The sequence below is a fragment of the Lutra lutra genome, chromosome 14, assembly GCF_902655055.1.
Source record: "Lutra lutra chromosome 14, mLutLut1.2, whole genome shotgun sequence".
Lineage (NCBI taxonomy): Eukaryota > Metazoa > Chordata > Mammalia > Carnivora > Mustelidae > Lutra > Lutra lutra.
The window spans coordinates 78,184,339-78,328,517 of NC_062291.1; the positions used below are offsets into that span (position 1 = coordinate 78,184,339).

At 45.7% G+C, this 144,179-nt stretch overlaps 1 protein-coding gene across 3 annotated transcripts; it reads left to right on the forward strand.

Annotated features, from left to right (window-relative positions):
• The first annotated feature begins 16,243 nt into the window (after nt 1-16,243).
• PLPP4 (phospholipid phosphatase 4) lies at nt 16,244-106,063 on the forward strand. 3 transcript variants are annotated; one of them, XM_047703187.1, is made up of 7 exons: nt 16,244-16,436; nt 32,440-32,548; nt 42,273-42,363; nt 46,894-46,957; nt 48,567-48,691; nt 95,645-95,815; nt 105,522-106,063. In XM_047703187.1, the coding sequence occupies exons 1-7, from the start codon at nt 16,330-16,332 to the stop codon at nt 105,719-105,721; spliced, it is 867 nt and encodes a 288-aa protein (XP_047559143.1). In that variant the 5' UTR covers nt 16,244-16,329; the 3' UTR covers nt 105,722-106,063. The 3 variants fall into 3 exon arrangements, with proteins under 3 accessions (XP_047559143.1, XP_047559142.1, XP_047559144.1); XM_047703186.1 differs by lacking the exon at nt 105,522-106,063 and adding an exon at nt 99,099-100,106; XM_047703188.1 differs by lacking the exons at nt 16,244-16,436; nt 105,522-106,063 and adding an exon at nt 99,099-100,106 and having other exon boundaries at nt 32,414-32,548.
• Nucleotides 106,064-144,179: the final 38,116 nt, after the last annotated feature.

Consider the following 144,179-nt stretch of genomic DNA (forward strand, 5'->3'; position numbering starts at 1 on the left):
AATCTCAAGCGGACTCCGTGTTGAGCGTGGAGCCCAACCTGGGGCTCAATCTCATGACCCCGAGATCGCAACCTAAGCTGAAATCAAGAGTTGGACATTTAATCAACTGAGCCACCCAGGCGCCCCTCCACCTTTCTGTATTTAACAGCAACTAAAATATCGAAAGGAAAACCAGAAAGAGTAACATCCAGATGTATAAGACTGTGGTGAAGCAGATGTGATTGGGCTGCAGGCGGGATGTAAATGGACATAACCCCTTAGAAGAGTGCCGTTGCAGTGCACGGACAGCCGTGAAAGTATCCTGCCCTCTGACTTGAACTCTTAGAAAAATGTCTTGAGGCACTGATGTAAAAATGTAAAAATCCTCATGTATGAAGATATTCATTGCTGTAGCCCATACAAAGCACATCTACTTGTCAAGCAAAAATAAAATAAAACTCAATTGGTTAACACTTGAAGAATAGTTTGATAAATTATGAACATAAGAGAATACTATATGCTATTTAAAATAATAATTTGGAGAATCAGAAGAAACATGGTAACATTTTATGGTGTAATCGTTGAGAGGAAAAAGTACTATATGAGAATCAATCTCAGAATCAAATCTATGGGGAGTATGTTTGATGTGCACAAATATTAGGAAGGATTACACAAAAGTGCATGTGTGTGCTGGCAATGTTTGTCCTCAGGTTCACATTTTCTTTAAATTATAAAATAGTTGTGAAATTTGAAACAATACAAAAGTATAAAGACCTACTTTGCCTCTGTGCCAGTTCCATTCCCTTGACTTTTAATTTTGATTTATTTTATTTTTTTACAACTTTTTTAAAGTAACATGGGGCTAAACATGGGGCTCAAACTCATGACCCTGCGATCTACAGACTGAGTCAGCCAGATGCCCCTCCTTTCACTTTTTAAAGTCAAATTTTTAAACAGTGTGTACTCTTTTGTGTGAGTATTTTGCTTGGCACGTACCTGAGATTCATTCATGTTGTGCTTTGCTGTAGTTCATGTATATATGTATATATTACATATTTTACTTAATATATACATATAATAAAAATATCAGTACACATAAAATAAAAATGGAATAAAAACTGAAAACACATTTTATATCTATAGTTGAAATTTTTTACTTAGTTTACATCTACTTGAGTCTTTTCACTGGCTGTGCAGTGTTTCATCATATTAACCTATTCATGGAATTTGCAGGTGTTTTCATTTTTTCCTGCAGCACACAATGTTATGATTGTGCTTACACTCTGTAGCACACCTGTTAAAATATCGCTGTGATAGACTTTTGCAAATGAAATTTCTTGGTCAAAGGCCATGTGTATTTTAAATTCTGTTGGACACTGCCAAATTGTCCGTCCAAAGGGATATATACACACCTACATTCTGTTTTTCGACATCCTTGTCAATATTGGATGTTGGTAATGTTGTATATTTATACAACATTTTTATCTTTTCACTCTGGTATTGGCAATTTTTCTTTTTTTCAATTAAGTTTTAATTTTAATTCCAGTGTAGTTATCATACAGTTTGGTTTCAGGTGCACAACATAGTACTTCAACAACTACATACGTGACCTGCATCATGACTGGTGCCCTCCTTACTCCCCGTCAGGTGATTACATCCCCCACCCATCTTCCCTTTGGTGACCATCAGTTTGTTCTCTATAATTAAAAATCTGTTTCTTGGTTTGTTTTTCTCTCTCTCTCTCTTTCCTTTGCTCGTGTATTTTGTTTCTTAAATTGCACCTATGAGTGAAATAATATGGTATTTGTCTTTCTCTGACTTATTTCAATTAGCATAATACCCTTTAGTTCTTTTCACATTGTTGCAAATGGCAAGATTTCATGCATTTTATTGCTGAAATTATATCCCATCATATATATACCACATCTGCTTTATCCCTTCATCTCCTGATGAACAACGGATGAGCACTAACCTTCTGTTTACTGTCTCCGTGAACTTGGAAGTTCCTTTATCTCTGTCCTTCAGTTCCCTGTTCTTCAATATGGGAGAGTGGCTTGTGTGATTTCTGTGTTTTGTAATTTGTTCTGGTTTCCTGTGTGGTCATATACGTGGGCAATTTTTTGTGAATTTATACAGCTTGAACATAATAGTCTGTGTTTGGTGGTTACAGAGCTCTAAATATATTAAAGCAAGTTAACTGTACTATTCAGATCCTCTATATTCTCACTTTAAAAAATTCATTCTTCTTAATTTGGTCTTTTCTTTGTTAAGTAATCTCTACACTCAACGTGGGCCTCAAACTCATGAACCTGAGATCAAGAGTCGTATGCTCCACCCACTGAGCCAACCAGGTGCCCCCAATTTGGTCTTTTTAATGTGAAGATAGGCTACCTCTCAACCTACAGTAGTTAGAGCATTTACATTTTTTGGGGAAATAACTAATATTTTGTCATATTGCTGCCAGCTTATTCTGTGTTTTCTTTTTGTGGTACTCTTGTTCTTTTCCCCCTGATTTCTTGCTTTTGGCTGAATAGTTCTATTTTGCTTTGCTGTCCTCCTTTTTTTCCTTTAGTGATTTGGAGATCAGAATTCCTGTATCTATATGTCAGGTTTGTGTTCTTAAATTTTATCTCCTTCTGATGAACCTTTTAGTATTAGGAAGTTTTCATCTTTGTGTTAATATTCCTTATCTTGAAGTATGCTTTATCTAATACATAGCTACATTATATTTCTTGAGATTAATGTCTGCACAGAATATATTTCTTATCCTTTTACTTGTAACCTGTCTGTGTTTTTAATGTATCCCTCTTATAAACAGCATTTAGTTGTACCTTTTAATTTTATTCAATATGGTTCATCTTTGCCATTTAATGGGAGTGGTTAAGCCACTTACATTTGATGCAATTATTGATATGGTTGAGTTTAAGTTTGCCAGTTTGTTATTTGTTTCTTATTTGCCCTATCTGCTTTTTGTCCTTTTTTTCGCTTTTCTTTTAGGCTAATACTTGTTAATATTCCATTTAACTTCTTTATTGTATTTTTAACTACACCTCTTCAAAAATGTTAACAGTTTCTCTAGAGATTACAATACACATTTTTTAACCTATCACTATTAAGTCAATATTACCCCATTTCAAGTACAATGTAAAAATCTTATGACAACATATTTTCAATTCTTTCCTTATGCCTTTGGTACATTGTCATAGAATTCACTTCTATGTATAAATCACATAAAACATTTGTCTTAATTGATATACTTTTATAGAAATTATATAAAAATATTTACCCACATACTTACCATTTCCAGTGATCTTTATTACTTCTTTCAGATTTGGTTTTTCCTTTAGGATTATATCCCTTCAGCCTGAAGAACTTCCTTTAGCTTTTCTTGGAGGGCATATTTGCTAGAAATGAATTCTCTTGGCTTTTGTTCTGTTAGAATTGTCTTTATTTTGAAAGATATCTTTGTTAGATGTAGAATTCTAGGTTGACAGTTTTCTTTCAATAATTTAGAGATGGCTTTGGAACTGTCTTGTAGATTCCAATTATTTCTGATGAGAAGTTACCTGTCATGGTCTTTGTTGCTTCCTGAATGTCATGTGGTTTTCTCGTTGGCTGCTTTTTTTTTTTTTTAATATTATTTTATTTTTTATAAACATATAATATATTTTTATCCCCAGGGGTGCAGGTCTGTGAATCGCCAGGTTTACACACTTCACAGCACTCACCATAGCACATACCCTCCCCAATGTCCATAACCCCACCCCCCCTCGTTGGCTGCTTTTAAGAGTTTGTCTTCATCTTTGGTTTTTAGCAGTTAGACTATGGTATGTCTAGGTTGGTCTCATTGTGTATTTCCTGCTTGGGTTCCTGGACTTTCTCAGAGCAATGGTTTGATGTCTTTCATCAGTTAAATATCTATAAGACATTATTTTTTCACATACTTCTTCTGCCCTGATCTCTTTCTCCTTTCTTTTTGGTTTTTTCAATTATACAGATGTTAGACAGCTTTTATTACTCCACAAGTCTTGGATGCTGTGTTGTATCTTTGTTGTTGTTATTATCTCTTTCTTCCGTGTGGCTCAGTTTAAGCTAATTTCTACTGACTTCTCATCACATTCACCTATTCTCTGTTTTCTACTCTATCTATTCTGCTGCCAAACCCATGCAATGAATGTTTTATTTCTGATGTTCATTTTTTTCAGTTGCAGAATTTCTATTTGGTTCTTTTTTAGAGTGTTAGTTTTTTTGTTGATGTTTTCTTCTTATGCATCCATTCTCTTCATCTTTCCCTATAATCTTTTAATATATTTATAATAGAAAGTCCCTTTCTGCTAATTCCAACATCAAGGTGATCTATGGTTCTGATATTTTTTCCTGTGGATTGTGGGTCATATTTTACTGCCTTCTTCACATGTGTAGTAATATTTTGTTTCCTATTGGACATTATGGATCATAGATCATAGGAACACTAAATCATTACTGTCTGTTAAAGATTATTGGATTTTATTCTTATAGGAAGTTGATCTACTGTTAGGTTACCTTCATCCTTAGAACCTTGGTTCTAGGCTATATTTGTGTAAGTCTGTCTTGGTTTTGCCTTTGATCCTATGGTGCATCCTTTAGTTCTGGGATGTGCTTTTTATTACTGTATTTTGGCTCTTCTGAGGTTTCAGTAAAAGTCTAACTTGGAAAAACTTCAAGTCCAAACTCTATCTCCTGGGACTGGCTAGCTGCTGAAATTTCTGCTTCACATTTAAACTGTGGCTGTTACTTCGCAATGGGGTCTTTGGGGTCTTGTCTTACATGTTGCAATATCTGAGTTAGCCAGTAATTTAAAGGGAATTTGTACACAGAATTTTAGGTTTCCCTTTTCTGGCTAAACTCCTTTTCAGGAAGGTTTCACCTTTGTTGTATTATCTGGTATTTTATTTCTATCTGCTTTTTATTTTTCATAGTTTTTTTCCCCCTCTTCTGCTTTGCTGATTGTTATACCTTAAGGCTGTTCAGACCAGCTATGGATTTCTTTAGGTTTTCTTTCTTTTCAGTGGTGTTTTTTGAGAGGAAAGAGAGACAAAATGAATGGGTTCAATCAGCCATCTTGGGCTGGATGTCTTTTTAAAAATATTTTGCAAATTTTTCTTGGATACAATGTTCATGTTTTTTAATACATAAAATTATATTTTCTTTAGAAAAATTCATTGATTCTTACTTTTACCCATGAATATTTTTGTGGTTTTCTGAGTCATCATTCACCTGGCCTCTTCTTTGCCCACCTAAAATCCTACTGGTATTTTCCAAGGCTTGGCTCAGAATTTGCTTTTCTGTGTTATCTTGTCTGAACCTATTAGCTATGAATGAATATGTATATATAAAATGCTGATGACAGAGTCATATAGAAGACCCACATTTATCTTTTCACTTAATGATGGAAATATTTTGTTCCTGAATATGTTGTGCTTTTTTTTTTTTTTTTTTTGGGTAAAGATTTTATTTATTTATTGACAGAGAAAGAGAGACAGCGAGGGAGGGAATACAAGCAGGGGGAGTGGGAGAGGAAGAGGCAGGCTTCCTGCCGAGTAAGGAGCCCGATGGCTCGATCCCAGGACCCTGAGATCATGGCCTGAGCCAAAGGCGGATGCCTAACGACTGAGCCACCCAGATGTACCATGTGTTGTGCTTTAATTGAGTTTTATGGACCAATGAAAAGATTTCAGTCATGTAAGGAGAACATATTAAACCTTAAAAATATGCACATATACTCATGAAAAATAACATGAAACATAGATGCCTTGCTTTGATTTTTTTCCTGGCAGAGAAGATCCTCTTACTGTTTGCTGAAAGTAGCTAGCTGGGGTGGTTTGGCTCTGGGGATGATGAAGATGATGACAATGATAACAACTAGTATTTATTGAGCACTTACTGTATGCCGAGTAGTGTGCTGTGGCACTTTGGATTCCTTACGCCTTCACACAGCCCTGTGAGATAGAAATTTACAATTCTTCTTATTTTTGGATGAGAAAAACCAAGGCTCAGAGAGGTTAAAGAACATGCCCAGTGTCACACTGCTAATCAGTGAGATGAAAGCGCTTTCTGAGAAAAATTTAAATTGAGTATTTTAGGAGCTGGAACTATGCATGGCAGATTTGGGTGCAGAGGGGAAGCGAAGGGATTGGTAGTGTGGCTTTCTGATAATGAGATGACCCCGGCAGCCCCCGTGACGTCACGGACGTGAAGGGGAGAAAATGGAACATTGACATTTTACCAGAAGGCACCACTGAGTGGATTATATTATACCCAGTCTCTGACCTGACCGGGCTCTAGGCGTTGCTCATCCATCTTCCTCTGTATTGTCTCCCAGACGGCCTTACTTAGATCCTCTTTATGGTTTAGGAGCAGAGCTTGGCCTAGAACCTCATTCTCTTGACTCCTGGCCACAGGCTGCTGGGGCGGCTGACTTCCTGTGCTGCTCCTGCTGTATCAGTTCTGCACAGTCGGGCTTGTCCGTTCCCCGCCCTGTTGGGATCCCTTGAATGCAGCTGTATTTCTTTTCCTTTTTCTTTTTAAAAAGATTATTTATTTGTCAGAGACAGAAGGAGAGAGAGCACAAGCAGTGGGGAGCGGCAGGCAGAGGGAGAAACAGGCTCCCCTCCGAGCAAGGAGCCCGATGTGGGACTTGATCCCAGGATCCTGGGATCATGACCTGAGTCAAAAGCAGACACTGAAGTGACTGAACCACCCAGGCATCCCTGCAGCTGTGTTTCTAACAGCCTCTGGAGGGGAGCTGGAGAGGAGAGCTGCTTTTTATCAAAACAAGCTCTTGCTCAAAAGGAAGTCCTTTGGCCAACACTGGTTTCCCTACCATGGTCCAGGTATCAGATGAGTAAGTTCTGGAAACCCAAGGCTCGGTGTAGTGGTTGTAATTAACAGTACTGTATTATGTATTTGAAGGTAGCTAAGAGAGTAAACCTTAAGTCTTCTCATCACAAAAAAGAAATGATGGTTCAGTGCCATGATGGAGGTGTTAATTAACACTAGAGCGATAATCATTCTGTAGCACGTAAGTGTATCAAAGCAACACACTGTGCCCCTTACACATACGCAGTGTCCATTAGATCTCAGGAAAGCTGGAAAAAAGGAAGTCCTGACAATTCCCCTCTGTGAATTTATCACACTTCTGTGGCACACGTGGGAGAGACATGTCCACAGGCCCAGAGCATGTGAAGTGACAAGTGAGTCGTGCCTTCGAGTCTGTCCTCTCCTCATGGTTTCTGTGACCTGAAGTTTCCTGTGGACTTTGTCTTAAGTATCAGGACAAAGGATGAACCTGAAGTTCAGGGGTAGTTGTTTCTGGAGGTGTTTTTTGTTGTTGTTTGTTTTTGTTTTTTGTTTTTAGTGAAGTCCAGCTTTGAAAGCTGGAGGGCATTGCCCGTCACACTGAGAATGCCTACACTTTGGACGGAGTATCTGCGAATGGTGACACAGCACTTTCCTTGGTCCTGTTCCCTTATCCTGGGAGCAGCAGTGGGTCACACGGGGGCAGAGATTGCACTCCCCTCACTTCAGATGCTGTAGAAATCACCCCCATCCTTCACTCCGGCAGATTCAGATGTGCACTGGTTGTGTTCCATCGAGCCAGGCCCGAGAACATGAGATGAGGAATGGCACACACCTGCCTCACCAGGCCGTTGGGACGCAGCAAGGCCAGTCCTTCTGGCTTGGGGAATTGGCGGTGCAGGGGGACTGGCCAGGAGGTAGGAGGGTCCAGTGGAGTTGGGGTTTGGGTGGGAAGAATGGCAGTGCTCAGAGATGGGACACCAAATGGAGTGAGGATGTCTGGAAGCAGCGTTGCCCCGGCCAGCTGTGCCCTCCTCTGGGCAGACCTCACTCCTGGCTCTCCAGCCTTGGGGGCTGCCCTTAGAAGTGCTTCTCCAGGAGTAATAGCATCTTTCTTTTTGGATGCTTCCTCGGTGCCAGGTGAGGGTCTTTTTTAGCATAAGCACATTTAATTCATTTTAAGAAAATCTAAAAAGTGAAAAATCACGCCTAAAATCAGAATGACCTCATTAATGTATTAAGAATTATATCATTCAGTATCAGAAAGTATCTTTATTTTCTCAAAGAAACTCAGCAGGGGTAGCTGGAGAACAGCACAGCCTAATAATTTCATTGGCCACATTTTTCACTGTCAAATCGGTTTTGCAAAATACCATCTAACGATTATTGTTCCACATCACTGTTTTGGATGACCTGGAGAGGTCTCTATGGAAATTAGTGAATAGTCAGAATATAGGATTATTTAAAAGAAAGGCAGCTTTACGACTTTACAGAAATACAGTAATAACAATCCTACGTTTCCACAGTGCAACTAGGTGAGGTTCTCAGGCTTTGTGTGCAGTTAGCTCATCTAGTCGTTATGACACCAGCATGAAGTGAATGCTGTTACCTCTCTCCCTTTGCAGGTGGGGAAGGGCAGGGCGGGACTGGTGATCTGTCTGTGCTCATTTGCCAGTAGGTGGTGGAGGTAGAATGGAGTCCAGGTCTGCCTGGCTTGGGTAGCTGGTTGTTTCTGTTGCTCTCTTGCTGGGGTTGGGTGGGGTGATAGCTTCGTCTGCAGCCATCCACATGCTGGTCTCCTGGACACTGTGCCCGCCAGGGGTCTTGGTCGTAACAGATCCATGGTCAGAGGCTGGGGAGTCTCGTGTCAGGGATCCCGGGATCTGGAGCCGGACTGCACATCAGATGCTGTCTCCATCTCTGCTTGGATTACTTTAGCCTCTCCTTTCTCAGTTTGTGAATCTGCTAAGTGGGGATAAAAATAGAACCTACCCAAAACTGTCAGGGAATAAATTCTGGTGGGCTGGTGCATGGCAGGCAGGGCACGTGCTGTAAACGTAAGCCATCATCATCATGGCGGTAGGTGTTCATCTAGAAATTTCCCCACCCTGCTTCTGGTCCCATCTTCAGAGCAAAACGTCTCTTTGGGCGCATTTCTCCCAGGGGTCCTCTGGTCACCTTGACCTCATCTTGTCTGTGAGAACCACATGTTTATAAGGTAAACCTGTTTTAGTCTACCATAATTGTTGTTTCTTTCTTGACCAAGTAGAGCTTCTCTCTGGATGTCAGCGGGCCATGTTAGAAAACAATGCTGCTTTAGAATAAGCCAACATAAAAAGCATCAGGAGCCTTGGGTGAAGCTTCATTAATTATCTGTGTACTTGATGCCTCAAATATGAATCATGGTTTTCATTTTCCTCTCAAGAACGTGAGCCGCCTGCTTTGAATTAATACAGGAGAACAGTGTTTTAAAAAAATTTCCCTACTGCTTTGTCAGCATTCAGAATTACTGCCGGAGGGCTTTCTTCTTCCTCTTCGGAGGATCTAAAGGTAGGCTGAGTACTTTTTGGATTAAATTTAATTATTTCAAGTTTGGAAAAAAAGAAGAGAACAGAACTTTGTGAAGGTGGTACTCCAGAAAAAAGTGTTCCCGTTGTCAATTTTTTGTTTCTGAGGTGTTTTTAAAACTAGGCTCCTGGGTTTTTCTGCTGGCTTTGTGGGAAGTCATGAGCCCCTGCCTACAGAGGGAAGTCGGAAAGCAGGTCTCATTCTGGAGTGAGCCAGGTTCGACTTCACACGGAATGGAGTCAAGTCCCAAGTACAAATCAGTGTCAGATAGAAATGAGTCCAGGCCTCATTTCTCTGTGTGACTTTGGGTTATGAAAGCATTTGTCTTGTTCCATTGTGAGCTTCTTGAGGCAAGGGCTCTGACTTTTGTGTTCACCACTGTCCCTCCCACCCCTGATACATGCCCGGCACATAGTAGGTGTTCATGTAATATTGAGCTTTTGCTGAAATCACCTCACTACAGCTGGCACCTATGTCTGTTGTGGGAAGGAACTCTTCCAGTTGGGATCCCCTGGGCCTATATACAGGAAGACAGAGGTCAAGGCTTGCCCTTTGATGTACAGAGAAGCTCAAAGGAGAAGTCGAGGGAGACCATGGGGCACTCAAATTGGACTACTTTTCCTCTTGAGGAAGAAATACAGTGAGGAAAAGTCCAGATGCTGTAGTGAGATACCCTGTGGGTTTGTGGCTCTGTCAGGTCCCCAGGAAAGGTGACTTCTGACCTTCTTCCATTGGGCTCTGTCATTTAGAGGCTGTGCAGGCTAACACCAAGCAGGGAGACGGCAAAGGTGACGGTGCGATAGTGTGGCCATGTGTGTGTTTGATTAAATGTCTGGACACACACTGTAGTCTGCCAGGTCTCCATCCCTGGCAGGGTCCATGTCCAGAGCTGACTCTCCACAACCTTCTTGTGTGGGGTCCTCAGTGGGGTCAGACCCGTTTCCTCAGGCACAGACTTCACACTCAGTTACTTCCCATCTCTTCCTAGGGCGTGGGCTTTTTCACATGGCTGTGTTACCTCTTAGCCAAAGTTTACCTCTTCCAGAACCACAGCATTTCAAAATGTTAACTTTGCTAGAATTTTTTCCTTTTATTTTAAATAAGCAATATTTTAAGATTATAACACAAATAAATGTAAGCTCAGTGCAAGAAACTTCTATAATATGGAGAGGAAAAAGGGAGGAAAGTGAAATTATTTATGATCCTACTAGCCAGAGAAAAACCACAGTTAACATTTTGGTTTGTATTCTTTTAGTTTTTTTTTTTTTTCCTCCTCTGCCATAACACGTAATACTTTTCTGCACAAAAGGTCTGCCTTGTCTAAAATATAATTTTGTAGCCTGCCTTTTCCATTTGGCATTATACCCTCATTATCTTCCTATGCTAATAAATATTCACCCTCAACTTGTTTTTGTAAAAGCTGTGAAGGTTGGCAGGATACACCACCCCAAAATATGCCACTTTGACATAAAGATTATTTTGAGTCGAAGGCAGCTGAGATAGATGAGGAAGGCTCCATGCCTTCCCCCTCTTTACCTAAAAGTGGGGAATAAATTTTCAAGAGTTTCCCTCCTCCCTTCTGTACCAGGAAGGACAGAAATTAGTCACTGGAGACAGCTTTGGACCCTATCGGTTTGGAGATGGCATTGGAGGAATTCGCACAACTAGCTTTTGTGTGCCATTAGTTTTCTCTCATATATTGACCTTCCAACTACCACCAACTAGCTTTTGTGTGCCATTAGTTTTCTCTCATATATTGACCTTCCCGCAGTTTGCTGCCCTTGAAAGTGCTAAAAACTCTTTTCCTTTGTCCTTTCATTTCTCTACAAATTTATTGTTCTTTACAGGGGATGCTGTACAAGCTGGAGTTCTAAGCACAGCTTTGAGCTACTTATTTTTCCTTGGGTATCTCCCATGTGAACCTATAGGATACATGTTAATAAACTCTTGTTTGTCTTTCTGTTGTTAATTTGTCTTTTGGCATAGGGGTTCCAGCCAAGAACTCAGAAGGGTATCTCCCCTATAGCTGTAACACAGTCCATTAAACTAAGGCAAATAATTCGCTACAGTCAGCTTGCTGGTGGTGGACATCAGTAGGCTGTTCCTGGGTTCAGGTTGATGTGAGCAACACTGAGTTGAACCTTCTGGCTCATGTGTTTTGTGCATATCCCTGATTATATTCTTAGACTTAATTCCTGGATGAGGAATTTCTGGGACAAAGTGTGTTTTTCCTCTACTTCTGCCAAAGTGCAGAAAGGTTATACCAGTTGACATTGCTCTTTGCATTGCCTAATCTGTCTTCTTGTTCTCATCCTTTCTGCTCAAATGTCTCTTGCTGGAGGAACCTTTGCTGAACATTTTGTTCAATGTCCCATCCCCCACCCTATTGCATTATCATTATCCCCTGTTTTAGTGTTTGAATATACTTATTTTAATCAGAAATGATGCTGTCCATTATATATTGGCATCCTTGTTTATTGTCTGTCCCCACTCAGCAGGTTGTAAGCTCTGTAAGTACAGGAACTTTGCCTGTTGGGGTTGCTGCTATTGGTGCTACTGGAGTACCACCTTCACAAAGGCAAGGCCTTTCCAACCCTCTTCCATTTCCACCCTACCTGTGCATCTTGGTGTGCAAGACAAGTTTGCTGAATGAATAAATGTTTCCTCACACTGCAAATAACTCACATTATGCTTTTTTTAAAAAAAAGTTGTTAAATTTATTCTAAAACAAAGGATGACAAACATAATTTAATTTATTGCTGGTGACCAGTGGCCTCAGGTGGTTCTGTGGTTCTTTTTGGTGTACTAAGGTGTTAGGCACCTTTCCCATGCACTAATAGAGGGTTTTAATTAATGTGGTTTTTTTTCTTATAGTTTCCATGTTTTTCTCTCTATGTGAAAGGCTATGGACACTATGTTTACTTAAAGCAAGTGATGTTTCTACTACAATTTGCAGCTGCTAATCTGCAAAGGACCTTGAAAGGAGATAGTCATCTTATTAGAACTGTGTGTAAAGTAAGAGTGAATAGGTTTAGTTTCAGGTCTAAATAGCTCTTCTGTGGTTAAGTGCTTGAATATGGGGCATGCCTGAGGGCTTTTTAAATTGTTCACTGGTTCTTAGAGAGGAATGGTCTTGATAGTTGTGTTCTGCATGAGTGAGATACTACAGTTCTTATCACTGAGTTTGTGTTCACCTGGAGTACAGCAGGAGACTATATCATCTGGCTACTGTAGTAGTTAGAGGTTGAACAAGTAGCTCATCCAGAGAATACAGGCAATGGCTGTGGATCTGGGGCACAGCTGGGCGACGCTGTCAAGGCCCATGCCTCAGGACTCTGCATCTGACCTGCTCTGTCCAGGGTTTTATCAGCTACTTGGATAAAGACATAGACAGCAGGCTTATCAAATTTGCGAATGACACAAAACTGGGATGGAAGTCTAATATGTAGGATAATAGAATCAAGATTCATAAAAATCTTGGCAGGAATGATGGGTCTGAAACTAACAAGGTAAACCCTAACAGGATTACATGTGAAGCCTTGCAGCTCCCTTCTGCTGGGCCAGCGGCAGCCGCCGGCAATGGGAGAGGCCTGGCTCAAAGGCAGTTTGAGTACAGAAGACCAAGGAAGGACTTCGGGCCTCCTAGATGCTAATTTTTAAAATTAATTATGCCTCATATGCTTTTTAAAATTAATTATGTCTTGTATGCTATTGATAGCAGTAGGACCTCGAGATCTGGAGGATGGTAAATCTCCTCATCACACTTCTTTCCTGGAGTACTTTTCTAGTTCCTCTCTCCCACCCCCTCTCTCAAACTGTACTGGCTTCCAGCCCCCAGCTGAGCTCTGACTTTCTCTGGGCAGTTTTCCCTGAACCTGCAAGATGGACAGCGCCCCTTCTCCCCATTACAATGCTCGCCAAACAAATGTGGCTGTTGTCTGATTGTCCATCTTCTGCTTTGCATCAAGGACACATAGGGCCTCTGTCTGCCTTATTAGATGCTCCTCCCTGAGCAGTGACCCTGTGATTGGCTCACAATAGATGGATAGATGGATAGTGGATGCTCTGATTGTTGGTATGACCCCTCTCAGAGTATGGGGCAGGATTCTAGGCCTCACGCCATTGGATCTTGTACCCCGCTTGCCAGTGACAGGTTTGCAGACCCTGTGCTGTGGGGAACAGGGCATGGAATTGTAGATGCTTAACTAGACCATACCCAGGTGTGGACTGCCAAGGACGGAGAGTGTAGACCATCCTGGGGGTTCCAAGACCTCACCAGGGATGTCAGAAAGAAAGGACAATGCAGTTCCTCAAATGAAAGAGCTTTAAAACAGGTGGTGCTCTCCAGCCACGTCCCGCTGCTTGCCTGGTCGACATCACTGATTAACCGTGAAAGCGGAGTGCTGGAGGTTCGTTGAAAGCCAGTGATCGTAACAGCCACCGCATCAACAGCACACCCTGCCTGGGCTCTCCCTGGCTGCCAAGCGCTTTGTGTCACAGTGCCCCCGGCCTCTGGGTGGGGTTTGGTGCTCCTGCTGTCTGTGTGGGACAGATGAGGACACTGAGACCTTCTTCCAAGTCAGCTAATAAGCCCCTGATAACTGAAATCAGCTCCTACTCCAAGGGACACTGATGCTATGATCCTGCAGCCTTGGGGTTTGGTAACAGCCCCTCCAATGTCTTTAATTACAGAACTTCAGCGGCTAGGACTTTGTGCCTGCCTTGTAGAGGCCCCTTCTGCCTCCTTTGTCTGTTTTCAGATGGGGAGCTGACCCTCTGGTCCCTCAGTGTATGATCCTGGGAGGCTGGTGCTGGATTCCCCTCTTCTCCCAGGACGGCAAGTGGCCCAGCTCATCTGCATTAACACATGACGCTTGTCCTCTGCAGGCCTTGAGGTGGTATGGGGTGATGGGCAGAGCTCCCAGGCCCGAAGCCAGACAACCCTGGGTTTGCATCCCCGCTGCCGCTTAACTAGCTCCAGAATCGCCTCCGATCACTTAAACTCTCTGAACCTCAGCTGTGAAATGTGGAATTAGTCTCCAGTTCTGTAGAGCACTTGACCCCGGGGCCCACTTGACAAAAGATGGCTCACGTTCCTGTCTGCTTTCAGGTTCTCAGCTGTGTGGCCCATGGGCGAGGTTGTTAGAAAGCTGTTGTCTAGATGAGCTGAGCCTTTCCATGAAAACCAGCTGACTCCGGATTTCCACCTGTGTGGGGCTTGGGGGGCCTTTCTGCCTTGTAGGGGTAGGGGTGGGGGTGGAGGGAAGGACGGAATCAAATCCTCAAACTCTCCCGGTGTCATGCAGCCCAGGTCGGGTCTGTGTCCAGGCCTCTCTGCTCCTTGTCATCCTGGCCTGGCTATGCTTGGCCTTCCCAGTTGTCATGTGCATGTGTGTGCGTGTGTGTGTGGGGGGACACCTACCTCATTTTCCACAACTCTCTCTCATAGCCAGAAATATGATTACAGACCATTTGTTGGAGGGGATATCAGCAAATGTATTAGTGTTTTCTTTGTTGTTTTTGTTTTCGTTTTTATTCTGAACTCATGGACAGAGAACATCCATTCCTCAACTCATTCTTTCCTCTGTTAGATGCCAGGTGAGAACTCTGGGTCCTGGAGACAGCAGCAACCAGACAGAGAAAGTCTTTGCCCCTGTCGAGCTTGTATGCCAGTCCAATGAGAAAGACTAAAATAAGCACAGAAGTAAAAATATAGTCTGTTGGACGATGACGAACGGTTGATAAAAAGGCAGCCGAGGAAGAGAGGGAGGACTGGTTCGCAGTGGATGCTGCTGTTTCATGTGGAAGTGTTCGAGAACACCGGGCTGACAGGATGCTATTTGAGCACCAGCCTCCCAGTGAAGCAAGTGAAGGGCGAGCCTTGCAGGTGTCTGGGGGATACGTTTCAGGTAGAGGAAATGGCAAGGACAAAATCCCCATGTGGGGGCACTTTGGCAAGTTCAGGGGTCCCGGGGGAAGCCGTGTGGCTGGAATCAAGCGAAAGAAGCACAAGTCCGGGAGGGATGTGGATTGGCCAGCCTGTGGATTCCAGACCCTGGGGGGAGGGCCAGATGCCATCCTCACCTCTGCCAGTCCTCACTGCTGGGCCAGTGACAGCCCCAGGATCACAGCTTCAAATTGCCGTTCAGGGTCTAGTGTGGATGCACATGGCTCCCAAGTCCTCGCCGTTCCTGCTGACGGGACTGGAACACATCTTCCCCATCGCTGTCCCTGACCACATCCTCACTGTCCTGGTTCCCTGTGCCCCTGCCCCCAGTCTGGAGGACTCCTGGCCTGCAGAGGGGTGTCTCCCCTTCCCTGAGGGGCGCTCCCTGCTAGGGCTCCACGTCGTCTTCATCCAGGTGAGAGTTGGGTTAAATTGGACATATTGTTCGAGTTCAGGACATGGAGTCGGTGCTGTCTTCCATCAGCAGAGGGGGGCGACAGTGCCAGGCACCTTTCCCAGGCCCCAGGGTGGTTTTGAGCGAGGTGGGCTGGAGTAGTTTTGCTCAGGTGCAAACAGCAGAGCTTAAAATAATGCCGAGCTCTGTGGGGATCGTGAGGACTGAGTGCTGTGGCGTGTGTGACGCACTCAGGAGGTGCTGGGGCAGCGTGAGTCCTGTCCAGTGTCTGCCGTGGTCACCATGGGGGCTGGGGTGGAGGGACATAGACACGGGCGCTGTGCTCACGCAGCTTCCAGCCTGGCGGGGACCCCAGCGGTCCCCGGATATCGGTGTGGTAGTAAGTGTCACACAGGAAAGTGGACAAGTGTGATGTCACAGTGACTGAGCAGAGGTCACCTGTGTTATCATTTTGGGGACTTTCTTTGCATCTTTCTTCTTTTCCTGTTCATGTTTGCATGTCATGTCAACAACAACGACAAAATAGGGGCGCCCGGGATTTTCCCTTCACCTCACAGCACGTCGTCACAGTTGGTCACTGTAAATGGCCAGCATGTGGCAGAGTCATGTCCTGCAGGGACGTCCACAGCATAATCCCTGGAAACTGTGGACGTGTTATTTTACATGGCAAAGGGATTTCAGGTCCCAGAGGTAGGTAAAGCTGCTCATCGGGTCACTGGGTGTTGGGGAGTGTTATCAGGTGGGATCCGTCTAATCATGCTGGTCTTTGAAGCCGAAAGAAGAGGAGGCAGAAGAGGGGGCCAGAGAGGTGCGGGGAGCACAGTTCCAGACCTACTCTTGTTGGCCGTGACGTTGAAGGGGGTCATGAATTAAAGAACGAGGAAGACCTCTAGAAGCTGGGAAAGGCAAGGAAGTGATTGTCCTCTGAGCTTCCAGAAGGGAATGCAGCCCTTCTAGCACGGCCATCTAAGCCTAGCAAGATATGTATCAGACTTTTTTTTTTTTTTTTTTGCGATTTTATTTATTTATTGTAAAGGGAGAGAGAATGCTCACAAGTTGGGGGGTGGGTCACGGATGGAGGGTGAGACAGAAAGACTCTGAAGATATTCCACACGGAGCCCAGGGTTGGACCCGGGGCTTGATCTCACAACCCTAAGATCACGACCTGAGCTGAAACCAAGAGTCAGGAGGCTGAACCAACTGAGCCTCCCAGGCACCCCTGCATCCCACTTTTGACCTCTAGAACTGGTGTTGTTAAAGCCACCAAGTTTGTGACTATTTGTTACAACAATAGGAAACTAAAATGGCTGGGTTTCAGCTCCTCCCACCCGCTCCCTGGCTCCCTGGGGATGTGCACTGTGCCACGTTCACTCTGAATTCCCATGCCCGGGGCTGCTTTGGGATCCACAGACATTTGTTAAACTCTTTGCAGGTGCTCCGGGTTGTCCTCCGAGGTCGGGGCTGGGTGTGTCCCTTCATCTCTCTTTCCAAATCCAAACCCTCGTTGATGCTCCCCACTGGGAGTGGCAGCCAGAGCTTAGGGACCTGCTGCTGGCCCAGGCCATTCTCAGCCCAGGAGGGGGCAGCGCAGACCCTGGGGACAGGGTGCTGGCTTAGCTCATGGCTAATGAGGTCTTCGGAGGGGACTCCCTGCAAAACAGAAGAGTTCACAGGTGGAACGCAGCACAAGCACACATGTGTTTTGGTGCCGGAAGCTGGATTCCTTGTCACATTTTCAGAAGGACTATTATGGATTGAGAGGTAAAGACAACATCAAAGAGAAAAAACACAGAAAAGAGAAAGGAGCAGAAGTGAAAGGAGAAGTGTCCCGTGGGCCCCTCGTTGCCTCCTGCCTGTCTCTTCCCTGCAGAGCGGCTCCAGAGCAGGGACCCACCATGGTTCCCCAGAGATTCAGTTTGGGTTGGTCTGGGACAGGGCCAGGCCAGGGGTGTTCTTACAAGTTTCTCGAGTGAGTGTGATGTGCAGCTTGGGGTCAAGAAGCATCTCCGGGACCTTCTTGCTCTGTTCTATTCTCACATCAGAAGCTCTTCAAACCCTAGAAGTCGTTCTGTGGTACGCTTAGAGGCCACCCAAGGACTTTACACATGGAGAGACGGAGGTTAGAGAAACACGTGCCCTCTGGAAGGTTAGGAGGCATTCTGGTGGCCTCGTGGAGAGCAGGGCCTCCATCTGTAGACTTCCTGATCGGCGTTGCCAAAAACTACTGACCATGATGCACCACCAGCTTCCCTTGGCGAATGGCTTTCTTTCCGATTCTTTAAGGTTTTCTCACTTCTTCCCAAATCCTCCTTTAAAAGAGCAGCTGACCCTTGGATGGGAACAGACCCCTCTGTCCCAACCTTTCCCTTGATGAGGCAGGAGCATCTGGTGAGCATAAGCACGGGTTCTGAAGCCACGCAGAGGTGGCTCTCAGATCTGGTGGCATGGATGCTGCATGGCCTCTGAGAGCCTCAGTTTGACCCTCTGTAAAATGGAGGGAATGGGGGCGCCTGGGTGGCTCAGTGGGTTAAGCCACTGCCTTCGGCTCGGGTCATGGTCTCAGGGTCCTGGGATCGAGTCCCGCATCGGGCTCTTTGCTCAGCAGGGAGCCTGCTTCCCTCTCTCTCTCTCTCTCTCTCTCTGCCTGCCTCTCCATCTACTTGTGATCTCTCTCTGTCAAATAAATAAATAAAATCTTTAAAAAAAAATGGAGGGAATGTTAGTCATACTCCATAGGGTTTTGGGTTTTTTGTTTTTTTTTTTTTAAGATTTTATTTATTTAATTGACAGGGAGACCTTGAGCGAGAGAACACAAGCAGGGGGAGCGGGACAGGGAGAAGCAGGCTTCCTGCTGAGCAGGGAGCCCGACATGGGGCTCGATCCCAGGACCTGACCTGAACATGAACATGATCCCAGGAACATGACCTGAGCCAAAATCAGATGCTTAATGACTGAGCAACCAGGTGCCCCTTACTTTGGAATGCACTTGGTGGTGGTCGGCAGTGTACGCACATTGACCTGACGGGGAGTGAGTCCTCTCCCAGAGGGAATGAGTTTCCAAGTGCCTGTAGGGTTTGAGGACCTCTAGCTTTGGAGCAGAGGCTTCTTGGGCATTTGCGCCTCATTTACACCACCTGTGCTGAGGTCAGCCTGCGGGGTCCATCTCCTGTAGGAGCCCAGGCTCCCCGGGAAGAGCCGAGCCCCCTCGCTGTAGGATTGAGGGGATCGGCTGCCTTCCTCTGCATGTCTCTATTACATAAAAATTTTCCAGGCAAGTAATTGCAGAATGGGGTAACAAGGAGGATAATAGGGGGAGATAATTGTGAATAAATCAGTTTGATTACACTTTTCCCCAAACTCGATTACCCAAATTTGCAGCGCCGTGCAAAATCTCGAAAGCCAATTAAGACCTTCCAGTGAGGACTGCGGAATCTGGGGACGCCTCTTCGATAAGGCCAGCTGGCTGCCCAACAGGTTGAGAATGGCGAGAATCCCCCTTCTGTTTCTGCTTGGGTATATTTTGGAAACAGCCAGGAAGTTTTATTGTTATGTTTTTGAACAAAGCGATTACATACACTGGTGAGAAGGTACTGTCCCTTCTGCTGAGAGTGTGTAGAGCGATTTAGAAGCACCTGCGGAATTTTACAAGGCGGTCATTCTTCTTTTTCTTTTTCTGTGTGCTGCATTTCTTTTTTAAATTTAAAAAAATTTAAATCCAATTTACTTAACATACAGGGAATTATTAGTTTCAGAGGTAGATTTTAGGGATTCATCAGTTGCATAAAGCACCCAGTGCTCATTCCATCACGTGCCCTCCTTCATGCCCATCCCCCAGTCACCCAATCCCCCCCTCCAGCAACCCTCAGTCTGACTGGCAGTATTGCCCCGCTGCACTGGGTACTGATTCATGTGAAGATGCATGATAACACTCATAAAATAACCAGCTCAAAGACTTGGAAATCATTTAAGGCAGAGAAGCAACAGTTGACTTCTTTAGTAGTATACTGTTAACCTCCTTTTCCAGTATTCCTTGGTCTTTATACTCAGTGTTTTCCTAGCTTTACTGAGCTATAATTGACACATAACAGTGTATAAATTTAAGGTGTATAATATGTTGCTCTGGTACATTTGTATATTGAGAAATGATTTTCACTGTAGTATTAGCTAGCACCTGCACTGTGTCACATAATTAGTGTACCTTTTTTGTGGTAAGAACATTAAGAACATCTATCTTAGTACATTTCAAGTATATAATATAGTATTATTAACTATAATCACCATGCTATACACTAGATCTCTAGAACTTATTCATCTGATAGCTGGACGTTGCTATCCCTTGAGCACTGTCTCCCCATTTCTTCCACCCCCCACCTCCAGCCCTTGTTAACCATCATTCTAGACTCTTTTTCTATGAGCGTGGCTTGTTAGATTCCACATATGAGATCATACAGTATTTGTCTTTCTCTGACCTGTTTTGCTTAGCATAATGCTCTCAAGGTCCATCCATGTTGTCATGAATGGCAGATGTCCTCACTCTTATGGCTGAGTAGTATTCCATTGTGTGTACATATATATATACCACATCTTCTATCCATTCATCCATCGTTGGACACGTAGGGTTCTTCCCATATCTTGGCTATTGTGAATAATGCTGTGGTGAACATGAGCGTGCAGATGTTAGGGATGAAGATGTCAATTTGGAAAGACCAAGTTGGGCTGGCATGGTCCTGGGTATACATGTTGTCCCCACTACAGAAGAGCCCAAGTCCTGGGATGGCCTCCTGGGGCCAACATTATTCAGGGAGGGCCTGGAGGGAGGGAGAGAAACTTGGGAAGGAGAAAGTGGACAGGGAGATGGATCAGAGCACAGGAGGATGGTGCCCCAGGAGCCCAGGGTCAACACTAGCCCCTTTGAGTAGGGTCACAGAACCTTCTCCTTAGGCAGGATGGTGAGGCTTGTTGAATGCATGAGTGAATGAAGGGGGAGTAAAAACTAGCATTTATTGGGCCTGCTTCCTCTGTGCCAGTCATCTCATTGATAATAATTCTTTTCCAGATGAGAAACTGAGGCACACAGAAATAGAGTGATTTGGCCAAGGTCAAACCAAAGTACATGTATTTCAGAATCTGTGCTTCTCATTTAACTACCCTGCTATACTGCAAACGAATGGATGAGTAAGTGAATAGATTTCCACTTTATTGATAAAGAAGCAATGCCACTGTGGGAGAGATCTTCCTATAATTACAAGCTAATCAGCTCTTTTGATTCTTGGTCCAGTGTGCTGCTACCTAAAGCCAGGCTGATTCCCGTGTTCTGCTGGCAGACTCTGGGTCTGTCCGCTGCTCCTGGCACTCAGTGCTGCTGTCTGTAGCCTCCCGTGGTTGGTGTCCACGGCAGTGTCTTCTAGCCCATACTTCCAGAAACAGGGACCTTGGAAATAGCCCAGGATCATGCTTAGAACGCCTGAGTTTGAGCTTCAGTCTTGTTGCTTGTCCTGCTGAATACCCTTGGGCAGGTCAAGGAGGCTCTCTGGGCCTCAGTTTCCCTCTCTGGACAATGGGGACGGCAGTGCCTAATTTTCATTGTGAGGAGTGATTGAGGGAAGGTGTAACGCATGCCCAGCAGGCTCCTGGCAGGTAGGAACTACTCAGAAAGTGATCAGCTGACCCATCCTCCCTCGCTCTGCTTCCTCTCTCCCCTTCTTTCCGTCTGGATGCCTCTGAAGACAGCATCTCATTGACTGTGTTACTAGGAACCATTCAGACACTCTGTGTGGGATCAAACCCAGTTCTCAGCAGTGCCAGCGGCTGGGGCCATGATGTCGCTTGGGACAGAGGAGAAAGCGAGGCAAATTGGTGTTTCGGCAGGGGAGGGGAGCGGTTGCTGATGGTGCTGGTAGGGGTATAGAGACGGCTAAATACACAAGTGCTGTGACCCTATTCGTCCTAACAAGCCAGTCAACAGATGAGTGCCCCACAAATCCAGGCTCCCTGAGAAGAGAGGGACACACTTGTCCACTGGGGGCTCTGGCCTCATAAAGTGGGGGATCCTGGAGACTGTGAAGTGCCCCCCACTCGGGGTCCAGCCAGCAGTCAGCCTACAGCAGCCACAGAGATGAGCCCAGATGTCACATTGCACAGTCGAGCTGGGCCATTCACAGCCACAGCGTGGGTGGGGGCAGCTGGGGGTGCTGGACCCCGGGCACGCTTTGCCTTCCCAAGTGGGCAGCTTCTTCTTAACTCCGTCATCAGCGGGTTGCCCTGGAGGGATGTGGGCCTGACGTTGCCAGATCAAATTCTTCACTGGAAGCCAGAGATTCAGATTTTGCTGTAAGAGCTCCTGGTTTTTAAATATCGGCCATGAATTATACATTAAAAAAAAAAAAAAAAAAAAAAAAAACCACTGAGCTGCCCAGACTAAATGTAGCCATAAGTTCCTTTCAGTCCAAGGGCAGCCAGGTGCCAGCCTCTGGCTGAGGATTCCGTGTGGCAGAAATTGGGTCTTTATCGAAACCGCTGCCGTGGGTTTGTTTAGTCCTGATGCAACACGTGTTTATTGAGCACTTACTGCATGCCAGGCACTGCCCTAATCCCTGGGGCTACAGCTCTGATCAGAAGCGGACAAGAATCCCTGGTGCCCTCTTGGAGCTGGTGTTGTGCTGTGGCCCTTCCACTCAGCCCAAAGCTGCTGTATCTTTGCAGCAGTGGTGATGACCCGGCTGTTCTCGATCCTTCTCTTAGGATGGTTTCGAGTGAGCGGATGGATCCCGGCTGTAGAGCCGAGTCGTACTAACAGGCAGTGATTGCTTGGTCCTTGACTCTAGCTGGCCGTCGTTGGGGCCACAGAAACCAGCACGGGGGTGTCTGCGACTGTGCAAGGTCAAGCCCAAGTCCACAGGCCAATTTGACTCTGCATTAAGGATTTGAGGGTTTGTGTGCAAGTGGTCAAGAAAACACTTAAGGATGCCTACAGACAACCAAAGGCTTTGGGGACCAACGTGAACATCCTTTATCTGCTTAAAAACCACAGGCTTGGGGGCACCTGGGTGTCTCAGTGGGTTAGGGCCTCTGCCTTCGGCTCAGGTCATGGTCCAGGGTCCTGGGATCGAGCCCCGCATCGGGCTCTCTGCTTAGCGGGGAGCCTGCTTCCTCCTCTCTCTCTGTCTGCCTCTCTGCCTACTTGTAATCTCTGTCTGTCAAATAAATAAATAAAATCTTTAAAAAAACAAAAACAAAAACAAAAACACAGGCTTGGCCATGCCTCAGGGTAAAAGGGAAACGTCTTCTGCCTTCCCCAGACCTCAGCTTGTCATGCCAAGGGCAGGTGTACCCCAGTGTCTTGTCTCATATGCTCCCCACATGCTCTCTACCCTGACCTGACCCCTCATCAGCCTTTCCTCAGATCGTGGCTGCCCCAGCCCTTAGCCTTCCAATCTGTGGCTTTTTTGTGTGTGTGTCACGCATGTGCCTCCTCTCACCTAGCAGCCCAGCTGAAGATCATTCTAGAACGTGGACAAGCGGGTCATGGAGAACATGGTCAGGGGCTTCGTTCAAGTCAGGGCTCTGCTGCTGTCTGCCAAGGACTTGGGTAAGAAAGGCCTGCTGCCTCCCTGCTGGCTGCTGACTGACACCAGGAGGAAGTCCTATGAGGCTGGAAGGAAGGAACAGCTCAGAGACACTCCAAGGGCCCCTGGCTGGTGTGTCTGAATGAAAATTCCAGCCCAGAAGCCCCTTCAAATTAAGTTCTGTCTTCACTGGGTTTTGTGCTGAGTGTTGAGTGGCATTCTGTTCTGCCCCAGTGTTCTGCTCAGTGCGACCTGGTCCATGCAAGGTAGGGAGAATGCTCCAGAGTGCTTTACGCTCTGGCTCCATTCCTGAAGACTTATTTAATCCAGGAGCGAATGCTTCACTGGGCATTCTGGAGTCAGAGCTTAACTGGAGACGAAGTCTGTTAGCAAAGAAATATATGCTTCCCTCCCGCTTCTTTTACTAGGTTGTTTGTTTGTTTGTTTGTTTTGGAGTGGCTTTTGTTTGCCTCTGACTCAGACACAGTGTGAGCAACATTTCCTGCTAGGAGATGTGTCTGGCTCAGAGGATGTTCCTTGCAGAGGGGAGAGCTTTCCTGGGGGAGGGAGGACTCTGAGCTCCAGGAAGCCCTGCATGCAGCCAGTTGAAAGCAGATTCCATGAGTTTCCTGGAGTCCTAAGCTCAGTGGCCTGGCTCTACACATAGTCACCTGTCACCCACGGCTCACTGTCACTGACCTCTCACCACCCTAGTTTTTAAGAGCCTGCTTCCCGACATCCAGTCTGGGTAGCATCTGGGCCAGGGAGAGGATTACTCATTGCCTTGGGCTTGGGGCCCCTCAAGCTGAGGTCTAGGGGTACAGGTTTTGGAAGGAACCTCCTTTTGTGAAGGACGTGACCTCATCCCTTGTCTCTCCTTTCTTCTTGCTGAGTTTTTTTCATTACTCTTTGTGTTGTTAGACTTGCCTGAAATGATGCTTTCCAAGAGCATCGGTTGGTTTGGTTGATAAAACACTTAATTTTGTAAGTATCTTTTGGGCCAATGAGCAAAATCACTTAAAAAATCTTTTTAGTGTGGAAATTGTCAAATATCCTCCGTCAGTTACCAGCACTTTGATTTCATCCGTTCCCCCCTCCCACACTATTGGTGGAATATTTTAAAGCGAAGCCCAGACATGACATCATTTCATATGTCAATGCTTCAAAACTTCAACCAATGAGAACTTAAAACAACAACAATAACAACAACAACAAAACTGAACCAGCTCCCCAGGAGCTCCATACCATTTGTAAACCCTGATCAAAAGAACACCAGATTTCTTTGAATCAGGACCCAGATAAGGGCCACACATTCTTATGTGGTATGCATGCTTTTAGGATTTTTTTTTTAAAAATCTGGAGTTTTCCAGTGATAAGTAGTCTTCATGCCAATCGTTGACTGCTTCTCATGGCCCCCAGTTATGATACCCCAATTCTCATGACATTTCAGGTGAGTGTACTGCTCATTTTACAGATGGGGAGGGTCCTCTACCACTTCTCCAGGTCATGAAGCCCCAGCCAGACCCAATGTATTCACTTTTGCAGGCTGCATATGTGTAGACCAGGATTTTCTGTTTGAATTCAGACAATTAAAATGTTTTCCATCTTCTGTTTACTTCCAGAGGGGAGGCACCCTCTGCGGAAATGTTCTGAAATCAGTGGATTAAATGTTTGGAGTTTAAAAAAAAAAAAATGTTTGGAGTTCTGGAGTGATGGGCATAGTTTTGAACATGGTGCTTCTGCAAAATAGACTTCCATGTACGCCCCTGCTCTGTGGCAGGCGGGTTTGGGTGTGTCCTGCTTTTTCCTTGCTGTGGTTTGAAAATGCTGTTGTGACAGAAGATGACTCTTGGGGAGGGGGCATCTGCTGAGCGCAGCACAGTGGGCTCTCTGTGGAGGTCCTTGTGCACGACCTCACTGTTCCTTCCTCACTGCGGCCCTGAAGGCGGGGCAGGGGTGGGGGCGCAGGGTATGGTTAGCTGCACTTCTAGAAGAGGCACCCAGGGCTCAGAGAGCAGGTGTTCTGTGCCTAGGGTCACACAGGTCGTAAGCGGCAAAGGTAGAACAGAAGCTATTCAACTCCCCAGCTCTGCTAACACTGTATTTCCATTGCTATATTGCCTCTGTGCTATTCCCCCCTTTGGGGGTTCCTGCTCCTGGACCCCTTTATACCAGCCTCTCGTCCTGACCAATTTCCAGTATACAGAAAAGTTGAAACAGTAAAACGATCTTCCATCCACTCCCCCTAGATTGGGCAATAACATTTTACGCTATTTGCTTTATTCTGTAGTTATATGTTTTATGTACAATTTTCTGAGCTATTTGAGAGGAAGTTGCTGACAGATCATTATCCTAAGCTCCCTAAATGCATCTCCTAAAAATAAGGCATTCTTCTCCATATCCATGTGCTTATGACACTGAAGGAAATTAGTACTATTCCCTGATGATCACCTGGTACCTGGTTTGGTCCAGTCCTTGTATTACCTTAGTTACCCTCCAAATTTCTTTTTATGGCTTTTTTACTTTTTTGACCCAAGATCCAGTCAAATGTATGTTACATTTGGTTGTTTTGTCTCTGCAGATTCTTGTAGTCTGGAACATTCCTTCTAGCTTTATTCCTGGACTTGTCTAATTATTTATTTGAGGGCATTTGACTTGTTCCCCTGCCCTTATACTCTGGAAGTTGGATCCAAAGACTTGATTAGGTTCAGAGTATACGTATTTGGGAAGACTATTCCTTGAGGTGCCGTGTACTTCATGCGTCAGAGGCACACGGGGGTCTGTGGTTGCAGTACTGGTGACCACAGGTGGGGGAGGCAGGATAGGGCTGTGTTCCTAAAAGCTGAAGAAAAGCTGGCATGAACAGGGAGTCTTGGGACGGTGGCTTGGTTTTATTCATGCTGCCTCCTCTTGGTCCTTTCTCGTCTTTCCTGGAGCTGGGTAGATCAAGGACATTCCCAGGCTTGGCCCACATATTTCCACCACGGTCTCATCCCATAATGTTCAAGAGGGCCTCGGCCAGAGGTATGTGCTCTGATACCCTGTCTTTACCCCATTGACGAGGAGGGGTTCCTACCCTGGGGTTCTGGGGATGGCTGTACGTGACACTGAAGATGGGACAGAGAGATGGATGGAATTTATTTGTCACATATACTCACAGCAGGAAAGGAGGATGCCGCCAGCTGGGCAGGGCTAGGATCGGGGGAGAGCAAACCAGCAGGGCCTATGGGAGGCGGGCTCTGTAGTACCAAGAACGTGGGGTGTCCCCGGTGCCTGCAGGAGGATGTGATTGGCCTATTCCTGGGTTGGGAAGGGCTGGAACCCCAACATTCCAGGATAAGCAGAAATCGCACCTGGCCCCTTGATAAGGAGGATTGTTTGGTGGCGGAACCTCACCTGAGGGAGCAGAGTGGGGCGGGGAGCTTGTGGTCAGGCTGTTTGAAGTCCATGTGGTTTCAGGTGTCAGGGCAGGACACGATATTGGGCTATAGTTTAAGGCTTTCCCCCGCAGGCCAACAACATATGCCCGTGCCCTTCTAGCACTTCACATCTTCATCCTGTTTAGAATCTGTCCAAGCCTCCTGAGATAAGTGTTCTTGTCAGCATTACTTGGCAGAGTAAGGAGACCAAGGCCAGGAAGGGAGGTGCCTTGTCCAAGGTCAGGCAGCCAGTAAGGGAGAGTGGAAATCCAGCCCAGACTGCCCTCCAGAGTCTGTGCCCATGGAGGGGGAAGGGCATGAGCGTTGGAGCCAGGCTCTGCCTGCGCCTCAGCCCCGGGTGGCAGTCGCCCTCGCTCAGCCTGCCTTCTCATCCTTCACGAGGCTCGCTGCAGAGAAGAGAGAGCTGTTCTTCATCCGGCCAGGGCTGGTCTCCTGGATGACGTTCTCCCAAGGGCAGGTGAGTGGCAGGTAGCTTTGGTGCAGGGGCACCTGCTTCTCCCAGGAGCCAGGAGGAAGGGGCTGGCGGAAGCACCTTCTCGGGGGCTTCACGTCTCTCGTGATTTCTTCCCTTCCCTCCTTCACGACAAACGTCTAACTGATCTCAGTCTTCCCCCTGACTGAGAACTGAGATCCCATGTTGCCTTTCCCAAGAGTAAGGCTATATTTCTAATTGTGGAAAACGATACTTCTTCCTAAAATAATTGCAGATATCTTTACACTGGTGGGCAAGGCCTGCGTGTGCTTGTGTGCGTGTGTGTATCTGCATGTTCCTTCCTTAAAGTTCCAGAGTATGCTCAGGAGGACGTGGGATAGTGGACATTCCATGGCACATGGAGCTGTGATGACTTAGGCAAGAGACCCTTCTCCTGGTGGCCTCAGTTCCCCCATCTCTAAAATGGGGATAACAGCAGTTGCTTCTCACTGGGCTCTTACGGAGAGTAAATGAGTAACGTTGGAAAGCACCCAGCCAAGGGCATGGCGCAAGATGGCTCTGAACATGGTAACTAGCTATTTTTATAAAAATTGTTACTCTTGTCTTTGGGGCAGCCAGTGACCAGACTCAGGAGAAGGCTGTTCGCGGGCACGTCCCTGGCCTGCTGGCTCATAGAGATGATTGATCTGCATGTTCTCTCTGTAGCTTCATCTTACCCCTGGCCCCGGGACTAATGGTAAATCCAGTCCCCTCCTCCCTCTGTAGCAGCTGCCTGTCTGCTAACCACATCCAAAGCCCACTTGTCCCTGTTTTCCCTCTTGCACGAGAGAGGCCCATAGAGAGGACAAATCAATAGTTCAATTAAGAAATGGGCTTTACTTTGTTCTTGCTTGGAAAACTTCTCTCTCATGAGTCTTGATTTTCCCTCCTGCATGTTGCAAGGTTCAGAAGCGACTGCCCAGGTCCTTGTTGGCTCACACAATGGCCCTGTGGTGAGTGGTAGTTGTTGACATCCTGTCTGATTCTCTTCCCTGGGCACGGGAATGCCCCCCTGGTAGGGGATCATGGGGAGGAGTGTCCTTCTCAGACCCACAGTGTGTCCTCAGCACTGTTCACGCCCATGTTTCAGGAAGAGCATTTGGTTGAGGCCTTCAGTGCCCCATACACCATGCCAGATGCCAGTTTTTCTTACCACTAATGATAGCAGTATTATTTTTTTTTTTTTTTTTTTTTTTTAAAGATTTTATTTATTTGTCAGAGAGAGAGGAGAGCGAGCGAGCACAGGCAGACAGAATGGCAAGCAGAGGCAGAGGGAGAAGCAGGCTCCCCGCCAAGCAAGGAGCCCGATGTGGGACTCGATCCCAGGACGCTGGGATCATGACCTGAGCCGAAGGCAGCTGCTTAACCAACTGAGCCACCCAGGCGTCCCTGATAGCAGTATTATTACTGCCCTGGAAGGTATGGTCATCCTGGGAGGGGTTGGCGGGGAGGGATATGAGGTCTCAGAGAGGCTAAGTGACTTTTCTCAAGCCACCCAGCAGGCAAATGCCAAAGCAGGGATTTACACCAAGTTTAAGGCTCTGGTTAAGCTCATTTTCAGTATAATCTTCTGTTGTTTTTGGTTGGGAGTAAAGGAGGTAGAAATCTGTGCCTAGTATGTGACTGAAGTGTTAACCTTCTCTTCTTCTTCTTCTTCTTCTTCTTCTTCTTTTTTTAAAAGATTTTATTTATTTATTTGACAGAGAGAGAGATCACAAGTAGGCAGGAGGCAGGCAGAGAGAGAGAGAGGGTCAAACAGGCTGCCCGCTGAGCAGAGAGCCCGATTTGGGACTCGATCCCAGGACCCTGAGATCATGACCTGAGCCGAAGGCAGAGGCTTCACCCACTGAGCCACCCAGGCACCCCAGTGTTAACCTTTTCTTGAAAACAGTATGTTATCCAGGTCCATGACTTAAAGATCATTGGCAAGTCTGTGGAGTCTTTTAGAAGATGATGGGGAGATTCTGGGCCTTTGAAAACTTGACATTGATTTAGAAGAGGCATGGGGGACAGAGGCATCATTAATTCCTTGCTAGTGTGATGTCAAGATGGGCCATTCTTCTGATTTTCTAACTCTGGGCTAAATCTGTTGGCACATTCAGCATGTGAACAGTGATAGATATATATCCTATAACATTTCTGGAGGTCAAGGTCCTTATAAGTGGCTCTAGGCTAGAGGCCATCTCTTGGGTCCAACTACTGGACACTCCTAAGCTGGCATCTCCTCAGAGCAGGGTGGGCTGGCGATCTGTGTAGACAGCACTCTGATACCTGTAACTGAAGACTTCAACATCTCATTCCCCAATCAGTGACCACTTAGAGTCCCTTGACTGTAATCTTTGCAAGAGTGGGGACCACATATGTTTTGTTCACCAGGGTTCATAGAGCAATACCAGGCATTTCACAGGCACTCAGTAAGGGTTTGCTGAGCGAGTAACCAGTAGGCAAAGTTGATGGTCTGGTGTCTGTCCCCTACTGCACTCCTTCCTATATAAGCAGATATCATAGGCTGCTTGAAGTCATGCTGGGCTGTGAAAACAGGACTGGCTACAAAGAGAAAAAGAAAGACAGAGAGAGAGAGAGAGAGAGAGAGAGAGAGAGGAGATAGAAACCCAGCCTAAGGAGGATGTACACATGAATTAAAGAGAGAATTGCCCAGCATAAAGTTGGAATAACATCTTTGAATCTTCCCAATGTACATTTCCCAATTTCTTCAGATCGCATTATCAGAAAACTGGGGAGAAGACAGTAACACTGTTCTCCTCTGCCAAGAATTGATATGTAGTTTGATTAAGATAATTGTCAAATTCAAACAGCCAAGAAATGAAAGAAGCATGACTTGGATCCACATCCAACAGCAAGTTACCTGACTTTGGGCAGTTAGAATTTTCACAAAAGAAAATTATATGTTTACTTTAGTAGTAACTCTTTTCTTTTCCCATCAAAATGTTTTGAACTGCTTCCATGACCGCAGCGGTGCTGGAGAGAATTTTATGGGCTTGTGAGGTGAGTTTAGAGGACAGACAGTATGAGTCCCCACCTCCACAGTCACAGGGAGGGCACCTGCCGTTGGTCCCTCTCACCTGTCCCTCCATCCTCACTGCCTCGCGGGGAAGCTCTGGAGGTCCTTCAAAGAGAGGGCAGGCGAGACTCCCAGGCAACAGTGCCAAAGTAGAATTTAATAGCAGTCTTTGGTTTTCATTGTATTTATTTTGATGTTTACCAGCTGTTTATGGAGGGAACGCTGATTTCATAATTAAGCCCTGACATGAAGTTTCTTCTAGGTTTTTAGTTTACAAAGTCTCATGGAAAGTCATGGTCTGGGAGGAGTGGGGATAAGGCAAAAATTGACTAACTTGGTTCTTAAAAGGCCAAAGCTGGGAAGCACCCCATTTCCTGCTTGAGAGCTGTGTATATCTGACTTCAGGGCTCCTGTGCATGCCCTGGGGGTTTTATTAAAAATGAAGATTCCGATTCAGTAGATCTGGGCTAAGTCCCAAGATTCTGCATTTTTCATAAGTTTCTTGCCTGTGAGGCGGATGCCCTGGCCCCTTGTGAATCAAAGGTGGACCACAGGTCAGTGGCATTGGCACCACGGGGCAGCTGGCTGGAGATGCCAGCTCTCTGGCCCCTCCAGGGACTGGCTGTTCCATAAGCACAAGACTTCTGCCCTGGAAGCTGGGTTTCCATTGCCTGGCTTCCAGACCACCTCCAGAGAGCGTGTGGAAGGGGGTTTCCAGGCCTGCGATGTCCTTTCATGGTAACCACCCTATACCGTCTTCAGAACTTAACATCTCACCGCGGACCCATCTCTGCCCTCGTTTGCTTTTTGAGACCCAAGTCCTCTGCGTAGCTGCCTCACTGTCTGGATTCTCGCAGGCAGACACTGGTGGCTGGAGCGTGGCTGGAGAAGGGACATCTATCTTCCTTGGCTCTGCTGCTCCCAGAGGATATAATTTGCTTGATAGATGCATTCTGGCTGCAGCTCCTCGGGGTGGGGTGTGGAAGTGTGCAAAAGGCTGGGTGCATGAGGCTTTAAAAAGTAGCCAAGAGGGCAATAACATCTGGGGGACAAGCCGGCTGAAGAGGGATGTGCTCAGTGATGTGGCCAGCTGCGTGGGGAAGGTGTGGAGTTCAAGGTCCTGGGGTCTCTGAGAGGGGAGCTGTGGGCCCATTACAATGATGACAGCCAGGGGTTGGCATATCATTATTTTAAACCCAAGTCTGTCATCTTAAGCAGCCTCTCTCTGGTTGGACCTTGCTATATCCCTGCCAAAAAGGGGCCTCCATTCCCCTCTTGAATCTGGGCTGACTGAATGACTTCCATGTCACCAGATGATACCACAAGACCTCCGAGACTAGGTCCGAAAAGACATTCAGCCTCTGCCTGGCTCTGTTGGACCCCCATTCTGAACTGAGTTCGCCAGCTGGGGAACTGGGCTGGTGGATCAGTCTGACAAAGCAAACCATACTCCTGCCGGCTCTGTCCCCCCGGCCCCCTTTCCACCCTATTTTACTCTTGGTGGTGTTTGCTTTCCCTCCACCTGGGTGTTGTGGGCTTCCGGGGTGTGGGAGGGGTTGGGAGGGTGATGAGAGGAGGATGTGGGTGCTTAATGCTGTCTGGTTTCTTGGCAGCAGCCCTAGAGTCCTCCCCATTTCCCTTTTCCTGCCTCCCTTCTTCTCTGCGTTCCTCCTGCCCAACCTAGTCTTCTCTTGGAGGCTTTTCTTGCTCACTCTGCCCCCTACTGGTGGAGCAGTGTCAGGGTGCCCTCGGGGTAAGAGAGGGAAGGAGCCCTTGGTTCGTTCTTCCGTGGTTCCTGGCCCTCCTTCACCTTTGCTCCATGTTGAGCCCATTTCCTTCCCAGAGCTGCGCTGCTGGCCTGGCCTTGCCCCACTCTGAGACCCCCCACCCCCATTCTGCCCTTCGGCTCCTAGTTCACTTTGCAGACCTGACTTCTATGGTCTTTGTATGTCAGCTTTGCCACTGTTCTTTTATGCCCAGAATTGGGCTTTGGTGGCAGGTGCTGACAGAAGGTTCTACAGAGTCTCAGTAATTCTCTCAATTCATGTTCCCCTCCCAGGGCAGCCTGTTATTCCCTTCTCCTCCCCCAGAGGCTGGATTCTCCACTGAGGGCCTGTGGCCGTAGCCTTCTCGGGAACTACCGGCGACAGATGAGCGCTCAAGCCCTCATGCGTCTGTCTTTGTTTTGTTTCAGTTTCACAGAGTTTTTGGACCCATTCCAGAGAGTCATCCAGCCAGAAGAGATCTGGCTCTACAAAAATCCTTTGGTGCAGTCCGACAACATACCTACCCGCCTCATGTTTGTAAGTACCGTGATTTCATGGCTGATTTGACCAGTCTCCCAAGTATGAACCAAATGGGTTTCCGTTTCTGCTCTTCTGTCCCCTCCTGAAGACCGTGAGCTGTCCAGAAGAAAGAGGAGGGGAGCAGCCCATCACATGAAACTCAGTTCCAGATCATGATGGACGCTGCTTGGTCATGTGAGAACGGGTAATCAACCTGCCACTTTGGAAAGAGAAGGGACCCGCTTACCTGAACTGGGCCAAGTTGTTTCCCAAGTATTTACAGTAAAACAAGACCGATTTCCCTGCTCCATCTCCTTCTAGGATAAAACTCAATTTTACCAGACTTAGGCACCATAGAGGGTCCTGTGAATGGCTCTTCTGGTTCTAGCTGGTCAGGCAACCATGGATGAGACTGCCTTGTATGACTCAGTCCCAGGATAGTGTTTTGTGTCTTTCTGCCTCTAGAGTAAATGGGCTGGCATCCAGAGAGCTGGTGGATATAGTGGCCTTACTTTTACCTCTTCACCTTGACCCCCCCATGGCAATCAAGACCTTTTATATTTCATTTCCGATGTGCCAGACCCTTTGCTGAGAGCTTGAGAAAGAAGATTATCTCATTGAATCCCACCCAGCATTCGGTGAGAAAGTGGTTAGTCTTGTCCGCATTTGCAGGTGCAGAATTGCGTCCCAGAGAAAGGAGGGAACGTGTCCAGATCCACACAGCTTGTGAGTGCCAGAGCCAGGATTCAGATCCAAGCAGCCACCTCTGAGCCCGGTCTCAGCCATGAGGCTGCCTTGCAGGGTAGGAGCCCAGTGTCCAGGACTCCTTGCGGATGCTGATTGCCTCCTGGGGAATTGCCATCAGGCCTTTCTGTAGCAGAGGAAATATTTAAGCTCCTCTGTTACAGAACGGTAATGTGACTTTTGGTTGGCCAGCCTTCTGGCATGAAGTTTATCCTTGCCATTGTGTCTCGTGCCTCTGGGAACGTAAGTGATGGGGCCAGAGATTTCTTAGGGCACACAAGGAATCTTTTGACATTTTGAAAGAAATCCCTCCAATGTTATGTAAGGAAATCTTATTAATTAGTGATGATTAGAAGGATCTTTGTGTCTGCAAACATCCTGAAGTGTCCAGAACATTACATCAGCTTTGAAGTAGTATTTTAATTACTCTTTTTAAAAATTTTTGTATTAAAAAAAATTTTTTTTTAGATTTTATTTATTTATTTGACAGAGATCACAAGTAGGCAGAGAGGGAGGCAGAGAGAGAGAGGGGGATGCAGGCTCCCTGCTGAGCAGAGAGCCTGATGTGGGGCTCGATCCCAGGACCCTGAGATCATGACCTGAGCCGAAAGCAGAGATTTTAACCCACTGAGCCACCCAGGTGCCCTTTAATTACTCTTTAATAATTGCTTTTCCACTGGAAACTAAACTGGGATTTTATAAATTTCAGGGAAATTGAAGAGTTCAGGCATTACCTAACACTTGAATATGAAAATTAGACTTTTTCCATTTCTGCTCCAACTCAAATCTCCTATAAATCCTAGACATAAAGGAATTTGCGTATGTCTAACTAGTTTACTCCATGGTTTTGAAAGGGGGAAGCTCCTACTTACCACTTATCCACATTCCTCCCAGATTTCACATTTTATGTGCTATAAAACACAATTTGGAGATGAGTGTTCATGTGGGATATGGTGAGAAATTTATGCCTGTGTCCTAGATTTATGAACAATGGATTGTTTTGAAGTCTAGATACCAATGCCACAAAAATTCTGGCTGCAGACACAAGTAGGAGGGGGCGCATTTGCATGTTGGCAGTGGAGGACCCAAGGCAGTAAAGGAGTTATTCAGTGCTGTGGTTCTCAGAGAATACAAGTGTATTCAGCCTCAAATCCTGATTCCTACCCTCGAGTCCCCTATGAGATAAGTTCAACCTTTGGTTTTGTTAATAGTAGTTGATGCATTTCATTCATTGGGTCACAAGATTTAATGCGATTCCATTATAACCCAAGGAAAGCAGTAGATACATTTATAATACATGTAACACAAAGAGGAAAAATACTTTGTTACTGCATTAATTAGATTTTTTTTTCTCCTGGATTTTAGTAAAAGTTTAATATAAAATATCATTTGTTTGCTTTGATCCTTTAAAGCCTTCAGATATTTATGGAAGACTGTAATAAAACATGTTTTTATAATTTTTTAAATAACTATGTTGGTTTTGTTAGAAAGCTCAAGTTTTGCTACTTAATAATAAAAAAAGTCCTGGGGTCTCTTACTTTTGGTTGGAATGTTTTAATTTAAAGGTAACATTTTTAACTTTTTAACCAAAGTGTTATTGGAAGACAGCTCGTAATAATCCAGATGTCTTTTGATTGGGAAATTAGGCCTCTGGAGGGGTGTGTGTGTGTGTGTGTGTGTGTGTGTGTACATGTGTGCATTTTAGAGGAGCTGCTTGTTCAGATCACAATGGTTGGGGATTGAGTTAAGCAGAGTGAATGGTGATCATATTACCCAGAAGCCCCTTCATTTGTTCCGTCTTTGGCACTTTGAGTGAAGATGACGATGTCTGACAGCCTGGAAATTGAATGTAGTTGGGTTGTTTGATTCTGAGAGTTTGTTTCTCTTGATGACTCTGGGTTCCTGCTGAGCAGAGAGACAGGCTGAGATTTCTTTTCGCATATACTGAGTCTTGAATTAACATTTCCTGGGTGTTCACAGACCATTAGCTGTCTTTATAGTAGGCTGCTCCCTTATTCAAAAGATGTCATGGTTCCTTCCTGAGTGTGTGGCGTTTATCATATCATGCTTGGAAATCTTCTTTTTGGTGTAGGAAGACTTTGTGCTGGATTTTGCTTTTTAGTATACTTTTTGTTGCTGTCTTAGTAGTTATGTCTTTGTACATTCAGGGAACACTTCCAGGAACCTGCTGTGGGTACGGAAAGCCATAGGAGCTTCAGGTGATGGGAAGTCAAATGAGAACTCAGAATGGGGGGTTTCTTTAGGGATATCCTTAGAGGGTATCCTGGGGGAGATTACACTCTAAAGAAAAACAGAATTTAGAAAGGGCTAGAGGCTCAGGCAAACTTATATGGAGCCTCATCATTACCCTTACCCATATCATCACCACCATCATCACCACCATCACTACTGTCATCATTATCATCACCGTCATCTACCACCATCATCACCACTACCATCACCCCTATCATCACTATCACTGTCATCACCATCACCACCACCATTACCTCATCACCATCATATTCACCATCACCCCATCATCACCACCATCATCATCACCATCAACATCATCACCATCACCCCATCATCACCACCATCATCATCACCTCATCATCATTGTCATCACCATCACCACATCATCACCACCACCATCACCATTACCATCATTATTACCATTACCATCTTTATCACTACCACCACCATCATCACCACTACCATCATCACCACCACTACCATCATCATTATCATCATGGCAGTAATAACAACATCTAACATCTCTTGAATACAGAAATTGTGCTTGCCACTTTGCAGTGGCATCTCAGATAATCTTCTCACCATCTGTTGAGGTCAGCACTTTTGTAATCACATAATTTCAATGGAGAAAATGAAACTGCAGTGAGATTTAGCAACTTGTCCAAGGTTATACAATCACCCAGATCTGAATGCCAGCTGCCTGAGGGCAGACCCTCACAGACCCATTCAGCTGTGATGTCTCCATGAGGACTCGGGGGATGTGGAGAGGTGGTGAGTAGCAGACTGCACATAAAAGAGCTGGTGTGTAAAGGCACAGACATGGGAGAGCAGGGGCCATGTGGGTGCAGTGAACAGGAGTGTGTTTAGTGTATCTGTGTGTAAAGGGGACAGAGGAAGGCAGGGATAGAAGCAGACTCTGGACAGCTTCAGGTCAGTTAATTATTACTTAATTCGACCAACAGTTACAAAGCACCTGCCTGAGCCAAGCATGGTGCTGGGTGCTGGAGGAGCACTGCTGAACATTAGATGGTTCCTTGTCTCATGGGGGACACAGACGTGATTTTGGATGGTCACAGCCAAGCTCGGGAACAGGTGAACTCAGGTAATGAGTTGAAGGAATGATCAGTGTTCCCAGTTGCTCTCCTTAGCTTAAAAAATCAAGTCTACCCAAGACCTGTCCTTTGTCCTGGCCACAATGGGTCCAGAAGATTTACTTCTGTAGGATGTTACTGACATGGTGTTGATATGATAACAGGGTTTCCTATTTTAGTAGAGGATGCTTCTGAGGAAGACGGAATGTCAATTTTGCAGGGAGGAAGGAAGGAAAAGAGACAAAGCTGGCTCGTGATAGACAGTTTAATTTTTAGACTTTTTGGTTAAATCTTAGACAGCTCTTTTCTCTGCAATGGGCTGTCATTGCCCACAGCAGGCCCTTTCAGCTGTCTGCACTGCTCGTCCTTAGTTGTCTCTATAAGCACTTTTCAGCACACCTTTCTGTCAAAAGCCAGAAATTAAGGCACTTTGCACCCATTGTTTGATATGAATGAACCCCAGTGACAAGCTCTTCTCCAGCAAACATCCTAACATCAGGGCACTCTGGCTTTGACCCCTTTGGTTGTTAAAAGTTCTTGATATACTTATGCCCCTCCCACTTCAGATGTGCTAGTCCAGCTTTGTCATTTTCCAGAAGCATCTTAGCCGCACTGTGCCTCGCATCAGCACCCTGGGTGGGGACTGACAGCACTTCCTGGGTTGGTTTCATTGGCTGATGCACAGGCAGGTCCTTGGTGGAGATGTCGGTCATGTAGGGAATGGCAGGGAGCCCAGGCAGATGAGGCTCTTCTCTGTCCCTGACCTCCTCCCTGACTGCTCAGACCTAAGGGAATAGTGGGCTGGAACTTAAAACGCTTTGTTCCCAAATGTCTGGTCTCAGGATCCTGGTTCTTCTTTACTGGTTTGGGTCATTTGTTCAGTTTTCCCTGGGAAATAATGACATTGTAGCCAACAGCCAGCATTCACCGGAGGCTAATTCTGCGGGACTCTCTGGGTGGGCAGCTTCCAGAGTGGACGGCCTGAGATCAACTTTGTAGCTTTGTGGCTTGGGAGAATGACCTCCCCTCTCAGTGCCTCAGTTTCCTTGTCTATAGAAAGGGGCTTTAATAACATTTGCCTCTCCCTCCTATGGTGCTGAGAGCATCAAATGAGGTGATAGACTTACAGCACTCTGCTTAGTGTCTGGGGCATAAGCAGCATTCAGTAACTGCTGGTGAATTCAAATCTTAGCGACAGTATTTGTTATGGACATCATTATGCCCCCATCTTATGGATGAGGAAACGAAGACTCGGAGGGGAAGAGGTAGAGTGACTTGCTCATGGTCAGAAAGCTGGTAAGTGTCAGGGCTGGAGCTTGAACCTGGCTTTCCTTAATCTGGGTCTGTTCCCTACTTTTCCCTCTGCAGAGCTCTGGCTTCTCAGCCCGGTGCATAGCATCATGCAAAACCAGCTGCGTACCAGATCCTGCCTCATGATTTATATGTTATTTTGACATGTGGGCTGTGTGCAGTACAATTAATCAGTAGCTTACAATTTTTTTTTTTTTTTGAAAAAGCCTACAGCACCCAGTATTCCCAGGCGGTCTCCAAGTACTAACCAGGCCTGACCCTGCTTAGCTTTCGAGATCAGACGAGATTGGGCACATTCAGGGCGTGCTCAGTCCGTAGACTACAAAATGTTTCTTAATGCAAGAATGACCTCAGCCTCAGTTTTCTTATCTCATGCCAAGATGAGGCATTTGGGCTTAGGCGATCCCTGTGATTCAAGACTCCAGCCCAGGCAGCATGGCAGCCCAGGTTGGGGGTTTCCTAGGCCCACCACGTGCATGCCTTCGGGAATTCACTTATCGCTCAGAGGTCTAAATTGTGTGGGCTGTGCAAGAATAATGTTTCCCCCAACAGAGTAGGGGCTCCTCACATGTAGTAGGTACTTAATCTGTGACACCTGCCACTGACATTTCTGTGGCTTATCTACTATGTTCCTGGACATGAGCCACTTACTTCCTCCTCCATTTCTAGAGAAATGGCATTTACCATGTTTTATTAATGCTTCTTACTTCTAAGGTGAGAACTTCTATAACACCATGGTTCAAAGCACAGAGCTTAGGGGTGCCTTGGTGGCTCAGTCATTAAGTGTCTGACTTTGGCTCAGGTAGTGATCCCAGGGTCCTGGGATCAAGCCCCTCGTCGGGCTCCATGCTCAGTGGGAAGCCTGCTTCTCCCTCTCCTATGCCCCCAGCTTGTGTTCCCTTTCTCACTTTTTCTGTGTCAAATATATAAATAAAATCTTTAAAAAAAAAAAAAACTCTGACTTATTTTTAACATTAAAAAAATAAAAGCACAGAGCTTCATTTAAACAGTCTAGGTACAAATCTTCACTTTACCACTTATTAGCTGTGTGGCTTTCAGCAGGTTGTTTAACCTCTCTGTGCCTTAGCTTCCTATCCATCAGGTAAGGATGTATTAGTGTGTATATTTGCCTCAGGTGCCTAGAACAGACCATGGCCTTTCGTAAGTTTTCAGAGCACGTTAGCCAGGTTATCTGACTTATGTACGTATACTGAGCAGCCCCATTCTCATAACTAGTGAGGGAAACTCAAGCCTGAAGAGAGTTCCCTTTGTCCCCTGCATCCCGCAGCAATGATGGGCTGGTTGTTCTGTTCTCTCTCAGGTCCCATTTAATAAGCACTAACCATTCACGGTCTTTCCACTGGGCTCATTCCCAGGATTTTCAAAAGAATTTTGAAGCCATGGAAAGACTAACCTGAGGGAGAACTGTACCAGGGAAATTTTCCTGCCCCCTTTTGCCCTCCATCTCCACATCTGTTTGGAAGTAGGAGTAATCATTCCCCACCTCCCTGTCTCAGTGTCCATCTTCTGCTCATGGGCTCGGGTGACAGAAAAGCGGCCTCTAAATGCTTGTGTGGGATTTGTTGGGGGGCGGGGGCGGTACACCGGGTGTAATTCAATCTGGTTTGTCAGGTGAAAGGAGGATTCATTTCTCTTTTATTCAGTTCAGAGGTGCTTTTGCCCAGAAGGAAGTTGTTTTCCTAATGTGTTGGCTTCTGGGGCTAATCTCTTAACTCCTGTCTTCTAGTTGGAAAATATTAGTAAAAAGGGGAGCACCTGGTCAATGTAAATATGTCTCTGTCTGTGCTGATTTGAAGACCATGCTGTCTGAGGATACGACAGCTATGTATTTGGGAAGAAGAATTGGGACTGGAGCCCAAACATCGTTAGGATGATGGCAGGAGAGAAAGATGGGCGCGCCGTCATGCACAGAGATTTCTGCAGCCTTCTGAGTGGGAGCTTCGTCTGAGGGATTCCCTCTCGGGGAGCTCATGAGCTGGGGAGCCCTGGCCCTTCTGGGTGCCTAGCACTGGCCCAGGAAGCTGTTTGTCAGTGCTTCTAGAAGAGAAACCAACATGAATCTACCTAGGAATTCCTAGAATGGGTGAAATGAAGTGCAGTCTGGTTGGGCCATCAGAGTGAGGATCTGGTGGAAGCAGGAGAGCTGGGGCAGGGAGCAATGCTCGGGGAGACCCTCTCGAACACTAAGCTGCAGCCTGGAGCCACTGGGTAGCCGTAGTGCCTTCTCCAGCCCCTCTTCATGGGCCTGGAGCTGTCGGTCTCCCCTGTGGTGTCTCTGTCCCCTCTTGGCTGGTATATTCCTGCTCACGATCTCCTGTAGGCAGCCTCCGAGGTAGGGAAAGTCTTGCCAATTTATATCTTTTCTGGGGTTTTATTCACTCTAGCCTTAGAGTACGTCATCTGGGATTGCCTTGGAATGTTTCCTTCAGTTGCATGTTGTTCTCATCTTTGACTGTCAGTGAGGTCATTGCCAAGCTGTTCACTGCTCAATGAGCTGCTGTCCCCTGTTTGGGAGTGTGCGGCCTGCTTTGCATGCCTGAGGCGAGAGGAAACAAGGAGGTGGGGGCTTTTTTGACCTTAACCATAACTTTGGACGTCAGCAAGCAAGGGCTTCAGTCATCACTCTTCCACCACTGAATGTGTAATTCAAAACTCTGACGCAGTGTTTCTCAGTCACCAGCAACAGCATCATTTGAGATGCTTGTTACGAAATGTCGATTGCCAGACATGTCCTGTGAGTATACTTGAGGGACTCAGCATTGTAACAAGCCTGACTGTTCTTCAAGGGTGAGAGCCACCGAGGCACTCAGGGGAGCTTGCCCGTGTTTGCCAGAACTATTAATTCTCAAGTGAGTCTTATCTTTTCCAGTTGCCTTTGGGGGAAATTCTCTGCTTCAGTTCTGAATCTCCTCTTCTAAAGCTGCCCTTTGACTTGCATTCTTCCAAATACCCTCCATGGTGATAGGACTTGCCCATCTGGTGTTTAAACAGCCGATTCATTTAGGGCCACAGCTGATCAGGAGGTTCAGCAAGCTGGTGACTACCATTGTGGTGGGAAAGAGACTGGCCAGTAAGGAGAGGGCTTTTCTCATGTCTCATGAACTGCCTCCAAAGACAGTTCCTGAAGAGGAGACCCCAGGATGTGCTGAGCTCTGGCAATCTGGCTGTAGCAAGTGTGTATCACATCTCCAGTCATTTTGAAAGACTGTGTTCATTTGGGTGATTTCTGTTTTTATAAAAGAAAAGTGTATCCCAGCGGTGCCTTAGTCCAATTAGAAAGCCCCTTTCCACAAAGTGGCATTGCATTTGAGTACAGGTGGAGATTTCCAAAAGTGTGAGCATTGGTTACCATACACCACCCTTCCTGCCGCTATTAGGCCAGTTGTGGATTTGCAAGATATTGAGTCCCTTCTGATACTGTTATCCTGAGATGTTATAGTCATAAAGATGTAACTGAAATACCTTTTTCTTGGTTGTTGGAATGTCAAAAACGACTTACTAACTGTAGAATGCTGAATAAAGGCTAGATATGGCAGGCAGAAAACCTGATCTCCAAAGCCTAGCCTTGCTACTCCCCAGCTTTATGTCCTTGGGCACATCATTGAGTCCCCAAACCTGGCAAAGACACTCACAGAGTCATCATGAGGATTTAAGAGATGCCAGTACCTGATGCTACCCAAACACAGTTCCTGCCTCACAGAGGGTTCTGTAATGAGTGCTGCTTGCATCTGAATTCAACCAGCTTGATTCATTAAACTTATTGCACTTTTGTGTGCTTTGGGCCAGGGGAGGGAAGGTGAGGGAGGAAAGGAAGAGAGGTGGCAAGCAAAAGGATTAAACTCTGCTTTGAGGAGGAAATGAAATTCAACAAAAGAACACCAAAGAAATGGATGAAATGGATGAAATGGATGAATTGACTGTAAGCAAATCCACCGTACTCCCATGTTGCCAGAGAGCTAGGGATGCGAGGCCAAGGGTTCTTGCACCATTCTGCTGGGGAGGATGTGAGGGGGTTGCTGGCAAAGCTGAGTCATCATGATTATAGGCTGTGCATTTCTGTTTAAAAAGCCACCACTTTAAACATGGCTTCCAGCAATTACAAATCAATTATAACCCACAATCAGATCTCCAATTTTTTTTTTTTAAAGTCTTCAGAGTCTCTAAGTATAGATATAAATCCCCTTTCTTTGTTTGAGGTCAGGAGTTCAGTAAGATCATTCAACTAGTGAGTCTGAATGAAACTAACTTGAACTAATTATCAGTCAGCCCTCTGATAACAAACTGCTGTGCTCATAGGGGATTATTTGTTATTTTTTTTCCAGGCAATTTCTTTCCTCACACCCCTGGCTGTTATTTGTGTGGTGAAAATTATCCGGCGAACAGACAAGACTGAAATTAAGGAAGCCTTCTTAGGTAGAGTATTCACAGTTCCTGCTCTAGGGGATGGGGCTGGACTTAATTAGATCAGTAGATTTTAAAAATCTCTGTTGCACCCAACTGATTTTTCTCTTGGTCAAATTAAGCTTGGGAAAAATAAGGAAAGATAAACTTTTAACCCTAAGAAAAGCCAGTGCACAAAAGTGAGCATTTTACCTTCAGCTGCAGCCTTGTCGCTGTCCATTGTGCTGAATGTGAGTGTCCAAGCGTACCTCCGAGCTCTGTGCTGCTCAGACACCGCAGCAGGGTAGCTCTCAGCCATGAAGCAAAGAGAATCTGAAACTGTTGCCATTGACTGTCCAATCCCACGTCTGTGGCTAATAAGTCTATATTACGGGCAATTCAGAAATCAACCATAGACTTCTTGACCAGTCATCATTGGCTAGATGCACAAAGGTCAAAAGCAGATGTAAAATAGAATAGAAATTGGAAATAAACTCCATAGCTCATTTTTTGGGGGAGACATTTTGGCAGTTAAGCAGTTGTTATTGTATAAAGAGTGCCACAGTCTTTGCCATTGACTATGATACCGTTGTTAGAAATTCTCTCCAAGCTAAGCCATAGCTGCCTATGACAAGAGCTTGACATTTTTAAGAAAAAACCAGGGACGCCTGGGTGGCTCAGTCCCTAAGCTTCTGCCTTTGGCTCAGGTCATGATCCCAGGGTCCTTGGGCTCCCTGCTCAGCGGGAAGCCTCTTTCTCCCTCTCCCATTCCCCCTGCTTGTGTTCCCTCTCTCACTGTATTTCTCTCTGTCAAATAAATAAAGTCTTAAAGAAAAAATATTTTTTAAAAATAAGATAAAAACATTTTTATGATCTTCGTATTAGTTAAATGACTGAGTAAATGACAGTATTAAGAGAAAACAAAGCTAATTCACTTGCTTAGTAACCAAAATAAACTATCCAGTAGTCAAGTTTTCAGCTTTCTGATCATTAGAAGTACTGAATTATGTTTATTTTTTTGATATCCCAATAAAAACTATCCAAACCCTCACATAAACCACTTTTGGTATATTGTATAGACTTACCATTCATTCATTTAGATATATCTGAAAAATGAGATTTCCCACCTCCAAGAGTATGTTTGTAAATTACTGGGCTTTGAGGAAATGGAAATGTAGCAAAATATGGTCTTCTCTTTTCTTGGTACAGGAGAGGGGGTGGTAAGGGTAACATCTGGGGTATGCAGAGCAGCGAAGGGGATTTGTGCTCTGAAGCAGAACAGGGAATATTTCTTACATAACCAGGCTTTGGTTGGGCTCTAACTGAACAGAACAGAATCACTCTCCAATTAGCTCATATAAATTAGGGGTTAGTTATAGGACTGTATGAGCAATCTCACAAATACCCAAGAATGGGGGGAGAATGGACAGAAGAGCTTCGTGGGGATTGGAGTTGGGAGCTGGGCCAGCGGGGGTGGAGACACACTCCTCTCTATAATATGCCTTCCCTCTACCCGTCACACATCCTGCCTAATCCTGCCCTTGCCTTTGGTTTCTATGAGGTTTGGGCTTGCAGGGGTGGTTGCTCCTGGCCCATACCCGTAGAACCATCATCTTCAGGACCCACCTCCAAGTAGCTCTTCGTCTCATAGACGAGACTTCCCAGACAGACCCTCTGGCTTGACTCATTTTTCACACTTGGACACAAGAGTCACGAGTCTCTGGTCGTTTGTGGTTATGGTTATAATTTACTGTCAGCTGTTGGAGTTGGGTGTTGTTGTGGCAGTAAGTTACTTCTCTAGACTTTTTCATTTTCCACGAAATCTCCCTTAGATGACATTTCAAAATTGCACACCACACCCTGCCTTGTATATGTTAACAGAGAAGAGTAGAGTCTTTGGATGTTCTGTTTGCCTAAATAGATGAAAGCCTGCCTGGGGAGCCTCCTGTTGTACATGACTTTTTTTGTTTTTTAAAGTCACTTCTTTTAGGAATCCTCAGAAGTAGGGGGTGAGGGACTGATCTTTAAAAAGTCAGGACAGAAAACCAGGTGTAGCCTTTCCAATGTGATCTAGAATTCAGGACTTTCTTAGTGAGAGTGATTTGGTGCTCAGGTCCCTGAATCCCAAGACTGCCTCTTACCTACACGTCCACAGTGGCCATCTTCACGCTTCTGCTGTAGACGAGACGGGAGAGGCTTGCCCCGTGCAGCATCCTGCTTTTAGGAATTTCGGCTGCAGAACAGCCAGTCGATACAACAGAGTGTTCTGTTACAGAAATCCTGCAGCTCCAAATTCTCAACAACAAACAAAGTAACAACAAAAGCTCTCTAACCTCTGGGATGTGTATGACCAGTAGTGTTCTCCATACAGGCCACTTGTGGGCTAACTCACATGACACATTATTTTGCATTTCTTTATTGGACACAGCCTGGTTTGTTGGTTTGTCTGTTCTCTCAAACCCACAGTGCTGTGGGATGTTGTCAGCATGACTCTTATGAAAGAGACCCACTGGGTTATTGTTAATTGACAAGCGTTCCTGATTTGGGCTGTTCATTTCCTGCTCAGGCAGCCCTTCATGCCTCTTGATCTGGTCCCAGCCTACCCTCTGCTATCGGTGAGAGTTCCCCATAGCGGTCCCCTAGGGGTTGTACTATTCAGATGAAAATAATCCATTCGGTTTACTTCCAGAATGATGAGAGGACTTTCACCCTAAATGTTGTCGGTCAGTAGCCCCATTGTTTTCTGTCTCCTTCAGGCTTCTGGATCAGAGAGTGAAGTTGCCGGCTGTTGGCAGTTACATCACATCTACAGGTTTTCTAGCTCAGTTACTTGAAACTTTTTAAAGAACTGCTCTTTGCTACAATAAAGCCAACCCAGTGCTGAGACTGGGGATGTGTATGGTGTTCTGCATTGATGTAGCAGTCTGTGAAGTTCCCCAAGGGCATTGGGAGATCAGCTGGCGATGCTTGTTCCCAGAGACCTCCTCTGTGCTAAGGCCATGCTAGGACCAGGATCAGAAGGAGGCCGGCCCTGCTGGGAAAACACAGCCGTGAGCCCGCCAAAGCAGCTCTACCAGGAAAAGACCCCAGTCATGCCGGGTGATCTCACAGCCTGTTAATTGTCCTGGCTCTGGGGAGAATATGGCAGTGAAGAGAGCCCAGGGCATTTTCCCTCCTCTCTGCAAAGGAGACCTCTCAGGGGGGCTCTGAGCTGGCTAGAGAGAAGGAAGGTCAGCATTTTAGAAGGAAGGGTCCGTGCATGCAGAATGGTATCAGAAGATCTCTCTGAATTCCTACACACTGGTTTCCAATTTATCTGTCCCAGTTGCCTGCTTGGTGTGTTAATGGCAGTGCTGGGCTGTGACTCCTGCTTGGCTCTCCCCATACCATCCATCTTCACTCAGATAGGGCCCGTTGTGGCCCATCTTGCGCTTAGGTGATTAGTTTCCTTTTGACAAAGGTTTTCATTTGAACTGGCCCCTCTGTTCTCTCTGCTTCTCATGACTTGTTAAAAGCAGATAGGTTTTGTATCGGTCTCTGTGGCCAGTGCCCTTGGTGACGGTGGCGGCCATTGCGCGGTACTTTCTGTTCAGAGAACACGTTTGTCTCCCTTAATGACCCTGCATTGCTCTAGGCAGCTCCTTCCTGGAAATATCTCTCCACCTCTGTTTTCTTACATAAATCTCAGCTACTGTTGAACAGTTAATGGCCTGCCAAAGGGAAATGGTAGCTCACGTGCTTTGTTATTCAACAAAGCATTGGAATGGGGCATCTGTAGGTTTTTATGCAAGGCATTTGACCTTCTATCACATTGATTCACCCTTTGTGCAGTTTTGATAAAATAGGAGAGACTTGTGAGATACCCTTTGAATGATCTGTACTTTATCCAGCAACGTCCTTCCAAGCTACTTAGAAAAAGTCCCCAGGCTTTATATTTTTAAATAAGGTAGTCCAGAAGTTCCTATTGCCTCAGGTGGCAAAAAGCACCACCTTGGCAAACCTTCTCAGAACCCAGGGAGGTGTTGGGACTGTTTACCTTCTCAGAAAGTGATTTGTTTGATAACAAAGGGACAGCTGTCAGCAGGTGGTGGGTCAACACAGAGATAATCGCGGAGCGGGAATGTCCTACTCTAAAGGAGTCCAGCAGCTGCTCTGATTAGAATTATGTTTGAGAAGTTGCCAGAAACAAATCAAAAAGTTATGTTTTGTAAAGAACATGTGAAAGAAACTCGACATCCTATAGTATTAAATCTGTTCATATCAGGCCAAAACATAATGGATAGTTTCCTTTCCAGTATTAAAAATTTTAGTCAAGGAGAAGAGATAAATTTTGTGTCCTAGAAGCTTGGGATTTTATGAGCCACTCTCCAAAGTCTTGCCTTAATTGTATTTTACTCTAGCCACTCAGACTTCCCCCTGTCTTTTAAACTATTGGCTCATATGTCCATAGTCATAATGAATAGTATGATGATGTAACAGTGATGACGATGATAACGTTGATGGCGATGATTGTGGTTTGAGAGCCAGCTGGTTATTCTTCTGTCTGTTGGTTTTGTTTTGTAGCGGTGTCCTTGGCTCTTGCTCTGAATGGAGTCTGCACAAACACTATTAAGTTAATAGTGGGAAGGTAAGTTCCAGAAAGAAACAAAGGGTGGCTTAGACTCTCGAGGTCATCTGTGGATTGGCGTTTGAGCTTTGGCTTAAGGAGCACTTCTGGTTGCCCCTGGGACATGATTTCTGTTCTCCATTTATCTTGCCTTTTCCCTCCACTCTCCAGAAGTGAGCTAGTTTCCCTAGACATGAACAGTCAGAAAGACCTGGATCTGAGGCCTGACTTTGGCCGTTGGCCTTGGACAGGTTAGCTCCCATCTCAGAAGCTCAGCATTTACTGATTATCTGCCTGGGGGAGGGTGCTAGCCAGGCACGTAGGGGGCAGAAGGTGGCTACAAATTGGGCAGTGCCTGACCATGGGGTGGTGGTGTTCTCCCAACTTGCTGTGTTAAGAGTTGCCTTGGGGCCCCAATAAAATGCTGGTTCCCAGGCCTTGTCTGCTCTGGGGGTTTTGGTTCAGTAGGTGAATAACCACACTTGGAGAAACAGTAGCCGTGTAGGGGGGAGAGAGTACATCAGAAATTCTGAGAGATTTTTTTTTGATATTGATCATTGATATTTTATTGATACTGACAGATTATTATTAGGCCTAGATCTCAGAGCTGAAAAGAGTTGGTGTGACCCACTATGTGCACAAAAGGGGCCGTGTGTTTACAGCACCAGCAAAGCCTTGCCCATGGCTGGCCTTCAGCAAATATTAGCTGAATTAGTGGGAAGGGATTGGCCATCACTCATCTGTGTGAGAATCCTCACCAGAGGAAGGCAGAAAAACACGGGGGGAAGTGTGTCAGTGCAGGAATCCAATCACTGGGGTGCAGGCTTGCCTTTTCCACTTGCTGGTTGGATGTGACCTTGGACAGGAGTGTAATCTTTCTAAACCTTCATTTTTGCACCTGTCAGATGAAGGAAGTCCCAGAGTTGGCATAAGAGCCACGTGATACGATGGGGGTGCCGTGCTTGGCACTGTGTGTGGTACCTGGTAATGGCTCCATAAGTAGCAGCTGTGCCTGCGGCAAGGGGTTCGATCTTGGGCCCCACTTCTGCCCATGCCCCGTGAGGTCTGTGTCCCCAGACCTGGGCCAGGGAGGCCAGCCTACATGGCCGTGCGCTCTGTACCATGGAGCTGAGCTGTTGGGTCCTCGGTCTCAGTGAGGTTAGGTGAGACCTGCTATTCGAAGAGGGGTGACTGACCATCCAAATTCAAGATGTGGGGACATGAGGAGCCTGGAGTCTGGGAGCTGTCGCTGGAGGCAAGAACTACTTTCTCCGCTGGCACTGTGCTTAGGTGCCTCCCATTAGTCCTCTCCTCCAGCCCTCATGACCTCCCCTGGGGGCAGATATTCATCTCCCCTTTTACAGAAGTGGAAGCTGAGGCTAGGGGAGGCTGTGGGACCTTCCCAAGGTCCACAAATGAGTATGTGGCAGCGTGAGAGTTCCAACTCAGAGCTTTCTGACCCCGAAACCTGAGCTTTCCCCAAGATCACTGAGTCTGGAGTGGTGCCGGGGGAGCGCTGGTGTGGACGGCAGGAGGAGGAGCTGGGGGCAGCAGGGAAAGGCGGGGTCAGCTGGGGGTTCCTTTGCGATGCAGCATTTTATATTGAAAATGTCCATGGTGTCTTTTGTAGACCTCGCCCCGATTTCTTTTACCGCTGCTTTCCAGATGGAGTGATGAACTCGGAAATGCACTGCACGGGTGACCCTGACCTGGTGTCCGAGGGCCGCAAAAGCTTCCCCAGCATCCATTCCTCCTGTAAGTTCTGAGGCTGGGATGCCCTTTAATTCCTGGTCATGTCTCCTGACCACTTTCCTTGGGAGTTTCGGTGGAGAGGAAAGTGCTGGGACAGGAGTGTTGAGCACATTTCATGTTTCTTTCCCTGTAGGCTTAGAAACACGAATTCAACAGGAAGTAATAAACCTGGGGATCAGGCTCTATAGAGTTTACAAGACATTGTATACGTTGCTTCTGTGAGCTCAGTGGAGCGTGACGTGGGACACTTGACCCTTTGGCAGTACAATTCAGGAGCTTAACAGGGCAAGACAATTTACCGTGTTCCCTGGGAACTTGCTTTTCAGCTCCATGTTCCCTCTGGCGTATTCTTTCAGTGATGGTACTGTGTGTGTGAACATGTACATACACACATAATACACACACGTGTGTGGGTGCATGCCTCACTATGTAGTCTGGTTATAGATATGTGGGCTGGGACCAGCCTTATAGCCAAGACTAAATATTACGATCAGGTGTAGGGTGTGTAGTGGAGAGGACACAGGTCTTTGTAGTGACAGACCCTGCTCTGCCAGGTCTTAGCTCTGTGACTTACCCACTCTTTCCTCAGTGCCTGCGGTGTACCATGGGAACGATGATGCCTCCATTCCGGCTGGGGTGAGGGTTAAGATAAGCACTGCTGGTCGCTGACATTTGGAGCAGCTGCCGTGCCAGGGCGTGTAGGGTATTATCCCATCTAATGTAGTCACTGTGTATGTGAAGTACTCAGCAGGATGTACCCGTATCGTGGTCTGTAACCAGAGCTGAGGTTCCGGAGTGTCCTGGTTCATTCCAACAATGTTTGTTGAGTGACTGAGGTGCCAGTGGTGCTAGGTGTTGGGGGCACAGAGATAACTAAGACACAGCTTGTGTTCTGGGGACTCTAGAGGCAATGGCACACTGTATATTTAGGTTGGTGACCCTGGGATCATTGGAAAACTGTGGCCACAGGCGGCCACTTGGGAGAGGCTGTTCTTAGGACCCGAAGTCCTTGATTTCTCACTGGTGTGACATTATCAGCCTTTGGCAGGCCTGTTACCTTGATCTTGTCTGTTTTTTCTAAGTATGTAAGACATTTCCTGAAAGTGGCTTGATCAAAGAGTCTTTGGATGCCTTTTCCTGCCGTGTTTGTTGAATATTTTTCTTGGAGCCTTTAGAGACTGGAGCCCTATCAACAAGACATTGGGGTGCCAACCACTCTACGTGAATGACTGTTAATCTGTACAACGGCCTTACCAGGTTGGGTTATCCCCATTTCACACATAAGGACACTGAAGCTCAGACAGACTCTAACTTGTTCAAGGACACTTAGGTTGACCTTCCTACCAGCCTTTAACTTGATAGTGTCTCAGGGCTTACCGTGATGAAATACAATGAAGTATCCCATGTTCATGTAAATAAATAACTCATATTCTTGTCTGGTTTGTTGGACTACAGGGAGTTGAATAATGTTCCCCCTAAAGATATGTCCTAGTCCTAACCCACGGAACCTGTGAACGTGACCTTATTTGGAGAATCACCTTCCCAGGTGTAATTGAATTAAGGACCTCAAGATGAGATCATCCCGGTTTTAGGGTGGCCCTCAATCCAATGACAGACGTCCCCATTAGAGAAAGACATAAGAATATTTGAAACACAGAGACATAGGTGAGAAGACCATGTAAAGATGGGGGTAGAGATCGGAATGGTACAGCCACAAGCCAAGGAACGTGGAGCCACCAGATGCTGGAAGGGGCAAGGAAGGATCCTCTCCTGGAGCCTTCAGAGGGAGCATGACCCTGCCCACACCTTGATTTCAGACTCCTGGGCTCCCGCATTTCTCTGTCGTCTTAGGGCATGTTTTGTCCTCCCAGAGGCTCGGTGCCAAGCTTGAAGGGGCTTCCAAAGCTCAAAGCTGAAAGAAGTGAAACCCTGAATGCTGGCTTTTAGATGGTTGACTGAGGCCTACTAGCACAGTTCATTGTCCAGGGCTGCATTTGACCTTGGGCAAGAAACAGCTGTCGTGTGAGTAACTTAGCCCAGAAGACTGCCTGTCCTGAAGAGTAGAGCTCAGGCCCCACAGAAGGGTTCCTTGTGGAAGCACACCTTCCCTATCAGATGCATTTTCTGAGGGCTGCCTGCCAGCTGCCACGTCAAGTGCATGGCTGATGTCCCATCTGTACTCCACCAGCTTTTGGACAGAGGCTGTTACTAGCTTCTGCTTAAGACACTATTTAAAATGTTATGGATTTTTACTACTTGGCAGACATGGAATTCTACCCAGCCTCTAGGCTTTGATGAGAGTATTTTTATCTGTTCTCTTTCTTTGTTGTGACAGGTCAGTGATTGCCTTACAGGGAGCTGCCACATCCACTTAGAAAAGCCATCAGGGCTGTTGTTTGGATTTTGTGGCTACCAGGAAGTGGTTGGCATGACTCTTGGCTCCTGGAGGAGGTGCTGGACCCCGGAGGGATGACCTTAGTGGACCCCCGGGGTGATACACACACTCCTTCTCCCTTCAGTCAGATCAGCTTAGTAGGTTATGCGGGAGTGAGTGGACACAGGCGTTCTGGGCCACGGGATCTCTGAGGATGAATTCCTCATGCTCAAGAATCACAGGCTTGCTTTGTAGATAACCAGTGACAGGAAGGTAGTCGATGTCTACATACCACCCTGCAGAGAAGTTGGTTTTCTTTGAACCTAAGAACCAACACTGGTTTCTTTTGGAAACAGAAGATCTTGTGCTTAATTGACCAGAAGCAGCCAAACAGCTCTCTCCTAATGTGCTCACGTGGCATCTAGCCCTCCGATGGCCATCTTGTGCGACTTGCTCTGTAGGGAGTCCCGGGCCTCCTTTGTAGGAAAAATGGAGTCACAGTTTCAAAGAGCAAGTTGTTTCCTCCAGAAACCAAGAAGTTACCAGAAACTTGGGATTTATTTTTTAATTGTTTTTGAAGATTTATTTTGGACAGAGAGAGTGTGTGTGTGTGTGCATGAGCAGGGAGAGGAGCAGAGGGGGAGAGAGAGAGAGAGAGAATCTCAGGCAGGCTCCCTGCTGGGTGCAGAGCCTAACAAAGGGCTTCATTTCATGACCCTGAGGTCATGACCAGAGCCGAAACCCAGAGTCGGACACTCAACCCACTGAGCCACCTGGGTGCCCCCAGAAACTTGGGATTTAAAGCAGAGAAAGGCAATATAGCTTTAAAGCAGGGATATTCTGAAAAAGGAATTTTCTTTCATTGCAGTCTTGGGCTTTTTGATTGGGCATTATTTCACATTCCAGAAAGAGGATAGCTTTCAGAAGGAAGAATAGAAACTAAATGTTCTTGAGCATTTACTCTTGTAGGTATGGGGTTGGTAGTCCGGGAGGGTGCAGGACGGCCAGACATGGCCAAGTCCTCTTTAGGGCAAGGATGAATACCAGTTACGTAACCACAGTGGTCCAGAACTGGGGACTAGGAATTCCAAGGAGGGGACAGGAAGAGCTTTGGGAGGAAAAGCACTTTCTCCTTTCATTTCCCAGGAGAGGATATATGAGCTACAATGTTTTGAGATACTTACGTTTGAAGTGTTGTTTTTTTTTTTTCCCATTCTTTTGCTGGATGCAGAATTCTAGGTAGAAAAATCACTTCGGCTCAGGATTCTCATTTAGAGAGTGTTTGAGAGAAGCCTTGTAGCATTCCTTTCCTTGATTTTATTTTTCTTTCTCTCTCTGGAACCTCTTAGAATCTTCTCTCTGTCTCTGGCCATCTGAAGTTCCACGGTCATGTACCTTACTGGGATTCTTTTTTTTTTTTTTTAAAGATTCTATTTATTTATTTGACAGAGATCACAAGTAGACGGAGAGGCAGGCAGATAGAGAGAGAGAGAGAGAGAGAGAGGGAAGCAGGCTCACCGCTGAGCAGAGAGCCCGATGCGGGACTCGATCCCAGGGCCCTGAGATCATGACCTGAGCCGAAGGCAGTGGCTCAACCCACTGAGCCACCCAGGCGCCCCTTACTGGGATTCTTATTTAAGCTGGAAGCACTAAGCTAATAGGGCCGAGCTCGTTAATTAAGCTTCATTGAAGGATGAATGGCGAGTGAGCCGGGCTTTCACTGGTTGACCCCAAGTGTTAGCATCTGGCCTTTTCTTTGAGGCTATTTCTTTCCCCAGCGGAGGCTCCCTAGGCTCTGGGCAGGTGGACCTGCACCTGGCATTCTGGAAGCTGGGCGGGGAGGCTGGGGTTCTTGTAGGTCACCTTGCGGACTAAGCCTTCACCCTTGCTTCTGTCTTGTTCCTCAGCCCTGGGCTCTACTTGCCTGCTTTTCCAAAGTGCAGAGCCTCACATCGTTTAACCTTTTATCTTTAAGAATCAGGGAGGTGGCGGTTTGCTTCCTGGTTTGTAGGATGGGTGGAGAGTTTAACTGGTCATAATAGGAACTTCTCACCTGGTTCTCATCTCCATCCCCTGCCTTCCCCTCCCAGTCTGCATTTCCCAGGGCCTCCAGCTCAGAGCTTTGCAGGCCCTTGCTGGTGAATAAGGGACTTCCCACTTCCCATCGGCACCAGCCTCTGCAGGCTTTAGACTCGCCTTTTCTGGCTCTGGGAGGTGTCCTCTCTGCCAGCTGCTTGCCTTGGCACTCATTGTGGTATGGACTCCAGGTGCTTCTAGCTCCATCTAAGATAGGATGTATGGTCCTGTTTGCATCAGTCATGGTTCTCCAGAGAAACAGAACCAACAAAGAGTATGTGTGTGTGGGTAGGGGGACAGAGGAGAGGAGGAAAAGGGAGCAGTTATTTTAAGGAATTGGTTTGCATGGTTTTTGGGGCTGGCCAATCTGAAATTTGTAGGGTCAGCCCGCAGGCTGGAAGCTCAGGTAATGGACAATATTGTAGTCTTGAGTTTGAAATGGGCAGAGCCAGCCAGCAGGCTGGAAAATCAGGCAGGATTTCCATGTTGCTGTCTTTTGAGGTAGAATTTTATTTGGGAAACCTCAGTCTTTTCTCTTAAGGCCAGCTGGGGAGTGTGAGTGAAGCTCCTTACAGTCCACTGATTGGAAATGTTCATCACATCTAAAAATACCTTCCCAGTGACATCTAGACTGATGTTGACATAACAACTGGGCACCAGGGCCTGTCCCTGATGACACGTAAAATTAGCTGTCTCACTGTCGTTCTTTCCTCCTTCTGACATTTAAAAATCCGAAACACCACCAAAATGCTCAAATACCTTAGTTACAGAGATACCGCACGTCAGAAGGTTCTCGATCAGCCTCGGTGTTACTCTGATAATAGAGTCCTTGAGAGTGGAGTGCGCCCACTACAGCGTCTTTGTAGGCTGCACGTCTGGGAGTTTGCTTTCCCTGAACAAATCTGAATGCATTTTAAGTATGGATTGCGAAACGATCACAGGGTCCCATGTACGCTAACTGGCCGGGTGTGACTCCAGGAAGCATGAATATTCAGGATTATAAACCAGCTGGTTCTTCAAGTGTTAGGCGAGCCTTTGCATAAAGACACAGGAAAAGGAAAATAGGAAATTCTAAGATTCATTTCTTTTGCATCATTGAGTTAATTGGAATTGCCATCCAGGGGTTTTGCTGGGTGGGTTTGAGTAGATGAGAAACTTGAAAAATGCCCCCTTTATCTTCTTTTAGAAATGGTATATAATGGCATGGCTGCTGAGGTCATTGTTCTGGCCAGGTCCGACCTGTGGTCATGTGTCTGAGGTCAGCTCAACTTGTGTGGTTTCCATTAGAACTTAAAGGAAAGCTTCCGGCACATCGAGGGACAGCTTCGGACCCAGCAAGAGCCCCTCATGGCTTTTTTCCTACATTTGTATTCTCCTACATCTCAGGCTTTGAAGGCAATTTCGAAGGTTCTGGGAAGTAACTGCTTCATCTGCCACATCTTTCTCAAGCAGAGGAAGACTCCCCTTTCTCTGGGGATGCCAGACGCAGGAAGGGAATGATTGCTGTCAGTAGGATGCTAGACCTCTTCATGGGAGAGATTTCTTAATCTCTCTTCCATTATTACTCCTCCTCCTCGTTTCAGATCTTTCTCCTATGAATTCCTCCTTTCTACTGTGAGAGTTTAATGCCACCAATATTCTGTTGTGTATGTATCATGGCCCTTTTTTGGGGGGCCATCAGCAATGATAATCCCCAAGACTTTTTCATCTCTCCAAGAGCCAGTTTTTATCCCCTTGACAGGCGGCAGTGCTGTCCTGGTTGAGGATGCCTGGTTTGGGTGGGAGTTCTCAACTTTGCAGTTTTACCCACCCGGAGACTTTCGGGAATGTCTGAAGAAAGTTGCAGTTTTCACAAGTCGGTGGCGGGGGTAGGGGGGTGGACCGAGAACGTCAAGTACACAGAGGTCACCCATGCTGCTAGACATCAAGATACAGGCCCCAAGACACAGACTTAGGTTGGCCCAGATGTCAGTAGTGTCTGGGCTAAGAAACCCTCATCTCAGGGAATTAGGTAGACGTGTGGCAGAAGTCAGTCACTGACATGTGAAATTTGTCCCCTTTCCAAGGTCCCGGTCTGACTGAGTAAGATAGGTTGAGAAATGGGCACTGTTTTAATGAATTCAAAATACTCTCCCCATAAAGCTCGACCCACTATTTGATTTCTATTTAAAAAAAAAAAAAGGAAAAAAAAAGAGCAGGGTACGAGGAAAAGCTAGATACAAGCTAAATGCCTTTTTTTTTCTTTCTTTCTTTCTTTCTTTCTTTTTTTTTTTTTTTTTGCTTTAAAAAAAAAAAAAGATTTTATTTTTATTTATGTGACACAGAGAGAGACAGTGAGAGAGGGAACACAAGCAGGGGGAGTGGGAGAGGGAGAAGCAGGCTCCCTCAGAGCAGGAAGCCCGATTCAGGGCTTCATCCCAGGACCCTGGGATCATGATCTGAGCCAAAGGCAGACGCTTAATGATTGAGCCACCCAGACAGCCCTCTTTTTTCACTTTTTATGATACAAAATTTCGGACCTGTAACAGAAGACAAATTGACTGAACACCCTCAGCCCCAGTCTGAGGTCCTGCTCTTCTTGCTTTCTGCTTTTCTTTGTCCATTTCTTACCACATTCAGTACTAATGATACTTGGGAAGAAATTATTTTAGTAATCTAAGGTAAAATTTATATCACAGTGCTCAGTCATTGCCATTCAGTTCCGACAGGTGCACCTATCATGTAACCCTATTCCTGCGTCGATATAGAATATTTCCATAAACCTAGAAAGAAAAGTTCGTTTACGTCCCTTTTTAGTCCATCCTCATTCCCTCAGGATAGCCGCTGCAGGTTTTGTGTTTTTGTTTTAGTTTTTAAACTTCTGATTTGTTTTGCCTATTTTAAGACTTCATATATTTGGAATCGTATGGTATGTCCTTTTCTTGGCAGGCAGTTTTGCTCAATATAATGTCTTGAAATTCCTCAGGTTGTCATGAGTATCAGTAATTTTTTTTTTAAGATTTTATTTATTTATTTGACGGACAGAGATCACAAGGAGGCAGAGAGGCAGGCAGAGGGAGAGGGGGAAGCAGGCTCCCTGCTGAGCAGAGAGCCCGATGCGGGGCTCCATCCCAGGACCCTGAGATCATGACCTGAGCCGAAGGCAGAGGCTTAACCCTCTGAGCCACCCAGGCGCCCCCAGTAATTTCTTTTTATTGCTGAGGGAAGAGAAGGAGGGGGCCCTGTGTTCTGGGCTGTTCCTACCTGGAGTGGAGTTTTCTATCATACTAGGGTTCGAATGAAGAGGAGGGAACGGGTCAGGTTCAAATGCCGCAGAATCTTGCTGTTCTTACTGAGTTTTAGTGCATTTTCTTGAATAAATGTTTATTTAGTTTTTGTACGTTCTTGGGACCATCCAGAGACTTAAATTTTTTTTTTTTTTTAATAATTTTCCTCTGTTTCGCTTCATAGTGGGTCCACACAGGTCCTCACATTGCCATCCTAGAAGTGGAATTACCTTATGTCAGTTTTAATCATATTTTTAAGGAACTTATACCTTTCATCTAGGTTGTTGGATATATTAGGATAAAGTTGTTTATAATATTTTGCTCTTGACTTTTTTGATGTCTGTACAAGCAGTGCTGACAACCCTCTTCCGTTTCTGTTATAGTAATTTGTATTTTCTCTACTTTTTTCTTGATTAATTATACATGGGGCTTATCAATTTTACTAATCCTTCCAAAGAACCAACGTTTCTGTTTGTTTATTTTCTCTGTTTTTGTCTCTTTTTTACATCATTGATTTCGGCTCTAATTTGTATTATTTCCTTATTTTTAATTTTTGCTTAATTTGCTCATAATTTTCTAATTTCCTAAGTTGGAAATTTAAATCATAGCTGTTTAAGACTTTTCCTTTCTAACTTAAGCATTTACAGCTATAGATTTCCCTTAAGCCCTGTGTTAGCAGTGTCCCCACAATTTGGAGTATTGTATTTTTTATTGCTGTTATGTTCAAATTATTTTCTAACTACCCTTGTTTTTTGTTCTTTGATCTTTGGCTCTGTCTTTGACCTTTTTATTTAGAAATGAGTTTTTCACTTTCCAAATGACTTTTCTAGCTATCTTAATGTTTTGAGTTAAGTCTTTAACCTCATTTTATTGTGAACAGAAAATATGTTGAGTATTTTGAAATTTATTGAGATTTGTTTTATTCCCTACTGAAAACTTTTTCTTAAGGAACTTTCCATGCACACCTGAAAATGTATTTATTTATGCACATGTTGAGTGTGTCATTCCATATGTGTCCATTAAGTCACCATGGTGTCATTCGGAAATTTTTGATCCTTGCTTTTATTCTTTTTCTCTCCGTGTTCTCTAAGAATTCTCAGTGTTACTAAGAATATGGTGTGAAGCTCTTCAGCTAGGACAATAGAGTCATCTGTTTCCTCTTCTAGTTTTACCGGGTTTTGCTTCGTATATTTTAGAGGTCTGCTTATAGGCACATACAGATTGATTGTTATGGATTCTTGGTGTTTTGACTTTATCATTAGGAAATGTCCTCTGTTCCTCATCCTACCTCTTCCCGTATTGTGTAATGACTTCTTGGAGGTACAGGGCTCTTAGGTCTATCAACTGTGAAAAAAATTTTATAATAGATACCTTGTTCTTAGCCCTTGGAGAGGGAATAGACTTGAATTGTAAAGGAATTATTCAATAGACACCTCTTTTGTGTGGGCTCCTTTTATCTTTATATCAAACCATTGACTCTTACCACAGTCTTCTGAATATGGGTCCAGACACCATTCAAGATGGTAGCTGGATTCCAAAAATAGAAATTCAAATCATCACATGTCCTCTGTAATGGACATCTTTTGGGATATGTGTGTATGGATGGAAAGACACAAAGAGAAAGGGAAAGAAAAAAAAAAGAAAGAAATCAATCAACCAGTTGATCATGAGCCAACACTGTCCCACAATCCCCTTCTCTGGAAATTGTCCCATTTCTGAGTGGATACCCTTCCTTAGATGGGACCCTGCCATAGAAACATTACCTTTTGGGTTCAGAACCACCAGCCTTTTTCTTTGTGTCTTCTCAGATTCACATCTAGCATGCATTGTGTTTTCTCTTCCCTTCTGGGAAGAACTCATAAAAGTATGTAAGTTATTCCCGTGGGGGTCTCCACAACAAGCTTTTTATTCCAGTCTTGCTTCCTATGTCTCCCGATGGGTCTGGGGGCTGCCTCTCCTACCTCTGTTGGCATCTTCTTGGGAAATGCAAAGTCATTTGAATGTTAGCTGGAGCCAACTTAATTAAGAAGTGAAGTCTGCCGAAGGAAAATGAAACAGGATGATTCTCCAGCCAAGTCTGGGCAGCCTTCAGATGATTCAAACCAGCACTTCTTTGCTCCCATCAGTCTCTGGAGTCTGCTAATTAGTGCTAAATAGCACCTTCCTTCTGGGAGTGGATTCAGCTCTGGGGATCTAGAAGCAGGAAAAGCATTTCAAGCTTTTGAAGAGTATGACATTCTAGAAAGCTGATGTCAGGACACCCCAGAGCTTCAAACCCTTCAGTGACTTCCCAGGCACCTAAAGGATAATCCAGCCCCAAATGATGCCCTGGCCCCGGCAGCCTCTTCAGTCTCATGTCCTTCGCCCCTCCCAGCCTCACTTCCTGTGGTCCAGCTGCTCTGTCCTTTGGATGGCCTGCAAACAGCTGTCATTTACTGAACACACAAAATGTGTCAGGTTCTGCATTAACAGCTTTAAAGGGCTTATCCCGTTGAATCCCCACAACATACCTATGAGGTCAGCATTCTCGTTTGTCCTCTTGTGCAGATGAGGAAACTGAGGCTGAGGAGGAAAATGATTGGCCTCCACACCACACAGCCTGTGTGTCACAGGGCTGGCATTTATACCCAGAGTGTCTGACTTCAGAGCCAACTTTTTTTTTTTTTTAAGATTTATTTATTTGAGAGAGAGAGAGAGCATGAAAGTGGGGAGGGGCAGAGGGAGAGAGAGAATCTTAAGCAAACTCCCTACTGAATGTGGGGCCCTATGCGGGGCCCCATCTCACAATCCTGAGATCATGATCTGAGCCAAAATCAGGAGTTGAACACTCAACCAACTGAGCCCCCCCAGGAGCCCCCAGAGCCCAACTTTTGACAGCTCCCTCCAAATGAGACATTCTTTCCTTTCTGGGCACTTGCACTTGCCCTGCTCTCACTTCTCAGACCCTGTCAGAAGCCTGCCCACCTTCCTCCACCCTCAGCCGCTGACTCACACGCTGGTGTAAAACTATCCTGGCTCCCTTGCCCCGTAGGTGGACCAGGGCCGGAGGGTGGATTTTACCGTCTCCTAGAGCCCCAGCGGGGGTGGGCTCCTGCCTCCCAGAGTGGTAACATGTGTTACCAATGTCATCCATCTATGGCTTCCTTCCCATCCAGGTCTTTCTTCCCCACTGGTGTTTTCTTTTTTTTTTTTTTTTAAGATTTTATTTATTTATTTGACAGGTAGAGATCACAAGTAGGCAGAGAAGCAGGCAGAGAGAGAGGAGGAAGCAGGCTCCCCGCTGAGCAGAGAGCCCGATGCGGGGCTCGATCCCAGGACCCTGGGATCATGACCTGAGCCGAAGGCAGAGGCTTTAACCCACTGAGCCACCCAGGCACCCCCCCCCCCCCCCCCCGCTGGTGTTTTCTTGAATCATCTTCCTAACACACAACTTGCACTTGAATCCACCTCAGGATCTCATCCTGAGGGAACCCAAATGAAGACATTACCCTGGCTAACTCCTATGACTTCCTTGAGTTTCAGCCTCTCTGTGGCCTTAGGAAAGCAGCCATCCCGAACACCCCAGATGTTCTAGCCACTGTTTTTTGTTGTAGCACTTAGTTGTGTCTGTACTCAACCTGGTGGTTTGCTTGTTTTTCTCTACTCCTGCTCTGTGAGGCAGGAACCTTGATCCTCTCCAGCACTGATGTGTCCCAGGGCCCAGCACTGCGAATGCTCAGGATTGGTGCCCCAAATAGTTACTGAACTAACCAATCTGTTGTCTTAACTGAATAAAGCTTTAACGGAAGCTACGTAGATGCTACAAATGTGTGAGCAGGACCCCAAATTCATCATCGATGCCAAGTTCCCAGAATACCCCACACTTTCCTTTGTTTAGAGTGAGAGAGACCTGAGCCGTTAGGGTCAGGTCTCAGCTGTCCTGCTGCCTAGCTGTGAAGTCTAGCAGCAAACCCTTGACCGCTCAGTTTTCCCCTTGACTCTTAGAACATGAAGGGGTAGGGGCGGAATAGGGTGGCGTAGCTTACTTTGATTTTTGAAGCTCTGTGGTTCTCCCTTGGTGTCATCAGCTTTCTGAGAGGGTTTGGCTTCTCTGCCAGAGAAATTCTTGTGAGATTGAAGGGGCTAAATGCGGGGAAGCACCTTGCATGGCAGCTGGCTCATAATCGTAGTCTGCCTCCTCTGGTGGAGCTGGGAATCTTGCTAATGACCGGGAAGACCACTTATATCACTGGTGTCTGGAAGCCTGAGTGGGACCTGGGGACTTGGGTGCATGTTTACGGGGGAGACAAGTGGGCTTCTTTAGTCCAGAACGTTGACACTCACAAGTCATTTTTTTTTTTTAAATAAGCAGACATTCAGGGTTAAAAGTGTTTTGGGAGCCTCTTTGTGCCTGTTTCCACTGTAAATGGACTCGGTTTCAGGCTACAGCTTGTTCTTTTCCACAGGATTATTTCCCTTCATTTTTGAGTTATGAGGTGCTCTGCAATATGTCATCAAGAAGGAAGGAGAGAGGAAGGAAGGAAAGAAAGAAGGAATATTCTTTTTTTAAGATTTTGTTTATTTGATAGAGTGAGAGAGAGCATAAGTAAGAGGAGCGGCAGGCAGAAGGAGAGGGAGAAGCAGGCTCCCCACTGAGCAGAGAGCCTGATGTGGGGCCCGATCCCAGGACCCTGAGATCATGACCTGAGCCAAAGGCAGAGGCTTAACTCACTGAGCCACCCAGATGGGAATATTCTTGAGAGCCTCTACCCAAGCCTCTCCACATCCCTTGGTGATTAGTAACCTTGTAAAAAATATGGATCATATTTCTGTCATTTACGAATATGGCCTTTTGGTCCAATGTTCGTATATTTTGCCTGGGTATTACTTATCATACCTTACAAATAAAATGAGCTTCCATTTATTTCCTTCTGGAAAAGAAAAGTGACAGGCATTTGCTGACTCTGGCTAGAGGGGGGAAGCCATATGAGCGGCTGCCCGTTCCTCCCTGTTCCTCTCCATGGCTTGGTGCCATGGCCCCAGGGGTTGTCTCCTCCTGCTGTTGAACCTGCTGTCCTAGCTGCTGTGACAGGTGACAGTGTGGCCATATGATTCACAATGGGGACTTGGTCACCACATCTCAGGTAAACCTTCCAGGACTCTCTAAATGCTTTATAAAATATTCACTCATTTATGTCATGAATCAGTCATTTAGTGCCTATGCTTTGATTGGACACCGAGTTCGTGCCAGGCCTGTGCATGGTACGGGAAGAGATGGTGGGGGGTAAGACAGCCCAGTCCCTGTTGTGGCGGAGTTCAAGGCCAGGGCCTCTGTGAGCCCACAGGGTACTTGTGTCACTGAGGAGAACGAGTCTCTTTCGGCAGATGCAACACCAGGTACAGGGTGTAGATGGCGGAGAGCAGCCTACCCTTGTGGCGGGGCGTTCCAGGGCTGCCAGCATCCCCAACAGCCATTCCTGATAGTCCCGATGGACAGCATTGGCTATTAAACAAAAGGCCATTTAATTACACTCCTGACATGCTGGTAGAAAAAATATATAATAGCTGGTAATTAAAGTGGTGTCTCTTACATAATCAGAGGCGTCTGGGACAGTTCATTCTAGGGGAAAGGTGGGGCAAGTTCAGAGAAGAGGGGGTAAGAACATTTCTTACCGGAAAGACCCTGAACTCACCTGTCCCTTGTCACGATGCGTGTGGAGGAGAGGGCCATGAGTCAGCTGGGGATGGGAAGAGGGCCAGCACGTGTAGATCATTTTATGACTTTCGGATTCTCGCTCAGAGTTCCGGGCATTCATTTATTTCCTCTTTCTCCATATGTTTGTAGCCACATATTATTGGATGTCAAAAGAGTGCCATTTTAAGAGCTAGCCTGGCACTAAAAATGGCCTATTTGTTTTTGTAATCATTGGATTGCTCCGCATAAATAAACACTTTCACATCCAGCATTTCTGTATTGACTATGGTAGAGAAGAATGATTTTCAGACCCTGACAGACCCGAGTTTGGCCTGGCTCCAGTCCCTACAGTGTTGCGCAGATCATTTCAAGACTGTGTGTCTCAGTTCACTTATCTGTAGCTAGAGTCCCAATTCCTACCTTTCAAGGTGTGGGTGGGGGGGGGGACATGAAATTAGATCCTTTATTGCTCTTCCCCCTTGAACTCTGATTCTGGGGAAGATCAGAGAAGCCTGGTCTCTGTCCCCTTTGGCAGATGAGAGAGCAAGGGAGAAACGGAACCCCCTGTCCCCACACCAGGTATCCGTTTGAATGTGTTTGTTCCTCAGTCAGCGTGACCACAGGCTGCGAATGGACCTCCCAGGTTTATTTCCCTACCGCAAGGTACGTGTCTGACGATTACATGACAGATGATTTCTTTCCTGGCATGTGTGTTGCTGTGAGAGCCGTGTGATAAATTCAGTCAACGTAGGCCTTTTGTGTTGGTTCTGATGTTTACACCTACAGTATTAATTTGATCCTAAGTATAGATCTACATGCTTCAAAAACACAGTGTCTTACAATTTTTGAAAAGAAAGTAAAACATAAAAAAAAAATCATTCCCCAACTATGGTCCGCACTTAAGAATGGCGGTGTGCCATTTTTGAATTATTCTTGAAAGCCGTCATGTGCTTCAGAGACCCTCTCTCGAGCTGGGCTAGTGGACGCGGCACAACATGGCACCCCGGCCTGCCAGCCTTGGGCTTGTAGGTGGGGAGGCCTGCTGGAGGTTCCTTTCCAAGAACGTCAGTTAACCCACACCTAGAAAGGTCACAGAGGTGGGGACACCCAGAGTGAGGTCTGTCTGTGGGTCCGCCACCATGGGCCCAGACACAAACTGCTGGAGTCACTGCCTGACCTAAGACGGTCGAGTTGAAAGTCATTACGCTGTTTCCTCCATTGTGTTGCTCACTAGAGGTGGAGAAAGCCCAGGAAGAGAATTATCAGTCCATTTGCTAAGTGAGTAACATAGTTTATCAAGGCAGTTGCTAGAGATGCAAAGGAAGCCTCTGGGTCCAGCTGGGCCAGTTGTCCGCAAAACTGAAAGGCAACGTGAGAACCACTGTTCCCTGAGCCTCCCCCAGTCTGTTTGGGAGGTGGGATTTGGAGCAGCCCGGGGGTGGTGGCTCGAGTCCGTGGCTGAGAAGCTGGCTGCCCACACCAGGAGAGAAGGTGCCCCTGAAGGGCTTTGGCTAATGATGGGGAGCCGTGTGAACCTCAGCAAGAAGTGATTTTGTGCACGTCTGCTCAGTTCCTGCATCCAGCAGGTGCATGCATTCCTCAGCTGGTGCCCAGAAGTTGGCCATTAAAAGCTTTCCATACGGTGACAGCCACCACAAAACCCACAGTCGCGTGACCGCTGATGCCGCTCCCTCCTTGTCCCGGTCATTTGGAACAGTCAGACACCTGCTTGTTGGTAAATGATGACCTCATTTTCCAAAGTCATCAAAAATTCTCGCGTACATGTGCCACGCTCACTCAGATGGAGTTTTTCTTCTCCTGGGGCACTCTGCACGCTTTTATCTTAAGTGAGGCTGCTACAGGAATTCTGTCCCCAGATGATATGAACCGTAGGAGGCGGTGAGGAGGCTCGCCTGCCTCTCCACAGCTTCCAGCATCTCTGGGACACAGGACAAGCGTGGGTGTGGGCGTCAGGGCTGGGCCCCCTTGCTGGGGACAGGCGTGAGGAGGAGCCAGGGCTAGCCACTGGCCCCAGGGGTGCCCGCTGCAAGCTGAGTGAGTAATGTCACAGAGTTGCAGAAACCTGGAGGTCCCAGGGACACCCAAGGGACTGGAGTCCGTGTCTGGAGCACCATCAGCTTCCAGATCCTTCTTATCTGAGCAGCACTGTGCTTGTGTGTAGATGGTAAGGCAGAGCTCAGGTGACCCCTGGCACCGACTGTCACAGCTATTGGCCATGGGGTGCTCTGCCTGGGTGGTCAGCCTGTGGTCACCTACCAGTTCCCATGGTGGGAAGGGCCAGAGCCTGCGAAGCCCCTGAGACCCAGAGGTGGGTCCCCGGATGTTGTCTCTTCCCCTCCCTCTGCCCTGGAAGGGGCAGTGTGGCGTAAAGGTGGCTGGATAAAGGCTTGGCTGTCCTCCAGGGTTTCATTTCTCACTCCTGCCCAAGAAGGAGCTATCAGCCTGGATGCTGCCCATCCCCTAGCCCCCAAATGCCCCGCTTGGCCTTCCTTCCTCTTCTGTTCCCTCCCCCAGGCTGGCACCAGAAGCAGTAAATGCTCCTCATGGCAGCGCCTTGAGAACATGGGGACCTGTGTCACCCACGGTCACTCACCAGTTTCTGTAAGAATTCCTCGGGGAAGTTTCATCTGGGGATCTTCCCAAACCTTGCTTGAACCCACGTGAGTGTCTTCTCTGATTAGGGTTCTCCAGAGAAGCAGAACCAAGAGTGTGTATATATAATGAGGACTGGCTTTCGTGATTATGGGCTCTGAGGGGTCCTGTGATCTGCCGTCTACACACAGCAGACATAGGACAGCTGGCCCCGTGCAGTCTGGTCTGAGCTGGAAGGCCTGAGCACCGGGAGCTCTGATGGTGTGCAGCCTGGTCCGAGGGAAGGAGAGAATGGATGTCCCCGCTCCAGCTGTCAGGCAGAGAGGATAATCCCCTCTTCCTCTACCTTTTGTTCTCTCAGACCCTCAGATTGGATGATGCCCACGCCTGCTGGGGAGGGCTAGTTCGGAAGCCTCCTCATAGACGTACTCACGAGTAATGTTCAGCCAGATATCAAGGCTCCCTGTGATTCTGTCAAGTTGACCCACAATATTAGCCACCACGCGCTCCTACCCACTTTGGGGAGAGCACACCCCTCTCCTTTCCAGTACGTACCCTTCCAGCCAAGCAGTCTCAGGCCCCCACAGCCACTGCCCTAGCCTATGGCTCACTGTCTTCCCCTCCAAGTCATGCCTTCCTGGCTCTTCCCATATTCCCCTTCCACCCCTGCCTGGCACAGAGTAGTGCTGAGAAAGTGAGTGCACATCCTGCCTCCCCATCTTTCAAGGCCGGACTCATTTTCCCAGCTCTTCCTGCAAGCCAGCTGTGGTGAGGAAGTCCCTCATTCACTTCTCCATCGTCATCCACCTTGTTTCTCTTGCAGAGCGGCTATGTGGATGATGCTAGAGAGATCACAAGAAAACCGTTGCCCATTGTAAATTCAGATGCAAAAAAGAATACGAAAGCACCATTCTGTGTTTTTAGCATGGCATGATTTGTTCTGTGCATTGAGTAAGAGGTGAAATGAACAGCAGCCGTTTACAGGGAATAGGACTAACATGTGTATCCAGTTTCCTGCTAGAGTTCAGGGAAGCCAGACAGTATGTATTTTCCTAAAATGGGTACTCCTGAAATAACTGCCTTTTGTAAAAACAATCTTTAGGAATGACAAGCAAAGATAATGGAAAGGAAAATTATTTTTCTCTGTCTTCTAAAACAAGACACTCAATAAGAACAATACTGAAAATAGTGTTTAGTTAATCCCTGGTATTTTTTAACTAAGACAAAATAAATGGTTTTCAAAGAAATGTCTAGAAATGAGAAGGCAAAGCCTCACTCTATGAGGACCTATTACTAAAACAATGGAAATGGCATTTTGATCAAACATCGCATGTCACAAGCTTGCAAGTGACATTTCCCTTCTTTATCAATCACAATTTTTGAAGTGAAAGTTGAAATTATATTTATTTTAAAAATGGTAATTTGGAGGAGAAACCCAGTAGGAAATGATTATCAAAAAGTCAAAAAAGAGCTACAACCATTTAGTCGTGACCAAACTGTTGCTTCTGTAATTTCCACCAACAATAGCATTTTGTTCAGTATGGTGTGTCCCTTCATGGCCATGTGAAAAAACTGAGGGACATCTTTTCTTCTTATGTTCCTTTTTCCATCTGCATTTATCCCAGTTCCATGGGGAACCTTTCCAGAGGCAGGGTGCCCGATGCTGGTAACATGATCCTGAGTCATTTACTCATGGCAACTTTGCGGTTGAATTGGGAAGTACACAGGTGTTGGAATCAGAAGGACGTTGAGTGTGAATCCAAAATAGCTTTTGTGACTTTGGCAATGGCTAATTTCTCTAAGCTTCGGTTTCCCCATCTTTGAAGTAGCTATAATAATATTTCATATTGTTGTTAGGATTCTTAGATCACTGAACTTTCAAAATGTACTAATCTTTTCATGTGATTTAGTCACATGCTATTGAATTTCTTAGGAATAACGACTGCATGTGGGCCAAGATGATTGGTGTTAGATTTGGGGATTGGTTTTCATGGCAATGGTTGTTTAGATTTATTTATTTATTTATTTGACAAACAAGAGATCCCAAGTAGGCAGAGAGGGGGAAGCAGGCTCCCCTCTGAGCAGAGAGCCCAATGCGGGGCTCCATCCCAGGACTCTGGGATCATGACCTGAGCCGAAGGCAGAGGCTTAACTCACTGAGCCACCCAGGCACCCCTCAACAGTTGTCTGGAGTACCAAAACTTTGAGGTAAAAGACTTGCAATTCCACTGGACTTGCCCTTCTTGTTATTTCTTAAGATTTATAGAATTGGTAAACTCCTGGCAAGACTGATAAGGGCTAATAGAACACACAAATGACCCATATCAGGAAAGAAAGCAGAGTGCCTCTTAAATAGCCTGAGGACGTTAAAAAGATAATAAGGGCATTTATGGACAGTTGCCTGCCAACAATTCAACAATGCATGTGGAATGGTCAAATTCCTTGCAAACCACTGCTCATCAGAACTTATAGAGATGAAACCAAAATTCAATTTATAGTTCAAAACCTTTGTAAAAAGAAATCTCTAGGCTCTGATGGTTCTCTGGAATTTGCAATCAAATATTTAAGAAGTAATATCAAGCTTCCACAAAACTTTTGAAAAGATAGAACACTTCCCAGCTAGTTATATGAGACTATACAAATACGGTTATAGAATAATCCTGATAACAACATATGACAGAGATATTAGGGAAGAAAAAATTATAGACCAGTATCTCTCGAATATAGACACATAGCTCTTAATAAATTAACAAGTATAGAAATGTATACAAAAGAATTGGAGTTTATCCTAGGAATGTAAAGTTGATTTAAAAATTAAAAATTGATTGTTACAATTCACCAAGTTAACAAAATATTGGAGAAAACTATGTAATCACGTCAAAAAATGTAGAAAAAACACTTTCATGGTAAAAGCTCTCATTGACCTAGGAAGAAAATGGAACTTCTTTAGTTTGATAAAAGACATCTATGAAAAACCTGCTGTTAACTTTATACCTACTAGTGAGAAGACTGAATACTTTCCCCTTTGGATTGTGACTATCATAAGAGATTGTCTATTATTACTGTATCTGCTAAAAGGTGGGTGGGGGTTCTAATCAGTGCATTTAAGCAAGAAAAAAATAAAAAGCAAGGAAGAAATAGTTCTTTTTATTTGCAGATGACACTATTATTTATTTAGAAAATCTTAGGAAATCCATAAACAGAATTAACAAGCAGTTGTGAGAGATCATAGGTACAAGGCCAATCTAAAAATCAACTTTATTTCTACATAATAGCAAGAAAGAATTAGAACGTTCAGACTTTTTAAAAGTACCATTTACAGTAGCATCAGCTTATGAAAACATAAGAATAAACTTAACAGAAATTGAAAAATCTATATGTTGTTTTTTTCTAAATTGAACCATAGGGTTCACAACAATCCTATTTAAATTTTTTTTGGTAGGAATTTAAAGCTGTTTATGAAATTTATGGAAAAACTCAGGGCCTAAAATAGCCAAACAATTTTGAGAAAGAAGATAAAAATTTGAAATACTGATAGAACTTGATTTCAAGATTTTGTATAACTCTGTAGTAATCAAGCTAGTATGGCTTAAGGATAGGTAGATAGATGAATGGAGCAGAGTAGAGCCAAGAAATAGATCCACACATACATGATCAATTTATTTATTTATTTAAAAATTTTATTTATTTATTTGACAGAGAGAGAAAGCATAAGCAGGGGGAGTGGCAGGCAAAGGGAGAGGGCTCTGCACTGAGCAGGGAACCTGATGTGGGGCTCGATCCCAGGACCCTGGGATCATGACCCAAGGTGAAGGCAGACACTTAACCATCTGAGCCACCCAGGCACCCCAGGTCAATTTATTTTTGACAAAGATGCCAAGGTAACTTAGTGGTGAAAGGAAAGATTAAAATCAGTGATACTAGAAAGCCTGAATAAAGTATGAAAAATAAATTAACCTTGACTCCTACCTAACACAATATGTAAAAATTAACTCAAAGTGAACCATATAATAGAATTTAAATCTATAAATCATCTAGAAGATAATGTGGAAGAATATCTTTGGTATTTTGGTATAGTAAAAAATTTCTTAGAAGGAACACAAAAACACCGATAATAAAAACAATGACAGGGGTTGGCACCTGGGTGGCTCAGATGGTTAGGTGTCTGCCTTCGGTTCAGGTCCTGATCCCAGGGTCTTGGAATCAAGCCCCACACGGGGCTCCCTGCTCAGTGGGGAGCCTCCTCCTTCCTCTCCTGCCCCCCGACTTGTGCTTTCTCTCTCTCTGTCAAATAAATAGATAAAATCTTTAAAAAAAAAAGATAAATTGAACTTCACCAAAATTTAAAAGTTGTGCTCTTTAGAGGACATCATTATGAAAAGAAAAGAGCAAGTCACAAACTGATAGAAAATACTTGGAATTTAAAAAAAAAGGAAAAAAATACTTGCCATTCATATGTCATACAAAGGACTTGTGCACTCATATCCAGAATATGTAAAGAGCTCCTATAGATCAATAATAAAAAGACAACCTCGTAAAAATGCAGGCAAACAGCTTGAAGAGAGACTGCATTAAGAAAGGCGTATGACTGTCAGTAAGCACGTGAAAAGGTGCTCAGTTAATCACTTATTAGGGAAATGTAAATTGAAACCACAGTGAGAGACCACTTCTTAGCCATTAGCTAATGGTTAAGTTTAGAAGAACCGGCAACACCAAATGTTGTCGTGGGCGATGCAAGTAGAGCTCTCATATATTGCTGGTGGAAATTGGTGTAACTGCTTTGTAAATTGGCAGTCAGGTTTTTTTTTTTTTTAAATAAAATTAATCATATAGTTACCCTGTGACTCAGCAGGTCCATTCTAATGTATTTACCCAAGAGAAATAAAACCACACATCTGTGAAAGGACTTAGGTTGTTGCAGCAGTTTTATTCCCAATCAGCCCAAGCCAGAAACAATGCAGGTGTCTATGAGTAGGAGAACAGAGCAAACTACTGATGAATATGGCAGTCTAGGTGCTTCTCAGAAACGCTATGCTGAGACCAGGAAGCAGGACACAGAAGAGTATCCGCTGTAGTATTCTGTTAATGAGAAGTTCAAGAACAGTCCAGACTGGTCTAGGGAGTAGAAATCAGAGAGGTTTGTTCTGAGTGGGGCATCAGAGACTGGGGAGGAACTCACTTGAAATGGTTGGAGTATCTTTTGGGGGATTTTCCTTATGTTCTTATCTGCGTATCTTCACCCACAGGATTGAAGATCTATGCGTTTCACTGTGTATAAATTTTATCTCAGTGAAAAAAAGGAAGACCAAAAGCAGAAATTTTCAGACATGCAAGATGTACTGTCCACATATTCGTGAATCTCAAGGATATTTAGGAACAGCTTGATCATTGAGGAAGCCTTTCCCATAGCATTTATTTTAACTTGAAAACCCAGCAGGCTATCAATTGTGATTACATTCAAGTGGCATTTGAAATGACACTGGAAAATAATAGGGTCACCTGAGGTCACTGTTGTCCACTGACACAGTGATTCAGACCTGTGGGCTCTTACTATCTTCTTTTGCTCATCATCGGGTCATTCACAGCAACCAATGGATTTGTGATTACTCTTTTTCTTCAAAAGTGTTAGAATAACTGTATGCCACAAAGTCCTATAAAAATCTAGCCCATGGCGGGCCTGGGTGGCTCAGTTGGTTAAGCATCCTACTCTTGATTTCAGCTCAGGTTGTGATCTCAGGATCATGGGACTGAGCCCTGCGTTGGTCTCCATGCTCAGCTGCTTGGGATTCTCTCTCTCTCTTTCTCCCTCTGCCCATCCCTGCCCAGCTCTCTCCCTGTCAGGGAAAAAAAAAAAAAGAAAAATCAAATCCATCTCCTGCCTAACCCTCTAGCTTCATCTAAAGCCATGACCTACTCCAGCCACACTGATCTGAGTGTCCCTGGTTGTGTTGACCGCTCTGCCTTTCGGGGCTCCACTGCTGTTCCCTACCATGGACATTCTCTCTGATGCTCTTTGCATACCTAGCTCTGTCTCATCTTCCAGATTTATACAGAGAGGTGCCTTTGCTGACCCCATCCATCCTCCTCTCTTTCAAAAGCCCATTTGTTCCTTTCCAAACAGTTCACAGTTTATAATTATTTTTATCTTTAGATTCCATAAGACTAGGAACCAAGTCTGTTTCTTTGTTCCCCAGGGCTGAGCATGACACCTGGTCAGGCATGTAGCAGGAATCAAATAACTATTTGTTGAATAGCTTCATGATAAAACTCTCAACCTCATAACCCCAGGTGGTGATGGTGATCATTATTTCTAGTAAATGTGTGTGCATGTGCTTCTGTGTCATGTGGAGTCCACAATTTCTCTAAATCCTGCAGGCCAGGATCTTATTCAACGACAAAAACTTGTGTCGTCATAGGGAATAAAGTCAATTTTTTCTAAATTCAGATATTCCGCCGCCGCCACTTGCATGACCTTTCATTGAATCACAGCATCTCTAATGGCTGAAGCGCTGAACCTAAAATCAGGGCACCGTGTCATCCTCTCTCTCTCCGGATAGAAAATTGCAATCTGACTGGATTGCAGGGTTTTGACATTTTGCCCCCTTGTTCTATCACTTGTTCATCAGAGAGTGTCTTGGGAAGATTCAGGAACTTTATCATTCCCTGTATCCCACATGCACATATCTTTATGCTCATTCCCAGGAAAGCAGCCGGCTGGTCGACCAGATGGACCATTTGACTGAATTGACAAGGACCGGTGGCTGCCTCCTCCCATTCTTCCTCCTTCTACTCCTCCCCTTACCCCACCCCTTCCTCTTTTTCCTCCCTTTCCATGTCCTCATCCTCCTCCCCCTCCTTTTTCTTCCTCTTCTTCTCTTCCCCCTCCTCTTCCTCCCCTCCTCCCCCTCCCCTTCTCCCTCCTCCTCATCCTCTTCCCCTCCCCTCATCTTTTTCCTGCTCCTCCTCCTCCTCCTCCTTCAGCTGGAGTGAATCCGTGACCTACTTTGGCACAATAGAACACAAATGAGCTTTCACCTCTGGGCCTCATTTCCCCAAAGCTGTAGGCTCGCATCAGTGATTGGAAAGGTATCTCAGCTATGCTGATTTCTCCTCTTCCAAGGAGCTGAGTGATAAGGGCAGCAGCTTCTGGAATCCACGCAGGAAAAAGCCTTCACAAGCTGCAATAAAAAGAAGCTGGGACCCCGGCCTTTAAGTTCTCTTCTTCTATAAATTCTTCTATAGACTGAGCCCACTGCATTTGAGAGGAGCAAGGACATCGGGGTTCTCAACATCCAAATTATTGTTGTCTGATTCTTTGCAATTAAGAGACTTCATGGGGAAGCTGTCATCAATGTGCCACAGTAGTGAACCAACCACTGAAATTAATCTGCTCTCAAACATCTATGCTCTTGGTGGGAACCTGCCACCCCTGCTCGGTTCTCAGTGGTTATCGGATGTCTTATAGGACGGTATGGTGCCAACACATTGCAGGTGCGGGGTGGAGGCAGACTGCACATCTCGAGAAAGATTCAGGATTTCATGAAGTCAGTGAAAGTGATGTTGCAGGACTGCTGGACCAAAGAGATCAGTTTAACGATTGAGAAGAAGCAAATCCAGTAGGATGAGGCCAGTAGAGTTGCTTCAGAAGAGACAAATTTGAATCTCAAAGGATTATGAAATGGAATTGAGGGGAAATGATGAATACTACTGATATTTCTGTAACAAACGAACAGCAGGTTCCTCCTAGTGATTTTGAGGGCAGAATGGGCACTATTGCTGCACACTCTTATTTTCTACATTGTGTCAAAAACAACCAAAACTTGATTTATTGTTTGTTCTAGAAATTCATTTCATTGCAACGGTAACCCAACTGTGTTAAATATAAAGTTTTCCTAAGTTGTAGTTCAATTTTTTTGAGCTGGAACCTCAGTAAAACTCTTCTGCACTATTTAATATGAAAAGTCGTTTTCTGTTGTGAGTAGATTCACTTTAACTTTTTGTTGTCAGTGAGATTGCCTATCCCTGAGAATAAGTTTCAGACCTCCTGAGGCCCGAGGAGGTCTGAAGCTCTTAGAGAATCACAGGGAGTTAGAGAGATCTGACATGGCCTGAGCTGCTCTCTCGACTTGGCCACTCCCCTCCCCACCTGTTCATCTGGATGCATGGCAGCAGGCTCTGCCCACCTACTCTGGACAGCTTATGACTTCTTCCTGCCTTTAGGAAGTTCTGAGAGTACTGATAATCTCCCAGAAGCTGTTGGTTAAACTGAGTGCCAAATTTGGAAAGTAGGTATGGAAGGGAATGGAGAATAGTACCAGTAAGGGAGAAATAAACCCAAAACACTGTAAGAAGCAGAACCCAAATAGCAAAGCCCTTAGTTTTGCTTCTAGAGAAAAAAAGAAAAACCTAGCTTTTTTGTCATTTACCAAAATAGCACCTCACACCGCTCCCCACCCCCAGCCTCTTGCTCACTCTTAAAATTCTCAGGTGAGATTTTGGCAAACATACCTCATTAAAATTTAGACTCACTGAGAGTGTCATTGTGCAAGGCAGAAAGCATGGGATTTGGGAAGTCTGACTAGCTTCATGTCTGCTTGAATGAATGAATGAATGTAATTTGGGTTGTATGTCTGTCACTTTCAGTGGTGACCTTGACAAGATTGACATTCATTCACCCAGATGACATGTATCGGTTCTTCCTGAGTGCCAGGCACCGAATTATGTGTCAAAGTCCAGTAAAGAAGTCAAGACAGTGTAGGAAGGAGGCTTCCAGAAGACCGACCAGGCTGTAGAGGTGGGCATCACCCCGATCCTTGGCTTCTGTAGATGAGGGGCTTGTGTGACTAACTCCCTCTCTTCTCTTCCTTGGGAAAATGGTGAGCACTGTCAGGAGATCACACTCTAGGCTATGAATATTGCCAGAGACCAATGGCAGATATTTCCATCATTCATTTCCAGAATTCCAATTTTCTCTTTAAGCCTTTTTTTTTTTTTTAATTAAGTATTTCCAGGGCACCTGGCAGGTGCAGTCAGATAAGCATCTGACTCTTGGTTTCAGTTCAAGTCATGATCTCAGGGTCCGGGCATCGGGCTCTGTGCTGAGTGTGGAGTGTACTTGAGATCTCTCTCTCTCTCTCCCTCTGCCCCTCCCCTTGTTTGCATATGCTCCCTCCCTCTCTCTAAATAAATAAATAAATCGTAAGGAAAAAATTAAAGTCTTTCCTTGTCATCAGGCTTCTGGCACCTTTCTTATTTTCCATGTTTTAGCAAAGTTTCCTGGAAGTCATTTTCAGTCTCATAGGGAAGGGTTTTCAGTGTCTAGGGAGTAATTATTCTCTTTTTTCATCTTGGAAATCGCAGTGGGGAAAAGAATTGTTAAATTATTTCTGGGCCAAGCCCCTGCTTATGGGTGCAGGTTGTGGTCTAATTTCATGGGTAGGACATCAGATGGTGTGGATATGAGTATAAAATTTAAGCTTGCTGTTTGCAATTGAAGGGACACAGGGAAATTCAGTTGGCTGTGGAGGATATTGAACTAAGCATAGAGGCTTTCTCCTGACTCTATACAGCTACCATTTCTTGAGGATTTACTGTATTCTGGGCATGCACTGAATTGTCCTAAATGCATTGTCTTGGTCAATCCTCAGGAAAACCCTGTACGGTAGATATTCTTATAAATCCCATTTTGCAGGTGAGACCCATAGGGTTAAGTATCTTGTCCAAGCTTCCATAGATAGTAAATAATGAAACTAGCATTCAAACCCAGGCACTTAGATGTTACTTTGCATCAATACATACCTACCTTATATTGAGTTTAAGATGTTAGCTGAAAAAAATCTCCAATTGATCATGTATGCACAAATTAGTTGTTTTCTTCCTCGAAAACTTTGTAACAAGATATTTAATGTTCATGTTTGTGGAGCATGCTTCACTGCTTATCACTTTCAAAGAAAATAAACAATCCACATCCTGATATAGCATATTTCTGAGCCTGTGTAGATCTGGAACACAAGACAGAGTTGTAGTTGTGTATTTTGGGATGTACAGGAGAAAAAGGGATGAGGTCTGTCTTTTCACCCTCAAGAAATAGTTACATTAGAAAAATAAAGTAGCAATGAAGCTTGAAAAACGTCCTAGTGTAAAATCTGTAACAGGCAACCTGGCCAGTTTCATTTATTCTGTATTTATTCTCATTACAAGCCTTGAGCGCTCCCTGGGCTCTCTCTTGCTAAATCAGTGTTTTCAGAATTCTCATTGGCTTGGGTTTTATAATCTGAGAAATCAATCAAGTGCCTTAGGAGAATGCCGTGTCTTATTCTACTGGCGGCCTCCGAACGCCTCTTGTAATTAAGTATTAGTTGGAGTTGGTTGCACTTGAATAATGAGGCGATGTTCGGGTAGGTTTCCTTTGTTGCTTTTTCTTCAGGAGCATTGCTTCTGTTTTCTAGTTAAGCAAATTAAAAATCACTGTTGTCATAGAATTGCAATTTAAAGTCTCCATTATTATGATACTTAGCATCTCCTAAAACCAAATCCAGTACTTTGGGTTCCCTGGTGTGTGACTCAAGCTGACACCTGTACCCTGGTGTGCACAGTGCCTGTCCTGTGATCATGGAGCTTTTATAGGTAAGCTTTCCAGTGAAAGGAGACCAGGGCAGGGGACTTGAACTTGGTGTCCCTTTTTTAAGTAGCCTGACTTACTTGATGACCAAATGAATGGCCGAATAGTTCACAATATAGGGCAAACAGTTTGGTGGCTGGCTCTATCTGGTCTGATCTGCACTTGTTTCTAGACTAGATCATTTTCTTAGTACCCTGCTGTTGTTTTATAGGGATGGTTAGTTAACAGTGAGATATATGTACAGAGTCACAAATAAAACATATCTGTATGGTTTTGTAATAATATTAAATATAATAATAGTTACAACAGTAATAGTAATAACTTAAGTAATAGCATTAATAAATCTTAAATCATAATAGAAAACAGACCCTCACATGCCCAACTTCTTGGATTAAGAGAAATAGAATTGAAAAATACTCTTAGAATTCTGGTAGGACCCTTCATGGTGCCTTATTCTCTCTTCCACTGTTGCCATTATCTTGAGTTTTTAAAAATAAGTTATTTCTTTTCTAGGTAGTCTTGCACACACACACACACACACACATGCGCGCACACAGACACGCGTGCGTGCGTGCGCACACACATGCACATCCCTAAAAATATTGCTTAGTTTTGCCTGTTCTTGAACTTGACATAAATGGAGTCATATAGAATGCATTATTGTGATTTGTTTCTTTTGCTTACCATTGTTTTTGAGATCTTTCTCTTTATTAATGCAGACGGTAGAAGTTCATTCATTGTCATTGCTGTGTAATATTCCAGGGCGTGAATATCTCAGTTTTTGAAAAAAAAAATCATTCTGTTAACAGACACTTGGGTCATCTCCAATTTGTACCAATTATGAACAGTGTTGTTATGAACTCCTGGTGCACTTATTGCAAAAATAATTCTTAGATATATTTCTGGCAGTAAGATTTCCGGGCATTTGCTCATCTTCTGAGTTTAAGAAATAATGTCAAGCTGTTCTTATAATCTCACCAGCAAGTTAGGAGAGTTCCTCCGCCCACAGCCTTGTCTGCACTTGGGGCCATCAGAATGTAGGTTTTGCTGGTCTGGGGGTGGGGGTCTGACGACAGCCCTGGGGTTACCATGTATATCTTCCTGATGACTATCGAGCTGGACCATCTTTTCCTCTAAGTTTAATGGAATTTAGATTTCCGCCTTATAAGACGTTACTCCTCCTGTATTTTGCCTATTTTTCAGTTAGGTTCCCTGCTTTTATTTCGCTGAAATAAATAAATTTTTTGGAAAAAATAATCTAGATATTAGTTCTTTGTTGGTTATTTGTGCGTTAAACCTCTTCTACCTCTCTGTGCCTACCTTTTTCATGATCTTTTTGTTTATTTGTTTGGTTTTGCCCCCCAGATTTAATTTGTATGTTCATTCTTCTATTAATTCATTCATTGTAATAATTGTTTTGTTATTATAGAAGTAGTACATGCATACAATGGAAAGTTACTACTTCCCAGAAGTCAGCAACATTAAAACACCTTCGCGCATATTCTTCTGGGTTGGACAATGTGTGTGTGTGTGTCTTGTGTGTGTGTTCAAGATGAAAATTCAGTCAATAATGTCTCCCTTTCCATTTGAGTACATGTTCATCTCATGACCTATGCAAACCATCTTCAGATATTTTCAGTGTTCTTTACAGTGGTGGTCAAGCCAGTATCCAAAGCAGGATTTTAGAGGAACCAGATACTCAATAATAAATGCAGTCAGTTTGATCAGTCCTTTTTTTATGATTAGTACTTGTGGTGTTTTTGTCAAAATACGTCTCCCAACCTCAAGACTCTGCTAACTTCTAATTGCCCTTCCATTTTGTTGTCTTTTTTAGGTTTGTAATCCATCTGGAATTGATTTCTGGGTATGGTGTATGCTCTACAATAGAGGTTCAGTTTTATTTTTTCCATATGGATACCCATTTTCCCAGCGCTAGTTAGTGACTTACACTGATCTATAACCCAGCCTGTGCCAAATTTCCTGTCCACACAAGGATGGGTCTTTTCCTTGTCTCTCTCTGTTCTGACCCATGGATCTTTTTTGCTTATTTCTATAGCAATGCTACATTGTTCTAATCACTCTGCATTACAATAATGTGAGATTTAGTGGAGCAAATCCCCAGGTTGGGCTAGATTGGGCTATCTTTTGAGTGTAAATTTCGGTGGCTTAAAACTTTTTAAAGAAAGGTTTTCTGGGGGGCATCTGAGTGCTCAGTCAGTTAAGCATCTGACTCTTGATTTCAGCTCAGGTCAGATCTCAGGGTTGTGAGATTGAGCCCCCATGTGTGGCTCTGTGCTGGATGTAGAGCCTGCTTGAGATTCTCTCTCTCTTTCCCTCTGCCCCTCCCCACCCCACTCATGTGCACACTCTCTCTTAAAAAAAAAAAAAAAAGAAAATTGGGTCTTGCTTATGTGACATGTATAACTGTGGTGACTCAGGGGCCCAGACACTATTGTCATCTCACTATGTGCTCCCACAAGGGAGAATAGAGCTTGGAGGATCATGTCTTAAATGCTTAGAAGTGACACATGTCAGTTTTGCTTGTATGTCATTGGCAGAACTGGTCACATGACCACATCTAATTTCAAGGGGGTTGGGGAATATAATTCTTTAATCACTAGAATTAGAGGATTGACTACCACATCTCTGACCTTGTTCTTCTTCAGTAGTGTTTTGGCTGTTCTCAACCATCTGTTCTTCCATATGCATTTTAGAATCAGCTGGTCAAGTTGCATGAAAATCCTAATTGAGACCTTGATTGACATTTTATTGAATCTGTGGTTCAGCTGGGGAGCTGTGATACCTTCCTGTCTAAGTGCATGGTATAATTGTATTTCAATCTTAATGTCTGTGAGTAGTTTTATTTCCACATCATTTAGCACATTAATTGTAGATAGTTATATTCATATTGCTACCGTAAATTTTATTTTTTAAATTATGTTTTCTATCTGATTGTTTTCTGTTATCCAGGAATAGAATTGACTTTGGTATATTGATATTTTAATGCAGAAATTCTTTCAAACTCCCCTAGTAATTCTGATTACTTATATGTAAATTATTTTGGGTTTTCTACAAAGAAAATCTATTTACCTACAAATAATGACAGTTTTATTTTTTCCTTTCTAATTCTTAAACCGTTTTTATTTCATTCTTTTATATTCACCAGCTAGGACTTCCCTATAGTGTTTTAGAAGTGGGGATTAGCTAGCATCCACGTCCCATTACTGATGTAAAGGGGATGTTTTAAACATTTTACCACTAAGTATGACTTTTTGTAGACATTTTTTATCAGGTTCCTTTTATTTCTGATTTGTAGCGATGAGTTTTGAATTTTGCGCATCAACAAGTTATGTGTTTTTCTCCTTTAGTTTGCTAATGTGGTGATTTATAGTCATTAATTATTAAAATATGAAACAAGTGTTAATTCTTGTAATTAACCCATTTTGGTTAAGCTGTGTTCCCCTTTTTTCTTAATGCTAGATTTGGTTGATAATATTCTGTTAAAGACGTTTGTAAATACGTTCTGAGTGATGTTGGTTAATAATTCTCATTTCTGGTACCGCAGTTGTCTGGTTTTGTAATCACTGTTACCAAAAGCAGACTGGAGTACAAAAAAGAAAGACAGGACCTATAAAATCCACCAAAATTGTTGGAAGCCTTATTCTTTACTTCAGTGACTGACAGGTCAAACATAAGTGGGAAAACATAGAAGATCTGAATAGCACAGTTAAGCTTCATAAAATGAGTTTTCCCTTATGTTTAATTCTTTGTAAAGAGTCTGTGTAAGATGATTTATTTCCTTTTGGAATGTCTGACAGGTAGGCCCATAAAATATTTGGTCCTAGAATTTAAAATACTGAATCAATTTACAGTTATAAAGCTCTTGTGTTTTACCTGTTTTTTCTTGAGATATTTTTGGTAATTTGTATGTATTTTTAGATTAGCTTAGTCCTTTCACATAAACTTTCAAATGTATTGATACAAAGTATTTCATAATATCCACTTGTTCTCAAATAATATCTGTATTACTAGTTTTTATATTGGCTATATGTGCCTTCTCTCTCCTTCTACCCTGAATTCTTTTCTTGTTTATCTTGTCAGTTTAATTTGTTACTCTTTTCAATATGCCCTTTTCCTATGAGCCTCTGTGCTATGTGTTTGCTTTACTTTTCATTATTCCTGTTGCTATCTTTAGTATTTCCCACTTCCAACTTTCATTTTATTCTGCTCTTTTTTCTTTTAACTTACTGAGTTAACATTTCATGCATTGCTGTTCTTTCTTCCTTTTCTAACTTAAGTGACTTAGGCTGTGAATTTTCCCATAAATTTTGCTGAGCTACATTCTGTAAGTTTTAATACATAGTTTTCCTTAAATTTACTTTTGAAAATTTTCTAATTTTCATTTTTTTTTCTATGACTCATAAGTTGATTACAAGGGCTTTTTTAAAAAAAAATCCTAAACATATGATATTTTTCTTGTTATATTTTTTAAACAATTTATAGTTTAATTGCATTGTGATTGGATTATGGGATCTGAAAATTACCAGTCCTTTGATCTTGAGGCTAGCTTTGTGGCTTAGCATATGGTCTGTTTTCATTTCACATGGCTGAAAAAGGAATGTAAATTTTAAAATTGCAAGATCTAAAGCTGTACCTATGTCCAAGCTTGTTGTGCTAGCCAAATCTCATGTGTCTAATTTTTCTGTTTATGCTTAATTCATTAATTACAAAAATGTGCATTAAAAAGTTCTACCCTCGGAGTCAATGTCACAGTTCTGGGGTCTTATAATTTTGAATATTTTTGCTTGTATACTTTGAAGTGCTGTGTATACGTAGTTTAGAATTGTCCTATTTCCTATTCTACTTTCTTCTTCCTTTATAATTAAGCCATGACTGTCTTTATCTCTAAAGTTGTTTTTATAATAAACAGTATCAGACTTTACCATTGAAATCAGCTTTTTCTTGGTTAATATTTACTTTTTACATCTTTTCCTATTCTATGCCTATGCTCTGAGTTTTATGTATGTATTTTTTTAACTTTTAGCTGGGGAGCTAATTTTACTTACAGTTGTTGTCATTACTCCTATGTTAGGGTTTATTTATATCATTCATTACATAGTGTTTTCTCCTTCCTTCCTGTACACTTTTTATGTTATAATTTCATTACTTTCCTCTTTTCTTCAGAGGTTCTATCAATTCTCTAGTTTAACACACATAGTTAACCAAGTCTTGAGTCATTTAATATCTTTGGTTTTCCCTTCTGAACATTTAGTATGGAGACACTGAAAGCTTTCTGACAATTGCATTCTCACTTACCTGGTAGATCTCTGGCGTTTTCATCCAACCTTGTTCTTTCTCTCTCTCCCCCAACAGAACCACCAACCCATGTGTGTATAACCCTTGTACAACCCATGAGCGTGTAACCAATGTACAACCTGGGTACGTGTGGGCCATGTACAACCCATGCATGTGTAACCTGTATATAACCCATGAGCGCGTAACCTGCAGACAACCTGTGTGCGTGTGACCCGTGTGTGTACCGATACTTCTGCTTATCATCCCTTGTCTACCTTAGCCCGTCCACCTTCTGCCTCAAACAGAGCCATTACATTTCCTTCTTTGGTATTCTTTTTTTAGATAAATGCCTTGTTTTTGATTTTTCTAAATTTCCTTTGTTTGACCTCATGCTTGGCAGATGGCTTTACTGTGGAGTTCTAATTTGGCAGTTACTGTCTCTCTGAACTCGGACGATTGTATTTCACTGTTCTCTTGCTTCAATTTTTTTTGGTGTTTTTGGCGTTCAGTTGTAAGTCTGACTGTTGTTCCTTTGTTAATACTGTGTTTTTCCATCCCAGGTCCTTTTACCATCTTGCTTTTCTTGTGTGTCATAAAGTTTCATTATTATGTGTCTTGGCATGGGTTTCCTTTCACATATCTTGTGCAAGATTCACTGGGCTCCCTAAATCTCAGGTTTGTGTCTGTCAATTTTCTGAGAGGCTCCAGCTGTTGTCTCTTGAACATTGCTCCTCCCTATTTTCTATCATCATCTCCTCTACTTTGGAGCCACAGTCCGATTTTCTCACCGTATTATCCACATCACGTAACCTGTCCTGCGAATTCTGCACCCCACCCCCACCCCCATCTTCTAACTGCATTCTGGAAAAAATTGAATCTGTTCTCCAACTTATTCATTCTCTATTCAGCATTGTCTCACATGCTTCTTTAATCTATCAAGTTTTTAAGTTCAATTACTCTATTTTTTTATTTATAGAATTCTATTTGGTTCTTTAAAAAAAATCTGCTTCATTATTTTTTTTATATAGTACATGTTCTTTGTCCCGCTTTTCCTGGCTTCCCTATAATTTCCTTAAACACATTGCAAATAATTATTTTACATTCTATGCCTTATAATATCTGAAGTTGTTATGAGTCTGTTTTTCCTATAAATACCCTGAAATCTTTTGTGTTTTGAGCTTTCTTACTCTTGCTTTTTCTTTTGTTTTTTGTTTTTTTTTTTGAAGATTTTATTTTTTTAATTTATTTGAGGCAGAGAGAGCAGGCAGTGGGGAAAAGGGGGAGAGAGAATCTCAAGCAGACGCCCACTGAGTGGGGAGCCCCGTGCAGGGCTCAGTCTCACGACCGTGAGATCAGGACCTGAGCCAGAATCAAGAGTTGGGTGCTTAACTGACTGAGACCTCCAGACGCCCATTAACTGGGCTTTTAATTTATTCCTAAAACTTTGTTTGGGGGAATATTTTTTATGTCTGGATTGAAGGCGAATTTTTCCAGAGATCACTACCTGCTCCGGGTCCATCCAGACTTAATTCTGCCCATTACGTTGTGTGGGGACCATACGAGAAGCACAAATTGGACACCAAAATCCTGCGAGAGGCGTGTCACGGTTGTGAGGTCTCCACACAGCGCAAAGATGGAGACAGGCAAGGCTCCTTATTGTTTCCCCCTTCTTTACTCTGAGTAAGCTTTATTCTGGGGTCTCCTGTTAGACTCGCCAGCTGGGTTAAGCCTGGGTCTGTGTCTCTTCACCCCTCGGCCTCATGGCAACCTCAAGGTAGGGGCTCAAGGTCTGCAGGTTTCTGTGAACACACTCAGGGCACAGTCTGACTTGGCCGTTTCCCTGTATCTAAGACCGACGCTTTCCTTTCATTTTGAGGGAACTTGCTTTCATTAATTCTTCTCTGCGTGTCAGTTCAGTGATAAGTGGAAAAGATTGCTGCTTGCTTTTGTATTTCACTCCGCATTTAGTTACTTCCATCAGCAATGAAATCCTGGGTTGGGGATGTGTCAGCTCTTTTCTGTGCTTGGGAAGGAGACTCATTCGGGGTGGAGAAGCAGACAGATCTGGGTTTGAGGCCGGCTGTGGCGTTTCTTATCGGTTTCCCAGCGTCTCTAATGCCACCTTTCCTTTGTACAGTGGATTTCTGTTTACCAAGTACTTTCACAAAAATCGTGTTTTGAGACTTGGGTGAGACAGATCATTGTCCCCATTTGGCAACTAGTAAGACTGCTGGTGGGGCCCCCACTCTGACCCGGAACCCAGATCGTATAACACCTGGAAGAGTTCTACTTTTCTTCTATTTTGGGTTGTCTCGGAACGAAGGATTCAGAAGAGCCCCGCAGGTGGGATTCAGTTTGCCGTGTAGAGCAAGTTGCCACTTGGATGTTGTCTTAAGGAAGGTCTTCTGAGATCAGAGATAAGGCCCGGGAGCTTCTGTCTACATGGAGTTGGGGTCATCCTCCTGGTAGGTTCACCAGCCTGGAAGCTCCCTGAACCCCATAGTTTGGGGGGATTTTCATGGAGGCTTGATCATATAGGCATGATCGATCACCGACTCTGTTTCCAGCCCTTCTCTCCTTGCTGGAGAATGGCAGGTGGAGCTGAAGGTCCCAAGCTTCTTTTCATGGCTTGGTCTTTCTGGTGACCAGTGCCCATCCAGGAACCCACCCAGAGCCACCGCACTAGAACAAGAGATGCTCCTAGGCCTTATCACCTGGGAGTTTATAAGGGCTTTAGGAGCTCTGTGCCAGGAACCAGGGGCAAAGACCAATATATACATAGTCTGTCATCTCACATGTTCTCCTCTTGTGTGAGCTGAGATCCCCGATCCGGGCTAGTGCTGGGGGCGGGTTAGAAGGCAGTTTTCCCCTAACAACTGCAGGTAGTGTAACAACTCACAAAAGGTCATGTCCTTGACAGATAGCTGGGCAGTAGCCATCGTTAAGACTTCCAAGGCTTCTCCTGAAGTTCATGCACCCCACGGAGAGGCTGATATCCAGTGAACACACTGGGCATAGTTATGGCGACTGCCTTTTTAGTTGCTTCTCCAGCGTGTGCCTGGCTACTGAAATTTCACCATCAAATTTATGTTCCGCTAAGGCCTTTGGAGGCAAACTAAAATTACTTTTCATTAAAATGTTATCTTGATCTGAAGCTGGCCCGTGCTTTTATCAGCTTCCCTGATGGTGTTATGGAAAAAGGTAATTTCCCCATTTTGAGGGCATATTTTTATATTTATGTTTCAGATCATCGTGGCATATAATCACAGTAAAAAAAAGCAAAAGTTGTCTTGGCAACTTGGGCCTTCTATAGGTCCGGGTGCTCTGGCATGCAAAACCACTTCCCATCTTGGTGACTCTTCAGAGCTCTGTCTGGGGTGATGAGCACCGTTTTACAACTCCTAACAAGGCTTTGTCATCAAGCAGAGTAGGGTGTGTGGTGGGGGGAGGGGTGGGGGAGCCAGAGTGACTTCTGTCATTTAAAAATCCTTACTCCTTCTCTGCTGTTTCCCCTGTTCCCAGGATGGTGCCTCTGAGGACTAACAAAAGGACCTTCTTCCCCCAGAGTCCCTTTCCTCCCAGCCACTGGAGCTCCCTCCGCCCCACCCCCCACCCCCCACCCCCACTTCTTGTGCATTGTGCCTGAGCTGGTCGTGGGTTCTTTTTCTCAGAACAGAATCCTATTTGAAGATGCAGGACTGGGGTTACACAAGGATCTCCCAGTCTTCCCCTCTTCTGTTTGCATTTTCTGTCTCTGACATTTGCTTTCAGACTAATTATGAGCTTTTTGATTCCTTTTCCCCATTGCTCTTCCTCAAACAAGACAGTACTCTCATTTCTATCATGGGATGGGAATCTCGTCTGGCTCAGGAAGTTTAAGTATCTCCCTGCCTAGAAATAGGGGAGGAAGGACATGACCTTTCATGGCCGTAATATTTTTCTGACCCCGAGGACCTTGGCCTGTTGCCGGGGTACTTGATAGAGTACAGTTAAGTTTGTGAAATGAATAAATGGTCTCTACCATTTATATATTCATTTGGTTACCATGTGTTGATTACTTTTCTTGCCAGGCGGTATGCTGCGTCCTCTGGCTTTGGTGGTGACCCTGAAATGTACATGCCTCCCGGGGGTATCAAAACAGATAAGCAGTTAGCACTGCCGTAACTGTAGTCATGCGAAGAAGATTGTGATTTCTTGCTCCATGTAGAAATAATTCACTATTGGGTGCCCAGGTGGCTCAGTTGGTTAATCACCTGACTCTTGAGTTTGGCTCAGGTCATGCTCTCAGGGCTTTGAGTTTGAGTCCTGTATTGGGCTCTGCCCTGGGTGTGGAGCCTGCTCAAGATTCTTTCTCCCTCTCCTCTGCCCCTCCCCATCAAAAGAAATAATTCACCCATTTTAAGGGCTGTATTAACCTTCAGTTAGTAATTGGACCTGTCTGGGCCTCCATTTCTCATCCGTAAAATGGGCCTAATGCCTATGTCACTGTGTTGTCCCAAGGATGAAGTAAGGCCAGGTAATGAAATCTAGCACAGTGCCTGGCGGGTGGAGTCCCTCCGCACCCGATGGTCTTGCCGTCCTGACAGAACATTCTTGGAACCTGCTCAAGTCAGCTCGGGGTCCTCTTTCCTTCCTTTCTACTTTACTGAAACACTGCTCCACCTGTCTGCCGTTCAGACACTTGGAATCTTGTGTTGCTTCCCTTTCTATAGCTTCACTTCATCTGAGAACGCTGTGAGCATCTCTCGTTGTTCCCTGGAATCTAGCCCAGATATCTGGGGTGGGGGGCGGGTGGCTGTCTGTCCCTGGGGAACAGAGGGACTTCTGTTCAGAAGGCTCCAGGAGGATTCTGGGGTTATCCTTGTAGGAAGAACCTTGTAGGAAGTGTGTGAGAGACAGAGAGAGACTGACTATGTATATATCTGGAGGGTGGGATATGGCAAGGAAGAATTGCATGAACCCCCCCCAGCTTGTCTCCCTCACATATGTTATTCTGAGCCAGTGCCTGACTCTACCCCTTCTCCATCATTGGGTGCATCCTTGCCTCCTCCTTCTTTAGTGAAACCTTCCCTGCTTGTCAGAACTGCAGCCATTTATTCTCTGTGCACACTTATTGAGCACCTAGTGAGTGCAGGCACAGGGAGCACAGCCTCTGCCCCCAGAGAGCTTCAGAATCCAGTAGAAGGAAGGTAGATGCTAGGCAATCACATAAAAAGAAGAGTGTGGTGTTAAGTGTTATGAAGGACCAGTGCAAGATATAGTAAGAGCCCAATACACCTGATGGGGGGTGCCAGGGAGGGCCTTGAGGAAGTGACATTTAAGCTAAGACCTGAAGAGTGAGTAGGAGTTAGCTAGGCAGAGAAGGGATGCTCAACACTGTGCTGGCATAGAGCCCCCTGATCTGGCTTCCGTATTATCCTACCGTTCCTTCCTTTCATTAATGTGTTCATTCACTTGTATTTTTTGAGCACCCATGACTTGTTTGGCACTGTCCTTGGTGTGAGTCATATAATAGCAGAGGATGAAGACACCGTCTTTGTCATGGAGCCATCCTGGTGCCACGGGGTTCACATCCTTGTTATCTTGGTACATGCATCTGCTTTGTTTCCTCTTCCACACTTGCAGATTCACTTGGGAGGCAGCATCCTTTTGAGAAAGAGCATGAGTAGGAAGGAGGAGGGAGGGGCAAAGGGATCAGACAATCACCAAGAGCCTCATGCCGGCCATGCAGTTTGTCCAGCGTCTCGTGGACACGCTGTGATTGGTTCTTATAATCACTCTGTTGGACAGCTGCTGACTTGTCCATTTTACAGATGGTGAGCCTGAGTTTTAGAAGTTAAGCACCTTACCCTAGGTCACACAGGTGGCAGGTAGTGGGGTCAGGACGCATACGTAAGTGCACCCAGCTGTGCTACAGAGCTCTTCTCACCTGTGCTTAGATCTTCACTCCATCTCTGACTAGCTGTAGGTTCTCAATTCATGTCGCATCTCTGGAGTTGTATCCAACAGGTCTGTGTGGCCAGCTGGCCTCTTGTAGTGGGTCAAGGTGGTTCTCTCCATCCCTCTGGAGCAGACAGTCAGGTGGTGCTGACTTCAACAGTCCCAGGCTCAGCCTGCCTTCCCAAAGCAGCTTAGAATCTACCTAATCTCCTTCGGTCTAACAGATGGCTTTCAGTTTCTCACCAGCACACCAATTCTTACTAAATCTTAAAGCTGATGGTACTGGAGTAAGTCATTCTTCCTGAGGCTGACATAGCCACTGTGACCATGCGTAGACTCACGGGCAGTTCAGTGACTGGGTTGAATGATATTAGCCCCTGGATCCCAGATAACTGAGGTGGTTTTGCAGAAGCCCTTCCTTCTGTCTGTCTGCCAGCCTCCAATTTTATTTCCTCCATGGAGCTTCCCTTGTTTCCCCATTTTTCCCTCCAAACAAAACTCCTCCATGGCAGGAACGGAGTCTCATGCATTTTCCCATCACTGTGGTCCAGCAAAGTCCGAGGTTCCTTGAGGCCATCGGTAAATAGGTGTTGAGAGAGTGAACGAAGGAATGTGTGACAATAATATACCTTTGTGCTAAGTCCTCCCTCCATTCAACACATATTTATTGGGGCCAGTCCCTGTGTAGGACTGTACAGATCCAAGGGTGAAGAAGGTAGTGTAAGTCCTGCCCTCATGGAGGTTATAGTGTAGTGGGATCTAGGTCTGCCTGGTTATACAAACAAAGAAAAGGAATTATGTGTAGATGCTTACCAAGATAAATCAGGACCTAAATCCTTTCCCTTCAATTGTCTAGTTGAATTAGTTGACACTTTTGGGGTTATTGAATTATATTGATTGTGATGAACTCTTGGCCTTAAAAGAAATTTTAGAAGAATCATTGATTGATGTAAGATTAAAAAGATTTCAAGGATTTTGACAATTCTCTTTCTCCCACCAAAGGTAGACTTTTTGCCTCCTTCATCTGAGCCAAAACAATCTCATTGCTCCTAAACTGGAGAGAAAGCAGGCCACTTTTTAAAAATCACTGTGGTGGGGCGCCTGGGTGGCTCAGTGGGTTGAGCTGCTGCCTTCGGCTCAGTTCATGATCTCAGGGTCCTGGAATGGAGCCCTGCATCGGGCTATCTGCCCAGCAGGGAGCCTGCTTCCCCTTCTCCCTCTCTGCCCGCCTCTCTGCCTACTTGTGATCTCTGTCTGTCAAATAAAATAAACAAAATCTTAAAAAAAAAAATCACTGTGGATACTGAGTCTGCTCTGTAGGTTTCATCAAAATTGACCCTTGAAATTGTAACCCTGTTTGGGTAGTGAAATCCAATGTTAATGATCTTCTGTTGATAATTTTATACAGAATAAATAAATAGCTGTCATTCCTTAAATTCCACTGAATGGTTTTAGGCTACAGATGCACTGTAGATCCACATTCTCCCTAGGATTTGTAGCAATCTACGTTCATCTTTTTTTTTTTTTTTAAGTAAAATCTCTTAACCAATATCTTAGAGTATTAATGAGTCTAGCTTGTCATAGAAAACAGAACAAGCATCTTGGCTACGCTGAACTGTGAATTAAGAAACGATGACATCAAAACTATGGAGGAGAAACTAGTCACATTAAGGCATTGGGGGCCAAGGGACATCAAAGTAGGTTCCGACACAATGAAGCTTGTTCCTAGGGAGTCCTGGGAGAAAAGCTCTGTGATGGGTCACTTAGCACACGCACAGCCTCCTGGCTCTCTGACCTCTCACCCGAGAGCTTCAGGCATCCTGCAAAGTGGGATCAGAAAGATATATCCCCTGACTCATCTCCTTGAGTCTTCAAATCTATTCATTTTACTGGCTAGGATCATTTTATATCTACTGAGAGCCTTGGGGGATGAAGAATTGTATCAGCCTGATACCTAGCTCTAGAAGTCTCTCAGAGCAAGCATGCACTTATATAACTGGAGAACTACAGATTACAAGAGTAGACTTTGTGAAGGCTTTTCTTGCAGAATGGAACTTTACGGAACCAAGGCTATGGGTTAGACAATGATCACTTGGTGCCAAGCACTAAGCGAAGCATTTTACAATTCCTCATGAACTAACTTGCAAGATAATTTTGTAAGGCAAGTGCTAGTAACCCTATTGCACAAATAAGGAAACTGAGACCCCAAGAGGGTGAGCTTTTATGGGAGTTAGGTGGCAGAGCTGAGTCCACACGGGTTTGCCTCAAAAGCCCACGCTCCCCAACAGCACACAATACAGATTTTCCTCAACTTCTGACAGGGTTACAACTCAATAAATCCATGGTAAGTTGAAAATACCATAAGTTGAGAAATGCATTTAACACATCTAAGCTACTACACTTCATAGCTTAGCCTGGCCCCCCCTTGACCATGCTCATACAGCTGGGAAAAATCATCTAACACAAAGCTTGTTTTATAATCAAGTATTGAATATCTCCTGTGACTTATTGAACACTGATCTGAAAGTGAAGAACAGAACGGCTGTAAATGTGCTGGTTTGCCCTGGGGATCATGGGGCTGACCAGGGGCTGCGGCCAGTGTTGCCCAGCATCATGAGAAAGGATCGTATCACAAGTCACAAACATGGGAAAAGGACAAAATTCAGAAATTGAAGTGTGGTTTCTTTTGAATGCATGTTGCTTTCTCACCATTATAAAGAAAAAAAAAAAAAAGTAAGTTGCACCCTTTTAAGTTGGGGACTGTCCGTCGTCCCTGCTGTTGAATGGATTCCTGAGTCCCAACTCTCCTGTGTCACTTAATTTGCTGTTGCTGTTGGTTTAAACAAAATCATCCCAAGCTCAAGTGCTTCTTTGCTTTAGTGTAGAGAGCAGGGACAAATGGACTCGTGTCATTTTCAGCTCAGGCACAGGGGGGATTTAACCAGATGACACTGAAAGATGGGGGTCAGGTGACCGGTCAAATTGGCAGTCCGCAGATCCAGCCCTGTTGGCTCATAGATAAGCTTCGTTTGGTCTGCACTTAATTTTTGATGAGCTGTTAATATGTTAAAATGGAGACATTTACTGCACACATTGGGATTTCCTTCCTTTGCAGAAGATCAAAACTTCTAGGACCACAGAGCCCACATTTCTACATGGCAGACACCAGCTGCATTTTTATTCTTTTTTTTTTTTAAAGATTTTTATTTATTTATTCGACAGAGAGAAATCACAAGTAGGCAGAGAGGCAGGCAGAGAGAGAGGAGGAAGCAGGCTCCCTGCTGAGCAGAAAGCCCGGTGCGGGGCTCGAACCCAGGACCTGGGATCATGACCTGAGCCGAAGGCAGCGGCTTAACCCACTGAGCCACCCAGGCGCCCCACCAGCTGCATTTTTAAAGCAGGTGCATCGTACATGGCAAGGTTGCATCTTTAAATAGGCAGGTGCTCCCCAGTCCTCCCCATTCCCAGCTGTTGTCCCACCGTGGGGTCAGGTGTTAGTTATCATTTACCATCACAAATAAGCCATTGATTTTTTTTCAGAAAGTGAAGTGTTTCTTATCTGAGTGCCTAACAATAGTGGAATAATAAAAGATAGACCCAGAAGGGTTTTCTGCTGCAAAAAGTTGCCTCTAATACCAGTTACTTTATTCCTGTTCCCTATCTGCCTGACCTCCGTGGGCATGACTTGGTGGCACCCATGGTTCAGTTTCTCAATTTATAGACCAAACTGTGGCCCAGAGAGGGAAAGTGACTTGCCCGATGTCATGTATTCAGTTCATGACAGAACCGTGATGAGAAATGTCCAGGTATCGACCAGACATGCTCGTTCCCATGTCCTGGTTTTGGATGGTCTTGTAGAGATGCACTGATGTTCTCAAAACCCCATTCAGTATTAAGATTTATTCAGCCATCTGGTATTGCCCTTCTCCCTCTTGGAGAAGAAAATTCTAGCTGTTTGAGCATCATAAAATGGAAAATTTGTACAGATTACTTTATCAGGGTACAATTCCATTTTTGGCGCCAGGAATGATCAGTTTGCCTGGGAAATTCATTAAAATTAGCAAAAGTGAAAAACACAACACGCAAAGCAGAATCTGTTCCCCCAATTCTTACCTCATTTTATTTTGAAATCTTTGTGTTTGTGCATGCCAATTTTCTTATTTCTGGCAATCATTGGGGTCTGAAAGTCTTCAACTTGCTTTAAAAGTCAATTGAGGAGGGGCGCCTGGGTGGCTCAGTGGGTTAAGCCGCTGCCTTCGGCTCAGGTCATGATCCCAGGTCCTGGGTTCGAGCCCCGCACCGGGCTTTCTGCTCAGCAGGGAGCCTGCTTCCTCCTGTCTCTCTGCCTGCCTCTCTGCCTACTTGTGATTTCTCTCTGTCGAATAAATAAATAAAATCTTTAAAAAAAAAAAAAGTCAATTGAGGGGATTGGGTGGGGAGGGAAACCACATTATCTCAACTAAGCTAGCGCCATAAATAGAACTTAATTTGCAAAGAGAGAGTTATCAACCTGTGGCAATTGGTCTATGAAGCCTGGGAGAAGAACCAGTGATTCCCTTTCAGAATCCCCAGGCAGGCAGAGAGCCCTGTACAGGGGAGGCGACTTGAGATGTCCTGGGCCAGGAGTTGTATTGTGATGCTTTGCTTATCTCCTCTCGTTGAGGACCGTGCCAGGAGTGCGGCTGAAAGTGCCAGAAACAGGGTGGGGAAATCATCCTCCTTCATCTGCTTCCTAGTTTACAGGCTCCAAGAACATTTTTGCTTTTCACAGCCAGATCAACATATAAATATTTACAATCAGCTGTTTCTAGTTCAGACAACTTGCTACCGGCTCTGAAAGCAAGGGGCATATTCGCTTCCTCATAGATCACTGTGAGAGCTTGTGTGTGTTTCACACTCTGGAGAACAAATGAACGAGTTTGGAGCCCCAGGGACAGCTAGAATCCCAGCACCCTCTTGCCCACTGGCTTGGGAGTGCTCTAATCATATATCTGTTGTTCATGATGTTAGCACAATAGGAACACATTTCCCCTATTTTATGATCTTCATCTTCTGAAATGTCCTCCTCCTTGACTGCTCTGCTCTCAGTTCCGTTTCTTAATCATGCTGGAAGGGTGGGGGGGGGGGCTGTGTTTAAGGGGAGAGGCCGGTGGAATGAATCGGGTCTCACCTGATCTACATGAGCATAAAAGGTTTTTCAGCTCTGCAGGGTCACAAGTGCATGTTTCTTTGAGAAGAGAATAGGGTGTCGCTTGGCTCGCCTTGGAAAGCCTTTAAAGACTTACCTGTTTTCTTTCTTTCCCAGTTGAATCGAATCTGAGCCCCGGTGAGCCCCAGGATCTCGGGAGATTACAGGCTGGTCCCAAACCCCCAGCCTCACGGGAGGAGGCGGCAAAACAAAATGTGGGATCGTATGAATTCAGTGCGGTTTGGCAGAGCCTAGTTCTAATTCGGACAGTATTCGGGAAAGCAGAAATGCAAAGTGCCCATGGTGTCCGTGGCTCCCATGTGCCTTCCAGGCCACAAGGCAGAGCCTCCAAAGCCCTTTGCCAAAGGACGTTCTGCTGGCTCAACGTGAATGCCACTGAGAAAGTAACAAGCATGAGGTTTAGCATGAATTTGGAGCCTGTCGTGTCCCCTAGAAAAGTCACCTAGATAAAGTGCTGCTTTAAAAGTGTTGCCCAAAGGCCCAATAGAATATGGAGAAAAGCAGCTGCTGTTGGGTGCCCGCAGGATCTGGACGGTCAAACCCAGCCTTTAAAAATGCCTGTGAGTCCCTGCTCCTTTTCAAAGCAGCAGACACTCCCACACTTTGGAGGGCTGCGGCGTGGGTCCCAGGGCATGAGGGAGAGTACCTTTTACCTGCTCTCCAAAGAATGAGTGCCAGTCCATGGCTGCCAAAGCTGGCCAAATTCGAGTTCCAGGGGGACCAGGAGGTGATCTAGTGCAGCCTGAGGGCCTGGCCTTGAGCTACCTGCCCCAGGTCTTGACCTTGGAGGGTTTTCAGCTGCCCCTTCCCTTGCCCGTGTTGTGCCTCGAGGCTCAGGTGGCTGCTTGAGCTGGGATTTGTCTGTCCTAAAGTCTCCGAATAAATTTGTTTTACGGGGACACAGACAAATTCCTGCCCTCATCTGCCTTGTACTCGTGGACGTCCTCTTTTTGGTTGTGTTTCTTTTCCCAAGAGATGCCAGTTTGGCAACACTTAAGGCTGCCTCTCTGAAATCTTGGAGACTTTCATCCATAACCCTACACAGCCCCAGGACAGTTCTTTTATGCTCCCACATTCAGCATAATTAGCCAGATAGACTTGCTAAGCTGTCTGGTTTGAGTGAATTCCATTACTCCTCCTTAAGAATTCAGGATGAGGCCAGTACCCACCAGAGCCAACTGTCCAGCCTCCCCCTCCCATTCTGCTACCTCAGAGGAGGGTGTAAATGGATAGAAGAAGCAGAGCAATGTGGGTAAGGACGGGAAATTAAGAACCCATTGTGCTTGCTAGGATGGAGGCCAAATGGGACCACTCTCGAGTGCCCTTAAGTCACTTAAAAAACCTTCCAATCGTAGCAAAAATGTAAAACAGGCCTGGACAGTGAAGCTCCTTACATATTCTTCTTTTAAATGGAATATTTAATATGCATGGGCACTGCTCTGCTGTTTATTTAAGTGCTAATTATTGTTCAAAAATGTTTAAGTGCTTCATTTTTATTCCTGAGATAAACCTGATTTAATATTGTTTAAAAAGGAAAAAACAAACAAACAAAAAAAACCCAACCCCTTTCACTTAACTTGGTTGTTGGAAATATTCTTACTTTGGCACAAGCTCATGTTTGTGCCTGGGGGATCCCTTTTAAGAAGACACATTATGGGGGCACCTGGGTGGCTCCATCAGTTAAGCATCTGACTCTTGATTTAGGCTCAGGTCATGATCTCAGGGCCATGGGATCCAACCCGGCACTGGGCGTGGAGCCTACTGAAGATTTTTCTCCCTCTTCCCTCCCCAACCCCACTTATTCTCTCTGTCTCTCTCTAAAAAAAAAAAAAAAAAAAAAGATACATTGTCAGAGATAATTTAGTAAAGCTACAGTTTAACCATTTTTACACGCTGTGGCCACGATTATCTTGAACCTACAATTTGAGGTCCAGCTTTTTCCCCTTAACATGGTACCGTGAGGATTGTCTGTCGCGCCGTGTGAGCTGTGGTTTTCCTGGATGCGTCACAGTCCCCTGAATGGAAATATCACAGTTTGCTTCTCTGTGCCTCTGCATTCCCCATCTTCCATTGTTCTATGATTATAAATAACTCGGCCGGGATATCTTCTAGAGCTGTCCATATTTTTGGAATACTTCCCTGAGGTGCCCTCTTAGGGAGTCTTATAAGAGGCTGAGTGTGTTGGAGGCGGGCCCGCAGACTGGAGAGTGCCCGCAGGTCTCTCGTGGACCCTGCGAGATGCAGAGTCTAACTCAGCAGGTCTGGGCCAGCCTGATGTTCTTTATCCGTCCCTAACTCGGGGACACGGAGGCTGCTCCTCGGCTCGGGCAGTTTCCCCACGCCGCTGGTGGCCTGGCATCCGGAGTGTTTGCAAGATGGTTCTTACCAGGTCCCTGTGGGGGCTGATTACCAAGCAGTCCGCCCCTCTGGAGGATTTTCTCTCCAAGAGGAAAGCTTTGATTAGGTTGGTGTCTAGAGGAGGCAGGGGCTGCGGCTTCTATGAGTGTGCAAAGCTCAACCCTGGCTGGCGCTGGAAGCACTCGGGGAGTACACGCATGCATAGTCACACGCGCACACACTCACATATACATATGCATATGCACACACATGCTCCTACACACACACACACGCACACACACATGCTCGCTTAGGCACACATGCATGTGTCCACACATATACACGCTCACACATACAGCTCATGTGTACTCACTCACATGCATGCACACATACACCCTCAAACATACACATATACTCACACACATATACATACAGACACACTCACACCTATACACACATACTCACATATACACACATGCACGTACTCAAATATACGCACACACATACACACTCATACGCATATAGTTATACACATTCACATGTGCACACTCACTTAGACATGCATGCACACACACTTATACATGTACACACACATACACACTCCCACACACATACATTCTCACACACTCACACTCACACACGTGCTCCAGACCAGCAGACCGGCAGCAGCAGAATGTTCAGCGGCGAGACAGGCTATGAGGATTTTGTAAAGCTTCCTAGGTTTTTTAGGTTTTCACCTTCCTACTCCATGGGTAGCCAGGGTTGCAGATTATTCTAAACCCACGGAAGACTAAACCCGCCCAAAACTTGCTTTAAATCTCACTGAGTTCCAGCTGTGTTCTATACCTGACTGGGTAAGAAGTCTTGGAATTACACAAGCTACACCCGGTCTCTACGCTTTCAAAAACAGATTTAGTGTAGTCATGAGTTGTCTTTGCAATTTTAAAAATCAATAGCCATAATTTTTAGAAGAAAACAAGGCATTCGTCACTGCCAACCTCTCCATCAAACTCACTGCTCCATGGTTGTGCTGAACCCATCTTACTGAGCACCACCAAGCCCCAAATCTCTCCCTTTCCCTCACTCTTCAAATCTAAGGAGTCATCACAGTCTTATATTCTGTGCACACTTTTTTCTTATAGAACCCAACACATTATATTGAAGTCCTCTCTACACATGGCTGTGTCTTTCAACCAGACCTTGAGACCCTTGACACAGAAAGAGCATTGGACACACTTTGTTATTCCCCCACCTAGAGCAGTGTCTGTCTAACGCACATAGCTACCCATTAAATCATTGTTGAGTGAATGAATGAATGAATGAATGAAATAGAATAGATTTTGATCAGACACAAGCCTGGAAGGTCATTCTCATTGTTAAAACTTTCATACCAGCGTGGTTCTAGCAAGAGCACAGATTGCCTAGACCGTGCATGGTGCCAGTATGCCTTGGCCCTGGGGTGTGCAAGATGGTAGACAGGATGCCCAGGACATGCTGTGTCCCTGCCACTTACCACCTGCTAGTGTAACACCTGCTGTTTCTCTTTGGCAGTTGCCTTTTCTGGCCTTGGCTTCACGACGTTCTACTTGGCTGGCAAGCTGCACTGCTTCACCGAGAGTGGGCGGGGGAAGAGCTGGCGGCTCTGTGCTGCCATCTTGCCCCTGTACTGCGCCATGATGATTGCCCTGTCCCGTATGTGTGACTACAAGCATCACTGGCAAGGTGAGTCCCTGCCCAGGGCCTGCCTTGTCCTCATGGTGTCGTCTGACACTCTCCTGAAGGGAGGGGTGTAGAAAGGTACCCATTCAGGGGGAACCAGCTGCCCACTGTCAGACCAGTGTAGGTTGAAATAACCACAGATACAGTTTTTAGAGAAAACCTGCCTGTGCGTGTGAGCTCTGACCTCCATACTGCCCTTATTGGAGGTAGCATGGAAGCCGCTCCTTTCCCTCTGTGCCCAGGTTCCAGCAGGAAGGCAGACCCTGGGCCTCAGACCCAACTGTGACCGCCCTGCTCCATCACTTGCCTCAGTCTTTAGACTTGGTGCCAAGTGGTTTTTGGCTCCTTTCACATCTCACATCTGTCACACAAGGACGTATCTCTCACCACAGATGCACTTCCAAAGGATGGGTCCAGCCCAGGGATCAACGCCAGTGGCGTTCTGAGCCGCTGCTATGAGGCTGTTGTGAGGTTTACCTGCATGTGACTCCTGGAGTATCTGAGACAAGGAAAACTAACAGCCAACAAATGCGGGGCTGGAATAAAACTGCAGCACGCCCTGTCCCCCAGCAGACAGGCTGCTGCTCACAGCCAGCTGACCGTCTCTAGCGGCTGCCATGGCAAGCAGGGAGCAGGGGCAGAGGGGACGTCCATGGGACTCCGCACCCCCAGCAGCGCAGGATGGAGGGCCACGTTCCCCACAGGGCGAGCCTCAGGTCACCTTGACCAGGCCACCCTGACACAGGGAGCCAGCTCGGGGGGTGGGTCTGGAGCGGTGGCCAGGTGTCTGCATTAACATGCATGTCGGTCATTTCTGATGAATTCTGAGCGGCTTTGGGGAAGAGCTCTAGTGTGTCGACTTCAAGCCAACAGACTGAATTATACATGTGCCAAATCCAGTTTCCCGCGATCTGAATGACTTTCCCCATCAGCCTGTGGTCTGTTCGTCCTCTCCCTTGCCCTTTCCTGCTGCCCTCAGGTGGTTCTCCTCCTCCCCTTTCCTGTCTCTGCAGCCAGCTGCCTTGTGTTCCCGCACACTTCTGGCCTCTTCCCAGCTATTTATTCCAGGGGTGGTGATGTAGCAGATGAGGCCAGAGGTGAGGGGCGCTCCTAGCTGGGGACACCATCTCCCCATCTTTTCTGGGGCCTCCCACTCCTCCTGGTACTTCTCCATCTCCCTCCCTGGCCTCAGCTCCACTCTCCAGACTCCTGGAAGCTCATGCTCTGGGCTTCCTTCTAGCAGCAGCTTTGAGCTAAGAGCCACGGCTTCAGGGTAAAGAGAGAGACTGATGCATGGTCTCCACAGGTGGATGGGTCAAGTAGGGATGAGGGTCTTGAGGCCCTCCTGAGGGGGGCAGTCACTAGAAGCCATAAGGCTGAGCCCTGTGCCCTCCCTTGCGATCTACTTTGAACAACAACTCGGACGGAGCTCCAGATGACACAAAGCTCCATCATGGGAGGGCGGCAGGGGCAGAGTCGCCGAGCCAGCAGCACCAAGGCCTACCCACCGGGCACGGCACTAGTTTCCAACAGAATCATTATTGCCCAGATGATGAGGGCGTCTCTCCATGAAGAACAGGACGGGCTGGCTAGTGTCTTATGGATGGCTCTTCATTTATCCCTTGTGAGGTGTAGTTTCTTCTTCTGAGCTTGGGAACAATCACCCCCCAGTACTTCACATGCTCTTTTACAGACCGAATGAAATCATGGATCCGAATGTATCTTGTGAGGGAAAACATACCACACAAACGCAAATTGGTATCGTTGCTTCCCGCATTGTTTCTGGAGAAGGATGAGTTGTGTTTCCCCAACAACTGATTTAGACGCAGACGTGTTTTTGGAACGCGGTCTGTTTGTGAGCCATGAGTCCCTGGTTTGCACTTCGATTCGGGCACTTTGGATCTGTGAAGCGATGACGGGTTTCATCCTTGAATAGAGTGCCGCTTTATCCTGCAAGGCAGTCAGGGCCTTTGTGAAGTGAACTTGTCCTGAAACCCTCAGACCTGAGATCGGCCTCTCTTAAATACTTGTGGTCCTGGTTGGTTTTCCCTCATTCCCTTGCTGGGGCTGGTACATCAGGAAAGGATGAAGACTCACAGTCCCAGGCTTTCCAGACGTGGTGGGCTCGTGATGCACCCGGGGCCTTGAAGGCCTGTTCGCAACAGGGCTTGAGACCCGTCTTCTCCAGTGGACGCAGAAAGGAGCTTGGAGCAGTAGAGGGAGACTAGTAATGCTCTGTGGGCTGATAGGAAAGCAGAGCAAGAGAATTTATGTTCAGTGATGTTTAGGGCCAGACTTGAGCTATACTAGACTCCCACAGGCAAAACTGAATGTATGTGGGGTGTTCTAGGTCATTGATGTGGCCTAAAGACCAGTTCACTGGTGTTGTCTATTCAATTCTTAACCCCAGAATCAGCCAGGAGAGGAACATGCGTGATTTCCTTGGACTCTTTAACGGGCTCAGAAATGAGTCTGGCTCATTTGACCTGAATTCCCTTTTATGAGGCCGTCTGTCGCTGTCTACACCCGTGGTCTCAGCAGGGGGTGACTTATACCTCCAGGGGACATTTGGCAATATCTGCAGATATCTTTTTGGTCTGTACAACTGGGGGCTGGTGGTGGTAGTGGTTGCTCCTGGAGCCTGGTGGGGAGAGGCCGGGTTTACTGCTAAACCTCTTACAATGTACAAGACAGTGCCTCCCTCACAGCACAGACCTCCCCGGCCCTGGATGGCTGCTGCTGACGTTGAGAAGCCCTGATCTAAGGTGTACCTCGGCACCATCTTTCCTCCCCCTTATTCCATGTTAAGAAGCAGCGGTGTCCAACGAGCGGGGAATTTTATTCATTGAACACTCACTCATTAAGGGAGTCATCAGGGAGGCCTCCCAGGTTTCCAGCTTGGAGAAGGGATGGGCAGTGTGGGTGTGCGTTTGAGGCAGGATGCCTGATGCAGAGAAATAAGTTGTTTTCCTTCGCAGACTGAGCCCAGTGACCGTGGGCAGGCGCCGCCCATCATGATGGGAATCCACGCAGAGCCCCGCAGGCGTCAGCAAAACCCAAATCCCTCTCATTATAGACTTTAGTTAACAGCATTAATATTATGAGATTTTTATGACTCCATTTCAGTTTTAACTTATACAACTGTGTCTAATATAGAAGTACATCCAATTACTCGATTACATATTCTTATCCAATAAATAGCCCATAATCCCAAATGCCTCCCTCTTTCCATTACCATGGTTATTTTCTGTTATCAACACCCTTCTTGTCTTTTCTGCCTTCCCAGCTCCACTCCAAACAGACAAGCCTGTTGTTTTATTAAGTGAAGAAGATGGAGGGCACAGGCCAGGGCAGGAAGAGGCCTGTGAAACATTTAGCAGGACTTGTGCAGAAATAAAGCCAGATGGATGGGTCCTGAGGCCGTACATGGCTGAGAGTCTCCATGTCTTTATGATATGCCACCTTTCAGGTCATGTGGAAGCTATAGGGTTTCATGGGTGATGCTAACTGCCAAGCCCAGCACCCCAAAAAGAGGTTGACCTTTGTGATTAGCCACGTGTTTTCAAGAGTTAAAACTTACTGAACTCCCCTGCTGAGAAAAACGTGTGGAGAAAAATGTAGAGAAAGGACAGAGATTCTTACTGAACTCACTTCTGCCTCAACTCATAGGCTTGTGGGTTTATGATTTCTAGTCCGTGAGAAATCACAGGAGTGGCAGGAAGGTATTGTTTGCTATATGAGTGGACATAATCGTGAGCTCACTCTGCCCCTCAAATTCCTGTATCTGGATCTAGGATTTCCTCATGCGACTCCTCATTTGGGAGTAATCTTCCAACTGACACTGTTTTCTATAATCATAATGTCATTTAAGTGGCCCTGGGTGCTTGAGTGGTGTTTCACTCTAAGAAAGAGCATCCCCTCTGAATGTAATACAGAAAAGTGGGTCTCAAGGGAGGAAACGGTCCTTCGTTCCCACCCAGCCCGAGGTTAGCAAGCATCCGTGGCCATCACAGATGCCATATTTGGCCGGGCTGAAGTGTTCGGGAGCTGCCACTGCCTTCCCCATGTTTCCCTGGCTGGGCTGTGAAGGGTTTGTGATTTGAAATGAATTTTTGTGTAGTTACCAGACTTCAGGAGATGATCAGCCCTGCAGATGAGGTGGTTGGGAAGAGCCAGGAAGAGGCTGCTACCCCTTCCCTGCTAAACACACACACACACACACACACACACATACAGTTGAGGGATATACTCTGTTGACCAGGTGTTTCCCTGCTCTGTCAGAAGCAGTCTCTAGATTTTCTAAACAAAGTGACTTGAAAAGGAGCCCTTGGCACTGGGTATGGTGCATAAACAATGAATTTTGGAACACTGGAAAAAAAATTAAATTAAAAAAAAAAAAAAAGCAAAGCAAAGGAGCCCTTGAAATTATATTACTGTTCCTAACAGGATCGCACCGCCTTGAGTAAAACAGAAGCACTGAGAGTCTCCCACAGATGTTCTCGGTCTGGAGTGAACTGATTTCAAACCATTTTCCCTCCACGGTGGGCTGCCCTCTGTGGCAGGGTCTGTATTCACATTCAGCATCAGCTGCGGAATGTTGCTCAGGGTCTGGAAGCCTCTCCGCCTCTCGGCCTTATGAGTCTGCCCACCTCTCCCTTCCTATCCTAGGCGTCCCCCACAGGAGGGCTGAGGCTGTGTGCAACCCCCGGTTGTCTGCCCCCCTCCCTCAGAACCCACTGGACGGCGCTTTGGGCCAGGCCAGAGGAGCATGAGTCAGGCCCTCTGCCCTCTCGGCCTCCAGGTTAGCCCTTGCCTTCCGCTGTTGCTCGGTCCCCAGGGATGAGGGATGTTGGCTGCTCACAAGTCTCGTTGATGACAATGACCTCCAGGCTTCACGTCATTCCCATCCTTCTCCCCTCTACTTCCTCTCATTTTCTCTGGTGTTTCTTGTGGGTTCTCTGCTCAGGGTATTTCTAGAATCCGACTCCCTCTGTAGGTGGGCTTCGTTCCCTTCCCCCTCCTAGCTTTGGCTCAAGTGTCCCCTTCTGGGTGAGGACGTTTCGTGATGACCGCTCTTGGAACCGCAGCACTTTTGCCGCGCTCCCTGTCGCTCTCATCTTGCTCACGCATCTCTAACAAACCACGTAGTTTGCGGTGTGTTGATCATTGTCCTTATCCATTACAACAGAAGTCTGCAGGCTTTTTCTGCAAAGGGTCAGACAGTAACTATCTTGGGCTTTGTGTGAGCCGGACGGTCTCTGTTGCAACTCCAGGATTTGGCTGTAGTCGTGTGCAAACAGCCGTGGACAACACGGAGCCGGTTGCTCACACGATGCGTAGTTGGGAAACTCCGCACTAGGGTCCAGCCTCCATGTCGGCAGGGATTTTTGTCTCTTGTTGACATGGCACATAGTAGGTGCCTGTGTTAGTTTCCTTGGGGTCTATAAAAAGTTCCCCAGACCCGGTGGGTTAGAACAATAGAAATGGTCTCACAGTTCTAGAGGCTGGAAGTTCAAAGTCAAGGTGTGAGAAGGGCCACACTTCCTCTGACACCTGTAGGGAGAAGATCCTTCTGGGCTTCCTCCAGCTTCTAGAAACCCCAGATGTTCCCTGCCTTGTGGCAGCATCATTCCCATCTCGACCTCCCGTGTTGAGCTTGCGTTTCTTCCCATCATCTTCCTTCTGTGGGGGTCTGTCCCTGAGTCCAAATTTACCCTTTTGTAAGAACACCAGTCACAGTAGATGAGAGCCCACCCTCAGGATCGTTTTAACTCGGTGACCCCCGTATAGAATCTGTACCTAGATGAGGCCACGTTCTGAAGTACTGGGCTTAGGACTTCAACTTGTCTTTTTTACAGGGAGGAGAGACACAATTCAACTCCTAACGGTGCCCAGTCCGTGTGTTGAATGAGGGAACGAATGAATGAATGAGTCTTACTAAATCATGTTTCTTTCTTAGTAGTATCATCTTTTTCTTCACACTGGTTTTATTTAAATTTTGGGGGGTTATTAAAATTAACCTTTCCTCTACAAGTTCTTTCCCTTCAAAAATGAACAGAAAAATGTGACTGGAAGCATTCATTCAGTCATTATGTCACTTGTGCCGGTGTCCCAGACATATTCTCCCCCCATGTGTGGTGTTGAGAAAGACAGACATGGCAGCCGCCCTTCCGGCTCCCGGTACAGCAGCCAGATCTTCTATCCTCTGTGCTGTGGAAATTCTTTCATAGAAGCTCAAAGTCACAAAAATAGAAAGCTTCACTAGTAGTAGAATGAAAGGAACAGAAAGTATCATGTGGGTTTGTTGAGTTTGTCAGAGCTGATTTTTCCTGTAGTGTCCTGGGCCATACAGCCCAAGGCATACAAGTTCCCAAGTCAAGTTAGCTCAGTGATGTTGGATGTCGCCATGGTGACAGAGAGGGATGTGTTCCCCCAGGGGACTTGACAGCACATCTTCAGAGCCCTTCTGCTTGTTTGTGCCAGGCCCAGTAAAATCCTCTCTTGTCCTTTGACCTCATGAGAAGGGGGAGGGGGTCATGCCCATTTTATAAATAAGATTAAAATTCACGTTGCCTGATGCAAAGCCTCTTTCTACTACCATTGGAGCCCCTCTAGTGTTGCTTCCTGCCCCCCACTTTGTTGAGGTATAATTCGTAACTTAGAATTCACCCCTTTTAAAGTGCACAGCTCTGTGGTTTTTAGTATGTTCAGAGCTGTGCAACCATCATCACTATCTAATTCCAGGAAATTTTCTTCACCCCAAAAGAAACCCCAACCCCAGCCCCTGGCAACCACTAATCGTTCTTCCTTTCTCCATGGATTTCCTTATTCTGGGCACTGCACGTACATGGGATCACACAGCGTGGGGCCTTTTGTGGCTGGTGATGTCGCTGGTTTAGGGCTTCCATCTCATCAGTGTGGGTCGACGCGTCCCTGCTCACCAGACATTTACCGAGTAATGACTGCTGGGCTCTGGGAAGCGAAGACGAGGGAGACCATCAAGGGGAAGTGAGTCCTGAGTGGTAGGTGTAGGTTAAGAAGTGTGCACAGTCTCCCAGAAAGCCAGCAGGGTCCCTGGTCCATGCTCGAGGGTACATGAACTACCTGATGGTCAACTTCTGTCCTGTGGAATGATAAAGACACCAGACCTTTGTAAAAGATGGTCGGTCCTTCTGTTTCCCAAATTTGCCAAGCCCCTTCCTTCTGTCCTCTGCATGCCTGCTGTCTCCACTTTCCACTTCTCCTGGCTCACGCCTGCCATCCTGCAGGGCTGGCCTGGGGAGCAGGGGGCGGTGCCCTCCATGAACCTCACCTAGTCCAACGGGGCTAGCCCGGGCTGTTCCGCTGGGTGGTGTCACAGACCCACGCTTCTCCTTCGAGATGTGTATTACGGCTGTGGCTCACGGATAAGCGTGTCGCTAGTCAGGGTCCATCTGGCCCCTTCGGACTGTGAGGTGTCAGTGTTGTTCAGCCTCGTGCCCAAGGGCCAGACGTCGCACCGGACACCTGATACCCATGTGGAACACAGACGTGGGAGGAATGGAATAGCACTGATGCTGAGTAAGGAGACCAGCATCTTGTGCTTCAGGGACGCTGAGATCCATTGATTCCCCTTTTGAACGCTCCAGTCCCATGCTGCCATATGTAGGGTAAAGTCGATCCCAAGCTGTTTTTCCCATAATAACGTCCTGCCTGTCCCCTGCCTGCTTTTCTGTCAGCACAGGCCGGACAGGATGTGAAAGTGATTTCATCATCATAACAGTGGCCCACTTGAGGCATTTGGTGACCCTCTTCCTCCCAAAGGAAGTGAGTTTTTGGATCTCGTTCACCACCTTTGTAATAAAGTGCCACATGACCCAGCCGAGAAGGCAGCTTGCCTGGACCTTGCGTTGCCCTTGTCATTTCTGGTGACTCCGGTGGACCTGTGATACCACGTTCCCCTCTTCCCGTTCACTGGGAAAGCAGCCTGGGCAGCCCTCGCCTCGCCCTCGCGTGCTGTTCCACCTTTAAGCCTGGAGAACATTTGCTCCGGAGGATTCTATGTCCCATGGCCAGTGGTGCACCTAAGGAGATGTGGAAACTTGCCAGCCGAATGACATTATTTCTAGGCTTTGCTCTTTGAGACCAAAGAGCAGTAAGTCGGTGCTCAGTAAGTCGGTGACTCAAATGCAGGTGCCATGGGTCATTTCAGACTCGAATAAGAAATCATTGCCCTATGCAGCTGCTCCCTGGTATTAGAGAAAGATTGAAACAGCAGTGGAACTCTCTGACCTCAGACCCTGGAGCCCTGGCCTATTTTTATAGGTTGCTGGCCACAGGCACTGTGAAGAGCTTCTCCTTTTGAGGAACTTGGTGTAATCCTGTTGATTATGCCTTGTCTTAATTTTATTTTTCCCTCCCTTCCCCATGATCGGTTTTGTTTCTTAAATTCCACATATGAGTGAAATCACATGAAATCAGAGTGGGAGACAAACCATAAGAGACTCTTAACTCTAGGAAACGAGCAGGGCTGCTGGAGGGGAGGGGGGGGATGGGGGGGATGGGGTGCCTGGGGGATGGGCATTCAGGAGGGCCCTTGATGGAATGAGCACTTGGTGTTATATGCGCCTGATGAACCCCTGAACTCCACCTCTGAAACTAGTAATATGCTATGTGTTAATTAATTGGATTTAAATAAAATTAAATTAAAAACAAAGAAAAATTATGCCTTGTGACCTCACTCAGGAATCCATGATGCTATTTGCCTCTAAGAGGTGTGTGCAGCCCAACAAGATTAAAAACGTGGAAGCGGAAACCCCGAATGGAGAATGACAGTTCATCCTGGCAGAAATCTTCAAAGGAGTCCCAAATTTCTTTTGTTAGGGAAGGTTTTCCAGTGTGCTAGGGTCTTTCTGGCAGGAATAACCCATAGACACAGTTTAAAGTGGCAACACGTGGACATCCACACACACGAAGTGAGGGGTGAGGGTTGCTGGGGTGGACTGCTCGGATGCAGTCTCTGTTGGGCATCAGCCAAATGCCTGCTTGGGCAAGGGGCTGCCCCCCACTGCCCTGCCATGGAGGGGCCTGTTCTGGCTGCATATGCCCCCTCCTGCCCCCACCTCCCCGACCCTCTCTATCCCCCGACTTGATGAGATGCTGGAGGGACTGGGATTCTCACAGCAGAGGAGACGTGTTGAGTTGCCAGTCCTGGTGCACCATAAAATGCTGAGGTTTGCGACTCCGAAGTGTATTTCTTCCCTGAGAAATCACTGACCGCGAGGCAGAGACAGCACTCCCAGTGGGTTTCCGTAGCTCTCTGGCAGTGCTGGCCTCCAGCAGGAACTTGCTGAAGGATAAGAAAGCACAGCCCCCCACCGGGATGTCTCAATCCTATAGACATGGCTGGACGTCTTCCAGAACCTAGAAGTGGTTTTAACTTCCAAGAATGCAAATCTGAGTTCATGCGATGTTTGGGTCCATATTAAAGACCTAAGAGCAAATCAAGGAAGCATTTTCAAGGAATCTTTAAGTCCTTGAAATGGAAAGATCTTCAGAGGCCACCGAGATCTAAACCTCCAGCATGGTTTCTCTTTGCTTTAGTCTCTCAAGGGGTCCAGCAAGCAAGCCACTCACTGCAGCAGGTGAGCAGAGGGCTTTCTGGAAAACGCAACTGGCCACATTCGAATGCGTCATAACACTTTTCTTCCGTTTTGCTCTTTCTGCCTAGATTCTTTTGTCGGTGGAGTCATTGGCCTCATTTTTGCCTACATTTGCTACAGACAGCACTACCCCCCTCTGGCCAACACAGCTTGTCACAAACCCTACGTCAGCCTCCGGGTCCCGACGTCGCTGAAGAAGGATGAGCGGCCCACCGCTGACAGTGCGCCCAGCATGCCTCTGGAGGGTATCACCGAAGGCCCTGTATGACCAGGGTCTCCGGGGGATGGACGCTGAGCCCGGGGCATGCTCTCCTGCCCCACACCCTAACGCAGTAGAAGAGGTTTTTCTGTAGCGTGTTTCTCATCCGTTGTTTCTCCAAGTTATCCTTCTGCTTCCATTTTGCTGGTGGTATTCCTGCTACTTTAAATGTGTCTTCTCAACTTTCTCGAATTTGCAAAGGGAGGACGCAGGGAGAATCTGTGAGAGACCTAGGGAAGGAGGCCCCAAGGACAGGGCGGGTGCAACTCGGTCTGTTCCTTTATCTGAAATGTTCGCTGTAACCGCCTCTGTCCTGTGTTTTCATGGTCTAAAACCTAATAAAACCTCCCACTTGGAAGACACGGTGTTGGCTGGCCAGGGTGGCAAAAATCATTCGGAGATGCCGAGGCCGGGGTGGGGAGCGGGTCCAGGTCTGGCTGTGGCGCCAAGCTTTGGAATCTTTCTGGAAGGTCGGCTTACCAAGGCTAAGGTCCCCAAAATGGAGCTGAAGTTTGAGGCTCCTGCCTTGGTATTTCCAGAGCCTTTGAATCCTGGAATTCAGAAGGAAATGAGACGAATGAGTTCACACAGAGGCTTTCAGGAAATGCAGGGAAAACAAAGGGGCCTGAGGGTCAGGATGGAGAGGAGGTCACTGAGGTTTTCTGAGGGCTGGGGGCCTCTGGATCCTTCACAGGGAGTGGCTGGGTGACCTCTGGCAGTAAGAGGTGGCCTCCGGGGAGGAGTCCTCCCCTCTAGGACCTGAGTTTTGCAGGACTCTGCTAGAAGTCTTCTTCAGAAAGTGGAGCCTTCCCACTCCAGTCCGGCCAGTGGCGTTTCAGCACAGTAGCCAGGTTCTTGTAGAAAGTACAGGAACAGAATCAGGAATGCCCTGTTCTAGCTCAGCCTGTCGAGAACCCTCATCAGTCTGAGAGCACAGCCTGCTGCTCCTTGGCCAGTTTGTCCTTTCCAAGGCAGTGAGCCTGCCCTTCATTCTGTTCTGAGCAGACACACCTGTGATTCTCCAGGTCCCTGGGCCTGCTGCAAAGGGGCACAACTTTGATGACTAAGGACTGTCCCCTTGCAGCAGTTGCTGCCACCAACTGTCTCTGGAAAGACTCACGTGGCTGTACAGATAGATTGTTGCCTGGGCAGCTCTGGGCTGGGGGTGCCAGTGAGAACCACCAGGAGGTTCTGATCAGCTGTCTACACTGCGAGCTCAGGCCTAGAGTGCACACACCGCCGTGCGAAGCGAGCCCCTGTGCGGCCTGCTCCAGCTGCAGTCCTTCCAAACTGGGCTCAGCACAGGGCTGTGGGGAGACCCTCCCCTTGTGGGGTGGGGGAACGGAGGGCTTGAGTTGGCTTTCATCTGAAGTCAGACTCTTGATTTCGAAAAATTACAGTAGTTACACCCATAAACAACTTTGAAAACAGATGTGATATACTTTAAAAGCTTAACCATAGCCATTTATAAGACATAATTTGAAATCCAGAGCTGAAGTTCATATACAATTAGAAAATTAAATATTCTGATTCAACTAAATATTTATAATTTTCAAAAATAGTTGAAAATAAAAATGCAGGAAAAGGAGACTTTGCTACTGTTAAAACAAACAAACACAAAATCAAAACTACCTGATGTAAGTCAAATACTTATTTGATTCTCTACTTACCAAAGTCTGCATAGTAAGCAGGAGGAAGGTGAGAGTTACACTTCATACTGAGGACTTAAAATCCTGGGCCATGTAATGTAAATTTAATATAAATACTTATGTTTACAGATCAATGGAAGTATTCTGAAAAGTAATGAAGAACAGAGCATTATTAATACTGAAAATTGAATTGAAATTCCTCTGATGGGCCATGTCAAAGCTTTCATTAAATTATAAAGTGACAGAGGATGTGATAGTATGAAGCTATGCACAGATTATCACTGTGTCCGTTCACAGAAGGCGGGTGATTTTGTGAATCCGTATATGTTAATTTCGTGCTCTTTGAACGTGAAGGGTAAGTAACACCATAATGTACTAATGAGGCATTTCTGTCTGCCCCAGTCTCTTCTGGACATGAAGGGCTCCTAATGCAGGCTCACTGGCAAAGCAGGCAGCACAGTGTTGCCAGCAGATCCCACCCTGAAGCTGTGGTCCCTGAGATGTTTCTTCCTCCACTGAGTGAACCTGCTCAGACCAATTCAGAGACCAGCAGTCACAGGTCAGACTCCTGCAGGGACTAGTAGAGGAATGACCTGAGGGAGGAGGTCAGGAGTGGAGGAAGCCTTGCAAATCTCAAGCACAGGCACCCCAGGTAAAAGGAACCGGCTTTCTCTAATTCCGGGTTGCTGCCAGGTAGGAAGACAAGCCCGGTGTTGCCAGATCTTCTGATTTTTTGAGAGAAGTCAAGAACCTGCATTCTCATGTAAAAATGCTTGGTTTTACATCAGATTGGTATTTCCACTGAGATGCTTTAGGATGCAAGTAATAAAAAACCCGTTGAAAACAGCTTGACCAATAGGAGTTTATTAATATTATAAAAAGAAACTGGGAGGTAGGTGACCTCAAGGGCCCCCAGACCTTCCCGTCCTCTTACGCAATCATCTCTAGTATGCCAGTGATACTCTCCTCATGATCACAAAGTGGCTGCAGTATCCCCAAGAATCACATCTCCATTCAGTCATGCTCAAATGTAGGAAGAAAGGAATCCAGTCATGTGACAAGATAAATGTTCTCATGAGCCTCTCTTTAGAAGGAAGAAAGTGTTTCCCAACACTCCTGAGAAAAATTCCCTTTGCCTACATTGACTAGAATTGTGTCACGTGGCAATTATGGCAATTAAATCCCCTAGATTTAAGGGGAGCTTGGAAGAGAGAGTAACCATTTTCAGCCTGTAGGATGCTGGGAAACAATTTTCTTTTTTTTTTTTTTTCCTTACCAGAGTTGCTTTCCATTGCTTATGACCAAAACTGCCTCTAAAGAATTTTCATTTCATCAGTCACCACTCTCCAGAATTGGAGGGACTGTTTACAAGGAGTTTGCAGAGATCCTACTGATGACACCAGGCTTCAAGTTCCACTCCCAACTTTCAAACTGGGCTCTCCAAAGATGAGCCCGTCCATCATGCAAACTCCAGCTGGAAATTTTAGGGAATTCCTGGCAGGTGGTAATCTAAAGTGGGACATTCCCCAAGTCTCTAGTGGCCGGCAGTTCCAAACTCTGATGCACACACCGAGCAGAACACCCAGCACAGCAGCTAAGACAAAAGGAAGACAAGGAGGAAGTGCTGAGGTGGTGCTTTGATCTTGCTCTCTGCCCCCTCCCCCACCCCCATGCAAAACAAAACAAGCCTCCCCCCATTTCGTAAGTTTTAAAATGAATTGCTAACCTCAGTGTAAAATTTCCCATGAATTTTAAAGATGTGCTTCTCTGAGGAGTCTTTTTTCCCTTGTATGTTTGTATTTGTGCTTTTAGAGAACTTTGATGGTCAGGGACTGGCTCTTCTGATCATGCCTCTTGCTTGGGGACATGGTGACCCTGCTCTTATCAAGCAGAACTATTGATATATATCAAGCAGAAATATTGATACATTTGCAAATGACCTTGATATCCGTGAATACCACCATCCTAATGCAAAGGAATCCAGTCTCAATTAGAGTTAAAATTCAGGGTGATTCGTACCAGTGCTGCTATCTGGGAGGCAGAGAAGATTGAATACTAGAAGTCCAGGGGAAATTCTTTTGGGAGGGAAGAAAAAGAGAAGAGATAACCGATATTATACTGACATTTCCCAAACGGACTTTCACAGAACTGGTCTGGCTTTGTGAAAATACAGTATGATATGATACATTCAAGATAGTACAGTATAATATAATACCGTGTAATACAGTATGACACAGAATAGTACAGTGCAGTGTAATATGCAAATAGAGTATAGTGCAATATAATATAGTCTAATACAGTATAATATAGGACAGTGTGATATGATATGATACAGTAAAATGTAATACAACACAGTATAATCTAGTACAGTGTAATACAGGTGGTTTAACTCCCCTGTAGTATCTAAAATGCACAGTAGCATATTAAAGGCTCTGAGAAGTCCTGCACTAAAGAAACTGACCCATTTTCATTCTCAGTGACACCTTTTGGCACCAGTTCTGGCTGCAATGTGGTCATGACTGCTGGTGGATTTCTGCAGATAATCCGGAATAATAGTTCTCCTGGGGCAAATGTGAGAGACACCTTCATACAATGAATGTTGTGTGGTGGGTGAGCCCCTGGGGATGACTCTGCTACTCTGGTACAGCATCTTATCTTGATCTGTCCTAGAAAGCTCCCTGGACTGGTGACAGACCAAAGGCATGGATGCCCTTGGGCTCCTTCCACACCATGGTTCTGGACACCTGCCTTTGTCTGCCTACTTGTGCTTAGTCATCAACAGATGCTCACTCCTCCAGGTGCTGCAGGGAGAGTAGGAAGCACTCAGAATGGGGCCAGTCAACCCTGGAGCAAATGGCTTCAATCCCGTTGAAACTCATTGCCTGCATCTGCAAGGTGGGAACAGCAGCAACCTTGGGAGACTTTGCAGGATGGCTTGGGAATCCAGAAGGTTAGAGGCAGGGCCACAACAGCTGTGCTGCAGAAATCCTGGGGGTTCATGAGCCAGCATTCTGGGATTATAGAACCCCTTGAAGACTATAGGATCACTGTAATGCAAATAAGTAGAGCTTTTCCGGCAACACTGTGATGACCATCTAGTATTAAGGCCCTGAGGCATGAGCCCTCCACTGATGGCTGCTGCCACCAATAGGCACCAGCTGGTACAGTTTATCCTCTTAGGGAGCCCAGATCCTCACCTAAGAAGCTTGAATTAATATTATACTAAGTTTTGCTGTTGGTTTTTATAAGAATTTGTGTCTCCAAGAGGGGCTCACAGTTAGTCATATGTCGCTGCAGTGGGAGAGGAAGGCCAGGCCTCTGCAAAGGCAGCATCGGGACTGTGGGGAGGGAGAGACCTGTGGGCCCCCATCCTCCCACCTGGGAAAGGAGAAGAGTCAGAAAGGGGGAGGGAGGACCCCTGCTACCCTAGGAAGAGGAAGCAGTGGAACGGGGTGGGGTGGGGGCGGAGAGGAGGTGGAATTCCTGGAGAAAAGCATGAAATTAGGAAAAGCTACAGAAAGACTCAAAGGCTTGGGAGCTTCATAAGGGTCGCAGAATGTTGTGGTTCACATGGAAACAACTCTGGCAAAATCATGCTTCTTCCTGTGTGCCAGGTACAAAGAAAATCCTTGAGCTAGAGAGCGGATGTGTCTGCAGAGGGGTCAGCACCCGCTTCAGTGAAAGGGGAGTGTCATGAAGTGGATGGCCCAGGTTTATTTTAAAATAAGAGTCAGACCCCCTTTCCTGTGCATTTGCATGCACCCCTCCACCCCTCCCTGCCCCCACCACACACTGGAGATTGTCTGAAGGTGCAGCATTTTCATAATCCTCACCTGGGCCTGCTGCTGCCTGAAGCGGACTTCATAGAACATTCTGATCTTTGGCTGGTCATCCTGGCCTGCCGCGTTACCCTACATCTGCACCTGGTCCCAGGAAGGACACTTGGACTCGTGGCTCACTGCTGACACCTCAGAGGAAATTTAAACCGAAGCAGGGGCCATGTTTTGAGGCGGACTTGAACAGGTGCTAGCACAACACTGTATTAAGTTCTACGCACACGACAGGTAGGAGTTGGCTCTGGGCTGTGCTTGGGTTCAAGTCTACCTCGAAAAGCTCCATGAACAGGTCACAAAGCCCTTTGAAGTCTCAGTATTCTCATGTGTAAGATGGGGTTTTTGTGAGGATTAAATGAGGAAAGCATGTATAGAAAGGTCTTACTTAGCGCACAGCTTGGTATACAGTAGGTGCTCAATAAGTGTATGTTACTCTTGTCCTTTGTGCTCTGTCACTGTGTTGTGTTGAGGCATGGGGTGTTCCACATGACTGGATTTTCCTGAAAGAGAGCATCAGATGTCGTTCACCTGGTCACCTGGTGACCATTTTTGTTTAAAATCTTTGATAGATGAATTCTATACCCTCAACTCTCCTCGCCCAGAGGTTGCGCCCTAAAATATTACCTTTACTTGAAGAACCCGGTGCCATGATTTTAAAGAGCACTTGAATACTGAATAATGGGTGATAACAGGGTCATTCATACAATTTCTTCCACTTTATAGATGAACAAACTGGGGCTCAGAGAAGGCAATCCATCTTCCCAAGGTCACACAGTTTATGAAAGGAAAGCGTTGGCATCCAGGCCTGTGTGACAGCAGAGCCTGTGCTCCTTGTGGCTCTGCTGAAGCATGGACAGTGTTGTTTCTGTGCTGTGTATCTGTCATCTCCCACCTCAATGTCAGGAGGAAGGGCCAGGCTCCTGGGGAACAGAACGCTCAGATTCCAGGAGGAGCAGAGGAAGCAGAGATGGCTTGGAGGCCACAGGAGGCTCCCAGGACTGGGCTAGCAAGTGCTTTCTTTCCACAGGAGTCTCCAGGTTGCCAAATGGACTTCCAGAGGGGCCGGCCGTGGGCAGATGACTAGGGAGAGGCGGGGAAGAAGGTTCTCAGGGGAAGAAAGGGGTGAGTCTCCTTATCCAAAGAGCTGAGCCGGGGTTCCTCAGTACAGAAGTTCAGGGTCTTGTCCAGCCTAAAATCTGCACTCAGGAAAGGCCATCCAGCTGGTGACATCTGTGTGGCACTGTGACTGGGGTGTCCTGCTTTCCTCCCTCGTGAGATGGTCCCTTTATGTGATTACTGCTCCTCAGACAAGCCTGACCTGCTTTCCTTGTGCCTCTGGCCGCTGACTATCCTTGCAGTGTGGGACAGCCAACAGGGCCCGGAGGGAAACTCCGACTCCAGATGGGGATGGGGGTGGTCTGGGAGGGTTCAGCGACAGGTGACCAGGGGCCTTGTGACCAGAGGGGTGGGGCAGGAGTGGCTTGAGACAGCAGGCTGCTGGAAAGCCCTTGGAGCAGAGGGGGTGAAGAGTCACAGTAACACTAGCTCTCTGAGCCCTCACTGTGTCCAGGGCTGCCCCAGGTGGCCCTAGCAGCCTCTCAGCCACACGTATGACAGCTTTGTGGGAGAGGCACTGAAGCCACCGTTGGTGTGCTGGTGAGGACTGGGAGGCACAGGGAGGTTCCGAAACTTGAGTTGTATCACATGGCAAGGGAATTTTGAACCCAGCAGTCTCCCCCTCAAACCCACCCCCCGAGGTGGCACGTGTACTCACGACACACACTTCCGGCCTGCGGCAATTCTGTGTGTCCTCCCGCCTGCCCGGCCGGTCAGCACTCCGACCTCCCCAGTGTCCCCGTCAGCGGCTCCCCTGCGGGCGCATGTCGGAGCAGGACAGGCCGATGCTGTCCATCCCAACATGGGGCGCTCACGATACGGCTGAGCTCGACCTCTCTTCTGCGGTGTCCCCCTCTCCGACTCTCTTGGAGGGGCGACTGGTCTGTGACTCCGCGGTCATTGTCACAGAGGTTCGGAGGGAGCAGGGTGAACACAGAGGCTCAGCTGCTGTGCCGGGGGGACCACTCTCAGCTCGCCTGCCTAAGCCGGACTCCCCGACATCGCCCCTGCTGCTGTCTTTCCTCCGATTCCCTTTGTCAGATCCTCAGCCAGTCCTCTTGGACCTGCCCTCAAACACACCCCTCGTCCCCTCCTTCCCGCCTGCGCTGTTGTCACCTTAGCGCAAGCCACTCTCTCCCAAACTATAGTGACGCCGCTCCATCCCAGGCCACGTCCCACTCAGGAGCCAAGCGCGTGCCCCATGCATGTGTGCGTGTGTGTGTGTGCGTGTGTGTGTGTGTGTGTGTGCCCTTTCATTAGGTATTATTTACGTAGAAGAAACGTCACCGATATTAAGTGTGCTGTTTGTTAAATTTTGATCATTGTAGACAGTTGTGGAATCGTCCCAATCAGGATCCAGAATAGCTTCCTCATCCCAGAAGTTTCTTCTTGTCCCTCTGCTCCCCATGGCCCTCCTCCTGCCCCCTCATGCCTGGTGACCACAGATCTGCTTTCCATTAAACTTACCTTTTATAGAACGTCATGTTGCCGTTTGTTTCTGACTTCCGGTTTTGAAATTCACCGGCCTCATCGCCCGTCTCCTCACCCCTTTGCCTGAGATGCTGCTTCCTCTCTCTTCAGTAACTACCAGGCGGGCAGTTTCTTGCCTCTGCCCTGCGTGCCCGCTGCACCCACAGCTCTGCCTCAGCTCCTTCCGGCCCGGCTCTGTCTTCAGGGCTCGGCTCAGACACCCCCTCCTCAGAGGTCCCTCCCCAAGCCGTCCCCCCACTCTACCACACACACACTTGTTTTTCTCCTGTATTTTCCTATTTAGTTCCTTATTTAGTTCCCATTTTCTTAAGTAGTTCCTTATTGTTCCTTATATTCTTATAAGTTGAATTGTGTCCCTCAAAATACGTATTTTGAAGTCCTAACCCCAGGACCTTAGAACGTGAGTTTGCAGACAAGGCTTTACAGAGGTAATCATGTCAAAATGAGATCCTTAGGGCAGGTCCTCATCCAAGGACTAGTGTCCTTCCGTGTAAGAAGGCTAAGACAGACATGCACAGCGGGGAGGCCATGTGGAGGGGGCCATCGGCAGGCGGAGGAGAGCGGCCTGGAACAACACATCCTTCCCTCCCAGCCCTTAGAAGGATCCAACTCTGCTGACACCTTGACCTGAGACTTCCAGCTTCAGAACTGTGTATGAGACGATGCGTGACTATCGTCTCACATTGTGAGACGAGGGCACTCGCATTGTCTGGGTTACGGCAGCCCTAGCGAGCGGATATTTATTTAGTCCCCCCTTTCCACCCTCACCAGAGTGTGGCGCTCATGGGAGGAGGGATCTCCTCTGTTTCCTCAGTCTGTCCCCATGGCCTGGCACAGGCTGGCACAGAAGGGGTCCTTGATAGGTGTCTGAATTAATGAGTGGAAACTGCTTATTTTTTTTTCACCATTACCTCTCTAAGCTTGGCTCATCACGGTTTGGTTTCCCACTCAAGGTGGCACAGCTAAAGGCAAGAGAATTCCTGATTCTTGGTCCTGCCTCATTTCAATGACTCCATAGTTCCCCGAGGTCCTTCCTGAATAAAATAAAATCTCCTGCCCTTCCTTCTACAGGCTCTGGAATACTTACTCTCTGAACATGCTTCAGAAGGTTCAAAGCCATTTCCTTTGGGCTGTGGAGACAGAGGCCAAAACCAAAAACATAGCAACCAAACCCAGACACCTAGAACGAAGTTATTTACCTTAAAGCAAACCAACTAACTTGACAAAAGCCTTCTTTCCTTAACTAAGTGTTGACCATCACTACAACACCCCAATCCGATCCCATATAATTTATTAGAATTTGATTTACAAGATCTTTCCAGAAGCTGTCTGTCCCACATGAGGAGCTGCAGGCCCGTTGGTTAAAACATACCTGCACAGCAGGAGGCATTGGCTGGAAAGGTCAGGAAAGGAGATGCCAGCGCAGCTTTAATCCAGGACCCAAGAGCTGTAAGGAGGTGGGTCCTAAGCGCCGGGTGGCCGAGTGTCTGGGCAGTGCGGGCCGAGCAAAGAGATTCTTTCTCTAAGTGGCTGAGCCTTGAAGCAGGTTTGCTGTAAGAGCCCATAAAACAAAATCATTTTTTCTAAGCTGCCTCAGTGGCATGGCCACTGCTTTAATGCAGAATTAGTTAACTTTGGGGAATGACAGAATGGCTAACCGGTAGTGCAGCCCTGGTGTGTTCTAACTCTTGCTGTTTGCTTTTCAGCGGTGCCTTCTCTGTCTCCATGTCCTTCAGAAGTGCCTTTTCTGGGACTCTGTGTGTCGCCGTGTGTCTGTGACTTCTACACTCTGTCACCTCTCTCCCCACTTCTGCCAGCGTGTGTCTGCCTCTGGATGTGGCGATCTCTCTCTCTCCCTCTCTCTCATCACTTTATCTGGCTGCCTGAGCTGATGGGTGCTGAGCTTGTCAGGCTGTGGGGACCCTTGTCCACCTCCCCTACACAGAAAGCTGTGCTCTTGTGTGGAACAAAAGAGCCCCGTGGAGAGTAAAAATCCCTTTAACTGTGTGAATGGTCTCATTATCCTGGGGCTGAAGAGAGGAACCTCTCAAACTTCCTCATTTTAGTCAGAAAGACCTTTGAAAGTTATAAATGACCTTCACACATGTGTGTTTTACCCCAACGGCTAGAAGATGGGTAAATAGTGCCAAAAGCTCATTGGCTGGTCCATGAAGGGTGGGGTGATTTATTGAGATATTACTTTGGGTTCTGTCTTTGCTGCTGAAGAACTAGAAAGAATGAGCGCCTTTACCATTCCATTTTCCAGGTTCCTCTCTCCCCCAGCCTCTGAGAACCTGCTTTTCTTGATGGCCTGAGGTCACTGTGAGGATGGGGGTTAGAGAGGCAGGAAGGGCCTTCTGGAAGGGGCAGCAGTCTGTGCCGAGCTCTGACTTAGGCACTGGGAAGGCATCTGAGCACAAAACATTCCTGCACTTGTGCTGCTCATACTGGGGAGGTGACGACGAACCATGATGGGTTCAGTAGGGGGAAGAGGACCTGCAGGGTAATGCAGGAGGCAAGTGGAGGTTTAGCTGGTTGGTCTGCCTAGAGGAGAGGGACACCTATGCCTGGGAGCCCTCAACCTCAGCAAAGATTGATGCGTGCAAGAGTGGCAAGAAAGCAGCAGAATTTCTGCATCTGAGTAATCATGTGGGTTTGGGCTGTGAGTGGGTCGGCATTTGAGACCCTCTCAAATGTTCTCCAGGGAAGACCCCCGAGACTTTCCAGAATGCCTGGTAGGGATCGGCCCCCCAATTCACTGAGCCAGTCAGGCCGGTAGAATTGGGGTGGGCGCCCTGAGTCAAAATTAAAGATTTAAAGAAGATAAAGTAACTTGACATGTCTTGTCCATTTAATTTGTCATTTCCAAGTCCTACCCAGACCATGATGAAAGTTGTGTGCTTAGTGGCACCGTGTAGGTGGGTAATTTTTTCGCTCTTCTCAGTATTGTCCCTTACTCCCCATATATTTGTTAGCTCAAGGCTGGTTTGGTTGGAAAAATATAGCTGAGTGGGTGGGTTAGAGTGACAGTTCTAGAATCATTGCGATGTTTGCTCAAACACAGACTCAAACCCACAGATTTATGTCCCAGCCCTACAACATGGCCTTGCGTAAGTTACTTGGATTCTCTTCCCCTCAGTTTGTCCATCTGTAAAATGGCAGTGAGGACAGTATTCACCAGAGGGGGTTACTCTGAGAATTAAGTAAACAGTGCGTGGAAAGCATGTTGAAAAAGTGCTTGGCACCTGACAAGTACCTGAGAAATACTGGCTCTTTTCTTTTCTATTTCTTAATACTCTTAGAGAAAGGAACTGTTAGTGACCACCAACAGTGAAGCTTTGAACCAGATGGTTTCTGAAGCTCTGTCCTTCTCTGAATCCCATGGACATAGGGCTTAGTCTCTTCTCCACCTTTAACTAACATTGGATAAAAGCCATGATTCCAAACTGGACTAACAATGCAGTGGCTTAATGCTTAAAGAGAATGATCTGGGGTTCACAGAAGACCAATCAATAATCCGAGTCATGACAGGGAGAAAATAGGGCAGGGTTGCGTTGTGTGTACTGCCGTAACCTCAACACAGTTCACAAGCACATCTTTCCTCCTTCGGAACACAGATCTCCAGTAATCAATGATAATTGCCCCAAAGAGTGAGTGACCAAAAAAATGAAAAAGAAGAATAAAAGAAAAGGGAAGACTTTAAAGCAAAGAAGATGGCTCATAAACTCACAGAAGAAAGTTTGCCAGAGGGTGGCTACATAAATTCTAGGTCTCTGTTGGCATGGCCATATTCAAGGGCCCTTTGGCCACCTTACATGTTGGTTCCTTGTGGGGGTTGAGGGACAATGGTTTTTAAATAGGCTTAGAGTGTGAGACTGAGCTATACAAAATATGAAGAGGGCAGGGGTGGTTGCTATCCTTAAAATGCAGATGATTTTGACTGATGGGAATCTGCAGAGCAGACCCACAGTCTCTTCAATTGCTCTGAGATGGATTCCTGAAGCGCTAGAGGGTCCAAGATGGCACTGTGAGCCTGGACAAGCCTTGTCTTCTTACCTGTAGGCTGGCATGGATACCTGCCCTGTTTAACTCTCAAGGTGACTTTCAGGCTTGTAGGGGAGAGGGAAAATCCCTTCCACCCTTCCAGGTTCTCAGCGCAGTCTGTAACAAAGCAGACTAAGAAGAGTAAACAAGTTTATTACCATGTGTAATGCACAGGTAGCACGTGGGAGTGCCCAGGGGTGAGTGGCTCAAAGAAATGGCTTAGAATCCAGGCATATATAGCACCTTCAACAAAAAGTAAGTTTATAGAGAAATGACAGGACAAAGGAAAGCAGTTTTAGGCTTCCAAGGGCAACAAACTGTGTGAAGTTCAACATATGGAAAACTAATGTTAGATAAAGCCTCGCTAGTAAAGTTTTTTTTTTCTTCCTTTTTTGGGGGGCAGGGGAGAGAGAGAGAGAGAGAGAATCTTAAGCAGGCTCAGTGTCCAGTGGGGGGGGCTCGATCTCCCAACCCAGAGATCATGACCTGAGCCAAAATCAAGAGTCAGACATTTAACTGACTGAGCCACCCAGGCACCCCTAGTGAAGTTTTTCATGTAGATTCCTCTGTCTGGTGTTATCTCCACATTGATAAGGGTCTAAAGTTGTCTCCCTTCCTGACAGAGACAGCAGAAGGGACACTTTATAAATTTATGTCCTGCTTTTAGGGAAATAGGGAAGAGCAGAGAGCTTTCTTTCTTTTGGTAACTGCTTTGTCTTAATTGCCTTGCTAAAAAGAAAACCACAGGCCCAAGGTGTTGTCACTCACCCCCAGGGCAGAAAACCAAGACTTAATTGCAGTTTTAACCTCTCCAGTAGTAGAATTTTAAGCCAATCAATCTGGAATTTTCTGGTCAGCACCAATGAGGTAATCTGTCACATGGACTCTGTCCATTTCCCAAAGGAAGGTGAGGTAATGCACTTGATAAGACCCCCAGCACTTATCCCTAAGGGAAGGTGACCTCGCCTGATCAAATCCCTTCTAGTCTTTTGCTATTAACTCCTTGTCCCACCCTCTTCCCTATGAAAAACTTCCATTTTGTACAACTCCACAAAGCTCCCCTCTACTTGTTAGATGGGATGCTGCCTGATTCATAGATCATTAATAAAGCCAATTAGATCCTCCCATTTATCTGGTTAAGTTTTGTTTCTTAATAGTCTTCAGCCTTAAATAGTTTTTATGCCAAAGTCACATTTTGAGGTGACATTTTTATTTCCTTCAGGCTCATGTGAAACCATAGGAATATTCTCTCTCTTACTCACTCATACCCTGATATCTGTAGTCAGGCGTTTGTGGAATGAATGGCTAGATTAGGAGTGGAGTGGGTAGTCAGAAAGAAGAGTATGGAGGTTAAAGTGACACTTTTGGCAGTGCCAGCCAGGGCTATGCCTACTAGCCAAGATTGGTCTCTCTTACTTGACCCTGATCTGCTGCCTGGGAGTCACAAGAACTCTTTGCTGTATAAACATTACTGAATTCTTCCATCAGTTGAAATAGCCATATGGCAGGGACCTACCTCAAGGGAACTTCTGCCCAGAGATGGAATTATTATGAGTCAGTAGGAGTGACTAACAGATTCTAGAGAGAAGACATTTCCTCTTGGCCTCTTAAATGAATTCACCAGCCAGAAGTCTGCTCTTGGTGACTTTCAGAACAATCTCTCCCAGTTGTCTAGTATTAAGAGTAATAGAACGCTTGGGAGAGGCATCAGCAATCAACAAACTTAGAAAATGATAATCCCTGGCGCTTCTAATAAAACAGAAAGAAACAGAAAAGCATCTATAACTTTACAAGTTCACATTGGAAACTCACTTAATAAATAAGCCATAACAGTGGTTTCACTATTGAGAGTCAGTAAAGAAAACATGGAAGCTTAGCGAGCTGCCAGGAATAACGTCAACCACTGTATATTTTAAGCATGATCAGTCCTCACAACGTTTGACTACCAATGAGGACAAATTCATTTCTGTCTTGGACAATCTCATGCTTTTATCCTCAACAAGACCAGGTTGGAAGCTACAGGACTTTGGCAATGGCAATGATCAAAATGGTGGCGGGAAGGAGCAGAACACGAACTGGGTACAGAATCCCCAGAACGTGTGGGTTCACCGGGGATGATGGCAAAAGAAGGGGGCATTTAGTGCTATATATAGCAGTGCCTTGCCATGCATAAACTCTGCCCCGGCCCCTTCAGTCAATTTTGTTACCGCCATGTGGCTATCTACTTCTGTTTTCTGTCCTTCACACTTTCCCCCTGATAGCATTTAACTCTGAGGGGAATTACCCATTCTTCCCTCTGTCCAAGTGGTAAAGTAGAGCTGGCCCCACCTCAGTGTCAGAGGAGAAGCATGTGCCAATCAGAAGATCACATCCCTCTGACCTAAGTGATTGGCTGAGAGGTGGACCAATCAGAGCAGCTGAATTCCAGGACTTTTGTGGGAACCACAGAAAAGGAAGCTCTTTATTGCTTGGGGTCGCTGAGAGGAGAAGATGGGAAATTCGAAGGGCTGCAGGCATCTTACCAGCAGAAGAAGGGCATCTGCTTGTAGATGGAGCCCACACAGGAAATCAGAGCCAAAAGACTGAGGGAGCGAAACGGATGATGTCACCTGCTCCCCACCCCCAGCTGTGCAGGAAACCAGCCCTGCCCCTGGCTTTCAGCTCCTTGAACCAGTGAATCCCCCTTTCCTCTGTACCCAGGTGGTTTCATTTTGCCTTTCATGTGTCTAAACAAAATAGCCACTGCTTTCAGCGAGTGCCAATGACAGTGAGTCCGAGCCCTGCAATGCCCAGCAGTGCCCCCCTGGTCTCCTTTCTCTGGAGTGGGAGTCGGAGCCTTGAGGTTCTTTTAAGAGTTTCATTTGCTCCCGGTCCGTGGCTTGCTCTCCTCCAGCCCTGGGGCTAGCTAGCCGTGGCACTCCACCGTCCAGCTGATGCTTGGAACCTGTGGAGTGGGACTTTGTGTTATTCAACTTTCGCCTTCATTAGCACACTGTTGTTCTGTCTCCGGTGATGCAGGCGGAATGCAAAGCAGCACGCTGGTTTGAATTCCACTGCCCGCATTCATTAGCCAGAGTACGTCCATGCAGCTGGGCTGCAACTGCCATTTTTGGCCAATGGCTCAGGGCCACAGTTTCACCGTGTTACTGATACCCATCATGTCAATTTGTAAAGTGTAGGGATCGGGCTGTCCAATGTCTCTAAATATGTGGATATAAGTAGACAAACATACATTTAAATCCGCTCTTACTTAGATGTGATTGGAGGAGAAAAACGAGGTCTTTGTGGTTTGTTTTCCATAGAAACAAGAAAAAAGTTGGATAACACACCGTCAATATAGCAAGTAATAACGGCAGGCAAATACCATTTGTAATTTATTTTTACAGTTACGATGTTGTGTTTCATAAGGGTTGTCACAATTGCCTCATTTCATGAATGACACATCCCTCTGCAGGCAGATGGGAAGCTTCTAGACTCTCAGCTGTTGGTTATGAAAAGAGAAGCACCACGATTTAGTGGGCAAGAGAGTCACTGAGCTGGGTGTACACACTCAGAGGCCATGTCTTCACATTGCATGATCATGGGGAGGCTTTGAACATTTATCAGAGGGCCTCATGTTCATGAAATACTTTTTCTTCTATCAGTTGCTACCGTAGACCAAGAAGTTTGTCATCTGAATTGAGCCAAGTAAGTGTCTTGACTCTCAGGCCCATCTGTGCTCAGATGATGTATAGAGTAATGAAAAGTTGAGGTCTGAGTCTGATAGATATTAACATTCTGGAAAAAAATAAGATGTCAAAGCATGATTCCTTGGTAAATAGGACCTAAAATTCTGTTTTTATGAAGAGAGCTTCCCTTGTTTGGAGCAGATTTGAGTCTAGTACTTCCACAGGGAGGCTTGTGATTGTGTTTCCAAACAGTGTTTCAAGTGCATATGTTTTTTGATAAAAAGAAACAAAGGAAGGAAGGAAGAAAAGTAGGAAGGAAGGAGGAGGAAAGGAAGGAAGGGAGAATGAAGGAAAAACTGAAAAGCAGGAAAAGAGGGAAAAAGAAGAAGAAACAGAGTCAAAGTTCTATTGCAGTGTCATTGGCTGGAGAGGAGGATGCTTGGCGGTTGACACGTCTTGGGGGATGGTTGAAGGGGTGGGAGCAGCATCTGATACAGAAGCCATCATTTGGAAATAGGAGTAGACTTGTTTCTTGAATGGCAGAAGAAAGAATTAGAACCAGTAAAGGAGAGCTACTTCAGTTCTGTTTTAAAAATTTTCTTCACGGAGAAATGGGTTTCCAAGTGAGGTAGTGAGCTCCTGTCTGAAGTTGTGCAAAGCAGAGACCAGACACATAGAGTGTGTGTTGATGAAGAAATTCATACATTAAGGAAAAATATTAGACGAGCTAACAGCTGAGAGTCTGTGTTCATTTGAATTTTGGAAATCTTAATGGTGATCTTAATGGAATACCTTGAAGGAGCTCGAGCCATTCCGGAACAATAACTCCTGGGCTCACGGAGAGTTCAGAGGAGGAAAAACTATGGCAGCAACAACAAAACACACACCAAGCCACACTTCGCCGTAATGAGGAGGTGATTACTTCCCTTCAAAAACTCCACAGGGAACAATAGTAGGTAAAAGTTAAATCACAGGCATTTCCCCCTCATTATCTGGTAAATAACTTGAGTTGCCTTTCTAATTAGCTGTGTGCTATCAGCTCTGGAAAGCTCTCAGAACCCAGTGAGATGGTTATAAAAGTCGCTCAGCCCCAAACTCCGCATGGTCACTGTTGGCCAGAGCACTGCCACCCACACAATGACATGAGTAAGAGGCACGACAGAAGCCACTTACACTCCAGGACATATGGCATAATAACATTTGGAACGATGGCATGGCTCTGCAATTCATCCATTTTTTATGAAGCTAAGCAAAATCTAAGTTCCTAAACTACTACTTAGAAATCCAGATGGAAAACATTTCCTTCTCCCACCTGTTCCTGGCACAGTATATTCTATGGACCTAATGGCTGCCACTTTCTGCAGGCTGTGCTAGGTGGTAATTTGTAAATCATTATTAAATGTTGGGTCACTTCTTAATGTGCCCATTAAAGAGAAGAAATCTGACATAATTCCCCAGGAATGATAGAGAAACCAAGGTACCATCCTGACGAAAACTCATTTCTACAACTCCCAGGTTTCTTCTTCTGAGGGTGGTCAATATTGGCGTGGTGAATTCTCATTCATTGGCTTTGATATCACTATAGGGGTCGGGATGGAGACAATATTACAAGGGCCAGAGGAACTGAAAAAGAAATGGGCACATCATCTCCCTGGAAGGAATGTATCTAGTGTTTATTATTCTCCTGTGCCATGGTTAAGCAGATTTTCTTTATCTTTCTAGAAAGCCCAGCCTTTGGCTCTTCCTAGGCAGGGGCTGTCAGCTGGCTTCTGAAATTTTTTTGTAAATGTTTAGTTAATTAGATGTCAAGCACATCAGATGGTCGCTAAACAGGAGCAGCTTCATACTCAAAGAGTCTGATGGGGATAAAAGCAGTTGCTATTTATGAGAAGAAAAATTTGGATAAAAGACAAAAATACAGTGAAAGAGTTAGTTTCTTGCTCTCCGTTTCTGTGGACTAATTCACAACCTCAGCAGCATTTAGTATAGTCAGTCTTTGTAAAACTTTAGCCATTCTAGTGGGTGTGTTTTTATATAGAGTTGGAGTGTTAATTTGTACCTCAGTATCATAGGTAATGACACTGAGCATTTTCCTGTGTACTTACTGGTCATTCATGTGTGTGTGTGTGTGTGTATTTGTGCGTGCGTGTGTGTGTGTGCATGTATTTGTATGTGTGAAATGTGTTTCTGTTTTCAATATTTTACCCATTTTTAATTGTGTTATTTGTCTTGGGTTGTAGGGGTTCTTTATATATTTTGGTTATGTATCCTTTTTCATATCAACATGCTGCAATTTATCTCTCCCAGCCTGTGGTTTGCCTTTTCATTTTCTTAACAGTGTCTATCAAAGAATAAGTGTTTTAAACTTTAATAAAGTGAATTCATCATTTTTTGTTCTTTATGATAGGCACATATTGTTTTCTAAGAAAACTTTGCTTTCTCTATTCTTCTACACATAGCTGTCCAGTTTTCCCAGCACCATTTATTGAAAAGATTGTCTTTTTCCCCTGTATATTTTTTCCTGCTTTGTCGAAGGTTATTTGACCATAGAGTTGAGGGCCCATATCTGGGCTCTCTACTCTGTTCCACTGGTCTATGTGTCTGTTTTTGTGCCAGTACCATGCTGTCTTGGTAATCACAGCTTTGTAATATAGCATGAAATCAGGCAACATGATGCTGCCGGTTTTGTTTTTCTTTTTCAACATTTCTTTAGCAATTCGGGGTCTCTTCTGATTCCATACAAATTTTAGGATTGTTTGCTCCAGCTCTTTGAAAAATGCTCATGGAATTTTGATCGGAATGGCATTGAAAGTATAGATTGCTCTAGGCAGTATAGACATTTTAACAATGTTTATTCTTCCAATCCATGAGCATGGAATGGTCTTCCATCTTTTTGTGTCTTCTTCAATTTCTTTCATGTAGAAAGAAATTCTGTAGTTCTGTAGTTTCTCGAATACAGTTCCTTTACCTCTTTGGTTAGGTTTATTCCCAGGTATCTTATGGTTCTTGGTGCTATAGTAAATGGAATCGATTCTCTAATTTCCCTTTCTGTATTTTCATTGTTAGTGTATAAGAAAGCAACTGATTTCTGTACATTGATTTTGTATCCTGCCACATTACTGAATTGCTGAATGAGTTCTAGTAGTTTGGGGGTGGAGTCTTTTGGGTTTTCCATAGAAAGTATCATGTCATCTGCAAAGAGAGAGAGTTTGACTTCTTCATTGCCAATTTGAATACCTTTAATTTCTCTTTGTTGTCTGATTGCTGTTGCTAGGATTTCTAATACTATGTTGAACAAGAGTGGTGACAGTGGGCATCCTTGTCATGTTCCTGATCTCAAAGGAAGGGTGTCAGTTTTTTCCCCATTGAGGATGATACTAGCTGTGGGTTTTCCATAAATAGATTTTATGAGGTTGTGGAATGTTCCCTCTATCCCTATACTTTGAAGCGTTTTAATCAGGAACGGATGCTGGATTTTGTCAAATGCTTTTTCTGCATCAATTGAGAGGACCATGTGGTTCTTCTCTCTTCTCTTATTGATTTGTTCTATCACAATGATTGATTTGTGAATGTTGAACCACCCCTGCAACCCAGGGATGAATCCCACCTGGTCATGGTGGATAATCTTTTTAACGTACTGTTGGATCCTATTAGCTAGGATCTTGTTGAGAATCTTAGCATCCATATTCATCAGGCATATTGGTCTGAAATTCTCCCTTTTGGTGGGGTCTTTGCCTGGTTTGGGAATCAGGGTAATGCTGGCTTCATAAAAAGAGTCTGGAAGTTTTTGTTCTGCTTCAAAAAAATTGAAGCAGAAGGAAAACTATGCTTTCTCTAAAGCGGCGAAATTTTTCTCTCATATTTTCTCCTAAAAGTTGGGTTTGATTTTTACATTTAAAATTTGTGACTCATTTTCAATTACTTTTGTTTAAAGGAAAACTTATTGTTTATTACGGGTTTTATAACATATGTAGGAGAAAAATATGGCATAATAATAGCACATATAATGAAGAGGGGTTAGTGGGATGGAATTACATAGCTCTTAGGTTATACCTGAAGTTTTATAATGCTATTTGGGTTGCCTCTGGTTAATTAAAGGTAGATATTTTAAATCCTTGAACAACTACTTAAAAAAAAGAGAGTTGATAAGCTATTAGAGGAGATTAAAAAAATGAATGCTAAAAATATCCAATTAATAGAAAAGTAGTCAGGAAACCAGAAACAAGGACCAAAGACCACATGGGACAAAGAGAAGACAAAACAAGATGCAGATTTAAACACAACCATATCAATACTCACATTAAATGTAGATGTTATAAATACTCCAATTAAAAAGTAGAGATGGGAATGCCTGGGTGGTTCAGTTGGTTAAGTGTCTGCCTTCGGCTCAGGTCATGATCCCAGGGTCCTGGGATGAGCCCCACATCTGGGCAGGGAACCTTCTTCTCCCTCTGTCTGCCACCCCTCCTGCTTGTGCTCTTTCTGTCTCTGACAAACAAATAAATAAAATATTTTTTTAAGAAAAAAGCAGAGATGAAAAAAGTAAGATTCAATTATGTACTTTCTATAAGAAATTCTCTTTAAATATAAATATAAATGTTTAAGGTAAAGGATAAACAATAATTGTAAGAAAGCTGGAGTGTTCATATTAGACTAATGATGAAAGAGTTGATTTTTTCTGGAAGATAGTTTGATCTTACATATGTATACACTTAGTAACAAAATTTCAAAAATGCATTAAGCAAAACCCTATCAACCTGAATGGAGAAACAGACTGGTCCATAGCTGCAGATGGAGATTTTAGCACTCCTTTCTCAGTAATTCGTAAAACTAGTAGACAAAACAAACAAAAAAAGTTCAGGATAAAGAAGACTCAAGTGACATTTCCAATGGAATCAGTGATGCATTTTAGCTTAGCTCTTGCAGAGAGCGGGCAGGAACGCTTTACATCACCCTTTGCTCGGTAACATCTACATCAGTTATGTCCGGCTTGCAGGACCTAAGCAGGTCATGGAAATGAGTGAAGTGGTGGGTAAGGCGGAGCCAGGCAAAGAGAGTATGAGCTTCTGAAGCATTAGCAACTCCTTGCCTCAAACTATCTGTGACCACACCCGAATATGGGCCCGGAACTCTCAGACCTTCTGATTCGGCAAGAGATGCCAGTAATCTGGCTTTTAAGTAAAATATATTGATTCTTAAATATTGGCACTAATTTAAACTTTTTAATAAAGCACTATCCTCATAGCTCCTCCCTCTCCCACTCATTCTACCCAGAGCTGCCTGAGTAACCTTCCAGAGCATTGCTCATAGCACCCCCTTGCTCAGGAGTGAGAGGTGCCCCTGTCCCTCTCCCCTTTCTCTCCCGTTGCTCCCCTGTACACGCCCTGCATGCCTGTTCCTGCCTCCTGTACCACCTTCATTTATGATGCACCCATTATCTTTGCTCAACCTATTCTTTCTCCCAGAACATATTCCATCCTCTCTGCTGTCAAAACCACACCCCCAGACTAGCTCAGTCTTGGTGAGACCCCATGGACATGTTCTGTACCTTTTGGGGGTGTTTTAAACTGCCCAACATGTGTACCAGGCACTGCTCTTTCCCTCATTCTGCCCTATTGCCTAGAAATCTGTGACCTGTCATCTCTTCCAGCCCAGGAGATAGACAGGTACCCATTCTCTTACCTGAAGGCATCCTACTTAGGAGACGCATCCTTCCTTGGGCTTCTCCTTTCTCTTGCCTCCTTAAAGCATGTTCATTAAATCACCCAGCATGTGGGTCACGCACATCCCCTTTATAATTACAGCTTTTCTCCCTCTCTCTGGAATAATCATCTCTCCATTTCCATCCTCCTCCCAAACACAGAGCAATACCCCCATTCAGCTTCCAAAATAGCAATACTTATTTTATTTTAAAACCAGTCCTCCCTTCATGTCTTTCCTAGCCCAATTCTCTCTTCTCTCTCCTCTTTTCAAATACAGCCAGTGGACTCTCTTTGGCACTTCTTCCAAATATTCAGAAGAGGAGGCGTTGTCTCTTTCTGGAATGCCTACTTCAAAGTTACTTGTGTGCTTTCCCATCTTCCCCTTAACTAGTCATTAGCTTAGGTGTTCAACTAACTTCTAATAATAGGTCATGATAATACATAAAATTTATCCAGTACTTTCTGTGTGCCAGGTGTTCTGTCACTGCATCTCATTTCATTCTTTTAACATCGTGAAATAAATAGTATTTACTATCATGGTTGCACAGAAGGGAGCATTAAGAAATCATTTGTCTGAAGTTGTACAAATAGAAAATGACAGAGGCATGACTCAAATCCAAATCCAGGTTATTCTGACCCCCAAACTAGCATTATATGCCATTCCCCAACCTGGTCATCAGTTACAATGTGTAGTAGTTTCCTGTGATGGCCAAAACAAAGTTCCATAAACTGAGTGGCTGGAATCAATAGAAATTTTCTCTTTCACAGTCTGGAGACCAGAAGTCTGAAATCAAGGTATTGAATCAAGGTTGGTTCTGGAGGAGAATTCATTCCGTGCCTTCTCCTGGCTTCTGGTGGCTGCCGGCAATCTGTGGCTCTCCTTGGCTTGCAGACTTACCACTCCACTCTCTGCTTCTGTCTTCACCTCATCTTCTCTCTGTGTGTTCTCCTTTTCTTTTCTCTTAGTGGGATACCTGTCATTGGATTTAGGATTCACCCTTATCCAAGATAGTCTCATCTTGAGATCCTCAATTACTGTGAGAAGATTTTTTCCCAAATAAGGTCACATCATAGGTACTAGGTGGACACACCCCTCGATGAGACCCCACTGAACACATGTAAAAGAGAAATCTACGGAAGGCACTTGGTTTCCGTCTGCTTCCAGTCCATGCTGCAGAAACTTCTGCAAAATACAGATTCAGTGTATCACTTCCCCTTAACAATATCCAAGATTCCTTTTAATTTAATTTTGGAATTTTAAGAGAATAATAGGAGTCATTAAAGATGAAATTCACATTATAATCTACACACACACACACACACACACACACACACACACACACACACGTTAAGTAGATATGTAGTCCATTTTAAATGCCAAGCAGATTTAATTAAATTAATACATCTGATGGGCAGTCTCTACCATTGAAAACCTTAGTCTGAAATGCTGCAGGTTCTGCCTCCCCTCTGGCCTGAATCACTTTCTTCCTTCATTCTCCTGGTCCCAGATCTCCTGCCTGTTCTGCTCAATTGCACGCCTCCCCTGGCTGGGTACCAAATCTTACACCCGCACTACAGAGTTCCCAGAATTCCAGCCTCAGAGTCTCCCGCCTAACTACACTTAGCCTGCGAGCTGCTTTTCCCTGTCACAGTCACTGCAGTGCCTGCGACTAATTCCCAAACCCCTGCCGTGGAAGTAACAGCCCAAGGGGCATGCTGGGCTTCGTGCTGCTGACATAATGCCCTCTGCCACATGCCATGGCAGCCAGAGGAGGGTTGTGGCCCACTGGGGACAGCACGGGAGATAAATCCCTCCCCAGCTGTGTGTTACTGCCAGTTTGATTTTTACGCTTTAATTTTGGCATAGTTGGTGCCTTATGGATTGTTATAAAGTCAGATCCCGCAGAAACCTCTGTGAAGTTGGGCAGCTGAACAGGGGAGTCAGCAACTTGGGTTATATTATGAGGCTATTCCCGAAAACGTGCCCCAGCTGGTGTTCTGTGGAAATGAAAACTGCAAGGGAATCATGTCCTGAGTTATCTCTAGACCCTATCACCTCCTTCTTTGGGTGGATGGTTGTCTAGAGCTCGAAGGGTCCTTAGGAAAGCTGCAGATGCCTCTATGAGTTTGCAAGAGACAGGCAGAGTCAAATTGCACTCCCCAGAAGGATGGAGAGACTTGGGACTGATTTCCACCAGGAAGACCCCACTAGGGCTAGAACACTGACCTACACCTGTCCCTGTGCAGACAGTCCCTAAGACCCAGCACCTCCATGTAATTAACCACCAGCAAATTAACATCTGACCCAGCAGGGGGCCTCCAGGAGTCTGCTCTGAGTAGTTGATGCATTGTAATTGCTTCCTAAATGTTTGAAATCGCCCCTGAGGAACAGGAAAGATGGGAATTGGGGAAACTGTGAGGTCCCTTGGCAGGAGGGTATGAGGCTAAGGGCCGTGGGGTTGCAGCCAGAAGCCCAGGGGGAAGCAGTGTGTCAGTGGCCGTCTCTGAGCTTGTGTTTCTGACCTTTGCTACAGCTTCTGTTAGACCTGTCATGGGCTTGGTCAAGATTCTTGAGGGGATGTGAGAGGCGCTGAGCGCTTGAATAAGGCAAAGCTGACCTGCAAAGGCAAGAAGAACAACATGCACTTGGGACAGACACCCATGTGCTGAGGTTTCAGGATGTCCGTGGGCTCAGAGACCCAGAGCCCCACTTGCTTGGGAAGGGATGTGTTCCAGCTAGCGAGTCCAGCGGGCAGGGCAGATGGTGACAAGTTACAGCATACCTCACTGACTCGGGTGCGGATCATCTGGAAGAGGAGGAGGGTCATGTTTAGCCACGCTTTCCTGTAGAGAGAAGAGAGCTCTCTGAGGGTGAGGAAGACTGAAACTGTAGTGTCTCGGAATACCCTCGGTCCCCCTGGACAGCTTGTCCCTTACACTGCCCCCAGGTCTCTGCTGTCAACAATATTGTTGTCCAGAATTGGGCTTTGCTGTATTGTGCTCTCTAACAATATGGGCCGGGCATGAGCCCAAAGGCCACAGAGTGAATCAGACTCTGGCTTTCTTTTGAACGGAGCCCAGCAGCCAACATCAGCACCTTCTTCTCCAGGGGTATTTCCTACCTGGTCGAGGGTATGCCATTCCTTGTGCCCAGTCCATATCTTTCCTAGAAGAGTCCTACTTTTTTGTCTTATACTTGCATGCAATTTGGATTGTGCTTCCTTGCTCTGCCCATGGAAGGGCCCTTCTCCAAATACATGCTAGATGTTTCCATTTGATGGTCAAAATCCCCAAAGAGCAAGAGCTTCAGCTTTCTTATCTCTAGTTTTACCTCACGGACCTCAGTTCTCCAATCAGTAAGACTGAAGGAGTTGGGCTAGATGAATTTAGCATCTGCCATTATCATTTTTTTATGATACTCTCTGCTTATCATTTTTTAATTTGCTAATAGAAGCTAGTCTGAAAGTCACCTCCATGGGAGTTCTAAAGTGGCCTTTCTTCAGAACAGAGCCTCATTCCAGGGCTTTTGGCTTGACAAGCAGAGCAAGAACTGGATTTCAGGTCTTTCCTACATCTTTGACTGGGTGCTCTCATGCAGTGAAGGACCTGTCCAACCTCACATGGCAGTCTTGTTTTCCAAGTACCAATAGGATATGCAGTGGCAAAGAACAAGTAGACAAGAGTCATAGTCTTTGTTCAGAACAATGGTTCTCAACCAGCAGTGATTTGGTCCTCCCACAGGGGACATTTGGCAGTATCTGGAGACCTTTTTGTTGTCACAATGGAAGGACGGGGTGAGAGAGTGGTGGGGGTTCTACTGACATCCAGTGGTAGAGGCCAGGGTTTCTAAACACCCTACAGTAGACAGGACAGCCCCACAACCAGGAAAAATCTAGCTCCAGGTAGCAATAATGCTGAGGTTGAGAAATCGTGGTTCAGATATTAGTCATATTCATAATTAGACATTGCATAAACAAAATAAATACTTTTCCAGGAAGTAATAGCAAAAATTTAAATCAGGAGGCACTTTAACAAATATTGCTGAACAAAGTGTTTGAACCCCTCTTTCTGTATTTCTTTGAACTTTATGCCTGCCCCCCTATAATGATTTTTACCTCTGGTGAGAAGACTACATTTCATTTGGGAAAACCAAGAAAAGCCTGAAAGTTATGGCTTCCAAGGATAGCTCATTCAGTTCTTTCCTTCATGTATCTTTGTAAACTTCTAGAAGCCCCTTGCTAAATTGCAGGTTAAAATAACAAAAACACTTTAAAACTAATACTTAGATTTTCTGCTGTGAACTCAACTAGAGATTAACCTAAAATTGAGTCTACAATTTGAATAGTCAACCTATCCAAAAACATGAGGGAAAAATATTTTTTTAAAAAATCTTTTATCAATTCTTTGGCTTTCTGTAATTGACAGGTTATTGACCCTGAAAAGATACTGAGGAAGAGCAGTATTTGCTGTTTTATTATTGAAATTACAGGTCTGTGTAAATGAAAATGTGGATGAAGTAGAACTTTCCATGGTAAAATGGAAATCAAGTTGACTCTTCACTTGTTTTGTTCCAGTTGGTCTTGACTTGAAAGAGATTCAAGAATCAGCTCATACTCAGGATGTAGAAAGATACACCTAACAACGAGAAAAAGACAGTGTAAGCAATCTGCTGGCAGGAATTTCTGTTTCCTTCATCACTGGATCTCTAGTGCTTAGAACCAGGCTTCGCATACAGCAGGGAGTCAGTGTGAGTTGGAAGAATGACTAAATGGATCAACTAAAGAATCTAGCATTATTTTTTTTTTTTAAGATTTTATTTATTTGTCAGACAGAGAGAGAGCAAACACAAATGCGGAGAGGCAGAGGGAGAGGGAGTAGCTGGTACCCCACTGAACAGGGAGCCCAATGCTGGGCTCGATTCCAGAACTCTGGGATCAGGACCTGAGCCCAAGGCAGATGCTTAACCAACTGAGCCACCCGGGTGTCCCTCTATCATTATTTTTTAACAGCTACGTGTTAAGAGAACATTTGGGTTGTCCCAAGATTATAACATTACTATGAATTACTCCCTACGCACATTTCCCCAAGAGCATTTTGGACCATTACTCTCTGGGCTTATTAAATGGATCATGAGGAAGAGAGAATGAGAAGGGAGGAGCACTATTTGTGTAACACAAAACTAGTGTCTGCCCAATGTCCGTCAAGCGATTGGCAACAGAGGATTGCTCTATGCAATCATGAAACTTGTATTCAAAAGACCCACAAGAACTGGATCAGAAAGAGACGTTTGCATGACCTCCGTGACAAATGGTAGGTAACAGAGTGTTGTTTATACCGTTTTGCCCACCTGATCCAGGTTCAAGTCCACACAAAATAACAATTCACAGTACTGAGTGAAAGCCGAGGTAGTAAGCTTGAGTTCCTAGAGACTGTGGCATTGGAAATCGATTTATGCTTCTGTTTGACAGTTTTCCATAACCAGGATAGGCTACAACACACAGAATCCATCTCCCACCTAGAAGCGTCCGTTGTCTTCCATCCTCCCCTCCTGACTACGCTTCCGAGCTGCCGTGGTGCCGAGGGCATGAGGAAGGGGAGGCCCAGAGAGGGAATGAGTAGAGATAACATGCTCGCACCCTGCGGAGTAAAATCTTCAGTGACTTCACAAAACACCCGGTATTTAACCTCTTTGGTGCATCCCCTCCCCACCCCCCCCAAGGAATCTGACAACACCCTCTGGAGAGTGAGGTTCCCTTGAGAACCAGGACATTTTTCTTAAAAGATGAAACAAATCTGGCATCATCAAAAAGGACAAAAGAAGTTCAGAGAAGGGAGAATACACAGGTTTTTGAAGTCAGAGGAGGTGAGGAGGTGAGGCTGACAGGAAGAAATGAACTGCAGGGCAGAGCTGATGGCCGATGGGGGAGGGCGAGACTCAGAGACACCTGCCTTGGCCTGTGTTCCCTGGGAAGGCTCCCTGGAGGAAGAGGCATTTGTTGTGGAGAGCTTTTCTCTTTTGAGGTAGCTAACTTTTAATTTCTAAAGCGTGGCTTCAAAACATGGCTCAGCCAGAGCTCAGGGCCTTCCCACAGAATTTGTCACCAGATAGTTTCGCTTTCAGTTGATAATGATGCCGGCCGTGAAAATGCACCCCTCAGATCACCAACGGTGAGGAGCTTCATGGGTGGTTCCCAGCTGAAGACCATCACCCTGGGGTGCCTAATGCTTCCCACACAGCGCTCTTGGCCAGTGGCTGAACTTGGTGGGAGTTCCTGGGAGACACGGAGTCCTGTGGCAGGAAGTTTGGGCTCCCCATTGTGGGCCTTGGCAAACCTTTCCTAGAAGGGCCTACAGTCTCAGACTCTCCCTCCCCTGTTCCCTTGTTTTTTTCTCCTCTATACCCCAGACCCGCATAGAGACCTGACTGCTCTCTCGGCCTCCTCTGGCTGCATTCCTATTTCCTCTCTAGGCATTGCCCCCACTAGAATCTTCTACACAGCTAATCCCTTTGTGGCATCTGTATCTCAGAGGATCTGAATTGATATGGTCATATACATTCTGGAAGCAGGGGTTTTTGTTTGTTTTGTTGTTGTTTTTGTTTTGGTCTTTGTGCATAAGGTTCTTTATATGGGAGATTATGAGCTGAGGTGGGAAGAGGTTAATTGGAAACGTTAGGGTCCGTAATCAAAGGAGCGAGACTGATACAAAGCGAAGGTCAAGCAAAGCTTTATTTCGCGCCAAGCATCGAGAATCAAACTGCTTCAAACTGACCGGTCAGTTTGATTCTCGATGCTTGGCGCGAAATAAAGCTTTGCTTGACCTTCGCTTTATATCAGTCTCGCTCCTTTGATTACGGATCCTAACACTTGGAAAATGCTTTCCTGAGCTTTCAACATTAAATCCAGGGGATTTTTCCACTTTCGCTTCCTGTGACTTTGACAACGGTCTCCACCTACAAACAAGCTTTTGACTTCATAAAGGTGAATTGAGGCAGGGTATGTAAGAGGCCCAGGGCTGTGCCTGGTGGTTCGTATGTGCTCACTGAATTGCAGCTCTCATGATTCTCACTGTTAGTTGTCTCTCTCTGCAGTAGGACAGTGAAAGTACCATGGGTTGTGTGTCCCCGGCTTCAGATGGGTGTCTGCTGGGGGGGTGGCTGAGATGCACTGGGAAGGAGCCCAGTTATAAATGCTTCTCCCAGGGGCACCTGGGTGGCTCAGTGGGTTAAGCCGCTGCCTTCAGCTCAGGTCATGATCTCAGGGTCCTGGGATCGAGTCCCGCATGGGGCTCTCTGCTCAGCAGGGAGCCTGCTTCCCTCTCTCTCTCTGCCTGCCTGTCTACTGTGATCTCTCTCTGTCAAATAAATAAATAAAATCTTTTAAAAAAATGCTTCTCCCATTACTACAGCAGATCAGGCAGTTCCAGTATTTTCAGTACACCTTTTGCAAGTCTGCATCCCTTTAAAGGAAACTTTGCCCTATTCTCACGTGTTCCTGTGTGGCTCAGTCTGCTGCCTGCCGGGGCCGTCAATAATATATGTCCCTGCAGGCAGCTGAAAGACATTAAGGATACACGGTAATGGAGCAGAGTGCTGGTCACCTTCTGCCTGTGGCCTGTGTGGAAGACTGGGTCTTGCAGGCCACCGTGGGAAACCCCACAGACCGCAGCTGCTGGGGAGCCCCACTGTGTGCATGGCTGCCCTGTCTTTGGGTGTTTGTTAGAGCACAAATGTATGCATGTTCTTTCTTCCTAAGATAGCAGGGGGAAAACAGACAATGATTATTGCTTAATTCTTTTTTGCTCTTCTCACCATCTGCGTCATACTTTATTAACGAGGTCACACCAAAATCATACAGGTGTTCCGAGGCATCAGAGGCAAACTTGTGAACAGACCGAGTTTGTTCTTAGCATAGTCCTCCTCTCCCCAGTGCTCCTCCCATGCCTCTCTAGGTCCTTGTCTCTGCAGATGTGCCCCGCCTCCCTACTTCGCTTACACACATATGGGATTTGTGGCTTAATTACTTTCTCAGCATTCTTTCTGATTAATCTTAATCTCTTCAAGTCACTTATCAAATTTAATTGCACAAACATATGAACAACTACAGAGCTAGGCACGTGGAAGGACTTAAGGAAATATAACGTGTGCTCTGTGCCTTCCGGGGACAGACACTGCAGACGAGCGGTGTTCTCACTGAAGTGGGCCAGAGTACCCTGGGGAACTGGTAGAACCACACATTGCTGGACTCCACCTCCTGAGCTTTGGGTTCAGTAGCTGTGGCCTGGGTGTGATCATTTGCTTTGCTGACATTCCCCAAGTGCCGCTGCTGCCGCAAGCCCAGGGACTGCATTTTGAGAATGCTGGCTGGTCGGAGACACAGCTGCAGGTCTGGAGGGCCGGTACAGCAGATGCCACGTTGCTATGTTGGCAGAGGCCAGTTTCTGAGTGGGTCATCCCGGAGGGGAAGGCATCTTTGTAAACTCCCAGGGGACTTCTCGAGATGTGGTGGTCCAGAAGTAGTTTTCATGAGTTACATTCACACACTGAGACAAAACAGGGAAGAGGAGTCTGGGGTGGGTAGCAATGTTAGCATTCCTAAAATCCATCATTGACTGTCTCCATGACCTTGGCCACTACTTATTCTACCCCGGTGGCAGCTCTCAACTGCTGATGGGCTTTCTTTTCCCTAAGGTGCGACATCTCTTAGGCATGCTCTGTATAGTGTCCTGGGGTTCCAGCAGGACAGAGGTCCAGTTGTCCACAATGGTGACCTGTATAGGTATCTTTCCTTTTCTTGTCTTATGCGTCCATTCCCCCGTGGTGCCTCCTGGGATTATCTCCCAAATAAATTACTTGCATTCAATAACTTATCTCAGGATATGCTGCCAGGGGAATCCCAAATGAAAACACCAATTAATAGTGTAATTGCTGGATTATAGGGTAACTCTATTCTTAACATCTTGAGGATCCTCCATACTGTTTTCCAGAGTGGCTGTACCAGCTGGCATTCCCACCAAGTGTAAGAGGGCTCCCCTTTCTGCACATTCTCACTAACATTTTTTTTCCTGTTTTGTTAATTCTTGCCACTCTAACTGGTGTAAGGTGGTATCTCATTGTGGTTTTGATTTGTATTTATTTCCCTGAAGGCTAGTGATGTTGAACATTTTTTCATGGGTCTGATTTGTGTGTGTTTTTTGGAGAAGTGTCTGTTCATGTATTCTGCCCATTTTTTGACAGGTTACTTGTTTTTTGAGGGTTGAGTTTAAGAAGATCTTTATAGATCTTGGATAACAGCCCTTTATCTGTAATGTCATTTACAAACATCTTCTCCCATTCTGTGGGCTGCCCTTTAGTTTTGTTGACTATTTCCTTGCTGTGCAGAAACTTTTTATTTTGATAAAGTCCCAAAAGTTCATTTTTTACTTTTATTTCCCTTGCCTTTGGAGATATGTATTGAAAGAAATTGCTGTGGCTGATGTCAAAGAGGTTACTGCCTATGCTCTCCTCTAGAATTTTGATGGATTCCTGTCTCACTTTAAGGTCTTTCATCCATTTTGCATTTATTTTTGTGTATGGTGTAAGAGAATGGTCCAGTTTTATCCTTCCATATGTAGCTGTCCAGTTTTCCCAGCACCACTTGTTGAAGAGACTGTCTTTCTTCTATTGGGTATTTTTTCCTGATTTGCCAAATGTTAGTTGTCCATAGAGTTGAGGGTCCATTTCTGGAGTCTCTATTCTGTTCCATTGGTCTATGTGTTTTTGTGCTGATACCTTACTGTCTTGGTGATCACAGCTTTGTAATATAGCTTGAAGGTATTAACCCCAAAGATACAGATGTAGTGAAAAAGGGCACATGCACCCTAATGTTCATAGCAGCAATGTCCACAATAGTCAAACTGTGGAAGGAGCTGAGATGCCCTTCAGCAGATGAATGGATAAAGAAGATGTGGTCCATATACACAATGGAATATTACTCTGCCATCAGAAAGAATGAATACCTACCATTTGCATTGACATGAATGGAACTGGAGGGGATTATGCTGAGTGAAATAAGCCAAGCAGAGAAAAACAATCATCATATGGTTTCACTCATATGTGCAACATAAGGAAGAGCATGGAGGATGTTAGTAGAAGGAAGGGAACAATGAAGGGGGGAAATCAGAGGGGGAGACGAATCATGAGAGACTATGGACTCTGGGAAACAAACTGAGGGTTTCAGAGGGGAGGGGGCTGGGGGCTGGGTAAGCCCAGTGATGGGTATTAACGAGGGCATGTGTTGCATGGAGCACTAGGTGTTGTACGTAAATAATGAATCTTGGAGCACTACATCAAAAACTAATGATGTACTGTATGGTGACTAACATAACATAATGAAATAAAAAGAATGAAAACAAAAAAAGGAAACACCTGCTAAACATAAACAATCAATCAAGTATCACTTTAGAATAAAGACGTTTCCAAATGTGCAAAGTATCTAGGAACATTTGGAAGGAAGGTATTGGAGAATGTGCTCTACCAAAATGGGGCCACACATCAAAAAAGAGGAAGACGTTAGGGCGCCTGGGTGGCTCAGTGGGTTAAGCCGCTGCCTTCGGCTCAGGTCATGATCTCAGGGTCCTGGGATCGAGTCCCACATCGGGCTCTCTGCTCAGCAGGAAGCCTGCTTCCCTCTCTCTCTCTCTCTGCCTGCCTCTCCATCTACTTGTGATCTCTCTCTGTCAAATAAATAAATAAAATCTTTAAAAAAAAAAAAAAAGAGGAAGACGTGATACAGAAATCAGCACTCAATGCAGGAGGAGGTGAAGGGAGCTCTGAGGGTGCTGATGTATATAGCTGGGTGGTAGCTGGGTGCTGGGCACACAGGGCCCCCCAGGTCAGCCTGGAGCATGGTTGAAGGCTCTGGGAGAGAGCTTCCTTAGGAAAATAAACTTGAAAAAGTACTGAATGCATTTGGACTTCTTGGGAAGGATGTTTAGACAATTTTCCATTTGGTTTTCAATTAGTGATAAAGATAGAGCATGTTATACAGATTTTTTAAAAAGAAAAGGATAATTCAACTCCAGGAAAAACACAACGTTATGAGTTAGCTATGTTATCAAATCATAATGTTTAATGAACCAATCAAAACTACAATGAAACTCCTTTGGGAAGTTGGGAGATGTAAGGAGCATACCTGGGAAGTGGGACTGTAAAATCTTATTTTCCCTAGGGCAATGTCTATAAAAAAATGCCCAAAGCTGAAAAATCAAAAGATAACAATTCAAGATGGCATTTGAAGACATGGAGGTAAAAATGAAAACACTCAACTAAAGCAGGTAGATGTGGCCATCTTTAGATGAGTGAGGAAGGGTGGAAAAAGAGAAGGATCTTACGTTTTCCACAACAAATATTGAAAACAGTTTGACTCTTTGTACTGTATGACTGTGTTTGCCTTGAGGAAAACAAACACAAAATCCAATACAGTATAATACAAAACCTCAGTTAAAGAGTCAGCTTTTCAAAGAGGAAACTCTTTGCACCTGACTAAGTGCTGCTCTCTCATGATCTCTCTGACGGAAGGACATTAAAAGCTGAAAACCTCATCTTGGGTTTTCTGGTTGGTCTCTCCAGTGAGACCCAAGCTCCTTGGTCCCAGAGATGGTGCCTCAGTTAGCTCTGTATGAACAGTCCCCATGCAGGGCCTGGCACAAAATTGGTGTTTCCCTGATGATCATTGAATACATACGTGAATGAAGGGTTTTCAACTAGAATAGTGCACAGGGAAGCAGTGATACAGAGGAGCAAAGGCTCTAGTCGGGTGGAGAATTTTCCAGAAGGCTTTACAGAGGAAGTGGTGTTTATCAAGTGTCTGAAGAGGGACTGGGTGAATGGGCAAGGTGGAGAGGGGTGAGCCAGGCAGGTGAAGCATCTGTGCAGAGGCCCAGGGGTGTGAGAGAAGACATAGATGTGTGTGTGTGTGTGTGTGTGTGTGTGTGTGTGTGTGTGTGTGAGAGAGAGAGAGAGAGAGAGGGAGGAGTGGTCCACTTCAGGCTGTACTGGTGGGCAGAGGTCAGCAGAGCCTCGTAAGCTACATCATGGCTCTTAGAGGCCACTTAACCTTCTTGTGCCTGAAGATTGGAGATTCCCAATGCTTATTTCTCTTCAGAATCACCACAGGAACATTTTTGACAAACATTTTGACAAATGTTCCTGAGCCTAAGCCCAATAGATTATTAGCCATAGCTCTGGGACCCTATTTATCAGAAGGTAGATGGCACAAGGGGAGACAGGCTTGGTGACAGGCTTGGGACAGGGGAGTGTCTGAGTTCAGGCTGCTGTAAAAATTTACCATAGATTGGGGACTTTACAAACAAATATTTATTTCTCACTGTTCTGGAGGCCGGGAAGTCCAAGACCAGGATATCAAGGTGCTCGTAGATCTGGTGCCTGATGATGGCTGCTTTCTGGTTTGCGGATGACTATCTGCTTGTGTCCTCTGGTGGTAGAGAGTGGAGGGAGAAAGCATACTCTCTCACGCCCCTTCTTATTAGGAAACTAATCCCATTGGTGAGGGATCCACCCTCATGATCTACTTCCCTCCCTCAAGCCCCACCTCCTAAATCAATAACCTTGGGGATTAGGCTTCTACATATGAATTTGGGGGTGGAGAGGAGGAAGGAAGTTGGAGGCGAGGGGACCAAATCAGGGCTTTAGAGTCAAGAACTACACTGGGGACTGTTCCTAAACGCCAAAGCTGATATAGTTTAACCTATTCGAATCAGAATAAAACGGTAACACCTTTGTGTTGATTTAAAACACGAACACTACAAAAGAGCTATGTTGTGAGCCCTTCATTATTACTAAGTCTACCATGTTATTGCTGAAATGAGGTGATTTAAATATAGAAAATTAACATCGATTTTCAGATGACCTACTTTCATTACCGGAATACAATGGGCTTTCTAATTTTCTTTCTTCTAGAAATTAGTAACAGTGAAACACGTCCTAAGGTAAGCTTGCCTATTTCATATCTAACATGGGATGTTGGTGCTATTCAAAGTATCCAATTTTTTCAGGGAAAGCACTTTAAAAATACCTTAAGGAACTGCTGTTCCCTAGATGTGTATCGTTTGATTCTTATCCAGATATTCATTTATTTCAGTCTTATTTTCCTTTAAAATCAACCAATATCCACTGAGTTCCTACTCTGCGCAAGGCCCGGATTTGGGGAGCAAGCAGCTTAACTGCTGTAGGGAATGTAAGAAAACATGATCCGTGAGCTCTGTTCAAAAGGCGTTTACAAGCTGGCTGGGGAGATAAGACACATGACAAAATTACTACCAAGCACTATATGCTAAGGTCAAGTCAATGACGCAGAGAACACAGCTATAGCAACTCAGGTGAGGGGGAGAGAGCTGTGGTCAGGAAGGGAAGGTTTCTTGGGGGAGGTGTGATCTGGGCTGATCTTGACGTCTGGGTGAGACTTCACTGAACAGACTTGAGTAGAGTTCCAAGGTAAGGGGTAAAGAGGACATGAGTCCAGAAGAGGGAAGACGTAAGGTATGTCCAGGAGAAAATGTTAGATTGAAGGAAGGTGCTTGCTTGGGGATCGCTGGAGGTGAGACTGGACAAAATATTGAAGGGGTGACCATGAAGGCCCCTGAATGCGAAGGTTCGAGAGAGTCAGCCATAGGGAGCAGCTGATGAGCCTTGGTTAGGTTAGAGAAGCAGCAGACGTAGGTAGTATTTTGGAGGAATGTAATCTGGAGGAAGAGTGACTGATGGATTAGAAAATGACGCGTCAGGTAGGGGCTGTCATTGCAGGGTACATCTGAGGGATGGGATTCCGAGTTAGTCCATGAGATCTGGATAGACCAGGAAAGGAAGGTGGCGGGCAACTGCGCAGTGAACAAGGAAGCAGGCTCAGGGACAGGAAGAAGGAAGAAGGGCCACAGAAGGAGGTGAGGAGGCAGCCCCACACAAGGGCTTTGTACACGAGTGGTCCGGTGAATGGTGGCATTGCTGTCAGAACCAGGAGGGTCCGGTGGGGATGCTGGTGTGGAGAGGAAGAAAAGGCTGTTTGTTGCAATCGTATTGAGTGTGAGCAGGCAGCTGAGGGAAACGCAGGCCAGCAGCTGAGATGTGGGACTCTGTGTAGGAGAGAACTTGAGACAGGAGTCATCCCCACAGAGCTGAGAGCTCAAGTGGAAAAGTGGAGAAGGTTCTTTCCTGCAGCAGTCTGGTCCATACCTGTCCTGTGCCTTGCCCCTCTGCAGTGCTGGGGACAGGGGTGGGGGAGGAGCCAAGCAGACCCCTTCCTTGTGGAACTTGCATTTCACTGTTGGGAGCTCACCTTACACAGACAGTTGTACGAAGATCTGGAGGAGGGAAGCTCAAGGAGAGAGATGGTAGGCAGAGAACACTCCATTTTTAGGGGCAAAATAAATAAAGAAAGCAAGCAGAGTGTTGTGGAAACAGGACTCTTCTGAACTTTAACACAGAGAAGGGGAGTCTGAGAAGGTTGAAACTTGGTATCATCTGCCTGGGACCATTGAGGGGCCCTGCCTAGTTGTCCCCTAGTTCAGGGGCTTGCGTTTTTAGGCAGAGGCCACACAATCTCTTCCAACATTACACCGTGGATTCACTGAGGAACCTGTGTGACCAATGTCTCCATGTGAGCTGCCTGTGAGGGACCAGAAAATAGCATCGAACGGCAACACTCAACATTAGCCTCAGGTGTCTAAAGGGAACCAATGTAGCATTGGGAAAATGAATCAGTTAATGGTGTTCATCACACCAGTTCCTCACTGGGTCCAATGACTCCTTCAGAGCGGCCAGGGATGCTTTGCTGTAAAAGCCAGGCTCGTGTTCCCAGCAGCTAAATGAGGCCTCTCATCATATGGCTCTTCTCAGAGGGAGAGCCAGTGATGTTGATGTTGATGTGACTGATAAATACGCATCGACCAATTAATCATAATGGCAAAGAGCTGAGATCTTGGCCGAATTTTGCATGAACCCAGAACAGTGCTAGAAATCGGTGGTGGGTTGTAGCTCTCCCCTCAGCACAGTTGGCCGCTGGCAGGTGCAGTAGAAAAGGAGGGATCGTCCCATATTTCCAGAGTCCCCTCTGCTTCTCCGAAGCCCATGGGACAGAATCCCCGCATGCCCCTCTCGAATGGCACTTGGTCCACAGTGAAGCAATGATCTCTTTACTGGCCAAGCTTTGGTCCTGGTCTTGGTGTTCTGGAGGTCAGGGACTGTTTTATCAAACTCTTCATCTTCCCTTCTCAGTCCAGGAACTGGCATGTGGCCCAGGGTTTCCCCGAAGGTCTGGAGTAGGTGCGAGCCCGCTTGGTTGCCTCTCATGGAGATGGAGTACATGTGGAAGTAGGCCACAGGTACCATAAAGCAGTCAGACCCACCAGACGAGCGAGCTCTGCGGACTAAGGAACCCATTCTTTTCAGATTCCGAAGTTCTCTTTCAGCCCACCCAGAGGAATTCGTGAGCGAGAATGCACACACATGTGCAGGAGAATATTGAATGCTGTGCAGCCTGGGATAGCTCAGCTTCTAGTCTTGCGGGAAAAGGGTGTAAAGCCCAGGAAGTGAATGGACTCAGCTGTCCACAGAGATGGCTGGGTAAACCGGGACCAAGCCCCGTGCTCCACCAGTGACACCAGGGCTGGTACAGGACATTCAAGGACCCTCCATGACTTTCCTCTTATTTGTTACTCAAACTCCCTGCCACTGTCCACAATACTAAAATAATCATGCATCAGCTGTGAGCTTCTCCCCTCCTAGGCCTCAACCTCCCCACCCTCCGGGGCCCAGGCCAGGTTCCTTAGTTGTGTATCAATGAGATTGGAGACCCTGATGAGAAAGAAGCTAATAGTATGGAGGCCCTGTGGATGGAAGGAGGCAGATCATTCTTGGCACCAGCTGGAGAACACAGAGGATGATGGGGGAGAGGACGAGGGTTAAGGGAGGACCTGCCTAGGACTTGAGAGCAGGGAGTCCAGGGGTCCCTAGGAGATCCAGGGGACTGAGGCAAAGCAGAGAGTTTCATGTTAGAGATTGAGCAGAAAAGAAAAACAGAATCAAATATTCCCTCCCCTAGAATATCTTCCACTCTGTGTCTTGGGCTCAGCAAAGAATTGGCATAACTTACTGTGCCTTCTGCATTCCTTTCAAGGCACCCCAAATGCTCCCATTAACACAGGATCTTGATGTATTCATTGTTGTGCATAAGAAGGCAGAGATGTGGATGGCATAGATTATAGAAGGTTGTTATAAAGGTTGGTATTTAAGAGCAAAACAAAGGCTTTTCATGTGACGGTGTAGTGAGATATGGTTTGGATTCTTTGCTTACAAGTAAAAGAAACCAATTAAAACAATGTGACACAAAGGCAGGAATGGGGTAGGGATCCCTATTCATTGGGAGGAATAGTGAGACAAACAGCCCCCCAGGAGAACAAAGGCCATGCCCAGCTCCAGGGGTCTGGGAGCAGGAACTCAGTGACTATCTTGAAGGTCCTGCCCTCAGAATGATTCAGCCCCATTTGGCTTCCTGTTTGTATCATTTTGCCTCAGATCTGGGGCAGAGGACCAGTGGCTTGGCTCCTACTAGGTGTCCCTCCATTGGTCACAGACATCACCCAGGAATGAGGCAGCGCCCCAGCCCGCATCAGCCACCCCAGAGAGCTGGGGACAGCGGGAGGCTATGGTCTTGGAGGGCTCGGACGGGACTGCTAACTGTCCAGAGGATCTGTGCGAGGATCCCGTGAAGGTCAGGCTGTGCCGTGTCAATTATGGCTCTTGGCATGAAAGAGATACTCCAAAGTGGTAGCTTTTAATCATAAGATAAAAACTGCCGTACACTTCCCTTAGACTGAACTCCGCCTTTCATGGGATTTCTGGCAAATGAGTCCTTTACTTTTCTAACTTGTTTTAATTGTTAGAATTTAACTTGCAGCCTCCAAAACACACT

Bases quoted from the DNA above. Each gene is read 5' to 3' on its own strand.
- PLPP4 (XM_047703186.1), top strand. From the start codon at position 16,330: ATGGCCAGCATGTGGCAGAGTCATGTCCTGCAGGGACGTCCACAGCAT. The intron at 46,958-48,566 runs GTAAGTTCCAGA...TGTCTTTTGTAG, and splicing joins ATTAAGTTAATAGTGGGAAG to ACCTCGCCCCGATTTCTTTT. The intron at 48,692-95,644 runs GTAAGTTCTGAG...TCTCTTTGGCAG, and splicing joins CCCCAGCATCCATTCCTCCT to TTGCCTTTTCTGGCCTTGGC.